The sequence below is a fragment of the Sus scrofa genome, chromosome 6 (assembly GCF_000003025.6).
Source record: "Sus scrofa isolate TJ Tabasco breed Duroc chromosome 6, Sscrofa11.1, whole genome shotgun sequence".
Taxonomy (NCBI): Eukaryota; Metazoa; Chordata; class Mammalia; order Artiodactyla; family Suidae; genus Sus; species Sus scrofa.
This window is the reverse complement of record NC_010448.4, coordinates 47,141,412-47,279,899: the sequence shown is the minus strand read 5'-3', so window position 1 is coordinate 47,279,899 and position 138,488 is coordinate 47,141,412. Positions and strand designations below refer to the sequence as shown.

At 52.0% G+C, this 138,488-nt stretch overlaps 7 protein-coding genes and 1 long non-coding RNA gene across 25 annotated transcripts in view; 4 read left to right on the top strand and 4 right to left on the bottom strand.

The window, feature by feature from the left end:
* Positions 1–27,593, bottom strand: part of CATSPERG (cation channel sperm associated auxiliary subunit gamma) — a 30,527-nt gene extending 2,934 nt beyond the window's left edge. For 3 of the 7 annotated variants that reach the window (XR_002344644.1, XR_002344643.1, XR_002344645.1), the window contains exons 1-22: positions 27,367–27,593; positions 26,338–26,621; positions 26,197–26,250; positions 21,373–21,517; positions 20,932–21,058; positions 20,687–20,759; positions 19,422–19,577; positions 16,093–16,264; positions 14,546–14,683; positions 12,707–12,766; positions 12,376–12,507; positions 10,855–10,905; positions 10,620–10,749; positions 9,237–9,348; positions 7,609–7,767; positions 7,409–7,521; positions 6,287–6,500; positions 5,875–5,937; positions 5,369–5,773; positions 5,147–5,227; positions 5,004–5,060; positions 1–192 (exon numbers count right to left, since the gene is read on the bottom strand). The exon at positions 1–192 is cut by the window's left edge. Coding sequence is in view for 1 of the 7 variants with exons in the window: in XM_021094341.1 (XP_020950000.1) it covers positions 36–192; positions 5,004–5,060; positions 5,147–5,227; positions 5,369–5,773; positions 5,875–5,937; positions 6,287–6,500; positions 7,409–7,521; positions 7,609–7,767; positions 9,237–9,348; positions 10,620–10,749; positions 10,855–10,905; positions 12,376–12,495; positions 12,707–12,766; positions 14,546–14,683; positions 16,093–16,264; positions 19,422–19,577; positions 20,687–20,759; positions 20,932–21,058; positions 21,373–21,517; positions 26,197–26,250; positions 26,338–26,592 (2,842 nt within the window). In the remaining 6 variants the exon portion in view is untranslated. Of the gene's footprint in view, positions 193–5,003; positions 5,061–5,146; positions 5,774–5,874; positions 5,938–6,286; positions 6,501–7,408; positions 7,522–7,608; positions 7,768–9,236; positions 9,349–10,619; positions 10,750–10,854; positions 10,906–12,375; positions 12,508–12,706; positions 12,767–14,545; positions 14,684–16,092; positions 16,265–19,421; positions 19,578–20,686; positions 20,760–20,931; positions 21,059–21,372; positions 21,518–26,196; positions 26,251–26,337; positions 26,622–27,366 lie in introns of all 7 variants that reach the window. The other 4 variants (XR_002344641.1, XR_002344642.1, XR_002344646.1 and 1 more) reach the window with 3 other exon arrangements.
* KCNK6 (potassium two pore domain channel subfamily K member 6) lies at positions 30,722–42,235 on the bottom strand. The gene is made up of 3 exons (XM_003127105.4): positions 40,863–42,235; positions 34,907–35,302; positions 30,722–34,767 (listed from the first exon to the last, which is right to left on the bottom strand). Exons 1-3 carry the CDS (start codon positions 41,728–41,730, stop codon positions 34,544–34,546), a joined length of 1,488 nt encoding a protein of 495 aa, XP_003127153.2. The 5' UTR covers positions 41,731–42,235; the 3' UTR covers positions 30,722–34,543.
* YIF1B (Yip1 interacting factor homolog B, membrane trafficking protein) lies at positions 45,558–55,555 on the top strand. 3 transcript variants are annotated; one of them, NM_001245006.1, is given in 8 exon segments: positions 45,558–45,661; positions 52,048–52,286; positions 52,369–52,473; positions 52,652–52,730; positions 52,862–52,919; positions 53,913–54,068; positions 54,151–54,244; positions 55,184–55,555. In NM_001245006.1, coding segments are annotated over 8 exon segments (930 nt in total). In that variant the 5' UTR covers positions 45,558–45,618; the 3' UTR covers positions 55,340–55,555.
* On the bottom strand, positions 55,670–56,823 carry C6H19orf33 (chromosome 6 C19orf33 homolog). The gene is made up of 4 exons (XM_003127107.4): positions 56,384–56,823; positions 56,201–56,289; positions 55,961–56,047; positions 55,670–55,825 (listed from the first exon to the last, which is right to left on the bottom strand). Exons 1-4 carry the CDS (start codon positions 56,403–56,405, stop codon positions 55,712–55,714), a joined length of 312 nt encoding a protein of 103 aa, XP_003127155.2. The 5' UTR covers positions 56,406–56,823; the 3' UTR covers positions 55,670–55,711.
* On the top strand, positions 56,043–70,253 carry LOC102167359. 2 transcript variants are annotated; one of them, XR_303838.3, is made up of 5 exons: positions 56,043–56,419; positions 60,681–63,003; positions 64,094–64,210; positions 67,066–67,123; positions 69,907–70,253. It is a non-coding gene; the product is annotated as an uncharacterized LOC102167359 (long non-coding RNA). The 2 variants fall into 2 exon arrangements; XR_002344640.1 differs by lacking the exon at positions 56,043–56,419 and adding an exon at positions 56,536–56,651.
* SPINT2 (serine peptidase inhibitor, Kunitz type 2) lies at positions 69,336–98,128 on the bottom strand. Its single transcript, XM_003127108.5, has 7 exons — positions 97,540–98,128; positions 78,814–78,984; positions 73,879–73,938; positions 72,502–72,555; positions 71,938–72,099; positions 71,531–71,569; positions 69,336–70,026 (listed from the first exon to the last, which is right to left on the bottom strand). The coding sequence occupies exons 1-7, from the start codon at positions 97,643–97,645 to the stop codon at positions 69,860–69,862; spliced, it is 759 nt and encodes a 252-aa protein (XP_003127156.1). The 5' UTR covers positions 97,646–98,128; the 3' UTR covers positions 69,336–69,859.
* Positions 105,601–112,795, top strand: PPP1R14A (protein phosphatase 1 regulatory inhibitor subunit 14A). 2 transcript variants are annotated; one of them, NM_214337.1, is given in 4 exon segments: positions 105,843–106,066; positions 108,195–108,275; positions 109,200–109,232; positions 110,336–110,586. In NM_214337.1, coding segments are annotated over 4 exon segments (444 nt in total). In that variant the 5' UTR covers positions 105,843–105,865; the 3' UTR covers positions 110,465–110,586.
* DPF1 (double PHD fingers 1) lies at positions 124,560–137,894 on the top strand. Of its 8 annotated transcripts, none has more exons than XM_021094336.1 (12): positions 124,560–124,697; positions 130,680–130,840; positions 130,926–131,033; positions 132,406–132,533; positions 132,820–132,909; positions 133,285–133,363; positions 133,566–133,697; positions 134,566–134,616; positions 134,710–134,829; positions 135,884–135,996; positions 136,518–136,629; positions 136,778–137,894. In XM_021094336.1, exons 1-12 carry the CDS (start codon positions 124,666–124,668, stop codon positions 136,846–136,848), a joined length of 1,197 nt encoding a protein of 398 aa, XP_020949995.1. In that variant the 5' UTR covers positions 124,560–124,665; the 3' UTR covers positions 136,849–137,894. The 8 variants fall into 8 exon arrangements, with proteins under 8 accessions (XP_020949995.1, XP_020949996.1, XP_020949998.1 ...); XM_021094337.1 differs by having other exon boundaries at positions 124,562–124,697; positions 136,548–136,629; XM_021094339.1 differs by lacking the exon at positions 124,560–124,697 and adding an exon at positions 127,540–127,868.

The window sequence follows — 138,488 nt, the reverse complement described above, 5'->3', positions numbered from 1 at the left end:
AGGAGGGCAAAGCCGTGGGGGCAGAGGTCGCGCACTGTCGCGGAAGAGGAAACATGGCATCTCAGGGTCGACGTGCACGCAGTCGAAGTAATGTTTGTTCTGCAGGCGGTTGTACTCCAGTGTGTAGGTGATGTCAAAGGCCAGGCGCTTGCCTGGGGGGCAGCCGATAAGCAATGGCACCATCAGGTTGCCCTGAGTGGGAGGAGAAAAGCCTGGTTCTGGGGGCTGGGGTGGGGAGGACACCCCTCCCCCCATCACCACCATGTGCCAAGCTTACACTCACCAGAGGGCAAGGCAATTATTATTATTAAAATAATAACAACTGCAAACACTTTGGTAGCTCTTGCTGTACTCAAGGAACTGAGGGATGTTCTAAGCACTTAATATATTCAGATTCATTTAATTCTCAAAACAACCTTGCATGGTATAGACTATTAAATATCTTTTTTTTTTTTTTTTTTTTTTGTCTTTTGTCTTTTTGTTGTTGTTGTTGCTATTTCTTGGGCCACTCCCGCGGCATATGGAGGTTCCCAGGCTAGGGGCTGAATCGGAGCTGTAGCCACCGGCCTACGCCAGAGCCACAGCAACGCGGGATCCGAGCCGCGTCTGCAACCTACACCACAGCTCACGGCAACGCCGGATCGTTAACCCATTGAGCAAGGGCAGGGACCGAACCTGCAACCTCATGGTTCCTAGTCGGATTCGTTAACCACTGCGCCACGACGGGAACTCCTAAATATCTTTTTTTTTTTCTTTCTTTTCTTTTTAGGGCCAAACCTGTGACATATGAAAGTTCCCTGGCTAGGGGTCGAATTGGAGCTGCAGCTGCAGGCATACACTACAGTCAAGGCAACACTGGATCTCAGCCGCACCTGTGACTGTGACTTTTGCTGCAGCCTGTGGCAACACCAGATCCTTAACCTACTGAGCAAGGCCAGGGATGGTACCTGCATCCTCAGAGAGACAACATTGGTTTTTTAACCCACTGAGCCACAACGCTGGTTTTTAACCTGCTGAGCCTCCAAAATCTTCTTTTTTAGAGGTGGCAAGGTCACTTATTCATTATCCAAAGACACACAGCTGGTCAGTAGCAAAGCTAGGATTTGAACTGATATAGCTTGCTTCTGACTGGCTTCAGAACAAGACAGACAAAACCTCTAACACCTATGCCCAGGGAGCAGCCAACTCCTAGCTGGACTTTACAGAGCTGAGGCTGAGCCTGAATTCTCAAATAGGAGACCAGGGGAAGGATACATGAGGGACATAGAGCCCAGGATGGGGGTCAGGGAACCCCCATGACATTGACTTGGGAATGACGGCTCCTAGCCCATTTTGGGGGCAGGGCCCAAGGGTTTCACCCAATTGTCAGAGGGACACGGTGTCTGGAAACTGTGGCCTGGGCTCGATGGCTGCTATGGAGAGGGGTCGTGGCCAGGGATGAAGCACTTCCAGGACTGGCCTGAGACAAAGACTGTACATCTACCAGCCATTCAATCAGGGAGGCCTAATGGGCCTCTCGGATTGATTACCCACAACCGCCCTCAGTTTATGGCTCCTCACCCCTCCATGTTCAGGCTCAAAAGCCTTGGCCTCATCCTGGAAACCTCTCTCTCTCTCTCCCCCACAGTCCATCCAGATATCCTGTTGTCTCTAGACTTCAACACAGAGCCATGCTCGTCCCCAAACTCCAACTCCTGCCTCACTCCAGCTGCCCCTAACTTTTTTCCTCCCTCGTCTTCCTGCTCCTCCCAGGCTGTCCCCCACATTCAGCCAGAGAGACCCTGTGAACATCTGAGTCAATTCTCTGCTCAGATGGCTCCCAAGCTGCCCCTCACTCACCATGGCCCATGAGGCCTCAGTGACCTGCCAGTCTCCTCTTCAACCTCATCTCTCTCCCAGGTCCTCCTTGCTTGCCCTGATCCAGCCGCGCCTGCTCCTCACTCTCCCTTTAGTCTAACATGTGGAACACTCTTTGCCTCCAGGCTTCTCTGCATCTGCCCCTCTCGATGGCCTGCTTTCTGGCACATAACCACATGCTCGCCTCCTTCAAATCTTTGCTCAAATGTTTATTCCACAGCCAGGTCTTCCCCGAACCATCCTATGGAAAATGCTAGCCAGCCCCCTGCCCCGTGCCTGCGTCTTTCTTTCTTTCTCTCTCTCCCAGTCCTCATCGCCTCTTCACAGGATAATTTTTTTTTTTAATGGACACACCTGCAGCATATGGAAGATCCCAGGCTAGGGGTCAAATTGGAGCTGCAGCTGCCTGGCACAGCCACAGCCATGGCAACACAGGATCTGAGCCACATTTGCACCCTACACTGCACCTTGTGGCACTGTTGGATCTTTAATCCACTAAGGCCAGGGATCGAACCCGAATCTTCCTGGACACTATGTCAGGTTCTTAACCTGCTGAGGCACACAGGAACTCCAGCATAGGATACCTTTTATTTGTCTTGCTTATTATTTGATTGTCTGTTCTGAATTGAATGTGTCCCCAAAAGGTATACTGAAGTCCTGATTCCCTGGTACCTGCCCATGTGACCTACTTTAGAAAAAAGACTTTACAGATGTAATCAAGCTAAGATGAAGCCACATTAGATTAGGGTGGGCCCTAATCCAAGGACCAGTGTCCTTATAAGAGGGAAACTGGGACACAGACACATAGGAAGAATGCCTTGTGAAAATGGAGACAGAGTTCCCACTGTTGTGGCTCAGCAGAAACAAATCTAATATCCATGAAGATAAAGGTTGGATCCCTGGCCTCACTCAGTGGGTCAAGGATTCAGCATTGCCAAGGGCCATGGTGTAGGTCACAGACACAGCTCAGATCCCTCATTGCTATACGGTTGTGGCGTAGGCCCACAGTTGCGGTTCTGATTCAACTCCTAGGCTGGGAACCTCCATATGCTGCAGGTGTGGCTCTAAAAAAAAAAAAGATATATATACATATACATATATGTGTGTGTGTGTGTGTGTGTATATGTGTGTGTATATTGGCTGAATGAATGAATAAGCTTAGGGTGCAGTGAGTGAAATCTGTTTGTGGTCTGTCCCCTTGACCCTGCCCCTGCTCCCCGCTGTGGGCCAGTGTCTGGAGCTGGCCTGGTGAGAGATGCCCCAAACCTTGAGCACTTATGTTAAACATATTTCTTCCTTCCTTCATCTACCATGTTTACATATTGAGAACCCACAGTTTATTCAATTAGTTCCAGTTTCCATTTTTTCCAGGATGAGAAGCCAGAGAGTCTCTCCCAGCCTTCCAAATATACAGATCTCTTGATCTGGTGATATGGGGGAGGGGGAGAGAGGGACAAAAAGCTTGAAAGGTCCCAGCCTGAGGACACGGAGAAAGAGTCAGACTATGTCCCACCTACAGCATCACTGTTTCCTTGTACATTAAAAAAAAAAAAAAATTGCTCTTTTATAAACTTAATCTTGGAGTTCCCACTGTTGCACAGCAGATTAAGGATCCAGCACTGCCACAGCTGTGGCATAGGTCACAGATTCGGCTCGGATTCAGTCCGTGGCCCGGAACTTCTATATGCTGTGGGTGCAGCCATAAATAAATAAATAAACTGGAGTTCCCGTCGTGGCACAGTGGAAACGAATCTGACTAGGAACCATGAGGTTGGGGGTTTGATCCCTGGTCTCACTCAGTGGGTTAAGGATCCAGTGTTGCCGTGAGCTGTGGTGTAGGCTGGCAGCTATAGCTCTGATTAGTCCCCTAGCCCCTCTGTATGCCTCAAGTGCCGCCCTAAAAAAGCAATAAATAAATAAATAAATAAACAAACAATAAAAACTTAATCTTTAGGTGGCTATTATAGATAGACATATACAGGGATACACACACGCATATATATAGTGAAAATTTCATTTCCATTTCAATTCTCCAACTGTCCTGCCTCTTCCCTATTCTGTGAGCAGGGAACAACTAGGAGTACTTTCTTGACAGTTTTCCCAGAGTTTCTCCATGCAAATGAAAGCAAACACAAATATATGTTCTCAGTTAACCTCTCTTAGGCTAACATTATATATATGCTGTTTTTTCCTCTTGAAAATAAAATACACTTTGGAGACCACTCCACATCAGTATGTGGAGATCTTGGGTCCTCCCCCCCCGCCTTTTTTTTTTTTTTACAGCTGCATAGTTTTCCATTGCATGAATGTACCACCATTTATTTAGTCCTTTCCCTATTAATGAACATTTAGTTGTCTCCAGCCTTTTGCTATAACAGTGTTTTGCCGATCAGAGTCCCAGCAGGGATCTACTGGGTCAAAACTGGAGATGTTATCAGGGTTATGAGAAAGAAGAAAATCATGCATATTGCTAAGGATAGCAGGAAACGGTTATTGGGCTGAGGTGAGTCACTCCTCCCTGCATTTGACCCTGAATATCACCTGAAACCCTAGGAGTTGGGGGCTGTTAAAAGCCCCTTTTAGAAACTGCTTTGGATCATGCCAATTCAAGAGGGAGAAGCACCAGAGCCTGTCTCCTGCAGAGTGGGAGGGAAGAGGTTGAGAACGCTGCCTCCCTTATTAGCTTTCAGGATTACTCTGGCAGATATCTGCACCTCTCTGAGGCTCAGTGTCTGCCTCTGTGCAAAGGGGATACTGCATGTGTAAGGAAGTGAAAAACCCAACACACGTGAGCAGGCAGATGAAAAGCAAGGTGAGAAGGAAGGGCCAAGCTGGCCCACCTGCTGCCTTTGTGCCAACTGGGAAAAAAAGCTCCGTGTTGCAGATGCCATATCTCCCCCTACAGAAAAGTATCCGAAGGAACATACAAGCTTTTGTGGATTATATACAGAGCAGCCCTTTTTGAAAACATGAATGGATGAAAGGAGTGAGTGGGTGGCTGGGCAGGCCAATGACCGGAAATGAATGAGAAGGAAATTAGGAAAGCATTCATGGGATTCCCAGGAGGTGTCCTAGGCTTCGCCCTGCTGAGACTCAACCCAACCCCTTCCCTCCCAGCACAGGGCCCGGTACACCAAGTCCAATACTTGCATGCGAGGCCCCTGGTGCGTGTTCTGGAAGCAGTGCCCAGAAGAGCCCACCACCTGTGAATAGGAGCCGGTGATGATGCGGATCCACGGGCGCAGTCCTTCCCCTCATCTGCGTCCTCCCCTCCAGGCTCGGACCTCACCTTGATGAGCATGGAGGTCTTCATGAGGTGATGTCCGCTAATGCCCTGGTCAAAGCAAGTCCTTTTATCACTGAGCGTAACCTGAGGGTGGGGGCAGAAATGAAGCGACCTCAGGCGGGCAGGAGGACCCAGGGACCTTTCAAATAGCCGTGGTTTTCCAATAGGCCCACTGTCCCAGTAGTTCTGCCCCCATGTCGGCACCCCTTCTCCACCTGGTCTCACCCAGAAAAGCACCGAGTTACGATTAATAAGGTCCTTTTGCTTCACCACCGCCTCGATGCAGGCGGGGTCGGCCAGCACCACAGCCAGGCCCACCTGGCTCCCCGGCTGAGACGAAGCGCCTGCTTGGCAGAGGTAGGGGTTAAGGGCCTCCGGCCGGACCCTATAGAAGCCCCGCCCCCAGGCTCCACCCGGCCCCGCCCACAGACTGCTCTGGTCCTCCAAGTCGAACGCGTGCCCCCTGGCGGTCAGGAAGACAGAGAAACTGTAGATGGTGCCCTTGTCCAGGAAGATGCGCTCTGGCAGCTCGTTCTCCGCCTTGAGGTCGTAGATCTTTTCGTAGCTGGCCATGTCAATGTGCACATTGCCTGCGCTCTGCCAGTTGCTGGCCAGGTAAAAGTAGTAATCCTGGGGGACGGGTTGCAGGACAAAGTCAAGGCCCGCGCGGGGTACAGCGAGGGAGGATCCGGGCTCGGCCCTCCCTCTCACTGGCAGCACCCTCCACGCACCTGGTCCTGCTTCTTGTTCTTCCACCAGCGCCAGGTGGGGTCGTGCACCGGGTCCGCGTAGGGCTGCAGGAACCGCCAACCCCGTGAGGTGGGCCAGGGGGCGTGCCCAGGCAGACGTCATCCCTGCACCCCTTCCTAGCCTCAGACCCCGATACAAAGCGAAAGATACATACTCTGGCGCGTCCCCAAGCCCGGCTTTCAGCTGGACGGCCACACCCCAAAAGCCGTCTCGGCTGAGCCGTCCTCGACCCCCTCCCCAGCCCCCCTTAGCCTCAGGCGCATGGTGGCGGCTCTGCTCTGCTCCACCCTCCGCGGCCGTTCTCCCAGCCAGCGGGCCTTGCCCGCTCCGCCTCTGCAGTCCCGCCTCAGACAAGACCCGGCCCGGCCTGCCCTGACGGCTTCAGTCGCCCACCTTGTCGTACATGGAGTGCAGCCAGAGCAGGTAGTAGACGAGGCCCTGATAGACAGCGAGCGAGTTATTGTTGTGGAAGCCTGAGGGCTCCAAGATGCGCGGCGGCTGCGCCCGGTAACGCTCCTGGCGCGTGTAGATCTGCGGGTTGGGCAGGTCCAGCAGGCGCATCACGGTGAAGGGGCAGAAGTTGGCGAAGGAGAGCGTCAGGTGGCTCCTGAGTGGTGGGAGTGAAGGTCCGCAGCTGACTCTTCCATGCCCTGGCACCAGGAGCCTCCGCAGACCTATTTCCACCTCTGCCTGCCGACTACCCAGGGCCAAGCCGGCCCTGACCTTCCTCCTCAGCCTCAGCCCCTGAACATATTCTCCTGGACGCCCTAGGTCCCTGGACTTCATCCTAGACTCACCCCACCCCTCCATGGTACTCAACCTGCTAAGTGTCTTTCCACCTCTCCCCTCCCCCAGCCACCTCCCTGGGCTCCTCTGCGGGTGAGCAGAAGGATCATTAATGAACCCAGTAAAACCTGACCTAGTAGCCTCTCCCCTTAGCCCCATCCTGGTTCCCAGGTCTCTCAAGATAAAGTTCAAGTTCCTTTGTTTTTTTAGGGCCGCGCCTGCAGCATGTGGAGGTTCCAGGCTAGGGGTTGAATCAAAGCTATAGCCGCTGGCCTAGACCACAGCCACAGCAGTGCTGGATCTGAGCTGCATCAGTGACCTACACCACAGCTCATGGCAATGCCGGATCCTTAACCCACTGAGCGAGGCCAGGGATTAAACCTGCATCCTCATGGATGCTAGTCAGGTTCTTCTCTGTTGAGCCCCAATGGGAACTAATCCCTCTCAGTTCTTGATCACCCAATATCTCCTTTCCTCCCCCAGGCCTTTGCACATGTGCCCCCCCAACACCCTTCTTCATGCCACCATCTGGCCAATTCCTCCTCCCCCTCAGGTCAAAGCTCATGAACCTCTTCCTCCCTGATGCACCTTTGCCCCCAGGCTCGGTCAGACCCTCCCTTGAGCCCTGAGGTTGTGGTTGGGGACGGCTTGGTCTCCCCCTTAATGGGGATTTCACCTGGGCAGTGCCTAAGGCTCTCTGACTGCTGCTGTGATCCCATATCTTCTCACCCTTGCTGCTCCAAGAGGTAGTGGTTGCCAAGCTGCTGGTACATCAGGAGCTGCTCCACAGGCACAAGCCTCTTGACGAGCCTGCCCTGCTGCTTGTCGATAAGGTACACTAGCTGCAGAGGGAAGGCAGGGGCCACAGGAGCTGGTATCCGCCATCCTGCAGCTCTCCTGAGTCTCCCCCGCAGCCCCCCACCTGGCACCTGGTAGAGTTTGCTGTCATCGTAGAAGAGGGTGATCATGGTCTCATTGGGGGCGTAGAGAGAGGACTGCTGCATCAGCTGAAGGCTAAGGTACAGCTCCCAGCCCTTGGACGGGAACAGCTTGTATACCTGGTAGCTGCCCTCCAGGAGGTACCAGATCTGGGGGTGCGACAGCCCGTGTGAGGACCACGGGCCCTCTGACCCCTCCCTCGCCATCCCTTTCCCTGAGGGGTGAGGTTGAGGCGCTCGCCTCCACCTGGGACCAGGTGAGCCATCGCTCTGCTCCCAGCCTCCCACCGCAGTAAATTTCTTCACTGTTTCAGTTGGCCTGAGTGTCTATTACTTGCAATGCACCCATTCCTAATATACACACCCGCTAAAGGCCGGGGTCCTGAGGGATGACCTCCTTTTCCCCTTTCACTTTTTGCACCCTACAGGGTCTCATCATCCCTTTGGCCTCAGTTTCCCATCTCTGCACTGAGGCCCACCCTCTCACCCTGCCTCCAACACACTTGGCTCTGGACTTGACCTCCTTCGCCCGGAAGATCCCCTCCGGTCTCCAGCATGGCCCCCCTCCACGTGGTGTCCTCTATGAAGCCCTCCCTGACACCCCTCCCAGATGGGGTCTGAACTTCCATTGGTTCCGTTTTGCCCATGGCAGCTCTGGCTACTCTGAGTGACATTTGAACTGACAATGTCAACTGACATTTGAACTGACAATGGAGAAGAGTCTATCTTCCCAACTGGATTCTAACCCCATGAGTGGTAGGGCCCAGGGCTGACTCGGCCACCACAATGTCCCCAGCACTGGGTCAGGCATACAGTAAGTGCTCAATATTTATGAACTGAACTGCAGGATGGAATGAAAGAGGGTCCCCTCTGGAAATCACATCACGACTCTAAGCACAGGACTTTCACTTTGCTGAGTAGCTTTGGAAGACACTTGTTTTTGTTGTTGTTGTTGTTTTTTTTTTTTTTTTTTGTCTTTTTAGGGCCGCACCTGTGACATATGGAAGTTCCCAGGCTGGGGGTTGAAACAGAGCTGTAGCTGCAGGCCTATACCACAGCCACAGCAATGCCGGATCCTAGCCTCATCAGCAACGTACACCACAGCTCACGGCAACAGTGGATCCCTAAGCCATTGAGCGGGGCCAGGGATCAAACCCACGTTCTCATGGATACTAGTCGGGTGGTTATCCCTGAGCCATGATAGGAACTTTGACACAGCCTTTTTGAGATTGAGGCTTCTCAGCTGTAAATGGAGCTTTTCTTTCTTTTTTTTTCTTTTTAGGGCCGCAATAATTGCGGCATATGGAAGTTCCCAGGCTAGGAGTTAGTTTGGAGGTGCAGCAATGCCAGATCCCAGTCGCATCTATGACCCACGTCATAGCTTGTAGCAATGTGTGAGGCCAGGGATTGAACCCACATCCTCACAGAGACTAGTCAGGTTCTTAACCTGCTGAGTCACAGTGGGAGCTCCCTGTAAATGGAGTTTCTATTGCCCTTCCCCAGGGCCCCTGAGGACATTACCTCCCCTAGGTCCCTTTAACCTGACAGGGGAAAAAAAGAGACCCCTGGGACTTAGGGGTGGGCAGAGAGGAAGTGAGGAGAAGGACAGGGCAGCCCACCTCCTCGGTCTCTGTGACGATAGCCATGTCCCCATGGAATGAGTTGACCAGGTACTTGATAGACAGCTCCTTGGGGAAGTCCGCCAGGTAGATGTAGTTTTCTTTGTTATAGCTGCAGGGACAGAGGTGGGAGGTAGCGGACACGGCCCCGGGGGGATATCTTCTTTCCCAACTAGGCCCAACATGACTCGTTCTCTATTAGCCTTGTGAGAAATGTGCAAAGGAAACCTGGACTCTAGCTTCTGCAACCTCCCTGCCTCCCACTCCCAATCCTCTGGCTGCCCATCTGTAAACAGGAGCATTTGACCAAACTGGAAGTTTGCCAACAGCCCACAGAGTTGACTTAGGGGCCCTAGGTTGTTTGTTTAGGTTTTTTTTGTTTGTTTTTTTTTTTGCTTTTTAGGCCCTCAGCAGCAGCATATGAAAGTTCCCAGTCTAGAGGTCCAATCGGAGCTGCAGCTGCAGGCCACAGCCACAGCCACGCAGGATCTGAGCTGCCTCTATAGCCTACACTACAGCTCAGGGCAATGTGGGATACTTAACCCACTGAGTGAGGCCAGGGATTGAACTCACATCCTCATAGATACTAGTCAGGTTCAATACCACTGAGCCACAACGGGAACTCCTGTGCTTAGGTGTTTTTTTTTTTTTTTTTTTTGTCTTTTTGCTATTTCTTTGGGCCGCTCTCGCGGCATATGGAGGTTCCCAGGCTAGGGGTCGAATCAGAGCTGTAGCCACTGGCCTATGCCAGAGCCACAGCAACTCAGGATCCAAGCCGCGTCTGCAACCTACACCACAGCTCACAGCAACGCCGGATCCTTAACCCACTGAGCAAGGGCAGGGACCGAACCCACAACTTCATGGTTCCTAGTCGGACTTGTTAACAACTGCGCCACGACAGAAACTCCAGGTTTTTTGGGTTTTTTTCTTTCTTTTTTTTGGCCGCCCGACAGCCTATGGAGTTCCCAAGCCAGGCATCAGATCTGAGCTGCAGTCAAGACCTAAGCCCACCTAAGCCACACCTGTGGCTATGCCAGGATGGGATCAAACCCGCGTCCCAGGGCTCCCAAGATGCCATTGACCCTGTTGCGCCACAGTGGGAACTCCTCCCCTAGGTTTTTGACAGATGAAAAGCATCTTACCATTTTCCCAGGTGGTGCCCTTCTATTGCTCACATGGGTTGGGTCCTTTACCAGGTTTCATTTAAGAGAGGGCTCCCAGCTTTAAAACACTAGCTTCGCCCATTCTGTCCCACCCCAGCCCATGTTTTCCCCAGCACTGTCCTGACGATTTCCGGACTTGGGCATCCTCTGAAAACTTAGTGACTTCAAAAAGGACACCATCCTAGTGGGGCTGGGGAGGCCAAATCTGCCGGCTCTCTACCTCTGCAGGAGGAAGTTGCCCCAGATGAACAGCAGGTTGTTATACTCGTTGTAGGACATGCCTTTGGGAACCATCGGGACGTTGGTGTAAGATTCTGTCCCTAGGATCATCAGGAACTCGAGGCCTCGAGCTGGCAGGGGCAGAGGCAGAGTGGACACAGCAATGAGGTGGGGTCACCTGGACCCCTCCTGCCCCCCCCCCCACTTTTTCAGGTCCCCCTGCCTTCCCCTCTTACCGTCAGGGATGAATTCTGGGATGGTGTAGAGGATGACCAGGTAATCACTGACTGCAGGTGAGGAGAACACAGCAGAGTCTCCCGTGGCCCTGAGCTTCCAAGACATGAAACCAGGCAAATCCCCAGCTCCCCAACCCCTCCCACCACTTCCCATTGGGCTCATTCGTCCTTAGAATTTCTTTATCTTCTTTTTTTCAGCTTTTTTAGGGCTGCACCCAAGGCATATGGAAGTTCCCAGGCGAGGGGTGTAATCAAAGCTGTAGCCGCTGGCCTATGTCACAGCCACAGCAACTTGGGATCCGAGCCACATCTGTGACCTACACCACAGTTCATGGCAACGCCAGATCCTTAACCCACTGAGCGAGGCCAGGGATGGAACCTGCGTCCTCATGGATGCTAGTCAGATTGATTTCTGCTATGCCACGATGGGAACTCCAGTCCTTAGAATTTCTTCATGTGAATTATAAAAAGGCCCGGCCTCTGAGAGGCTACAGACCTGTTAGGGCAGAAGATGTGCCTCTGACTCCTCAGCTGGGGAGCATCATGCACAGCCTATGCAACTGTACATGTACGAGAGTTCTACTCTCACTTGGAGGAAAATCAAACCAAGTCTTACAGTTGATCCTGTTGTGCCACGGTGAGAACTCCTCCCCTAGGTGTTTTTTGTTTTTTTGTTTTTTAAATTATTTATTTATTTATTTATTTGGTCTTTTTGCCATTTCTTGGGCCGCTCCTGCAGCACATGGAGGTTCCAAGGCTAGGGGTCTAATCGGAGCTGTAGCTGCCAGCCTACGCCAGAGCCACAGCAATGCCAGATCCAAGCTGCATTTGCGACCCACACCACAGCTCGTGCAACGCCGGATACTTAACCCACTGAGCAAGGCCAGGGATTAATCCCGCAACCTCATGGTTCCTAGTCGGATTCGTTAACCACTGCGCCGCGACGGGAACTCCTGTTTGTTTGTTTTTTGTTTTTTGTCTTTTTCTAGGGCCACACCTGAGGCATATGGAGGTTCCCAGGCTAGGGGTCTAATCAGAGCTGCTGCCGCCAGCCTACACCAGAGCCACAGCAACGCCAGATCCGAGCCGCATTTGCGACCTACACCACAGCTCACAGCAATGCTGGATCCTTAACCCACTGAGCAAGGCCAGGGATCAAACCCACAACCTCGTGGTTCCTAGTCGGATTTGTTTCCGCCGCGCCACGGCAGGAACTACTCCCCTAGGTTTTTGACGGGTGAAAAGCATCGTATCATTTTCGAGTCACGAGGCCCTCCTCTGGCGTCTGCTCACCTCTCCAATCTCCATCCCTCCCCTTCCCCTCTGTTCCAGTCTCATTAACTTCCTCATACTTTCTCCAGCCCACCCAGCCCATTAAGACCACTGCCCCTTACCCAGCAGTGGCATGAGCCACATTTCCCTCCCGAGGCCGGCTGGGCACAGACCCCATAGGATGGGCCCACAGCTCACAATCTGAGCTCCTGCCCCTGCCCTCTCAGCCCCCCATGGCTCCCCAATTACCCAGGTTGTAGCTGACCACCAGGAAATACTTCCTGGAGGCGGGCTCTTCAATCTCCACCAGCAGCAGTAGATCGTAGTCACCAGCAATGAACACGGCCCAGGTTATGGAGCAGTTGACCACTGGCAGGGAGGCTGAAGGTCCAGAGTGGCCTCTGGACCCCACCCCGCTCCATGGTCTCTGTGACTGCCACACCTATCCCGGTGACCCTATACCCGTGCCCAAGAAATTTCCCACCCTTCCATGCTTCTACCCCGCCCCCAACCCCTCCAAGTCCAACACACACTCCCTTGCCTCCCCCACCCGCTGCAGACCCATCTGGAAGCTGGGTACCTCGTATCCCATTGCACACGGACTGCTGCCTGGGTAGCAACTCGAAGGACACGCGGCCATCTGTGGGGCAGGGCAGGTCCATGCTCAGGTCCTTCCCACCCCGTCTGGCACCCCCATTGCATCAGCTTTCCAATTGTACCAGGTACACAATCCCTGGGCCTCCCTCTTAGTCCTTGGGATTCCGTGGGGCCTGTCTCCCCTAACTGGCCTTTCAGTCATTCACAACTGGCTTATGAGACTGTGTCAGCCTCTGGTCACAGAGATTGGCTCAGGACTGGCCACGTGACCCAGAATGGGCCAATAGAGCACACCTTGGGATTTGTGCGGGAGCTAATGAGACGCTGACTCACCCTCTCCAGGTGACTCCTACTGGTGGGGGATGTGAGCCTTGAGTTCCTGAAGGCCATCTTTAACCCTCGGGAGAAGAATATCTACCTGAAAACGAAGCTGAGGAGTTCCTGTCGTGGCTCAGTGGTTAATGAATCTGACTAGGAACCATGCAGGTTCGATCCCTGGCCTTGCTCAATGGGTTAAGGATCTGGTGTTGCTGAGAGCTGTGGTGAGGTTGCAGATGTGGCTCGGATCCCGCATTGCTGTGGCTCTGGTGTAGGCCTGTGGCTACAGCTCTGATTAGACCCCTAGCCTGGGAACCTCCATATGCTGCAGCATCAGCCCAAGAAATGGCAAAAAGACAAAAAAAAAAAAAAAAACCAAAAAAAAAAAAATGAAGCTGAATCACAGGCTCATAACGATACACCCTTGAATAGCACTCACCATGAGCTTAGCACTGCCTTACGAACTTTGTATACGCCAACTTGTTTAATCTTTTATCAACACAATGAAGCAGGTACTAGTACTATCACTCCCATATTGCAAATGAGGACATGAGACCAAAAAGAGAGGCTAAGTCACCTGTCTAAAGCCACAGAAGACTTGGGTGGGTGTGCTAGAGCAGTCTCTCTCCAGAACCTGTGCTACAGTCCTTACGCTATGCTACCTTCCCAAGAGATAAAGTCCTGATGATATACCCTGTGAGCCCTGGATCCAGCCATGCCTGATGCTGGATCCTGGTCTTTTCACTTATGTCTACAATTTTTTTTTTTTTTTCTTATCTCTACACCTGTGGCATGTGGAAGGCAATGCCAGACTTTAACTCATTGAGCAAGGCCAGGGATCAAATATGCATTCTCACAGAGACAATGTTGGGTCCTGAATCTGCTGAGCCACAAAAGGAACTCCCATTTACAAATTTTCTATGCTTAGGGAGTTCCCATCATGGCTCAGAGGAAGTGAATCTGACTAGCATCCATGAGGACACAGGTTCGATCCCTGGCCTGGGTTAAGGATCCGGTGTTGCTGTGAGCTGTGGTGTAGGTCAAAGATGCAGCTCGGATCTGGCATTGCTGTGGCTGTGGCATAGGCTGGCTGCTGCAGCTCTGATTCGACCCCTAGCCTGGGAACCTCCATATACTGTGGGTGCGGTCATAAGAAGATAAAAAAAAAATTTATGCTTAGATATGATTTTTTTGACCAAGCCACAGATCAAACCCAAGCCACAGCAGTGACAACACTGACTCCTTAACCACTAGGTCACCAAGGAACTCAAATGATTTTTGAATTGGGCTTCTGTCCTTTGAAACAAAACTGATCATGAAAGATGTATAATACACTCCAAGCCCTGCCCCTACAAATGCATAAACCTCTGAGACTCATGGGAGAACCTCCAGCCTGTGACCCCTCCTGAAGGAAGATGGTGAAGGTTGAATTCTGGGATCAGAATTCTTAGGGGTGAGAGGGTACGGAGAGGTCTCTTGGGCTGCCAGAGGGCCCCAAGCTCACCTGTGATGGTTCCAAAGTGGACGTAACCTTCGTGCTTGCCCGTGGTGAGGGCCATGACGTACTCAGAGCCGTTGCTATGGAAATGCACGGGGCATAATTTCTTGACGCACTCGTTGGCCAAGATACGAACCCATCTACCTGTGAGGGCCAGGACAGACATTTGAGCCTGGCACCTGGGCCCCCATCCACATTTCCCCCATCCACTGGAGTGAGTGTCCAAGATGGTGTCTTAGAGGCCCTTGACATAAGGCCCCAGCTGCCTTTGAGAAAATCCCCCCTGCTCACACTCTGTCCATGGTGTTCAGGTTGGGCTGATCCCACACTTGCATTCCCCTGGCCAGAGGGTTGGGTTCTGAGCTGGGTGTGTGATCTCAGCTTGTAGCCACTAATAAAGAGATGTTCTTTCCTGGGGCTCCTCAAGAGCTTAAAAGTCGGCAGTTGCTGGGTTGTTGCTGGGCTATAGATGGGGCAGCTACAGTGAGCTCCTGGATCCAACTGTGCCTGAAAACAACATGTTCCTGAGTTTTTCATCTACCTAAGCCAATAAACATCCCTTTCTTTGACTTAGATCTATTTTAACTGGGTTCTTCCCACTGTCAATGTGCCCTAAGAAAGAAAGGGAGAAAAACGAAGCTGCTGGGCACATTCATTAACTAATGAAGTACTGGTTACAGTGCAATTTTCTGTGACCCTATAAGTTGACATCACTCAATCATTTGTTTTTGGTTTTTTTTTAGGGCTGCACTGGCGGCATATGGAGGTTCCCAGGCTAGGGGTTGAAATCAGAGCTACAGCTGCCAGCCTCCACCACAGTCACAGCAACATAGGATCTGAGCCGAGTCTGCAACCTGCACCACAGCCCACGGCAACGCCGGACCCTTCACCCACTGAGTGAGGCCAGAGATCAAACCCACAACCTCACGGTTCCTGGGCAGATTCATTTCTGCTGCGCCAGGAGGGGAACTCTGTCATCACTCTTTTATATGGAGCACGAGGGTGGGGGTGAGAAAAATGTGTAAAAGATGATGCTGAATCAAAAGCCTCTCTTTTTCCTCTCTGATCAACCTCCTTCATGGCTTTGCCTCACCAACAGCCCATCTTTATTTCTCTTGCTTTCTGACTCTCCCCAACTGCCCCAGTTTCTCTCTTGGTAAGCATCCTGCCCAGCATGTCTTTCTGACTCTGTGTCTGTGTCTGTGTGCGCATGTGCACCTGCACATGTGCGTGTGGGTGGGTGGGGGTGTGTCTCTCTCTGCCCCCTCCCTTCACTCCCACACCTCTCTCTGTCCTCAGTCGGTTTACACTCCTGGGAAAGTCAGGATGAAAGCTTCCCCCAGCACATGGAGGTTCGGAGGAGGCCGCAGCAGCCATGCTTCAGGAGCCAGAAGTCCCTGCAACAGCCCGCTCCCCACCCATGGCAATTCCAGTCCCAGGTGCCTCCGGTCATGGATTCACTGAGGCGCCCTCCCTGGGGCTCCGACAGGCAGGTCCCTTGCCTAGGATGCTATGGACACCCAGGTAATGTGACCTGGTCACTGCCCCCTCACCGCTGCCATGGTTGGTCTCATGGAGTGTGGTATAGGTGCCGGTAAAATAGTAGATGAGCTGGTTCTGCCGAATGAAGAGGGTGCTCTCGGTGGCGATGGCATCATAGATGGTGGCGGTGAAGTTGGCCTGGGGACAGTAGAAGGAGCCTACCCAGCAGCTGTCAATGCTCAGCTGCAGGGGAGGAGAACCCATGGTGAGCAGGCGACCTTGATCTCAGCCCCTGTGTCCTGCCTTGAGGAGGGGGAGGCAGCCTCTCTGACGACTGCTTGGGATGGATACAAGCAGCTGTCCTCAGGGTGCCCTTCCTGCTCACTCCATCTTGGTGGCCACACTTCCCCGACAAGCTCCCCCTGGAAGCAGGTGACCCACGCCAGAGCCAGGAGGGGCTTTCTGTGCTCCCTAGAGATGGGCAGGGCACAATGCACTCAATGGTGCTCAGGAGTCCTGGTTCCCCAGGCCAAGGTCAGGGTGGTACCGATGTGGATGCAAAGGATTCCATGTTTGACCCAAGGCACACTTTTTTGGCCTTGTGGAAGCTCCTGGGCCAGGGATCAAACCCCACATCACAGCAGTAACCTGCACTGACAACTCAGTGTCCTTAACCACTAGGCCACCAGGGAACTCTTTTTTTTTTTTTTTTTTTTTTTTTTCTTTTCAAGGACACACCTGTGGCATACGAAGTTCCCAGGCTAGGGGTTAAACTGGAGCTGCAGCTACTGGCTTATGCCACAGCCACAGCAATGCGGGATCCTAGCCGCATCTGTGACCTACACCACAGCTCACAGCAACACTGGATCCTTAACCCACTGAACGAGGCCAGAGATTGAACCCTCATCCTTGTGGATACTGGTTGGGTTCTTAACCCACTGAGACACGACGGGAATTCCAGGGAACTCTTATATATTATACTTTTGTATAACCGGAGGAAATTGACCAGGTTAGATGATATTAAGAAAAACTGACTATGACTCAGTTAGATGATAGGAAGGAGCTATTACTAGATTTTCTGGGCATGATAATGGCATTATGGTTTTATTTCTTACAAGTCCTCTTGTGTTAGAGATACTTCCTCCAGAATTTCCCTGTGAAACAACAAAATGGTCAGAATTTTCTTTAAAATACTCTGGGGGCAGGGAATATAGTGGGGACCAAAAAAAGGGGCAACATATAAATTACTGAAGTTCACTATAGGATTCTCTCTCCTTTTTGCGTTTGACTGAAATTTTCCATTGCAAAGTGGAATTTTCCACTAACTTTTCTATTAAAAAGTAGAATTCAAAGCTAAACTTTAGGCTCTGCTGCTGAGCAAAATTTCATCAAATTAAGGAGAACATTCCTCTACCCTATTCAGCATCATAACAGTGTTCTTGAAGGAATTCCCGTCGTGGCGCAGTGGTTAACGAATCCGACTAGGAACCATGAGGTTGCAGGTTTGATCCCTGGCCTGGCTCAGTGGGTTAAGGATCTGGCGTTGCCGTGAGCTGTGGTGTAGGTCGAAGACTCGGCTCGGATCCCGCCTTGCTGTGGCTGTGGCATAGCCCGGCAGCTGTAACTCTGATTAGACCCCTAGCCTGGGAACCTCCATATGCTGCAGGTGCGGCCCTAAAAAACAATAAAATTTAAAAATTTTTAAAAATTAAAAAGCAGGAATAAGGAAGCCTAAAATGGAACTTTTCCTTCCTGTGACATATCCCCCTTCCCTGCCTCTCCAAATAGCTTCAGTAGAACCCACATTGGCCACCCATTTCCTGTGGATGTGTTTGGGTCAGGAGCATGAAAACTGAGCAAGGTCTGGAAAAACTTGGACCAGAACAGAGAGAGCTGACTCAAGACAGGGAGACGGTCTGTAAATGGAACGAGTTCAGTAGAAGCAGGAATTCAGAGCCAGAGGAAGCCGAGAGAACATTAATCCACACAGTTATCAGAATGATGAGTGGGGCTCTCAGACATGATGGGAGGAGGCTAGGCAAACTTCTGGGGCTGTTGAGGTGCACAATTGCTATCTTGGACATAATGAACAACCAGTATCTTCTCCCGATAGCTTGAGGCAAAGCTACCCTGACTTCACTCTGAAGGAACCATCCTTTCTCTGCCTCTTGTCTCAGATGACCTCATTTGGATATAGATGTCACGACCTGGGCTAAGCCAGCCAGCACATTCCATTCTTTTGGGACACACGACCCAAGCTGGGCTGATCAGAACCAAGCCAATAAATTTCAGGATTTTTTTTTTTAAGCTATTTGGGAAACAGATGCTCCCTCTCTATGCTTGGGAATTGGGGTGCTATGAATCACAAACAGAGGTAAAAGCTAGAATCCTCATTTGAGCCCTGAATCAAGCCAGACCTGAAGGCTGATGATCTGTGTCTGGGCTTTGCAGTTAGGTGCACCTTCTAAATCCATTTCTCTGTTTAAATCAAATTGCAATGGACCCAAACATGTTCGTTATCCACACTGAAAGAACCTTGCTTTCAGACTTGTTTCCCCAGTCTGGGAATAATACTGACTCACAATGCCAAATTTTAAACCGTGGGGGCCAGATGTACATCACAGTTCAGAATTTTCCAGTGTTTGGAAGGTAAAAATTGTATGTATGTACCATTCAAACCCTCAGTGGGGTCTAGGGAAGCACCCCATATTCAAACTCCTTAATATTTCTGCAGGGCAGCATCTGAATATTCACACTAAATGGAATAAATAGGGAATAAATAGGGAGTTCCCTTGTGGCATAGGATCCAGAGTCGTCACTGGCTTGGATTGCTGCTGTGGCTCGGGTTTGATCCCTGGCCCAGGAACTTGCAACAGCCAAGGTTGCAGCAAAATACATTAATTAATTAAGTAATTAAATGAAATACATAAAGACTAAAAAAAGTAGCCTTTGCAAGCTCAACAAATGCATTTTAGCCCTAAACTTGTGCAAATGCCATTTCAAAACTTTTTGGATTTCAGACTTTCAAGTGGTGGACCTATACATAACACTAGCTTTGCCTCACACAATCCTCCTTCTGTGTCTGCTTATGTCAGCCTCACATTCATTCTGTGAGGTAAATATAAATATTGTTCCCGTTTTACAGGTGGGGAATCTGAGATCCAGGGAGGTGAAGTGACTTGCCCAACATCACACAGCCAAGAAGTGGCAGAACCAGGATCTGACCCTAGGCTGTTGGGCTGCAGCGTCTTCTGTCTTTCCTTCACGCTATCTGCCTCTCATGGGGGATGGCAGGCCTTTGGGGAGCCCTTCTGAGGCCCCCGGCCCCACCTCATTTTAGGAGCTGAGACCCAGGTCCCTTCAAGAGGCCCCCACCCACCATCCGCCGGGCATCGCTCACCTCCACGAGAAAGAAGTCCTCGAAGTTCGTGTCGGTCAGCAGGATGGCCTTCTCCTCAGGGATGCCGCCCAGGATGAGCACAGGGGCCTGGTCCACCGTGTACCACAGGGGCCTCGACGGGACGTTCACGAAGTACCGGGGTATCAGATCGAAGAGCTGCAGCACAAGGCCGGGAGTGCTGCTCAGCACCTGCCTCGCCTCCCACGGTTCCCTCTCATTTAGGGTAAAAGCCAAAGGATGTGCGCTGATCCACCAGGCCCCACACTATCGGTGCCCCTCGCCTCTCTGATCTCATCCCCACCCCTCTCCCCCGGACCACTCTCTCCCACCTGCTCGCTGCTTCTCAGAGCCTTTGCACTGGCAGTTCTCTGTGCATGAAATGCTTTTCTGGAGTTCCCGTCTTGGAACAGCAGAAACAAATTCAACTAGGAACCATGAGGTTGCAGGTTTGATCCCCAGTCTCATTCAGTGGGTTAAGGAGCTGGCATTGCCTTGAGCTGTGGTGTAGGCAGCAGATGTGGCTCAGATCCCGCGTTGCTGTGGCTGTGGTGTAGCCCGGCAGCTACAGCTCCAATTGGACCCCTAGCCTGGGAACCTCCATGTGCTGAGGGTGCAGCCCTAAAAAGACAAAAAAAAAAAAAAAGAAGAAGAATATGGGTATACTCAACTGTATTTTTTTTCTTTTTATTGCCATACCTGCAGCACATGGAGGTTCCCAGGCTAGGGGTCAAATCAGAGCTGCAGCCGCTGGCCTCTGCCACAGCCACAGCCACAGCCACACTGGATCTGAGCTGCATCTGTGACCTATGCCGTGATCTTTAAGCCACTGAGTGAGGCCAGGGATTGAACCTACATCCTCATGGATATTATGGCAGGTTCTTAACCCTCTGAGCCACAGCTGGAACTCTTCAACTATATTTTAACACATTAAAAAAAACTATAATAAATAAGAAGAAGAATAAATAATATGGGTGTAGAAGTCAGACAAATTTCAAGTCTTGTTCCATATGTAGATGCCAAGAGACTGTGGGCAAATGGCTCCATCCCTTTGGGGCCTCAGTTTTCTCCTCTTTAAAATGGGTATGTGAGAGTACCTTCCCTCACGGGTCACTGTCAAGACCTAATGCGACAGTCCATTCGGCAGACCATGTGGCCCAGGACCAGTGCATAGTAAGTGCTCTGCCACTTGTCTGGGAAGGAATCAGGGCCCGGGCTCACGGTCTTTAGCCACATTGTCAACCCTCCCCACCATCTGGGCCCCTCACCTCATTTCCCACAGTGAACTGGAGGCTGTTGTCTCGCTGTCTCTCCAGGAAGCCGTTGATGTTCACCTGAAACCTGGTGGGAGGTGTGGGCTGCACAGGGGAGGGTTGCTGCTTCTGCCAGCGCTCATGGCCACCTCCCTGCCCTGCTCCCTCCCTTTGGGCTCTTCCTGTCTTTGTTGGGGATCCAGGGATTAGGAAGTCCCCCCTAGAGTCTCCCCTCCTGCCCCGGCCTTGGGAAAAGGCACCTTTTATTGGGGATGAAGGGCCCCAGGCCATTGCTGCTGACGTCCACACGCATGACCACGCTGCCATTCTTGATGGGCATGGGCATGTACCAGCTCATGATGCACAGCTCCTCGGCGTTACACCACTCTGCGGGTAGCCGGGCGGCACTGAGGCTGCTGGGCCCTCCCAGCGCCCCCTCCAGGCCACAGGCCCTCTCTCAGCCAGGGATCCTACCGGGGTCTCTGTGTGGCCCCATTTAGGCCGTGGAATCTGCAGAGGTCTCCCCGCACCCTGTGAGGCCCCTAACAACCCCCACGCCCCACCAGGTCATGGGCCCCTCTGATGACCCCAGCCTCCCCTCGAGGTCACGAACCCCTCTAAGGCCTTCAGCAAGGCCCCCACCCCCTCACCAGGCTGGGACACCTCCAGGAGCACACACCCCCACCCCACCCCAGGCCCACCTCTGCTGCGGAAGGGGGCTGCCTCCATCTGGATCTGCAGCTGCTCTATCTTCCAGTGATGGAAGTTGACTGGGGACTGGAAGGTGACCAGCACCACGGGCTTCAGCCCCGTCAGGTGGCCTTTGCGGACCAGGGCCTCAGATGACTGGGGAGGAGATGACCCCACTGGCATGTCCTTAAGAGAGCCTGGGGGTCCCCCTGCCTTGACCCTGCCTTTACGAGCCTGCCTTCCCGGGCTGGGTCAGGAGAACAGACTCCACCACCGGGAGGGCAGAGAACACCTGGGGATAAGACTGGGGTCGGGGATGGGCCAGGCTAGGAGAGGGACAGACGTGTGGAGGGAGTCAGGAGGTCTTCCTGGAGGAGGAGAGTCTGGCGCAAGGTCCTCAGAAGGAATCTGGAGGTAAGGGAAGGACAGCATGGGACAAGCAAAAACGTGCAAGTGGGCGTGCCTGGCTCCCAGCGCTGCTGGCAGCCCTGTCCTTGACTTCAGGGATTCCAAGTCCCGCTCTAGAGGCTTCTACACATGCTCCGCCCCTCTTCACACCCACCCCCGCCCCCCGCAGAAATTACTCTCTGCCGCCTCCAGCAGGCAGAGAATAGCCAGGTTTGGGGGCTGGGGACTGGGGCCCAGGGTGAGTGTGGGATGGGGCAGTTACACAGAAAGGAACTGGGGAAGAGGGTGACCGGTGACCGGGGACAGCCTCCCAGAGATGCCCGGATCCCAGCTGGGCTAACAAGGAAACAGGGGCGCTTCGAGTGGAGACAGAAGGAGGGAGACAGGGGGACTAGGGTACAGAGCAGCCGAAGCAACGGCTTGGAGGCCTCCTCGGGAGACACCTGTATGCAAGCCGCCGGTTGTGGTAGGGCCGTGGGGGTGGGCTCTGGGACCTGGAAGAGGGATGGAAGGGGTCTGACCCCTTAGCGCTGGAATTCATCCAAAGGAGTGCCACGGCCAAGGCCCTTTCAATCCTGCCCACTACACCCGGCCCAGCCCTGCCTCCAGGTTTCCAATCCCAGGGCAGCAAGCGCTGGTGGGGCGGGGACCAGCCCCCTGTCAGGACAGCAGGGACCACAACCGCCCTGGTCCTGTCCACCCTCCACTCCTGCCGGACCGAGGATCAGCCCCAGCCCTGCGTCCTGCTCCCACCCTGCCCCCACCCCACAGCAGGAGGGCTCTTCTCGGCTCAGAACCTTCTTGGTGGCTCCACTTTACTCGGAGTGAAAGGTCCTTAGTCTTTCCTCTGACTGTCCCTACACACACACACACACACTCACTCACTCAGAGCTGAGGTGCTGGCTGCTCCCTCAGGCTAAATGCTTTCCTCAGTTCTCCTCAAGGGCGTCTCTTTTCATCACTTGAGTCTCTGCTCAAGCTCTTCGGAGACCTTCCCCAACCACCCTGCTAACTCCCTCCTTCCTAATATGTCACCTCATTTTATTTTCTTCTTTACACCGAATACCCTAATACGTTATTTTATGTCTTTACTTGCTGATCATCTGCTTCCCTGGTGGGCTGAATCCAGAAGAAAAACCTGGTCATGCTGTTTATCATTGTACTACCTCCACATTTTTTAAATTTATGTATTCATGTATTTATGCATTTATTGATTGTACACTGCGGTCATAGCAACACCAGATTTGAGCCATGTCTGCGACCTACGCCACAGCTCATGGCAATGCTGGATCCTTAACCCACTGAGCACTGAGCGAGGCCAGGAATTGAGCCCACATCCTCATGGATACTAGTGAGGATCTTTTCTTTTTGCTTTTTTTTTTTTTTTTTTTGCTTTTTAGGGCCTCACCCTCGGCATATGGAGGTTCCCAGGCTAGGGGTCGAATTGAAGCTACAGCTGCCAGCCTATGCCAGAGCCACAGCAACGCAGGATCTGAGCCACGTCTGCGACCAACACCACAGCTCATGGCAACACCAGATCCTTAACCCACTGAGTGAGGCCAATCAAACCACAACCTCATGGTTCCTAGTCAGATTCATTTCCGCTGCGCCACGACAGGAACTCCACTAGTCAGGTTCTTAACCCACTGAGCCACAATAGGAATTCCCCCACTCCATCTCTTAAATTTAAAAAAAAAAAAGATCTGACTCAGAACAGGTGTTACATGAAGAGATAAAGGAGCTATTATCACACTTTCACAGATAAGGAGAGAAGGTTCATGGAATAAACCCTTGGCCATGGGTCACACTTTAGAAACCTGTTGCTAGCATTTGCTGAGCCCTGTCTATGAACCCGACCCTGTGCTAAGTGCTTCACCCATATTTCGTCATTTTATCAAGTGAGTATGATCACCGTTGTATCCTTGCTAAAGGTGAGGAAACTTCGGTCCAGAGAAGTTAAGCAGCTTGCCTGAGATGACAAAGCTCTTCTGTAGCAGAGCTGGGATTTGCAACCAGGCAGCCTGGCTCCAGAGCCCAAAGGATTTGCTAACATGCTATACACTTCCTCCCAGTAAATGTCAGTCCACTGCAGATTCCAACCCGGGTGTGCAGCCTCCAGCACTTCAGCTCTACACCACAACATTCAACTGTCCTCAGAAAGCTTACTTGAGCCAAAACAATCTTGAAAAAGAAGAACAAAGTTGGAGGATTACAAACTTCCCAATTTGAAAACTTAATATAAGGCCACAGTGATCAAGACTGTGTGGTACTGGCATGTGGACAGACATACAGAACAATGGAATCGAATTACACCCAGAAATAAACCCTTATATTTATGGTCAATTGATTTTTGACAAGGATGCCAAGACAATTCAATGAGGAAAGAATAATCTTTCCAACAAATGGTATCGGCATAACCGGATATTCACATGTAAAAGTTGGACCCCTACCTCACACCACATACAAAAACTAACGCAAAATAGATCAAAGACCTAAATACAAGAGCTAAAACCAAAAAAATCTCTAGAAGAAAACATAGGAGTAAATCTTTGGGACTTCTGGTTAGGCAAAGCCTTCTTAGATACTACCAAAGGCACAAGCACTAAGTGAAAAAAAAATAATTTGACTTAATCAAAATTTAAAACTTTGGGAGTTCCCCTCATGGCTCAGTGGTTAACGCACCTGACTAGGATCCATGAGGATGTGGGTTTGACCCCTAGCCTCACTCAGTGGATGAAGGATCTGGCGTTGCTGTGGGGGTAGCAAGGGTACAACGGTGATCATGCCCACTTCATAAAATGAAGTCATAAAATGGCTGTGGTGTAGGCTGGCAGCTGTAGCTCCAATTTGACCCCTAGTCTGGGAACCTCCATATACCGTGGGTGTGGCCCCAAAAAGAAAAAAATTTAAAACTTTGGAGCTGTTGTATGATATGTGAATTATATCTCAATAAACATAACACTTTTGTGCTTTAAAGAACATCATCGAGAACATAAAAAGGGAAGTTCCTGTCGTGGCGCAGCGGAAACGAATCTGACTAGGAACCATGAGGTTGTGGGTTTGATCCCTGGCCTCGCTCAGTGGGTTAAGGATCTGGCGTTGCTGTGGCTGTGGCATAGACCAGCAGTTGTAGCTCTGATTCTACCTCTAGCCTGGGAACCTCCATATGCCGCAGTATGGAACACACAAAAAAATTTACAATTTGTATATCTTATAAGGAACTACTTTATAAACTAGTATCCAGTATATAAAAAGAGATTTTACAATGCAACATTGAAATGGGCAAAGGATTTGAATAGACATTTCTCCAAAGACAGATAAATGGGCAATGAACATATGAAAATATGTTCAGCATCATTAGTTATGAGGCAAATGCTAATCAAAACCACATTGAGATACCCCTTCACACATACTAGATGGCTACTGTCAAAAAGATGGACAATAACAGGTGCTGATGAGGATGGAGAGAAACTGGAAGGCTCTCACTGTCGATGGGAATGTGAAAGCCTGCACAGCAGGTCCTCAGAAGTGAAACAGGGTTAACATATGACCCAGTCATTCCTTTCTTAGGTATATACTGAAGGGAAGTCAAAACATGTTTACACAAAAACATGTTCATAATAGCCCTCCCTAAATGGGTAATAACCCAAATGTCCATCCATTAATGAAGGAATAAGCAAAATGCAGCACATTCATACAACTGAATACTACTCAAGCCTAAGAAGGAAATACTGATCCATGCTGTAGCATAGCTTTGAGAACATGCTAAGAAACCGGAGGCTTCTTCCATATGATTCCATTTATATGAAATGTCCAGAATAAACAAATTTACAGGGGCAGAAAGTAGATTAGTGGTCTCCAGGGCTGGAGGGATGGGGGTACAGTGTTTCCTTTTGAGGTGATGAAAATGTTCTGGAACAAGATAGCGGTGATGGTTGCACACCTTTGTGAATACACTAAATGTTATTGAATTGTATACTTTAAAATGGTAAGTTTTATGCTATCTGAAATCTCTCATGTATACACACACACACATAATGTCTTTTTAGGGCCGCACCAGTGACACCCGGAAGATCCCAGGCCAGGGGTTGAATCAGAGCTGCAGCTGCCAGGCTACACCACAGCCACAGCCACATAAAATCCCGGCTTCGTCTGCAACCTACACTTCAGCTCACAGCAACACCAGATCCTTAACCCACTGAGCAAGGCCAGGGATTGAACCCGCATCCTCATGGATACCAGACGGGTTCGTTACCGCTGAGCCACAAGGGGAACTCCTATACCTCTATTTTTTAATAGAGCACCAACCATGTGCTTGGTGGGATAACAGGAATCTTTGTGAATATTTAAGGTCCCTGCTATTCAAATGTTAGAGATGGAGAAACAGGCCTGAACAGAATGAGCCCACCCCCGCTGCACCCACTCACCTCTCCTCTGCAGGAGTAGTTGATCTTCAGGAAGTAAGGAAAGCCCAGGTATCTCTGCAAGGATAAGCTGGGCAAATGTCTGGAGCCCAGTGAGGTGCCTGTCCAGGACCTCTCCCGTTCTCCAGACCCCAGTCCCCTCACCTCGTCCGGGTCGATGGGTGCATCCACCAGCAGGCTGAACACTTCGTCCACTGTGTCCAGGGGCTCTTGATTGAAAAAACGATCGCTTGCGTGGTTCTTGCCTACTGTTTCAAAGTTGTTCAGGACAACCTGCCAGGTGCACTCCAGGGTATCCTTTATCGCCCACAACCTCCATGGTGCCAATAGCACCACCAGAAGTGCCCACAGCGCCCGCAGGACTCGGAGTCTCGGCCACGCAGGGCCAGCAGGGGACATGTTGGGGCAGTGGGCAACGTGGCTTCAACCTGGAAAATGCGGAGGTCACCAGCCGGCAATACAACTCTTGGTAGGTGCCGTCTGAGATCCCGCCTAGCTCCTGCGCCTGGCCCCCACCGGACCCCCGGCCCCGTCCCTGCTCAGACTTCTGGCCCCACCCCTGTTCTTGCTCCTAACTACACCCCTACTCTTGCTCCCAGCTCCGCTCCAGTTCTTGCTTCTAGCTTCGCTCCTGCTAGTGCTACCGGCTCCACCCCTACTCTTGCTCCTGGCTCCACTTCTGCTCCAGACCACGGCCCTACCCCAGGCGGTGCCCCAGGCCCTGCCAGTATTGCAATTCCGGACACCACCTCTGCTACTACTCCCGGTCCCGCCCCTACTGTTGCTCCTGGCAACGCCTCTGCCCCTGGTTTCTCCCCGATTTCTCCTCTCACCCCTTAACCTTGCCCCACCCTTCTTTGCTCTGCCCCTGCTCTGCCTCCCACCCCTACTCCTCACTCCGTCTCGGATTCTGTTTCTCGATTTAACTGCCCCACAACTATTTTCCCCAGTCCCTCTGTACCTGGCTCCGACCCTGCTTATTGCCCCGCCCCATCCCTTCTCTTCGCACCGCCCCTTTCTCCGCGCACGTGCTCGGGCTCTGCCCACGTACCGGGCCCTGGCTCTAGATCTGTCCCTCTCCGGATCCTGTTCCCGGACCCGCCCCACGCCCCGCACCTTCCCCTGTTTCTCGGCTGTTTCTTGCTCCCCGCTCTGCTTTTGCCCTTTATCGACCTGTCCTTCTCCCTCCTGGGAGAGCTGTTCTTCCCGAGCCTGCTCCTCGCCACGCCCCCTCATGTGGCCCCGCCCCTTCTCCTTAGATACAGTTTCTTTGCCTTGGGAACTCTTCTCGCCACTGGTCTTCCCTTCGCTCCGCACCCTCTCCTCGCCCTGCACTGTCTCCTCATTCCTTGCCGGCGCTACCCTGTGCGTCAGTACTTTCTCTGTCTTCACTTTCCTCCCGAACCGCGACACCTTTTGGCCCCACCCCTTCTTCTCACCACTCCTTTCCATGCCCTGGACAATTCGCGGCTCTACGCTCCGCCTCTCCGAGCCCCGCCCCTATTCATCACCCAGCTTCTTAGCCTTGCCCCGCTCTTCCTCTGCCCCGCCCCTACTGTGCCCAGTCCCTCCGCGCTCCAAATTTTCCCCAGCCTTTTCCTTCCTCGCCTCCCTCCTCCCCTTCCCTCCCCTTCTTAACCCCGCCCCCGCCCCCCGCATCCCTCCCGGGGATGGCACCAGGCACCACCCCCTTCTCCCCGCCCCGTGGTACCAGTCACTAGGTTAAAACCGGTCAACCGTCTCTCCGCCGCTCCAGTCCCGCCCCCTCTTGCCCGGTCTCAAAATGGCCGACAGCACTTCTACAACCCACTTCCGCCTTTCTCGAGGAAACTTCTCCCCCGCTTGCCGGTATCCATGGTAACGCGCATCCCAACTAGCGCCTACAGCTTGGGAACAGAGTCAGCGCGGTGCTCCACACCCATTTGGGGCCTGAACGGCAGAGGGTGCTAGAGACGAAGTTTGTGATAGGAAGGTCTTCAAGGAGTTCCTATTGGTGGTTCTGGCCTACTCATCCTTCTACTCAATCAGATTTTAATATCACAATTCTAGTGAAAAAAAAGTTTGGTCTCCATGTGGGAATTGATCGCCTGCGGCTTAACTTCTTCCTCTACAGAACAGGGCAGCCATCTCATAGAGTTGTTTTGGGAAGTCAATAAGCTAACACATGAAGAATGCCTGGCACAAATAAATATTCAATGAGTTAGTTTTCATTGGTATTCTGATGCCTAACAGACTCAGATCATGCCTTTTTTTTTTTTTTTTTTCCTTTTAATGGCTTCACCCACAGCATGTGGAAGTTCCCAGGCTAGGGGTCGAATTGGAGCTACATCTCCCGGCTACTCCACAGCCACAGCAACGCCAGATCTGAGCCACATATGCAAACTACACAGCAGCTTGTAGCAATGCTGGCTCCTTAACCCACTGAGTGAGACTACGGATCAAACCCACATCCTCATGTGGGGTTCTTAACCTGCTGAACCACAAGGGGAACTCCAGACCATGACTTTTTGATGATCTGCAAAGCTGACTTTACTCTAAAAACCCATGATTTTCCAACTTTAATGTGCCTTAAAGGACTTGCTGAAACAGATTTTTGGGCTCCATCTCCAGGATTTTTGATTCAGTAAGTCTGAGATGGGGCTGGAGAATTGCATCAGGTGATGCTGATACTGATGGTCTGGGGACAACACCTTATGAACCAATGCTCTAAAGCTTTCCATGCCACCCCAGGACCCCAGGGAAACACCCAAACTCGCTTGCTTTCCAGAGCCCTGTACGATCCCATCCCTGTTGTCCTTCCTGTCCTGCTCATCTCTTTTCTCCCTCTGTAGTCCAAAGCCTAGTCACACAGAGCAACTTGAATGTCCTTGAGCAGGGGTGCTCGCTCTCCTCCAGACTGTGTCCAAACTATAACACTCTCTGGGATACTATTTCCTACTTTATCCCCTGCTGACCATTTTCCTTCCTTCAGGTCTTGTCTGTGATACCTGAGTGGCCCCCATCCTTCCCCTGACCACTCTAGGCCATGATGTCAGGGAATGCATCTTTGTTTCCCACTGCATCACAGGCATGGAAGGCTTTGGAGCACTGGTTCATAAGGTGTTATCCCCAGACCATCAGTATCAGCATCATCTGATGTAAAGTTTCCAACTCAGGGCAACACAGCCCAGAACAGACGTTCTTTGAAAATGAAGAGCTGGTGGAAGTCTCCCCAGTCCCAGCACTCCCCACCTCCCCAGACCAGGGAGGGTAACTTCATCTGAGAGAAGAAATCTCAGCTGTGAATATGAGCCCTTCTAGACCCACAGAGGCAGAGACTGGGGTCTCCTCATGACAAACATCCCCCAATTCTGCATGTAGCCCCACCAGGGGGATGTGCCTCTATTACTGTGATGATTCATGCCACCCGCATATCCATGAATAAAACATAGAAATAACTTATGGGATGTGTCCCAGAGAAGGCACTGCAGACATTTAAAAAATATATATAGGAGTTCCCGTCGTGACGCAGTGGTTAACGAATCTGACTAGGAACCATGAGGTTGCGGGTTCGGTCCCTGCCCTTGCTCAGTGGGTTAACGATCCGGTGTTGCCGTGAGCTGTGGTGTAGGTCAACGCGGCTCGGATCCCGCGTTGCTGTGGCTCTGGTGTAGGCCAGCAGCTACAGCTCCGATTCGACCCCTAGCCTGGGAACCTCCATATGCCGTGGGTGAGGCCCAAAGAAATAGAAAAAAGACCAAAAAAAAAAATAATAAAGAAAATAAAATAAAAAAATATATATATGACACCTATTCATATGCCTCTGGAATGATCTCTGAATTACACTGGGTTGGTGAAAAAAAGCAAAGTACAGAAGAGAATGTTAGAAAAGTTATATGCATATTATGAACTATGTAATATGAAAAAGCAAGGTGCAGAAATGAGAATAACCATTAGCCAACATTTTATGGAGAACCAGACACTGTTCTAAGAGCTTTATGGAGATCAAATTGCTTAATTATCTAACAAGTCCATGAGGTAGATGCTGTTATCATCCCATTTCACAGATTGGCAAACTTAGGAAGGAAGAGAGGTGAAATCAACTTGCTCAAAAACCACAGAGCTTGAGGGTGACAGTTGATTTATACCCAGGGGCTTTGCCTCCAGAGTCTCTGATTATAACCACCTCCCCGTCCTAGGTACCACTTATGTAGAGTGAAAGAAAAAAATTAATGACATACATACACACACATGTATATTGCTGGTCCACGCCCAGAAGGAGACCTGAGAAATCCATCCACACAGCTGAGTAGGGGAGAAACGCTTCCCCCTGTACAATCTTTTGTACTTTTTCAATTTTTTTAGCACACATTGTTTTTTTGTTTGTTTGGGGGGATTTTTGGTTGTGCTTACGGCATGTGGAAGTTCCTGGGCCAGGGCTTGAACCCCTGAGAAGCAGTGACCCAAGCTGCTGCAAGTGACAACATTGGATCCTTAACTAGCTGTGCCACAAGAAAACTCTCTTCCTCCCTCCCTCCCTCCCTCCCTCCCTTCTTTCTTTCTTTCTTTCTTTCTTTCTTTCTTTCTTTCTTTCTTTCTTTCTTTTTTTCTTTCTTTCCTTCTTTCCCTCTACTTCTCTTTCTCTCTCTCTCTTATATCTTGAACTAAGCATGGCCTGGTTTCTTTTTCTAGAGGAATTTGGAAGGAGAAGTGGTGAAGAGCAGAAGCCAGATCACACAGGCACTTCCTTCAAGCAACTGCCTCTCCAGCAAACTGCTGATTTTAGCATCAGGGTCAAAAATGGCAATGACCGTGCAGAGGAGCCAGGAAGGCTGAGAGGCTGAGAGAAGAGCTAGACAGTGGGTGTTTCTGAGTCTCCGTGGGACAAGGTGACCAAACAAAACCTTGTCCAGATCCCAATTTTGCCCTCCCTGGGTAAGATACTTAACCTCTCCGGGCCGCCTTTCCTCTGCAATATGGAATAAGTACCCGACTCACAGAGTTGCTGAGAGAGTTAAATAAATTCTCATGCATCAAGGACTCCGAATAGGATCTGGCTCATAGAAAATCCTATGTAAGTGTTTTTAATCACTCTAAGTAAAATAATTTTTTGTGGCTTTTTCGCATCATTTGAAAATATTGACTTCTCCCCCCTTAAAATTCTCTCCCCTCTTACCAATACTCTCCACCCTCCTGGTTTTCCTATGTCTCTCTAAAATTCCTTTTCTGTCTCCTTTGTAAGCTCTTCTCTGTGGTGCAAGAGAAGTAGTTGAAGGGTCACTGCTTACCATGTGGGGCTGTCATGTTAATTAGGAAAAGAAGTCCCTTTGGCCATACATATTCAGCCTTAAACTTCAACCCCTATTTGTTTCCACTCTGCCAGCCAGCTACCCCTTATGTAGGGACCAACCTTTGTAATTGTACCTTGTGGTCCTGGCTGATTATTTCATTGATGTCCGCCCATTCTCCCAAATCTCTGCCTTTTTAATAGAAGCCCAATTTTGTGCACATATTCACCAGCCTGCAAATTAAAACCTTAGCTCCAGCCTCAGGCCGTGGCAGCAGAGGGAGTCCTGAGGAATCCAAGTTCATCGCTGTGACATCATCACTCTGGCCAATTATAGGTTCAGAATGTGCATGTGAGCCAATTTTGGGCCAGGGAGATGGGAAGAGGAGGTCTGCTGGGACACCCTGGGAAGAGGTTTCCTTATATCCGAAGAGACACCGTGGGAAGAGACGCCCCTCTTCTTGCACTAAAAATGAACATGTCTGTGATGCCTGAAGCTATGGCAGTCACTTTGGGACCATGGGGAGAGCCTGCATGGGAACCAAGCCTTCAGCTGAGGGTAACAGAGCAGATGAGAGAAGAAACTTGGGACCTTAAGACCCTCTTGGAGCCCTCCCCAACTCTGGTCAGGTGCAATATACAGCCATCCTATCGTCTCAGCCAGTGCCTGTTAGGATTTTACTACTTGCAGCCCAAATCCTCCCTTACATAAATATATAAATATCCTAAGGCTAATTTCTCAGGGCTGGTCTTCTCTCCTCACTCCCACCTAGGGCTGTCAGGCCCACCCTCATGGCCTCAGCTTCCTCATCTGTTTCCAGTTTCAATCACCCCCGAGCCCTCACCCTGAGGGTCCTGTGACCTCCTGACACCTTCTCCTGCATGTCCCCTTAGCCTTTCCACAGCTGCCATGTTTCAAACAAGCCTCTGCATCTCCCCTCAAATCTCTCCTTTCTCCCAGGTCCCCACCTCAGGGGCAGCCGACCATCCTCAGACCTTTCCCTGGCCTTGGCCCTCTCAAGTCTGTGAGACCCAGGGCCTGCCAACAGGGCCTCCTGAGCATCCCTCCTCCCACCCCTCCTCCCCTCCCCTTGGCCCTGCCCCACTGGCTCCAGCTTTGTTCCTGCCCCAGCTCTCCTGGGCACCCAGCCTGAGTACCCCCCCACACAGATGCTAAAGCCCACTCTGCCTTACAGGCTGTGGGGCTAGAGGCCCCCCAGGATGGGGCTGTGGGTTTCTCCTCAAAAGCCTGCTGTGGCTCTCTAGTACCCTCAAGAATGAGGCCAAGTTCCCCAGCTGGTCATTGAAGGACATTTAAGAAGCACCCATATCTCCTGCTCCAGCCCGCTCCCCCGTTCACCCTATGCTCCAGTCACAGTGAGCTCCTTGCCAGAAGTGACGTCCAGCATGCTTCCCGCCATCCAGGCCGTTGCACACGCAGTCCTGCTGCCTGGAACGCCTCCCCATGCCCTTTCTCTACTCATCGCCTAGGGAGGCCTGGCGCAAATGCCCTGTCCCTTCTGGAACCTCCGCAGGGCTTGGGTAGAGGTAGCAGCTCAGTAGGTAGCTCCACAGGCAGTAAGTGCTCTTACTATCGTACCACCTGGGGAGGGGACAGATGCGTGAGGAGGAGACAGAAATCAGTCCCCTCCTAGCTCTGTGTCCAAGACAAGGGCCCTCCCCTCCTTTTGCCTCAGTTTTCTCATTTCTGCAAAGGGATGATAATATTATCTTCCTCATATGGAAAGCACCCAGCACAGGGCCTGGCAAAAAAAAAAAAAAAAAAAAAAAAAGCAGCACAGAATAACATGGCAGTCTCTGTGAAAGCATCTCTTTTTTTTCTTTGCTTTTTAGGGCTGCACCTGCAGCATATGGAAGTTCTCAGGCCAGGGGTCAAACTGGAGCTGCCGCTGCAGGTCTACCCCACAGCCACAGCAATGCCAGATCCGAGCTGCATCTGCGACCTATACCACAGCTCACAGCAACGCCAGATCTTTAACCCACTGAGCCACAATGGGAACTACCTCTTTCAAAGTAACTATTATTATTGCCGTTTTATAGATGAGGAAACTAAGAATCACAGAGGCAAAGTACTGCCCAAGGACCCAGGCAGGACACAGCTGAGTTGGGATCAGAGCCCAGGCAGGCTGGCTCCAGAGCCCAAAGCACATTAGAGAACGAGTCCTCGGTAAACAGGGACAGCAGTTACTACAATGGTATCTTGCTAAGTAAGAGCCGCGCCTTCCGTGCCATTCGGATCCAGGCTGGGATCCTGTCTCAGCTTCCTGCCTGCCAGGCTGCCGAGGAAGCATCCATCACCCAGGCCTACCTTGAGCAAAGTGAGTCCGGCACACCTCTTTCGCCAGACTACTGCTTGGATTTCAGGCCTGAGGTCACTTGCCCCTTCCTCCAGGAATCCCTCCCTGACCTTCCAGGCTGGACTGGCTACATTCCCTTGTGCCTTCCTCACCAGCCCTGACCACTCTGCCTCCCCCCCCGGAGTCCTGCCTATTGTGGATTGTCACTGAGTGGGGACAGGTCTGTCCACCTTCCAGGGAGAGCAGGGCCCAGGCCATGAGGGGCACTACCGCATCCCTAGCATGGCCCAGCACAGGCTGGCACAGAGGAGGGAGTTTTGGATGAGTGAATATATCCTTTCCCCTTGACAGATGAGGAGATCAAGGCTAGAGAGGGGCAGTCACTTGCCCAATGCGGAGGGACCCATCAAGCATCTGAAATGAAATCCGAGCCCAGAGCCCGGAGGAGTCAGCAGATGATGAGTGGCTGAGGGAGGGCGGCAGACGCAGGAAGTCAAAGAATGAGAAACAAAGAGATGAGACAGAGTGAGGGGGAAAGACAGAGACGGAGAGGAAGCTGGGACACCGGGTGTGTGGGGAGGTGAGAGAAGGGGCGGGGAAAACCAGGCAGCGCTGCCACAGCAGGAGCCCCAGGCGGTGGAGGCAGGGCCTCAGGACATGGGCACGTATGCTCCAGGACAGGCTAGTCTGACCGTCTGTCCATTCAAGTCCCGTGGGTGCCACAGCCGCAGGCCAGGTCCATGCACCCTCTTGGCACCTGCCCCAGCTACCTGGGGATGGAGGCGTAGTCAGTGTGCGAGCCGGCAGTGAGCTGCCGGTGTGGCTCCGACTGGCAGCCCAGAATGTCCACCCGAGCATCCTCATCCTGGTCAAAGCTGGCTGGGCACGGCTTCGGCAGCAGGATGAGCTCCGTGAGGCCATGAAGGTCAGACACGTGGTGGAAAGTCTGCAGCAGGAGCACCATGGCAACCAGGCCCAGGAAGAGGTAGGCTGCAGAGAGAGCAGAGGGGCAATGAGTGGACACAGGCCCCTTGGGCAGGCTGTGGGGCTAGAGGCCCCCCTGGGATGGGGCTGTGACCCTACACGCCCCGAGACAGGCCCTCAGTCCCCAGCCAGTCACCCCACTCACCTGTGACCAGCACCTTGTAAAGGGCCCGGTAAGGCTGGCCAGGGGCCTCTCCAGGCACATAGTCACCCAGGCCGATGGTGGACAGAGAGATGAAGCAGAAGTAAAAGGCATCCAGGAAGCTCCAGGCCTCCTCGAGGTGGGCAAAGACTATGGCTGGCACCAGGAAGCAGATGGTCACCACGACCCCCAGCAGGATGGCCAGGTGCCAGCGGGCCGCCCGCCGGGGGGGGCAGCCCCAGCGCCGGCTCAGCCAGGACAGGGGTGCGTGGGTCAGCAGCTGCGACAGGCGCTGGGCCGAGGCGGTCAGCAGCAGCATGGTGGCCGGCACGCCCAGGAGCGCAAAGGCGATGGAGAAGGCCTTGCCCGAGTCGGTCAGCGGCGTCGTGTAGCCGTAGCCTGCGGGAGGGAGGGGAAATCCTTCTGCCCTCTGGCCATCCACTCCGGGGTCCGGGGCCACCCTGAACCCCGGATGAGTTTCTCCCTCAAACCCGCACCCGCCAGTCTCTCATCTCCGGTGGTGGCCCCACCACCCTTCCCACTGCTCAGGCCAAGAGCCTTCGTATAATCCTTGAGTCCCTTGTCACTCACACCTACTTTCCGTGTGTGGTCTCAGCCTTCAAACAGATCCCAGACCCACCCACCTCACCCCACTCCACTCCACCCTACGCTCCATCCTGTCTACCCAGCAGCCTCCTCCCTCATCTCCCTTCTCCCCCGATGCAGCCAGAGGGACCCTGTGACCACGGGAGTCAGGTCACATCTCTCCCCTGCTCAGAGCCCTCCTTGGCTCCACCTCATTCAGGTAAAACATAAAGTCCTTATCATGGCCCATGAGGCACCACACAATCCAGCAGGGCAGTATGTTCTCACCTCAGGGCCTTTGCACATGCCACCCCCCCTCCCCAGGTCTTTGCTCAAATGTCACCTTCTCAGCAAGGCCTTCCCTCACCACTTTTTTTTTTTTTTTTTTTTTGGCTTTTTAGGGCCAAATCCCCGGCATTTGGAGGTTCCCAGGCTAGGAGTTGAATCGGCGCTACAGCTGCCAGCCTACACCACAGCCACAGCAGTGCAGGATCTGCGACTTAACCACAGCTCACAGGAATGCTGGATCCTTAAGTCACTGAGCGAGGCCAGGGATCGAACCCACAACCTCATGATTACTAGTTGGATTCATTTCCACTGCACCATAATGGGAACTCCTCCCTCACCACTTTAAATTGTTACATCCTCTTACCCAACTCCTTTTTGGTTTGTTTTCATACCACCTAATGCCTTCTAGCACATTCTATTGTTTCCTTTTTTGCTTTCTTTTTGGGGCTGCAATAATCGTGGCATATGGAAGTTCCCAGGCTAGGGGTCAAATTGGAGCAAGCCTACACCACAGCCACAGCAACGCCAGATCCAAGCAGCGTCTGGAACCTCCACCACAGCTCATGACAATGCTGGATCCTTAACCCACTGAGCAGGGCCAGGGATCGATCCCAAATCCTCAAGGATACTAGTTGGGTTCATTACCACTGAGCACAATGGAACTCCCAAGGGGATTGATTTATGTTGACAGTAAAATGTCTTGCCCCAAAGCCCTGTAGTCTGTAAGAAAGTGTGGAAACAGGAGTTCCTGTTGTGGCACAGCAGAAATGAATCCGACTAGGAACCATGAGGTTGCGGGTTCAATCCCTGGCCTTATTCAGAGGGTTGGGGTTCCGGCGTTACAGTGACCTGTGGAGTAGGTCACAGGCGAGGCTTGGATCTGGGATTGGCGTTGCTGTGGCTCTGGTGCAGGCCGGCGGCTACAGCTCCGATTCGACCCCTAGCCTGGGAACCTCCATATGCCATGGGTGCAGCCCTAAAAAGACAAAAGAAAAAAAAAAAAAGAAAGTGTGGAAACAGTGCACATAGGAGCAGGCTCTCCCCTGAGCCTGGCTTCCACCCTAGTTTTCTCCCTCTCTTCCTCCTTCCCTCCCTTTCTTTCTTCCTTTCCTGTCTTTTTTTGGCTACAGGATGCAGTGGCTTGATGGGGGAATCTCAGTTCCCAGGCTGGGATTGAACCCAGGCTGCAGCAGTGAAAGCACCAAATCCTAACTACTAGACCCTCAGGGAGCTCCCTCCCCTGGCTTTTATATACTCCAATGAACGGAAAGGTACCTGTACACCCATGTTCATAGCAGCATTACTCACAATGCCAAATGGTGGAAACAACCCAATTGTCCACGGATGGATGAATGGATCAACAAAATGTAAGCACAAACAATGGAATGTTATTCAGCCTTTCTAGGGAGGAAATTCTCACCCATGCTGCAACACGGATGGACCTTGGGAACATCATGCTAAGTGAAAGAAGCCAGTCACAGGAATTCCCATTGTGGTTCGGCAGTAATGAACCTGACTAGTAACCATGAGGATGCAGGTTTGATCCCTGGCCTCGATCAGTGGGTTAAGGAACCAGCGTTGCCGTGAGCTGTGGTGTAGGTCAGAGATGTGGCTCGGATCCGGCGTGGCTGTGGCTGTGGTGTAGCTGAGAGCTCCAGCTCTGATCTGACCCCTAGCCTGGGAACTTCTGTATGCCACATGTTCAGCCTAAAAAGCAAAAATAAAAATAAAAATAAAAGCCAGTCACAAAACAAATCCTGTGATTCCATTTGTATGCAGTATTTAGAGACAGAAAGTAGAATGATGGTTTGCCAGGGGCTGTGGAGAGGGGCAAATGGGGAATTAATATAGACATAAGGGTACAGACTCAGTTTAGCAAGATAAGAAGAGTTCTGGAGAAGGATGGTGGTAATGGTTGCACAGCAATATGCATGTGCTTTATACTGCTGCACGGTCCACTTACAAATGGTTAAGAAGGTAAATTTTATTTTAGGTGTATTTTGCCACCCCCACCCCCCCCAAAAAAAAACCCTAGGGAAGAACAAAGGATATTCTAGTTCTTGTTGGCCACGTGGCCACCTGGAATAAAGACATTCCCTCCTCCGCTGCAGCTAAGCTAGGTGTGACTGTGGAATAATTATGGCCAATGAGGTGTACATGAAAGAAGCAAGCAACTTCCAAGAAGTGTCTTTTTTTTTTTTTTTTTTTGCTTTTTATGCTGCATCAGCGGCATTTAGAAGTTCCCAGGCTAGGAGTCAGATCAGAGCTATGGCTGCCAGCCACAGCCACAGCCACAGCAATATGGGATCTGAGCCGTGTCTGCGACCTACACCACAGCTCAGGCAAAGCCAGATCCTTAACCCACTGAGTGAGGCCAGGAATCGAACCCGCGTCTCAGGATAATAGTTGGATTCATTTCTGCTGAGCCAGAAATGTGTCCTTAAAAAGTGTCCTTAAAAAGATGCCTATTTCCCTTCTTCCTGTAATCACGTAACGGGCTTTAACTCATTCAGCACAACAGCCTTGTGAGGCAGCTTAAACCCATGAGGTCCTCTCCCGGGTATTACTATTACTACGAACTAGGGAGCGTTATCATCCCATTTTACAGATGAGGGAGGACACGCAGTGCAAGAGATCAGCAGTGGCTAGACAGGGATCTGGACCCAGGCTGCGTCTGCCTTGGGTTTGGCTTCATCTGTCCTGCCTGGGACAACATCTCAGGAGCCAGGGTCTGGGAGGAATGGAGCACGAAGCCTGGGAACTGGTCAGACAGGCCCAGCCAGTGGCTGAGAAGAGTCTGCTGCCCGTGGCCTTGGTTTGCGGGTCCACACAACAATCACGATGGGGCACAAAGCAAAGGGGAGTTAGGAACCTGGGCCAGCTCTGCCCCAGCCACCTCTCCCCACCCATCCAAGTCCTGGCAGAAACAAAGTCTGGGGGCTGGGGAGGGCTGTGGGAAGTCCATCTGAGCCTGAGCCTGACAGCAAAGGGATTTTCCAGGTCTGCGGGGTGCTGAGATGGGGGGTTTCCTGAGTAGCCCTGGGAGGAGGGGGGAGTGGCGGTGGCAGGGGCGTAGGTCCCGCTGAGACTATGGGGTCCAGAGAAGGGGATCTGGGTAGTCAGGGATCTGAAATCAGAGGCCAGTGTCCTGGTTTGAAATGAATACTGGTTTGGAGCTGGGGTCCTGAGTCCAGAGGAAGAAGGGGGCAGTCACCAGTGAGGGCGTTTTCTGGATCACACAGGGGATTGGGAAGAGGGGTCCTCAGGTGGAGGGGGCTTCTGAGCCCAAAGCTGCCTGAGGGGACAGGACAGGGGCAGACAATGCTGAGGGGAGTCTCGGGTCCTGGCTGAGTGTGTCAAGGGTGGAAAATGGTCCTGAGTGGATGCTGGGGAGGGGTCTGGGGGTGAGGAGAGCCTGGATCGTCTTTGACGGAGGAGAGAACAGACCGGGGCAGGGTTGGGATGGAGAGAGAGGTCCCAGCTGTGGGTCTGGAGGAGACTGAAGGGGTCCCAAGTCCCCAGGAGGTTCCATTTCTTGGGAAATTCAGAGCGGGAGGGAGTGCAGGGGTGGCGGAGACAGGGCCAGAGGGCAGAGTCCCCGGATTGGCATCCTGTGTGGGGGGTGGGCAAGGGGAGTCTGCTTTCAAGGACAAGACCTGCGGAGGGCACTGGGGACCCTGAAAGAGGTCCAGGTGGTTCTGGGGCTCTTATTGAGGGGTGACAGGGTCCAGAGAGTAGTGAGAGTCTCAGCTAGGGGTTCTCAGGTACAAAGAAGCCCTCATGGGGAATCCCTGGTTTGGAAAATACTAGGGGGTTTTGCAGGAGCCATTCTGGAGACTGGAGGAGTCGGTTGGAAAGTCAGTGGTCCTTCCTGGGGAGGGGTGCTCTGGTTTTCTCACACATCCACAGCCAGGGGCTGCTGAACTGGAGGCCCCGAGCTCAGAGAGAAAAAGGGGATCCCTATTGGCAGGAAAACCCTGCATTGAGGGCTCCCCAATACAAAGGTGATGTCAAGATCGAGGGGCAGGGAGTTCCCATCATGGCTCAGCGGTTAACGAACCTGACTAGCATCCATGAGGATGCGGGTTCAATCCCTAGCCTTGCTCAGTGGGTTAAGGATCCGGCATTGCCGTTAGCTGTGGTGTAGGTCGCAGATGTGGCTCAGATCCTGCGTTGCTGTGGCTGTGGTGTAGGCGGGCAGCTACAGCTCTGATTCGACCCCTAACCTGGGAACTTCCACATGCTGCAAGTGCAGCTCTAAAAAGCAAAAAAACAAAATAAAAAGATGGAGTGGGAGATGTCAAGTGGGGTCCTGTGTCTGGAGTCAGGGCTACTTGCAGGGGAGGATGGGGCTACCTGCTTGGGGCTATGAGGATGGGGTGGTACTTGGTCAATAGGAGGGCAGGGTCTCTTGCTGGGGAGTGGTCTAGGCCCCAGGGGTAGGGGACCCCAGGTCCTTGCTGAAGGATCTGTACTGGCAGTGATGGCAGAGGGTCCAGAGATTCAGAGCCTCACTGGGGCACCAGGGTGAGGAGGAGCTTGGGGTAAGGCTGCCCAACGGGCATCCTAGGAGAACCTATCTGGGGAGTCAGGAGACAATGTTGCAGGGGACAGTGGTCTGAGCTGTAGAGAAGGGCAGAGGTCCTGGCATTGCTGAGGTCCCAGTCCAGAGGGGTTGAGAGTTTCAGGCAGAGGGTCCCAGGTTCCCACAGGTCTTTGAGGACCGTCCCAGGCCCAGAGGGGACTGGACAGACCTGAGTCTCTAAGGGGGTTATGGCAGAGGAATGGGGTCCCAGATGCTCCCCTGGAAGGTACTCTGAGTGTGCCCTGATGCACCAGGGAACGGGGGCATTTCCTACGGGGAGGAAAGGCTTGGATGGGGACTCCCCAGAGTTAAGGATCCAAAGAGTGTGGGTCCCGGGACCTCGTGGGGGAGAGGGGAGAGGCTCCTGAGCTCAGAGTGGATTGGGAATGATCCCTGAGGATAATGGTATTTTGCGATGGCGCCGGGTCCCCAGGGAGGCGGAGGAGAGCTCCGAGTTCCCGGGTCCTCGTGGGCCGGGGGCTCGGGGCGGCGTACACGTACCCACGGTGGTGACCAGCGTGCTGGCGAAGAAGAGAGCCGAGGCGAAGTCCCAGGCGGGGTCCGAGGCGTTGGCAGATCCGGAGGCGTTGGCGAGCACCGAGCGCCCCAGCCGTCCGGCCGCCAGCACCCGCTCCACGAAGGCGTCCAGGGCGGGGGCGGCCACACAGGGGCTGCGCCGCAGCAGCTGCTGGCGTAGCGTCTGCAGCTCGGCTCGGAGGCGGGCTTCGTGCGGCTGCTCCAGCCGCGCCACCAGCAGCGCGCCCAGCACCAGGTACGCGATGTACGCCGCCAGGGCGCCGGCCAGGAGCGCGCCACGCCGCATGGCGCAGACCCCCGGGCCGCCCCGCTGACGTGGCCCCCGCCTCCCGACGGCCCGGCGCCCAGCTTCAGTTCCGGGAGTGCTAGAGGTGCGGCCACCAGCGCCCCGAAGAGGAAGAACAGCAGAAAGGGGAGGGGCGGGGGTGGAGGAAACTGAGGCACGCCCCGCCGCCAGGTGTGAGCGCCCAGGGGGAGGAGCCCCGTGCTCCCGGACCCCGGAGACCCCACGGATGCGGTGGGGAATTCTTCCCGTCTTCCCTTTCCTCCTTTTGCTTTTTCCTCGGAGCCGCGGCTCCCAGGGCCGGAGAAAATCCGAACCCTTTTCCCGCCCGCGGATTGAGGAGTCGATCCCCAGCTCCTCGGGGTCACTGCGCAAGGCTGCCGAGACTGTGCGCCCCATCGAGGCGCCAGGCTGAGGGGACAGGGCGACAAACCGAAATCCAGCCCACGTTCCATTCGCCAAGTCGCGCGTTCTGGAGTGCGGTTGAGTCCGCCTGGAAGGGCCGTCTGTCTGGCTCACAAAGGGGGACACTACAGGACCAGGTGTCATTTGGGCCCTTACAGAGAGAGTGGGGGTCCTTAGCTACTCACCAAATCTTTGCTCAGCTCCCACTTCGTGCCCAGTCCTTTGGGTGATGCTGGGGACAGGGCAGTGACCAAGACTGTCCAGGGCTCTGCCCTCAGGGGACTCCTTGCACTTCGACAGAGTGACAGCCCGGAAGGTCTGGGCGACAGAGTGACAGGGGCTCCAAGGGGGGAGCCTAGAGCACTGTGGAGCCTGGAGGAGCCTAGCGGATGCACTGACCCAGCTTAGGGAGGTCCAGAGAGCTTCACCAAGAAGGACATACCTGAGCTGAGACGTAAGGGATGAATAGGAGTGAGCCAGAGTCTCTTCCTGGCAGAACCATAGATACATACCTCTGCTTAAGGGGGATTTTTTTCCTTCCATTTCCCCTGTACTTTTCTCCCATCCTCCTCTGGCTGTAACTCAGCACCTTCCCTGACAGCCATCTGGAGGGCAGCCCAGAATCCTGACCACATCTGCCTGGTGGAGGAGTGGTGTTTGGGGCCCAGCTTAGACACACGCCCGGCTGGTTCTATTTATAAAACTGTGGCAGCTCTTAGGATAAAGCCCAACTTGGGGCTGACAACCCACAGGAAGAGATACCTGATAATAAAAGCAGTAACAGTAGCTGGCAGTGATCAAAAGCTTCCAAGATGCCAGGCCCTGGTTTGTACTGCCACGAGTTTGTATTGAATCCTCAACTACATTGTTGTCAACTTGAAAAAACACACCACAACATGATAACTCTGCGTTTCAGTCTTGTTTGGGAACTTACTGAGAAATATGGACTGCAAGACAACCTCTCAGATAGCTCTGAGAGGAGTTCCCATTGTGGCTCGGTGGGTTAAGAACCTGACATAGTATCCATGAGGATTTGGGTTTGACCCCTGGCCTTGGGTCAGTGGGTTAAGAATCCAGCGTTGCCACAAGCTGTGCTGTAAGTCAAAGATGCAAGCTCAGATCCGGTGTTGCTTTGGTTGTGTCATAGGCCAGCCGCTGCAGCTCTGATTTGACCCCTAGCCCGGGAACTTCCATATGCCACAGGTGTGCCTGTAAAAAGAAAAGGGGGTGGGGGGGGAAGGTAGCTCTAAGGAACTGCTCCAAAGAAGTAGAGGGAGAGATGAGTATTATATAAGTGACTATGGCCAAGGGGTACATGCAGTCAAGCACACATCTCTGTAGAAAGTTCCCACTGGACATGAGAAGCAGACATCTCAGTTAATGATTTTTGTAGGGGAAGATGCAATAATCCAGGTTCATAAAAAATTTCTGTCCTGGAGTTCCCATCGTGGCTCAGCAGAAACGGATCCAACTAGGAACCATGAGGTCGAGAGTTCCATCCCTGGCCTCCCGCAGTGAACTAAGGATCCGGTGTTGCCATGAGCTGTGGTGTAGGAGGCAGACGTGGCTCAGATCCTGTGTTGCTGTGGCTGTGGCATAGGCTGTCAGCTACAGCTCGATTCGACCCCTAGCCTGGGAACCTCCATATGCCGTGGGGGAGGCCCTAAAAAGCAACAACAACAAGAAATTTCTGTCCTGAAATATTTCTAACCATCTTAGGGCCGGCCTGTTTTGCCTGTTTCCCAGAGCACAGGGTGCCTCATCCTGATCTTCCCCCTGAATTCCTTTCAGGGTGTATCAGCAGCTGCAGTGGCTAATGACTTGATTCTTGTAGGACTGGATGGTGGGCAACTTTTATTTATTTATTTATTTATTGTCTTTTTGCCTTTTCCAGGGCCACTCCCGCAGCATATGGAGGTTCCCAGGCTAGGGGTCTAATCAGAGCTGTAGCCACTGGCCTACGCCAGAACCACAGCAATGCAGGATCCGAGCTGAATCTGCAACCTACACCACAGCTCATGGCAACGCCAGATCCTTAACCCACTGAGTGAGGCCAGGGTTCAAACCCGCAACCTCATGGTTCCTAATGCGATTCGTTAGCCACTGAGCCACAACAGGAACTCCATGGTGGGCAACTTTTAAACATTACATTGTTCTCAATAAACAAATGAGAAAATTTAGGCTTAAAAATAGGGTGGGAGTTCCCACTTTGGCGCAGTGGGTTAAGAATCCAGTATTGCTGCATCTGTAGAACAGGTCAGGGCTGTGACTCAGATTTGATCTCTGGCAGGGGAACTTCCATATGCTGCATATGTGGCCATAAAATAAAATTAAAATTAAAAAATTTTTTAAATATATTCACAGGAGAATTTAGGAAAGACAGAGGGGTTGAGGATGAGAAAATGGTGGTGGAGACCAAGGGACAGATGTTAAACCACAAGTGCAGAAGAGGAATGGGGGCACTTCAGTCACAAAAAACGACTGAATCTGAGTGAAGACTTGTAACTCGAAGACCAGAACAGTCTTCAAGATCCCCAGAAGAGACAATATCTCAGAGGAGGAAAAGGCAAGCCACAGTGACAGGGTCACTTGCTGACATCCTTCCGGAGTCCTATCACTTCCCAGAAGTCTTTTCTACAATTATCTTTGCCTGAGATAATTGGAGGAGACTAAGGGACAGAACAGAAGAGGCTGAGGGGGACACCGAGGGGAAGACAGCGTTAGATAAAGGGGGAGGCTGAAGACGGAAACGGGAGAGACTAAGGAAGCTTAATTTTTGGGGCTCCTGACTTGCAAGTGTGCCTGCGTGTGCAGCAATTGCTGGCGGGGGGGGGGGGGGTTATAGTGTGCTTTTGGCCGATCAGGGAAAGAAGACTGCAACATAGGAGCATTTTAATGAATTTCTGGGGAAATGTAATAATATTGTTAAAGAGAAAACCCAAAATGGCACCACTTGTGCTAAAGCCCATGATAGCAAACCTAGATTTTAATACCTGACCTAATTGCAATTTCTTCCTTCCCCAGGAAGGTAATCTTAATTAGCCAACCTGGAATTTCTTGGTCAGCACCAGTGAGATAATCTGTCATGTGGGACCTCACCATTTCTGTCCCCACACAAAGAAAGATGTATTCTACAAGACAGATTCTCACCCTCCCCCAAGAGAAAGTGAGCTGGCCTGAAACAATTCTTTCCTTTCTTTTCCTAATAATAACTTCCTTGCCTCCTTCTACAAAACCCTGCATTTTGTAGGACTCCTACAAGGGCCCTTCTATTTATCAGATGAGATGCTGCCCGATTCATAAATTGTTAAACAAAGTCCATTAGGTCTCAAAGTTGCTCCGTTTAATTTTACTTTTACCTTTTTTTTTTTTTTTTTTTTGGCCGCATTCGCGGCATGCGGAAGTTCCCGGGTCAGAGATCGGAACCGAGCCCCAGCCGTGGCAACGCGGCATCCTTAACCCGATGCGCCACCAGGAAACTTCCTTAATTTTACTTTTTTAACACTACATCTTGAAGAGAGACACCTGGTTCTTCCCACCTAACTTGCTGGATGTCCTTTTTCACTCTAAATAATCACTTTAATACCCAAAGTCGGCCCGCACAACTCCGATTAGCCCCGGAGGAACACACATCAGTCTCTCCTCCCTTGCTCCACACCCTTCTCTGGCTCCCCAGCGCTCTTAGCAGCCGAACTGAGCGTAGGTCTGTAGAAAACTCCACTTCCCATCGGCCTCTTCGCTCGACACCCACACTTCCCTTCCGGCACGACACCGCCTCCTCTTTGGATAGTTCCCGGCTCCGCCCTCCCCGCCCAGGGGGCCTGACCCTTGCCTTCCGTCGCCCCCGCCGCCCTCGCCTCTTATTCACCGCCAACTTGTCTAGGCCTCCGTGAGAGGGCGTGGCCTCTGCACGAACGTGACGCCCATTGGCTGTCGTGTCGCCGGTAGGGCGTGGCTACGGGAGCCGGGCGGGCACATTTTGAACTGTGGCTGGGGCGGTGGCGGTGGTGGCGGCGGCGGCGGCGGCGAAGGATGCACCCGGCAGGCTTGGCGGCGGCGGGGACGCCCCGGCAGCGTAAGTGGCGTACGTGGCCGCCGGAGAGATAGGGAGGGCGGGGCGGGGCTGCCTTGGAGGTTGGCAAGGTCGCCACAGGTCGGAGGTCACGAGGTCAGGGATTTGGAGCTACGGGTGTGCACTGCGCAGGGATGCCAGATCCGGGTAGGGGGCGCGTTGGATTCTACTTTTCCTTAGGAAATTCCTTCAGGAGAAAACAGTTTGGGCCGGGTATGGTGTGTACTCTGCAGAAAAAGGCGACTTTCATTCATTTGTAGTTAGACGTCAGTCCGCTCCTTACCGTTTTGTGGCCTCAGACTGTTGCCCACGCTCCTTACCACAGTGTTCAATAACCCTGCGTGAGCGCAGAGGGCCGTGTTTAGCCCTCCTTTAAGACTAGAAGCTGTATTTATTGTGCTGTTAACCGCCTCTTCCCGTGTCTCTGAATTTGTGTCTCTCTTTAAGTTCCTCTTCAACTCAGTGAGCATTTGTGCATCTCATTTATTCAATCAGCATATCTTTTTTCAATTCCCTTGTGCCAGGCCCTGGGCTGGAATTTGGGGACCCAGTAGTAACCAGCATAGCACTGGTCCTTGGCAACTTAACAGCTCAAAGTTTAGCGGGAAGACAGACACTAAACTTGGACACAAACAAGTCAGCAAGATAACTTGGGGGAGTGATTAGGGCTGTAAAGGGAATAATCAGGATGTGACTGAGGGTGGAGGAGGCCTCAAGACAAGATGCATGTATTCTTCCCTTCAACCTTTGTAAGGTGCCTGGCTGGCCCTGTGATGGGGGATGCTGGGGATACAGCCACGCCCATCAGTCCTGGTTCCTGTCTTCTTGGAGCTACCAGTACAGAGTAGAAGATAGTGACAGGCTAGCGTGATGGAGCTACGAGGAGAGAGGTGCAGGCAGGGGGTCAGGGCTGGGAGGGGGGAAGCACAGTCAGTGGTTATGGCTGAGAGAGAGGGTGTTGTGTTAGCCCAGATTAGAAAACAAGAGCCAGGAGTTCCCATCGTGGTGCAGCGGAAACAAATCCGACTAGGAACCATGAGGTTTCAGTGTTTGATCCCTGGCCTTGCTCAGTGGGTTAAGGATCCAGAGTTGCCAGGAGCTGTGGTGTAGATTTCAGACGAGACTTGGATCTGTCGTGGCCATGGTGTAGAACAGCAGCTACAGCTCTGATTTTACGCCTAGCCTGGGAACCTCCATATGCCACGGGTGCGGCCCTAAAACAAACAACAAACAAAAAAACAAGACCCTGCCTGAGTCTGTCAGTTTGTCAGTGAAGCTTCCTAGAAGTGATGAGGAATTAGTGAAGCTTCCTAAAGGTGATGAGGAATTAGTCTAGAGAAGGGGATTTGTGGTGAGAGGGAAAAGCATGGGAGGCCTGTGCTGAGTAAACAAGTAGACAGAGGAATATAGATTTAGAAATTATGACAAAGGGTCAGAAGAGAAAAAAGTGCCACTGGCAATTATGGGAAAGAACAAGGTGAGGCTAATGCTTTCTGTGTGTGTGTGTGTTACGTCTTTTTAGGGCCACACCCACGGCATATGGAGGTTCCCAGGCTAGGGGTCTAATGGAGCTGTAGCTACCGGCCTACACCACAGCCACAGCAATGCCAGATCCAAGCCACATCTGCAACCTACACCACAGCTCACGGCAACACCGGATCCTTAACCCACTGAGCAAGGCCAGGGATCGAACCCACAACCTCATGGTTCCTAGTCGGATTTGTTTCTGCTGCACCATGTCAGGAACTCCAGGGCTAATGCTTTCTACTGAGGAGTAAGGAAAGGCCCCCTGAGAAGGAATCTTTTGAGCTGTGGCCTTTGTGCTCGAATGGCAGGTGTTAATTGTGGGAAGGGGTTCCAAGGTGATATAGTGCTGTGTTTGCAAAAGCCTGAGGGAGTGAGGAATTTGGCAGGGTCAGGGCCTGAGAGGAGGAGGCAGCAAACCTGGGTGGTTGGGTCAAGCAAGGCCCTGTAGGCATTTGGGTTTTATTCTTGGCACAGTGGGCATGGATCTTAGTCAGAGGTTTTGAAATATTCTCTTTTGCATTTAAAAAGATCATTCTGGAGTTCCCGTCATGGTGTAGTGGTTAACGAATCCGACTAGGAACCATAAGGTTGCGGGTTCGATCCCTGCCCTTGTTCAGTGGGTTAACGATCCGGCGTTGCTGTGAGCTGTGAGCTGTGATGTAGGTTGCAGACGCAGCTCAGATCCCGCGTTGCTGTGGCTGTGGCATAGGCCTGTGGTTTCGGCTCTGATTCAACTCCTAGCCTGGGAACCTCCATATGCCGTGGGAGCGGCCCAAGAAATAGCAAAAAGACAAAAAAAAAAAAAAAAAAAAAAAAGAAAGATCATTCTGGCTGCTGACCCGATAGGAGGACTTTTAAGCCAGGTGCAGAATGACAGAGTCTGAGAAGGGAGGGTAACATTGACACATGGTGGGTGAGAACTAGCAACAGTCAGTTGGCTGGTTGGTTGGTGGGTTGTCAGAGGTAAAGGCCCAGAGCAGCCAGAGGGCAGTGGCAGGAAGTGGTGGCTAGAGATGGCCCGGACACACAGTGGCCAGCCGTGGGTGTGGTGAGATTGCCCTGGGTGAGAAGCAGAGGACAAGGGGAAGGGTGGAAAACTGGGTCAGCTGGAGAGCCATCACCGATGGAGAGGGACTGATTGGACCATCAGCTCCGTGAAGGCAGGAGTTTTTCACTTTTTGTTCACTGCTGTATCCACCTCGCCGGCAGCAGAGCCTAACACGCAAAGGTGCTCCATCAGTGTTTGTGGGGCTCAGACAGGAAGGAGAAAGAGGTAGTCCCATGACTCAGAAGCCAAGAGAGCAGAGAGTCAGGGGTTGGCATTTGGGGAAAGGGCAGTGATGTTGCCGTGGGCTTGAGTAAAAGCAGAGAGTGGACTAACGGCCTCAGCGTGGTAGTGCAGAGGCACTCGGAGGGCCAGTGAGAGCAGAACCCCAAATGCCAAGGGATCAGAGGGTGACAGAAGGGAAGGAAGCGCTTGCACCAGAACTTTCAGGAAGCCAGCCCTTTGGCTGGAAATGGGAGAGGGAAGAGAGAATTGGTGCCTGGAGACAAGTGGGCCCTGGACCAGTGCTGCTGGCTTGGGGATTGAGGGCCACCTGGGTCTGTTTTCAGGCCACAAATAATTAAGAGGAAGACTTGAGGGACTAGTAATTGATAGTAGGTGACAGAATTGACCGCATTTATTTATTTGTTTATTTTTAAATTTATTTACTTTTTTGCTTTTTAGGGCCGCACCCATGGCACATGGAGGTTCCCTGGTTAGGGGTCTAATCGGAGGTGTAGCCGCCAGCCTACACCACAGTCACAGCAATGCAGGATCCGAGCCACATCTGAGACCTAAACCACAGCTCACAGCAATGCTGGATCCTTAACCTACTGAACAAGGCCAGGGATCGAACCTGAGTCCTTATGGATACTAGTCAGGTTTGTTAACCACTGCGCCACGACGGGAACTCCCTTTTTTTTTAAGACTTGACCACTGTTGGGAGTTCCCGTCATGGCACAGTGGTTAACGAATCCAACTAGGAACCATGAGGTTGCAAGTTCGATCCCTGGCCTTGCTCAGTGGGTTAAGGATCCGGTGTTGCTGTGAGCTGTGGTGTAGGTTGCAGACGTGGCTCAGATCCCAGGTTGCTGTGGCTGTGGTGTAGCCGGCGGCTACAGCTGCGATTAGACCCCTAGCCTGGGAACCTCCATATGCCGTGGGTGTGGCCCTAGAAAAGACAAAAAAAAAAAAAAAACAACAACACTTTTTTATGGGCTAGACAAGGGATGAGCCGTTTTTGGGTTTTGTTTTTTTTTTTTTGTTTTTTTTTTGCTTTTTTAGGGCCATACTCTCGGCATGTGGAAGTTCCCAGTCAGGGGTCAAATCAGAGCCACAGCCGCCAGCCTGTGCCACAGCAATGGAGGGTCTGAGCCAAGTCTGCGACCTACAGCACAGCTCACAGCAACGGGGCATCCCCAACCCACTGAGCGAGCTAGGGATTGAACCTGAATCCTCATGGATGCTAGCCGGATTCATTATTTCTGAGCCACAACGGGAGCCCCCTGAGCAGTTTTTGAGTGTCACTTTGCCCCGGACTGTTGACACCACTCGACAGAGGAGGAACCTGAGGTGCAAAGAGAGTCATGACCTGGATTGCTTCCTCTCCTCTATTCCATTGTAATCCTACCACCCTGTTCCCACTGTGGCTTGTGGCCCAGAGGAGGAGCTCAGTAAATATTTGCTGTGGTGGTATCGCTTATTGGTTAAGGGCCTGGAGCCAGGGTCCTGGGTTCAAACGCGTCCTCTCCCTATTCCCCATCTCAGCAGACAGCACTCTCATCCACCGGATCACTCAAACCAGAATCTGGGAAGCCACCATTGATTTCTATCTTCAAAATCCATCCAGGGAGTTACCGTAGTGGCTCAGCGGTAATGAAATCGACTAGGATCCATGATTATGCTGGTTTGACGCCTGGCCTTGCTCAGTGGATCAAAGGATCAAGTGGATTAAGGATCCGAAGTTGCCGTGAACTGTAGTGTAGTTCATAGACGTGGCTCGTCTCTGGCATTGCTGTGGCTGTGGCATAGGCTAGCAGCTGCAGCTCCAATTCAACCCCTAGCCTGGGAACTTCCATATGCCACCGATGTGGCCCTAAAAAGCAAAACAAAACAAAACAAAACAGACGAACAAGAAAAACCAAAATCCACCCAGAAGCATCCCCTCCCCACCTCTACCTGCCCCATCCTGCTCTCCCCAACCACCTCCCCCGTTTCCCCACTTGTCACCTCTGCCTGTCCCCACAGGAAGCAGAGGGATCTTTTTTTTTTTTTTTTCCTTTTTACTATCGCCTTGCAGCATATGGAGGTTCCCAGGCTAGGGGTCAAATTGGAGGTATAGCTGCCAGCCTACACCACAGCCACAGCAATGCCAGATCCCAGCCACATTTGCCACCTATGTCACAGTTTGTGGCAACGCCCGATTCTTAGCCCACTGAGCGAGGCCAGGGATTGAACCCACGTTCTCACAGAGACGATGTCAGGTTCTTAACCTGCTGAGCCACAATGGGAATTCCCAGAGGGACCCTTTGAAAACTTGAAAGCAATCTCTGCTTCATGCTATCTGCATGACTTTGGCCAAGAGCCTGAACCTCTTTTTTTTTTTTTTAATGTCTTGACTTTTTAGGGCCGCACTTGCGGCATATGAAGGTTCCCACTCTAGGGGTCTAATCGGAGCTGCAGCTGCTGACCTACATCACAGCTCACAGCAATGCCAGATCCTTAACCTATGGAGCGAAGCCAGCGATTGAACTGAAACCTCATGGTTCCTAGTCGGATTCATTTCCGCTGCGCCACAACGGGAACTCCAGCTTGAACCTCTTTGGGGCTCACTTTTCCTGTCTGTAAACTGGAACACTGGTATCAGCCACACAAAATGGATTGCTGTGAGGATTAAATGAGTATATCCATTGTGTTTGGAACATGGCCTGGTATGTGGTTTTTAAGTGCTCAGTTGGGGTCCAGTTATGATAATATTTAACAGGCTCACTGGGCTGGACTCCTGCCCTGTCATTCGCTCCATTTGGCCCTTTGCACAAGTCACTTATTCTGAGCCTCAGTTTCCACATCTGTAAAGTGGGGATGGCCACTTACTCATTCCTTATAGGCTTTTATGAAGCGCCTACTCTAACCCTGTTTTAGGGGCTATAGGGCTACAGCCACGAACAAGACGAAGATCCCCGCTTTGCGGGCTCACATTTGAGCCGGGGAGGCAGACAGTGAACAAAATGAATGAAAGAGCACGTGTGCCAGCTAGGAAGAAAGAAAGAGCACGTGGTGCCGGCTGGTGCCGAGTTCTCAGCAGGGAAGTGGGTGGGGGTGGGGCTCTGCCAAAGCAAATGCAGTTGGAGTCGGGACGGTTGGGAGCCGAGACTTTGAGGAGAAGAGGGAGCCCCAAGGATGTCTGAGGAAGCATCCGGGCAGAGGAACCGCCGGTGCAGAGGCCCTGAGGTGGGAACGTGCCCGGTGTGTTGAGTGAGCGCTGAGGCCTGCATGGCTGGAGCTGGATGAGAAGGAGGGAACGGGAAGGGAGAAGGTCTGGCTAGAGACCTGGTGAGGGAGAGGCTTAGCACAGGATTGGTGCACAGTCAGCCCCAAAACACAGCAGCCATCATCATCGTTGTCATTGTCATCATCACCATCGTTGTAATTTGATGGATGGATGGACGGACGGACGGACGGACGGATGGATGGCAGAGGCCACCCAGACTTGACTAGATGACTCCTTTGACACCGAGACCAGTGTCCCACTGTGGCAGGAGCAGGAGGGAGAGCCCTTGCAAAGTGAATGAGGCTCCCCATCCTTCTCCCCCTGCAGCCTCGAAGCGGAGGGTACCAGTGTCCCAGCCAGGCATGGCTGACCCCCACCAGCTTTTCGACGACACAAGTTCAGCCCAGAGCCGGGGCTACGGGGCCCAGCGGGCACCTGGCACCCTGGGCTACCCTGCGGCCTCCGGCTCACCCCAGACGGCCTTCCTGGCTGATCCTGTGTCCAACATGGCCATGGCCTATGGGAGCAGCCTGGCTGCCCAGGGCAAGGAGCTGGTGGATAAGAACGTGAGTAGGCAGGGCTGGTGGGAGTGGGGAGCAGACGGGGGCCTTGGGTCCCGGGCTTCAGGTTTGAGCTCTGCTTCCCCAGATTGACCGCTTCATCCCAGTCACCAAGCTAAAATATTACTTCGCCGTGGACACCATGTATGTGGGCAAAAAGCTGGGCCTGCTCTTCTTCCCCTACCTGCACCAGGTGAGCACTGCCCCGCCCTAGGGGGTGTGGTCTGAGCCAGGAGGCAGCCTCTGGGCAGGCGTGAGTGGGAAGCTGAGGCAAGCATGAGAGGCAGGGCAGGGAGTCTGGCCGGAGAGGGCCTGTAGGCCGGGCGGGAGCCCAGCTCCGGGTCCTGCCTGCTCCCCCACTCTCCCCACAGGACTGGGAGGTGCAGTACCAGCAGGACACACCAGTGGCTCCCCGCTTTGATGTCAACGCCCCGGACCTCTACATTCCAGGTCTCGCCCTACCCACTGCCACCTGGTGTCCTCCTCCCTCGGGGTGGGGCTGTCTCGGGCTGAGGTTTAGGTGCCTGGAGGCCCAGGCTGGTCTTTCCTCCAACCGGTGTCTGTGTGTCTGCCTCCCACAGCCATGGCGTTCATCACCTACGTCTTAGTGGCTGGCCTGGCGCTGGGGACCCAGGATAGGTAAGAGGCCTGGAGGACGCAGAGTGGTGTGGGCTTCGGGGGACTCAGGGGCAGTCAGGAAGGTCTCTTGGGCCCCGTTTCAGAACAGCCCTGCTGTGTTCCCAAGTGGTCCAAGACAGAGCCCTCAGTGTCACCCGCAGAGTCCCCTTGCCTGTTCCCTTTCTTTCCCACCCGTGTGCAACCCGTCACCACACATGTGCTGGGCGACACTAGGTCCATCCTCTCCTAACTAGCTGCCCAGCCCCTACACACCCCTGCACCCCGACTCCAGCAGAAAGGGCTTGTCTGAGAGGTGGGCCTGGGCCTGTCCCACCCTGCTTGGAAGCTGCCCCTTGTTCTCCTGTCCCCAGACCAAAACAGCTCCTTAGCCTGGCACTGCCCCCTGTGCGGCCTCTGTCCCTCCCTGCGCTCTGCACCACTCCGCTCCTCTTTCCATTCTTCCCTGCTGCCTCCCCAGGGCCTTTGCACATTCAGTTCCCTTTCACACCCAGTTACTCCCTCCATCCCCAGCCGCTGAGCCCCTGGGCACTCATGATGTCTCCACTCCGTTACTTCCTCAGGGGTGTCCCCCCACTGTCCCCACCCTTCTGGGTCGGGTGCCAACCCCTTACTCATAGGCCGCCCCTGTTCATTTTCTTTGTGGCACAGAAACAATTAACTTAGAATCAGTTCATTGTTGAGGCACTGGGGATGTGCCAGAGACCAAAGCCCTTCTTCCCCAATCAGCTTCTTACTCCTTTAAGCCTCAGCTCAAGTGTCCCCTCCTCTCTGACAACCCCCCTCCCAGCAGGGTCACACGCCTCCCTTGCCCTGTGCTTCCCTCATCCCAGCCCTGACTTCTCCGGGCTGTCATTGGAAATGGGATTTCCAGGACAGGGCCCAGATCCGTTTTGTCTCCACCCGCCCCGCCCCCCAAATGCAGGCTGTCCCCAAGCAGATGCTCAGGGAGGGGCTGAGCCAGCCAACTGACTGACAGAGCTTGGGTGCCGGCAGGTTCTCCCCAGATCTCCTGGGGCTACAGGCGAGCTCGGCGTTGGCCTGGCTGACACTGGAGGTGCTGGCCATCCTGCTCAGCCTCTACCTTGTCACTGTCAACACAGACCTCACCACTATCGACCTGGTGGCCTTCTTGGGCTATAAATATGTTGGGTGAGTACCCCTTCTGCTCCCGCCTGCCAGTCCCCAGCCCTCAGGCCTCTTCCTCAGACCAGCCTCCCCCTCTTCCCCGCAGGATGATTGGTGGGGTCCTCATGGGCCTGCTCTTTGGGAAGATTGGCTACTACTTGGTGCTGGGCTGGTGCTGTGTGTCCATCTTTGTGTTCATGGTGAGCTGGGGCTCAGGCTTCATGGGCAGAGTTGGGGAGGGTCCCTGGAGGCATCCAAGCAGAGGATGTCAGGTGGGGAGCTTAGAGCAGAGCCGCATTGGTGAACTAGGCGCTCTGGAATGGCTGCCTTAGCCTGGGCGTCTGGGGAGCTATCTGGAAGAGGGGGTGTCCAAGCTGGGGCCTGACGAGGGAGGAGGAGCCAGCCAGGCCTCTAGAGTGGGCTCTCACCCTCACTCCACCTTCCTTGCCTGGTGGGCTTCCCTACCGTAATTTCCTTTGCGGAAAGGGGGTTCAGTAGCCTCCTCTGAGCTTCTCTGAGAGGCCTTCCAGCTGGACTGGTTAAGAGCCCTGGAAGCTTAGGGTTTGACCCTAAGCTTCGCTGGATCCTGGGCAGATCACTTCCTCTCTTCAAATCGGTTTCCCCTTTTGTAAAAGGGGGGGTGAGGATCACTGCCCCTCAGGGCACTGAGAGGATTCAGCGTGGGCAAGTGTGAGAAGCAGAGAGCAAAAACTAGTGGCTGGGGGGCCATATGGATCTGCCCCTGAGATAAACTTCAGCGTAGATGGCGTTATTTAAAAGTTTAGCGGGGAGTGGGAAAAAAAAAAAAAAAGACACCTGTGGCTTGTGTTTAAAAAATTGTCAGAGGTCAACACAAGCAGGTGGCAGGGCCAAGCCTGGCCATCCCGCGAGCCAGGTATTCCCGGTGAAGTTCCGACCGCGCTCGCTTGGGGGCGTCGTCTGGCATTTGAGTTGGGATCCCTCACACTTTTCTCCCAAGGCCTGGGGAGGGGCAGGTCTTCACCAGGTGTTAGGCGACTTGGGGGGAAACCAAGGCTTTCCCGGAGCAGAGACTTGAGCCCAGCCGCTCTAGGGAGGGGCAGAGAAACTGGACTCTGGAAGGATGGCCGGGCTCAAGAGCGAACCTCCTCCCCACCCAGATCCGGACGCTGCGGCTGAAGATCCTGGCCGAGGCCGCGGCCGAGGGCATCCCGGTCCGCGGGGCGCGGAACCAGTTGCGCATGTACCTGACCATGGCCGTGGCCGCGGCACAGCCCCTGCTCATGTACTGGCTCACCTTCCACCTGGTGCGGTGAAGGCGGCCCGCGACGCCTCCAGCTGCTGCTTCCGGCGGCCTCCGCGCTGCCGCCACTCATCTCCCGGCCCCCAGCCGGCCACAGGGTCCGCCCGGTAGCCCGAGACCCTCCCTCCCCCCACCCACCCCGCCGAGGTGCTGAGATTTCCAGCTGCACAGGCCGCCCCCAGCAGGGCGGCCACTGTTCCGGAAACAATAAACCGTGATGGGCACGGCGTGGGCAGCCTCTCCTTGGCACGCGGTGGCCGGCAGGGGGCAGGCCCGGCCCGGGAAGGGGAAGGGGACGGGCGGGGCGGGGACAGTTCCAGGCGCCTCGGAACCAGAAGGCCACCCGGAGGCCGAAAAAGGGTTTAATGAACCCCGCCCAGGCCCGTCAGTGGGAAGGCTTTTTCTTCTCGTCCTCCTTCTTCTTCTTCTCCTTTTTCACCTTGGGCTTCTTGACCTTGTCCGAGGCGCTTTTGTGCTGCTGTGAGCCGGCGGCGCCGGGCTGCGGGGTCGAGGGCGGCGCGGGTGGGAGAGGAGAGAAGGTTCCGCGGGTGAGACAGCTGCCCGAGTTCCGGGCTGGGACTCCGCCCTCGCTCGGGGCGCCCGGCACCCGCTTGAGAAGGGGGAAGCCTCTTACCTTCGCCTCGTTTTCCGAGTCGCTGGAGCTGCTGCTGCTGCTGCTGCTGGAATCTGAGGAGCGGCCATGGCCATGGCCATGGTGATGCTAGTTGGAGGCAGGACAGTGAGACTGAAGGTCCCTTTCCCAGCTCTCGCCGCTCGCCGCCCGCCGCCCGACCCCCGCCCAAGTAGCAAGGCCCTGGGGTCAAAAGCAACCTCCCCCGGGGACGAGGGGGTGCCTGGTCGGGAGGTGACTTACCTTCAGGTTATCAGCTGACCCGCCCTGAACTTTGTTGGGGCTGTGCTTGGGGTCTCCCACATGGGGCTTTTTGGAGGGGGACTCCACGGCTGCAGAGAGAAGAGAAACCGGGTGGGTTGGCGCCTGCGCGGGGTGTGAGTCTGGCGCCCTGCCGGTCGAGCGTCCGCCTCCTCCGGAGCGCACCTGCCGACAGGTCGAACTCCATGGTGCCGAGAGCAGGTGTGTCTTCGGGGCCGGAGGGCGCGAGCTGTAACCGGAGAGTAGGGGGCGGGCCTTGGGGAGGGGCCGTGGGGCTGCCCGGGAGTTCTGAGGAGCCCTACCCGACCTTTGTTCGGAGTCCTTATCCCTGACTCACGGCCCCTCCCCAGCGCCGCCCTGCTGGCCCCTCTGGGAAATGGGGAGGGTGGACAGTTAGCGGCGATGTGCCCCCCCAGCCAGTGAGCCTTGGCAAGTGAGTGGGGCTGTGTGGGTGGGGTTGGGGGAGGAATGTGTGGGCAGTTGTGGATTTCTAAGCGGGGTGGAAGGTGCCAGAGCTGTTACAGCCTCTTCCCCTAAAAGGGTCAGATGCTTTCTTTTGAAGAAATGAGAGGGAGGGTGCCTCCCGCGCCCTCTGCACCAGGACAATAATATGTTCCCTCCTTGTGTACTTAGTGCCTGGCCCTGTTTCAAGGGCTTCAGGAATGTTAACTCTAACAATGCCTCTGGCTTGGAGAGAAGCAGTGTCTGAAGGCCTGAAGAGCAGGAAGAATGGTACCAGTCTGCTGATTTGAAGCCCCTGTGAATTACTTCGTAGCAGAGTGATCTGGGGAAAGTTACCTCTCTGTACCTCAGTTTCCTCGTGTGTAAATGACAGCTACTGCCTGGGGTTGATGTAAGAATCAAACAGATTAGTTTTCTAGAACCATGCTTGCTCAGTTACTTATAAGGAGTAAGTGTTTTTTTTTGGCTTTTTGCCATTTCTTGGGTCGCTCCTGTGGCATATGGAGGTTCCCAGGCTAGGGGTCCAATCAGAGCTGTAGCCGCCAGCCTACACCAGAGCCACAGCAACACGAGATCTGAGCCTCATTTGTGACCTACACAACTCACAGCAACACCAGATCCTTAACCCACTGAGCAAGGCCAGAGATCAAACCTGCACCCTCATGGTTCCTAGTCGGATTCGTTAACCACTGAGCCGCGACGGGAACTCCAGGAGTAAGTGTTTATAAAATGTTTGGTTTTTAAATAAAAGGATAGGTATTTTACAGATGAGAAAACTGAGGAACCAAACAGTTAATAGGATGCTCTAGAGGCAAAAGTAGCAATGAACAGGCTAGAACTGAGACTTAAGGCAGGGTAGCTCAAGTCCAAGGCTGTACATGGTCCCTTTGTCTCACCCTGGGGGCCCTCTGCAGAAGTGGCAGCCAGGCAAGCCCAGCCTCGCTTCCTCACAGTGGACTGGTCCCTGGTCAAGGTCAGGGAGGAAATGAGAGGCCTGTGTCATCTGTTCCCATTGTTGTGAGACTAGGGTCCTTGTGGATCCCTCTCCAGCCCCAGCCCCGCCACCGAACTGGCTGCCCATACCTGCAGGAGCAGGTGGCAGAGGTCTGGGGATGTGACAAACATGCCATAATCAGTCTTGTGCATTCAGGTCTCTCCTCCAAAGTCTGCTCATTAGAAAAGACTTCCCTGACTCCTGGCTCCACAGAGCCTCGTCACTGTGTCCCCTTTCCCCTGCTTAATGGTGGCATAGATAGCCTTGTTTACCACCCTCTGAAGTTATCTTTCTTCGCACTTATATCTTCAGCGTATATTTATGGAGCACCTACTATGTGTCCAGCACTGCTTAAGTGCTGGGGGTACAGGGGTGAGCAAAGCCAGCAAAAATTCCAGCCTTGGGGAATTGACATTATTCACAAGGGGGAATAAGGCAAAATGTACTGTATGTTAGAAAAAGCTGGAAACTAAGAGTTCCCTTTGTGGCTCAGTGGTAATGAAACTGCTGGGATCCATGAGGATGCGGGTTGCATCCCTACCTCACTCAGTGTGTTGAGGATCTGGCGTTACCGTGAGCTGTGGTGTTGGTCCCAGACGCAGCTTGGATCTGGCATCACTGTGGCTGTGGCATAGGCTGGCAGTTGCAGCTCCAATTCAACCCCTAGCCTGGGAACTTCCATGTGCCACAGGTGTGGCCCAAAAAGCAAAAAAGAAAAAGCTGGAAACTAAACTGTCCACCAGTTGGTGAATAGATATACAAAATGTGATATATCTATCCATATGATGGAATACTATTCAGCAATAAAAAAAAATGAGCTCCTGCCATATGTTATATCAGGGATGAACCTCAGAAACATTATGCTGCGTGAAAGAAGCCAGACACAAGAGACTGCATATTGTATGATACTATTTATATATATGCAGTATTCAGAAAAGGCAATTATAGTGACAGAAAGTAGATTAGTGGTTGCCAGGAGCTGAGTATGGGACTGGCTATTAGCTGTAAAATGGCCATGAGGGATCTTACAGGTGCAAGGGGATGAAAATGTTCTAAAATGGAGTTCCCGTCATGGCTCAGTGGTTAACGAATCTGACTAGGAACCATGAGGTTGCAGGTTCGATCCCTGGCCTTGCTCAGTGGGTTAAGGATCCGGCGTTGCTGTGAGCTGTGGTGTAGGTCGCAGATGCGGCTCGGATCCCACGTTGCTGTGGCTGTGGTGTAGGCTGGCGGCTACAGCTCCGATTAGATCCCTAGCCTGGGAACCTCCATATGCTGCGGGAGCGGCCCTAGAAAAGGCAAAAAGACAAAAAAAAAAAGTTCTAAAATGGATTTATGGTGGTAGTTGCCCCACTTGGTAAAATTATTTGAAAAATCACTGAATTGTCCATTTGAAATGGGTGAGTTTTATGTAACATAATGATAATTATTGTTTTGGCTACACCCAGGCCAGGGATCCAACCCACACTACACCAGATCTTTAACCTGCTAGGCCACCAGGCAACTCCAAAGCTTTTTTTTTTTTTTTTTTTTTTTTTAACAAGTAATATGTAAGAAGAAAAATACAGCAAGAAAGAGGATCAGGTATAACAATGTATGTTGGGGAGATGTTGGGTTTTAGATAGAGTTGCCAGGGAAGACTCGCTGAAGTCTTTTTTTTAATACAATTTTTTTTTTTTTTTTTTTTTTTTTTTGTCTTTTTAGGGCCACACCCATGGCATATGGAGTTTCCCAGGCTAGGGGTTGAATCGGAGCTGTAGCTGCAGGCCTACACCACAGCCACTGCAACATGGGATCCGAGCCACATCTGTGACCTACACCACAGCTCACAACAGCACCAGATCCTTAACCCACTGAGTGGGGCCAGGGATCGAACCCGCAACCTCATGGTTCCTAGTCGGGTTGGTTACCGCTGAGCTACAACGGGAACTCCTGAAGTCTTTTTTGAGTAAAGATCTGAAAGTGAGAAAACAAGCCAAGCAAACATATAGAGGTACATCTAGACAGCGGAAACAGCAAGTGCAAAGGCCCTGAGGCCGGAATGTAGCTGTGTGTCTGAAGGGCTGCAAGGAGAGTGGCAGAGAGAATGGAGGGAGAGGAGGGAGACAGTTTCTTGTAAATCAAAGATCTTTAGTCTTCAGAGTTCCCTTTTGGCCTAGTGGTTAAAGATTTGGTGTTGTCGCTGCTGTGGTTTGGGTTCTATCCATGGCCCGGGAATTTCCACATGCCATGGGTGCGGTGTGGCAAAAAAAGAAAAAAGAACTTTAGTCTTTGAGTGAGAAGAGGTAAATGATGATTATGGCTTTGCTGACAAACCCTTGCAGGATTCGAGAGAATGTGTCTCTCTCTCCTGGAAGGACATAAATTCCAGGAGGGTGGGGACTTCATTGCTTCGCTCATCGCCCAGAACAGTGTGAGTCAGGGTTGGTGCTCACCCTCTATCATCTGGTGAATCAGATTACCGGTGCAGGAGTTCCCGTTGCAGCGCAGAGGAAATGACTCCGACTAGTATCCATGAGGGTACGGGTCTGATCTCTGGCCTCACTCAGTGGGTTAAAGATCCGGCGTTGCCGTGAGCTGTGGTGTAGGTTGCAGACGCGACTTGGATCCCTCATTGCTGTGGCTGTGGTGGCGGCAGCTGTAGCTCTGATTCAGCCCCTAGCCTGGGCACTTCCACATGCCTCGGGTGCGGCCCTAAAAAGCAAAAGAAAAACAGATGACCTGGTGCCAGGCAGCGTGGTAATGGCAGGTTAGTGCAAGCTTAGAGCGGCCACGAGCTTGGGTTCTGGAGGTCATCAGCTTGCAGGTGAATCCTGGCTCTACCCAGACCACTTAGTGGACCAGTCAGTCACTTTGGGCCTCCTGGTCCCCCTCTGTCAGATGGAAAACTTACCTCACAAGGTAAATGGTTCTGCACAGAGCCTGCCTGCAACAAGGTAACATAAAAGGTTAGTTTTTTTTATGATCCACAAACACAGTCCTCATGTTTCCTCCTGAAACTGGCAGGAGGAGCCCCGTGTGATAGACGAAGCAAAGGAGCCCTAAACGGTGCAGCCGGACGCTGGGCCAGCAGGCCGTGGGTCGGCACCGTGAGACCTTCTGAACCCGCAATGAAGTACCTCTTCACGACGCTGCAATGGAACTGGGCGGGCGGGGAGGGAAGGGGGCCGGGCCGTCTAGGCTCCCAGTTTTCGCCCCTGTATTCTCTCTGGGACGTGGCGGCCTTCGCAGAGACGCCAAGACAGAGGCTTAATGTGGGAGCCACACTTTTCTCTCCCACGAAAGCCTGAGCGTCAGAGAGTTGGGAGCAGGTGCGTGGGTGGCTCTGCGAGATCACCCCGGGCCCGGCCTCCTTCTGTGCGGGGTGCTCTGCCTCCCTCCGACACATTGCCCTTGGGCCCGTGGAGAGGCTGCGCCCCACCGTCGAGATCTCCGGGAGAGACAGAGCGAGTCGAGGACACACCATTTCCTTTGAAGGACCGGACCTGGAGCGGCACACATCCCTGCAGTCAGGATTTAGACACTTGGACACATCCAGCTGCAAGGGAAACGGGGAGGCAGAGTCCTTAGCTGGGCAGCCAGCTGCAGCCTGGGGATTCTATTACTGAAGGGCAGGAGCAGAAATGGACATAAGAGGCCTGTCATTCCCTTCTCCCTATTGGTGGCAGCGAGTGTCCCTTACTCTTCTTCTCCAGAAAGGTTTCAAATGGAGGTGACATAAAGCGGGGAAGGTGGACATAAACACTTGGATGAAAAACCAAAGCGTGAGCTCCTAGCACAGGGACACGTCCATGTGCTCCCGGGAAAGTGAGTTCCCTGCCATTCAGCTCTCATCTTCCATGGCAGGGACAGTAGCTCTTGCCTGTCCTCCCCAGGCCCTGCCTGCCCCTGGCATCTAGTGACACGGCCCTCCCCTGCTTGTTTCCTCATGATTTCTGCCTAAATGACTTGGTCCTAAGGGTATAAGCCATGCCTTCTCCTTTGTAGGAAAAAAGGTTTGCGTCAGCCACTGGCCTTTGATCCCCAGGTCATTCCCTGCCAGAGCCGCTGACCCTTTCTCCAACCCTTCAGAGGGTCACTCCAACACTGAGGTTGTTACGCCATCACTGCAACCTAGAAAGCAGTTTCTGGATGCCAGCTTTAGGGCTATAGGACCGAGGCGCACACGGCTGCGGGCCGGGCGCTCCCACATGTCTGCAGGCTGCCGTGGTGAGATGCAGAGGCCCGATGCTGAAGGCCTGGTTTCACTGTGTCCTGAAACTTACACGACCAGAGCACCCCATCCTGTAAACATCGTAATCCCTGTTCTGGAATGTTTTCTTTGAGTCTAACCACATCCCAGGAGACGGAGGACCTTAAGAACACAGCGTGCAGGGCCTCAGGTTCCTTTCCCACAAGACAGAAACACTGCGCGGGCCCTGGCTGTTCTGGAACACTAACAGAGCGTCTTTTGGGAAGCGCCAAGGGAAGCCCAAGCTTGGCCTACACCCAGCTGACTGCTGTGTCTGGGATTTGATTTTATTCTATTTACAAGCTAATAAATTAGCCTGGTCACGGTTTCCAAAATGTTGGCAGAAACCTTGAGACTCCTGGGTCAGAGACGAAAGGCTTCATTGCAGCAGCTGTGCGCGAGCATCAACATGGGGGCTGGTCTCCCTTGCCCAACTGTGCACGGGTGGGCGCTGGCTGATTGCGTTGCAATAGAGGGACGCCGAGCAGGGCACCTGCCACTTTGTAACAAACAGTAGGCAGCCTGTGGTTTTTTCTAGAGGGACCCATTACCCCACCTCCTCCCTCAGGGTGCTCCCTGCAACCTGCCCCTGAGAGATTAACAGGGCTGGAGCAGGCACAGGTGGTTGTGTAAGTTCCAGGGGGATCAGAGATAAAGAGGGCAACCTGGGGAGGTTGTGAGACCAGTGTAAGGTCAGGAGACCCATCAGAACAAGGCAGTCAGGCTTCCCTCGTGCAGGTGCCAGACTTGCCCCAGGTCCTTGGGTGGGGGATGGGATGGGGGCTGCACGCAGATTCTCAGCAAGGGCAAGAGTTTGAAGACCCCCTTCAGCTGGTTTGAATACACATCTTACTGGATTCTAAGGAGGAGCTACTGGGCCCAGAAAGGAAGAGGCGGGCCTTCCCAACCTAAGGCCCCCTGGATGATACAACGTGGCCCACCTGGTCCTCGGGCAGAGCTTCCTTGGCTGCCTGCTTGCATCTCTCACAGGCGTCCCTTCCTAATCAATCTGCTCCTTACCTCTCACGTTGTCTCTCTCGGAATCCTGCCTGCACAGAGGCATAAGGAACCTGAACCTCAGTGAGTCCAGACATCAGGGTGAGTCACTCGAATTTTATTTTACTTTATTTTTTCATTTTTTGGTCTTTTCTCTTTTTAGGGCCCCACCTGCGGCACATGGAGGTTCCCAGGCTAGGGGTCTAATGGGAGCTGTAGCTGCCACCTACACCAGAGCCCAGCAACGCCAGATCCGAGCGGCGTCTGTGACCTACACCACAGGTCACGGCAATGCCAGATCCTTAACCCACTGAGCAAGGCCAGGGATCGAACCCGCAACCTCTTGGTTCCTAGTTGGATTCGTTAACCACTGAGCCACGACGGGAACTCCAGGGTCACTCGAATTTTAAACCATGGGTTCAAACTAATGCCATTTGCAGCAACATGCATGGAACTAGAGACTCTCCTCCTGAGTGAAGGAAGTCAGAAAGAGCAAGACAGATCCCAAGTGATATCACTTACATCTGGAATCTAATATATGGCACAGATGAACCTTTCCACAGAGAAGGAACTCATAGATTTGTGGTCGCCGAGGGGGAGAAGGAGGGAGCGGGATGGATGGGGAGCTTGTGGTTAATAGATGCAGACTATTGCCTTTGGAATGGATTGGCAATGAGATCCTGCTGTGTAGCAGTGGGAACTATGTCTAGTCACTTCTGATGGAGCAAGATAATGGGAGAAAAAAGAATGAGTCCATGTATGTGTAACTGGGTCAGCTTGCTGAACGGTAGAAAATTGACGGATACTGTAAACCAGCTATAATGGGACAAATAAAAATCATTATGCACCCTAAAAAAATGAAAGAAAACCCATGAGTTCAAGTGCCGATCTGGGTTGTGGCTGGGTTTAAGTCCCGGCACGTGGGTTCAAGTGCCAATCTGGGTTCTGGCTGGGTTCAGGCCCTTGGTGCTGTCAGCTTCAGCTGGGGGTGATGAATGGCCACTGAGAAGGCAAGAAGATGTGGGCATTAGGTCCCGCTCCTAGAGCAGCAGCTCCAGGCCAGAGCCCCTAATCTCCACACGCTCCTCCTTGACCCTCAGGGTCTCCCTGCTCTGTTCCTTTCTCTCTCCTCTGAACCCCAGAAGACCTGTGTGACCACCAAGGGGTCCTGTTTCTTCCCCTGTCCTTGCAGGGACGAGTGCTTTGTGGCCAGCTTGCCAGCCCGACGGACACCCACGCATGGTGGGCACCGCTGGGGACCCCTTGCCTACCACTCCCTTGGGGCCGCTCCTCGGGATCATCTGAAGTGGTGAGTGCAAGTCTCGTCCAAATCGTGCAGTGGCTTTTGACACAAGAGTGGAATTTGGACGATAAGGGAGTTGGAGAGCACTTCCGGGTTGGGTCTGAAGTGGGTCTGGCTGCATCGACCCCCCCGCCCGTCCCCGACAAGAGCCCCTCCCCCAGCCAAGGCTACTGACAGAGCTGGGGGTGCAAGAGGCCCCCTCCGTATGCAGAAAGCTTTTCTTTCTACCCTGAGTTGCCTGGGGGCCTATCCTTAGCCCAGCGAGCTCTCACAGTGGCACAAGTCACCGACCAGCTGCCTCCATGCCTATTCCTGAGAGAAGGTCCTGATGGAAATCAGGGATGCTGGTGATGCTGGCCCCCGTGGCCCCATTGGTAGCATTGGTGCTCCTGGACCCAAAGGTGCTCATAGAAGCGCTGGTGCTACTGGTTTCAGCATACGCTGTAGAATCTCCAGGGTGGCTGGGAAAATACTGTTAACCAGCGCGACAGTGGCTTCTGGGCCCTCCCAACAGAAAAGGGGCAGCTAGCCAGGTGCTTCCCTCCTTCCCTAGGCAGGCCTATGCCCTGACTCAGCAGGAGGGAGGTACAGAGTGGTGGTTGCCCATTATCCCCTTTATGCATAAACGGGTAAAACCCCTGGAGGGGATGATGGGGCTGCAGCAGGCACAGGTGGTTGTGAAACTCCCAGTGGGGGATCTTAGATTCAGAGGGAAACCTGGCGATGTTGGGAGACCACTGTTAGTTCAGGAGAACCATCAGAACAAGGCAGGCTTGTCTAACTAGTGCAGCCTTTCCAACCCCTAGGCCTCTTGGATGATAAAACTGCGGCCCACTTGGTCCTCTGGCCGAGCTTTCTTGCCTGCCTGCTTTCACCTCTGACAAGCGTCCTATCCTAATTTTTTTTTAAGGGGCACACCTGCAGCATATGGAGGCTCCTAGGCTAGGGGTCCAATCAGAGCTGTAGCCACCAGCCAACACCTGCAGCTGTAGCAACTTGGGATCCGAGCTGCATCTGAGGCGTACACCAGACCTCACAGCAATGCCGGATCCTTAACCCACTGAGCAATGGCAGGAATTGAACCTACGTCCTCATGGATGCTAGTCGGGTTTGCTAACCGCTGAGCCTCACCAGGAACTCCCATAAATCTGTTTCTTACCTGTCACTTTGTCTCTCACTGAATTCCTTCTGGGTGGAGACATAAAGAACCTGAATCTTAGTGAGTCCAGACACAGGGTGAGTAACTCGAATTTAAAACTGTGGGTTTGAAGGGTGGGGAAAAAAAAATGTAATTGTAATGTATACATGTAAGGATAACTTGATCCCCTTGCTGTACAGTGGGAAAAAAAAAATCAAAATATATACTCCAGCAAAAAAATAAATAAATAAAAATATTCTGGAGATTATAATGTGAACTTAACACCACTGAACAGTAACCTAAAATATAGTTAAGTTTTATGTTATATGTACTTTACCACAATAAAAAAACCCCACCAAATGAAAAAAACAAAAAAACAAAAAAAACTGTGGGTTTGGAGTTCCCATCATGGTACAGTGGTTAACCAATCCAACTAGGAATCATGAGGTTGTGGGTTCGATCCCTGGCCTTGCTCAGTGGGTTAAGGATCCGGCGTTGCCGTGAGCTGTGGTGTAGGTCGCAGACGTGGCTTGGATCCTGCGTTGCTGTGGCTCTGGTGTAGGCTGGCAGCTGCCGCTCTGATTTGACCCCTAGCCTGGGAACCTCTATATGCTGCGGAAGCGGCCCTAGAAACGGCAAAAAGACAAAAAAATGAAAATAAAAATAATAAATAAAACTGGGTGTTTAAGTCCCAGTCTGGGTTTTGGCTGGGTTTAAGTCCCAATCTGGGTTCCAGGGGGTTCAAGTCCCCATCTGTGTTCTGGCTGGGTTCAGGCTGTTCATGCTGTCAGTTTCAAGCTGGCCCAGGGTTGTGTTCTTGGCATCCCCAGCAAGACCTGCAGTAGAACAAGACCCCATGGAGGGCTTTCTCTCCCAGCAACGCACCTCTCTTGATTTCTCATTTCCACGTGAGTAGCCCATTCCATCAGCTTAGAGATTAGTCTGCCTGACAGATGTTTGGGCCAAATTCAGTTTGTCTCAAAGAACATGTAGTTATTATCAGCAGGACCCTGAGCAGCAAGCAGTGACTCCTGTTCATATGAGGCCAATTTGCCATCTAGGGTCCTGGGCTCCTCCAGCTATGAACGAGCAGGGCTTATTTCAGACAGCTGAGAGGTAATCGAAGGCTGGTCTATTATCCGCTAGGACCCACTGAAGAGTGTTCAGACTACTGACCGGCTGATCTTTGGGGTCAGTGCCAATAATTACGAGGCCCCAAAGCAGCCCTCATGCCTCATGGAGAGCCATTGTGACTCGATCTTTCCCACGTGCAAACACAGAGTCCTGGGCACAGGGCCATCCAGTTCAGGGTGTTAAACTTGAGTTGCACACCACTGCACTGGTTTGGTTAAGCCACATGGGCAGTGCCCTGAGTAGCTGCAGCCTTGACTGCCATACAAGGCATAACCCAGGGCTGTTGGGGCATCAGAAGTGTGTGATTTTGTTATCAGCTGGGTTAGAACAAGGCTGAGCAGGCCCGTGTGTTTGTAAACGTCCAGGAGTGGGGCCCACACTCGGGTGCTGCCGCCGATGGCGCTGCGCACAGCAGAATCGTTTGGGGCTGGCCGGGTCTTCGGGTGGCGCTGCCAGCTGTGGATGCTGCAGGGCTCAGGTGGACCAGGGGACAGGCTGGCAGGCTGTGGTGTAGCAGCTAGAGAACAGAGAGCACCGACTGCACCCCTCCTTCCCCCCAACCTCCTGGGTCCAAAATGTTCCCTTCCAGGTGCCAGGTTGTCACTCTCCCTCCAAGGATGAAGAACCAATGACTCCCATCCCAGCAGGTACGGCATCACCTCTTCTATCATCACCTCCTTACATGTAGATCTTTTGTTTGGAAGGGTCAGCTGTGACTGGAACAAGCATTTTTACAAATTTGCAGAGACCTTGTGGGCCACTGTAGGGAGACTAGGCAGGTGGGACACTCAATAACCAAGTGGTCATTGTCTTTGTGACCTGGGCCTAGTCATCCAAGAAGGAATCTGGGGGGCTGACCCAGTGTTACCTTTAATTCCCGAGGCCCCCTTCTGGCGGGCTGCCACCAGGAGGGCACACCAAGTAGGTGCGCCTGGACTTGCTCTCAGAGGGAATGATGGGGGCAGAAGGGCAAAGTTGTCTCCATAACCCCAAGCTCCTTTGACCTCATCTTTGTTTTTTGGTTTTTGTTTTTTTTTGTTTTTGGCTGCTCCAAGGCATTTGGAGTTCCCCGAGGCCAGGGATTAGCTATGAGCCACGGTTGTGACCTACACTCAGCTGCAGCAAGGCTGGAGTCTTTCTTTAACCTACTACACTGGACCGGGGATCGAACTTGGGTCCTGGCACTATAGAGACGCCACAGACCCCATTGCGCCACAGCAGGGACTTCGTGACCTCATCTTTATCCAGAGAGACACTCTTTCTGGTGACAGTCACATTCAGAGATTCAACTGCCTAAGTAAAGTGTGTGGACCAGGAAGAGGTAGAGTGAGAGAGCTTTGTTGAGTTTATTTTTTTTAATTTATTTTTTATTTATGTCTTTTTAGGGCCGCATCCGAGGCATATGGGGTCGAATCAGAGCTGCAGCTGCCGGCCTACACCACAGCTCACGGCAATGCCAGATCCTTAACCCCCTGAGCGAGGCCAGGGATCGAACGCGCAGCCTCATGGATCCTAGATTTGTTTCTGCTGTGCCATGACAGAAACTCCTGTTGAGCTGATTTTTTAAGTCTATTCCACCTCTCACTGACACCGGGAGCCTGAGGATGACAAAGGCTGTGAAACGTCCACTGAACACTTTGCTTATTGGTCTGTTGTTGTTGGGCAGACTTTGCTACAAAAAGAGGACCAACGTCAGCCTGTAAATGGTCCCGAAAGCAGAAAACACGGCCGTTTAGTTACAAGGGTCACAGTGGCAGGGCAGGAGGTGGCTGGCCAGACTGGACGAGCAGCAGCATCGTGATGTGGAAAAGCGCAGACCTGGAGGACCCACAGCCCTGTGCTGTCAACCTGCCTGGAGCAAGCGGGGCCTCGGGGTGTCCCAAACCCGGAGGCAAACAGGACAAATTTTGTGAGTCACAGAGACAACTTCTGCATCAGAAACATATAGAGGAGTTCCCATCGTGGCTCAGCAGAAATGAATCTGACTAGGTCCACGACGATGCAGGTTCACTCCCTGGCCTTGCTCAGTGGGTTAAGGATGTGGCGTTGCCGTGAGCTGTGGTGTAGGTCGCAGACGTGGCTTGGATCTGAAAGTTATGGATGCCAAAACAGGTCATTAAAAAAAAAAAAGTTAGTGGGGTGTCACCAGAATTTTTAAAGAGTGAAATCAAATTCAGAAAATGGAGTTTACCCCTTTTCACTGCCTGAGTGCTGCCATCTGGGGTCTCACGCATGCCCCCAGTTGAGCTCGGGTTTGTGAGCAGGTTGCAGGGCTGGGAGCCCAGGAATGAGGGGAAAAGAGGGAGTGTGGGCAACTGGCCAAGAGGGTTTAAAAATAAAAGAGAAATTAGGAGTTCCCGTCGTGGCGCAGTGGTTAACGAATCCGACTAGGAACCATGAGGTTGCGGGTTCGGTCCCTGCCCTTGCTCAGTGGGTTAACGATCCGGCGTTGCCGTGAGCTGTGGTGTAGGTTGCAGACGCGGCTCGGATCCCGCGTTGCTGTGGCTCTGGCGTAGGCCGGTGGCTACAGCTCCGATTCGACCCCTAGCCTGGGAACCTCCATATGCCGCGGGAGCGGCCCGAGAAATAGCAACAACAACAACAACAAAAAAAAAGACAAAAAAAAATAAAAATAAAAATAAAAGAGAAATTAAAGAGAAAAGAGAACAGAGCTTAGCCCAGCTGGTGAGGTCAGGTGCTGTTTGGTAGAACTCCATGGGCATGTGCTGTAATGTGGGATCTAGTTCACGCAAAATGACCTGAAAGATGCTGTTGTTTTAAGGAGTCTGTTTCTGGAACGGGACAGCTCATGTAGGCTCCTGTGGTGATTCTGGTAGAGTTTAAATCAGCAGTCCCAGAAAGAAGAAAGCACATGCTGAAATTTATTTTAAAAGGGAAGTCCCCCCCTTTTTTTTTTATTAAACTTGTACATTTTACTTTCTTCCTTTCAGAATCCTAATTTTAAAAAAACCTTATGTTTCCACTTATTTAAAAAAAAACACCCAAAACAAAGGAAACTGCGAAGATATCACTTTGGTGATGGGAGAGGAGGTAATTGGATTCAACATAAGCAAAGAAAATTCTACACTGAGCATAGGAATAAATTGAAGAGGAACCAACTCCAGTCTAGGGTCAGACCATCTGCAATGTGCCCAGCTCTTTTCTAAGAGGATTTCCAGAGCAAGCCCACCCGGGAGACCAGGGAGCAGCCTTCTTACCTTCTGGAGTGACAATCAGACCCGACACCCTAATGATCACACAGATACAAATCAATCACTCTATTTGAAAAGGCGCGCACATGTTTGCCACGCATCTTCCCTCCCTTCCCAGATTCTTTCCAGCAACAGAAGGTGGGGGCGGGCACCCCCTTGGTGATGCGGCGTTCACAGCACGTAAGTGCTCTTCACCAGGTGCTCTTTGTCGTCCGCAGTGCTCCAGACGGTGTGGAGGGCGCGCTCCTGGTTTCTTCTGGCCACCCTGATCAGGCAGACCACGGAGGCGCCCAGCAAGAGGACCAGGACCATCACGAACAGCCCTGCCAGGACCACCACTGTGGGTGAGAGAAAGGCCTCAGAACCAGCAGGACAAGGCAGGCCACAGCAGTGTCCACATGGGCTCAGGAGGACCAGCAGCCCCCGGGCCAGATGCTCCCCCCACCCTAACCTGGGAGGGTCTGGAGAACTGACACCACCGCACAGGAAATTATCACGGACAGTCCCGGTAGGGACTCTTGAGAAAGATGTTTCTGAAAAAAGGAGGGGCTGAGCTATGTGCAGACAGAGTGGCTATTTGTGTTCCTTTTTTTGGGTCGTTTTAGGTCCATACCTGCGGCATATGGAAGTTCCCAGGCTAGGGGTTGAACCGGAGCTGCCGGCCTACAGCACAATGACAGCAATGCCACATCCGAGCCACGTCTGTGACTTACACCACAGCTCATGGAAATGCCGGATCTTTAACCCAATGAGCAAGGCCAGGGATCGAACTCACGTCCTCATGAATACTAGTCGGGTTCGTTACTGCTGAGCCACAATGGGAACTCCCCAAAAACCTTCAACTCTGTATTTCCCTTCCACCTCTCAAGGGCAACTCTTATAGGAGTCCCAAGCCAAGAGGTGGACGCCAGGATATAAAAGCACACCCCTCTGGTCTGTGCGTCAACACCCTTCCCAACCCCAACCAGCCAGAGAAAGATGTGGCCCTGCAGGGGGCTGGGGTGGCTGCCTGTGGAATGAGGGAAGGGCAGAAGCAAGGGTGTGTTTGGAGCAGGGTCGGGAGGGGACCCTTGTTCTCTTAATTGCCCCACTGGTCAGTTAAGATGCTTTTTCTCCAGGTGGGGCTATACCTAAGAATGTGATCTCCTGGGTCAGCTATCCAGCTCCCTCCTTGGCTGCAGAATGGGACAGGGTCGATTCCTTCTCCACCTCCAACCCTCCAGACCCTCATGCCTGGCCAACCAGGTTGGAACTTCATTCCTCTTCTAAAGCAGAGCAGACACATGGGACAGGCCTGGGCTCCTTAACAAGGACCCAAGTGGAAAGAGGCCAAACCCGTGTGGCAAGTCTTTGTGCAAACACTCCCATCCATGACTCAGCATCCGAAACAAAAGAGGAGGCTTGGCCTCCTTGTCAGACCAGACTACATGGGGACAGCAGCACTGACTGAGGCCATGCTCCACCCACACACGGCAAGGGCTTTTCGTCTTGCCACAGCCAACTCTGTATACCCCACGACAGCAAAGTTCCCCCCAATCGGAGTCAGTCTCAGGCCTGCCGATACAGCAGACCCCCATACAACTGAAAACAGTAGGCTGTGTCCTCTGGTTGCCCCCAGACTGCCTGGGCAGAGGTGGCCTCACTCCTAAGCCTGTTTATGTCCACTATTCGGGGGGACAAACATCCAGCACATGTTCCAAGCTGCCTGGCCCTTCTCATGCAGAAATATAACTTCCTAACAAAAAAGATGTTTACAGTGAAGGACGATGTGTCCGAGACAACACGAGCCTACAAAGCAGCTGAGCTTGGTCAGGGCATGTGGAGGGGCCCAAGGCCACTTACCTTTAGTGCCGCGGGGCAGGGCAGGATACAACTGCTTGCCTGGAAGAGAACACACAACCTTGAGGTCCGCTCTCAGCTCTCCTCCCCCCGGAGCTGCAGCCACCTGAGAATCTCCCTCCCCCTCAGCCCTCGGCCTCCATGGGGGGCTCTTTCTGAGCGACTTCTTCCAGCTCTTTTGAGGGCGTTGGGACCTTGCCACCTCAGAAAGGGCCTAGGATATACCCATCCAAGAACTGGGGCCAAGCCTCTCCCTGTCCCTGGGGAGCTAGAGCAAGCGGAGACTCGAGAGGACAGTGTTTCCAAGGCCTTCATTTCAGGGCTGAGGAAATGGACCGGTGTCCTCCTGGAGGACCCATCAACTTGGGAGGCCCACCTTGTTTCTCAGATTGAGGAGTCGGGAGACTCACCGAAGCAGCGCTGCATACACTCCTCCTTGGAGTGGTAGCTGTTTTTATTGCCCCGGCATCCTCCGTAGATGAACTTATCACAAGAGTTCTTCTCGGCATTAAAGTACCAGCGGGGGAAGGCTGCGCGGCAAGGCCCTGTGACAGCCTTGGCAGTGCAGTATTCTGGGAGCGAGACAGTCCAAGGGGTACAAGTTAGCAGGGCCCAGGAGAGGGGACCCGAGCTAGAATGCTCCCAAGCAGTCACACAGCCACCAGCCAATGGGGAGAACATCCCTCTACTAAAGAAACTTGATTACAGGGGAGTTCCTGTCGAGGGTTAACAAACCCGACTAGTATCCATGAGGAAGAAGGTTTGATCCCTGGCCTCACTCACTGGGTTAAGGATCCGGCATTGCCATGAGCTGTGGTGTAGGTCACAGATGCGGTTTGGATCCCACGTTGCCGTGGCTGTGGTGTAGGTCGGCAGTTAGAGCTCCAATTCAACCCCTAGCCTGGAAACCTCCATATGCCGTGGGTGTGGCCCTAAAAAGAGAAATAAATACACACACACACATATATATATACCTTCATAGTTGATAATATCATCGGTGAGGTCATCAGAATCCTGCCTTCTGGGGACTGAAACACAAAACATCCATGTCAGGGAGGCTGGGATGGACCCTGGACACATGGCCCAGCTGGGCTGAGTCTACAAGGGCCCACTGAGGGAGTGTGGACACTCTGGCACCCAGAACGAAGGGAGTGGAGCCCCGTCTGTGGGCAGCTTTGCTCCATCCACTCCCAGTTCGAATGGGCTTCCCAGCACATATAGAATGACCAGGGATGGGGAGGCTGCCTGTCACCGCAGGGGTTCCTATGGAAACTAACCCCAGCTGCCATTTCTGGGGTAATGAGGAAGACCAGAGGTATCCACACTCTGACTGAGGGGTAGGTCCTTTATTCTCTTGGTGAAATTTTCTTCTGAAACAGGACAGAAGTCAGACTTAGGATGCCAGTGCCCCACAGCTCCTTGCAGAGGCCAGATCGGAAATAAACAAGGAACCCAGACAAAGCAATGGCTAGGACAGTTACAGGATTCCCGGCCTAGCAAAACTGGAAAGTGACTCTGACCTAACTCTCGGCATTCTTCAAGTCAACTGACCGCTGAACTAATAAATGCTCACCTTCCTGTGGACACTGATGTCAGAACCAAAGGACCAGAGCCAAAACTGCAACCACTGTGTGGCCACTGGCTGCCTGGGGAACATTTTCAAACAGGGTGGGGATGGAGTCCCTCCCTCCACAGCAGGTCTCTCCCAGCAGAACCCAAGGCCTGGGGACTGGCCTTTGGAAAGTGGGGTTGGACTTGCTAGTGCATCTGGACCACTCACCCCAGGCTCCCGATGCAGAGTCCTTTAAGCATAAAGGAGGAAGGGGGCAGCTGCTGCCAGCACTACAAAGCAAGCTAACACAAAGCTCGAGATCAAGGACTGCAGTGGGCATGGAGGCAGGGGTGTCAGAGAACAGAGGACTCAAGACAGGGAGAGAGACACAAGGATGACAGGCAGCACAGGAGACAGAACAGGCAAGGAGGGGGGACAGGGCAGTGAAGACAGGGCAGCAAAGACAGGGCAGCAGGCAGAGGCCAGGGGACTTGAGGCCAGCCCAAAGAGGAAGAAGGAGCCGTATGTGGCAGCAGCCACAATCCCCAAACCCCCAGGAGGAAGCGGAGGCCAGCCAGGAAGTGCTGTTGAATGCCTCTACCCTCTTGTCCACTGGACATGAACTCCCCAGCATAAGGATGCTGGCAAGGAGCCAGAAGCGGGCAGCCCAGAGCCCCAGTTCACCAATTCTGAGCAAGCAGAACCAGGAGGTGGAGCAACTTGCAACTGACAAATGTCCTTTCAGTTAGTTACCCATCTGGACAGCCCACATTCCATTCCAGATCTTTTAAGAACCTACCACTTGGAACAGAGGAATCTGCTCCATTCCTGCTGGTGGCCAGATCATTGATGGTACTCTCTACAAGGGGACAAAAAACAGTACGGTGAGAAAGTGCACCCCCAGGACTGCCTGGTCAAACAAAATAAGCTGCGTCCCTGAGCAGGCTTGGTTCCGTGTGCCTCTCACGGCAATTCCCATTTCTCCTTTATGTGGGCCCTTCAGTGCACATTCTGGACCACAAGCCTGCCAGAACTTGAAAAATAAGGAACCAAGACTGCCCTTGTGGGTTGAACTTTAAGATCAACCAGCTGGGAATCGGAGCAAAGACGTCTGAAGTGGTTTTATAAAAAGACACGAATGGCTCCCAGCACCAAATAACCTGTGGAACTGTATTAACTCACCTCATGAATAAAGACGTGAAGGGGATGCAGGGCAGTGTGAATAGACAATGCCACTAAAACAGTGCACTTAAAAAATGGTTAAAAAGGGGAGTTCCCACAGTAGCACGGGGGTTAATGATCTGGCTTGTCTCTGTGGAGGTGCCAGTTCGATTACCAGTCTGGTACAGTGGGTTAAGGATCCAGAATTGCTGCAGCTGTGGTACAGGTCACAGCTGTGGCTCGGATTCCATCCCTGGCCCAGGAACTTCCATATGTCATGGGTGTGGCTGAAAAATAAAATAAATAAATATATAAAAGTAAATAAATAAGTAATAAACATGGTCGCTGAGTTCCTGTTGGGGCACAGCGACAACAAACCTGACTAGTATCCATGAAGATGAGAGTCTGATCCCTGGCCTGACTCAGTGGGTTGGGGATCCAGAGTTTCCCTGAGCTGTGGTGTAGGTCGCAGACACATCTTAAATCCCATGTGGCTGTGGCTGTGGCATAGGCTGACAGCTGTAGCTCTGATTCAACCCCTGGCCTGGGAACTTCCATATGCTGCATGTGTGGCCCTAAAAAGACTAAATAGGAATTCCCATTGTGAATCAAAATTTGATTTGTTTTGAATCAATACTGTCAAAATGACTATACCACCCAAGGCAATCTACAGATTCAGTGCAATTCCTATCAAATTACCAAGGACATTTTTCAGAGAACTAGAAGAAAATATTTTAAAGTTTGTTTGGAAGCACAAAAGATCCAGGATAGCCAAAGCCATCCTGAGAAAGAAAAGTGGAGCTGAAGGAATCAGGCTCCCTGACTTCAGACTATGCTACAAAGCAGCAGTCATCAAAACCATATGGTACTGGCACAAAGACCAGTGGTACAGGATAGAAAACCCAGAATTAAACCCACGCACCTACAGTCAACTAATCTATGACAAAGCAGGCAAGAATATACAGTGGAGAAAAGACAGTCCGTTTAATAAGTGGTGCTGGGAAAACTGGACAGCTGCATCTAAAAGAATGAAATTAGAACACTTCCTAACATCATACACAAAAATAAAATGGATTAAAGACCTAAATATAAGACCGAATACTATAAAACACTTAGAGGAAAACATAGGCCAAATACTCTCTGACATAAGCCATGGCAATATCTTCTCACATCCACCTCCTAGAGTAATGACAATAAAAACAAAAATAAACAAATGGGACTGAATTGAACTTAAAAATTCCTGCACAGCAAAGGAAACCCTAAACAAAACAAAAAGACAACACACAGAATGGGAGAAATTTGCAAATGAAGTGACTGACAAGGGATTAATCTCCCAAATTTATAAACACCTTCTGCAGCTCCATACCAAAAAAACAAGCCCATCCAAAAATGGGCAGAAGCTCTAAATAGACAATTCTCCAAAGAAGACATACAGATGGTCAAAAAACACATGAAAAGATGTTCAACATCACTAATTATTAAAGAAAAGCAAGTCAAAACCACGATGAGGTACCACCTTACACCAGCCAGAATGGCCATCATCAAAAAGTCTACAAACACTAAGTGCTGGAGAGGGTGTGGAGAAAAGGGAACCCTAGTACACTGTTGGTGGGAATGTCAATTGGTGCAACCGCTAGGGAAAACAATATGGAGATTCCTCAGAAAACTAAAAATAGAATTACCATTTGCTCCAGCAATCCAACTCTTGGGCATCTATCCAGAGAAAACCATGACCTGAAAAGACACTTGTACTCCAAGGTTCATTGCAGCGGTCTATACAATAGCCAAGACATGGAAACAACTCAAATGTCCATCGACAGAGGAGTGGATAGAGAAGATGTGGTACATACACATAATGGAATATTACTCAGCCATTAAAAGGAAAGAAATAACGGCATTTGCAGCAACATGGATGGACCTAGAAATTATCATGCCTAAGTGAGATCAGTCAGACAATGAGACACCAACATCATATGCTATCACTTACATGTGGAATCTAAAAAAAGGACACAAGGAACTTCTTTGCAGAATAGATTCTGACTCAGACTTTGAAAAACTTACGGTTTCCAAATGAGATAGGCTGGGGGTGGGGGGGATGCGCTGGGGGTTTGTGATGGAAATGCTATAAAATTGGGTTGGGATGATTGTTGTACAACTATAAATGTAATAAAATTCATTGAGTAATTAAAAAAAAAGTCCATGCAAAGAAAAAAATAATGTAGGCCGGCAGCTGTAGTAGCTCCAATTAGACCCCTAGCCTGGGAAAGTCCATATGCCACGGGTGTGGCCCTAAAAAGCAAAAAAAAGAAAAAAAGGAGGACTAAATAAATAAAGAAAATAAAAATGGTTAAAATGGTAAACTTTATGTATATTTTATTTCACGCACACACCACAAAGCTAAGAGGATGGGGTGGAAAGACTAGCTAGTTAAGGGAGTATAAAAATGGGAGCACTGGCAGGATCCAGGACCCGCTGTGGAAAGGCGTGGGGTTGGCCTAACCTGCTGTCATTCAGTATTCCCATCACAGACCAGCTCCCCTAGCTCTGCCTCTCTCCACATCAAATGATCTTCAGGGAATTTGGCTGCAAGGTTTGCTCACACAGACTAAAGGTAGAGACACAGGACGCAAGTGTTTGGTCCCTTCGGCGGTTCTCATACAATTAATTAATTAATAATGAATAAACTGGCATTCTCATTATTGCTTGACTCCCCGCAGTGAATATGCTGGCAAAAACTCCAGGGACTAGCTGCCCGGGCAGCTCCCATTCTCCTCACGGACTCATGAGACAGCCTCAGGAGCTGTGCAGAGCAGCCACGCTCGGGTGCTAGCAAATGAGCTTTCTGGGACCTCAAGGGCACAGCCAGACTCTGGCTGACCTCTAGGGAGACACTGTCTGCCTTTTCCCAGCAAAACACAACACCCGGTGGCCCCCTGCAGAGACATCTTAGCGCCCACTGTCCACTGCTTGTGTTCTTTGTACATTTGCTACTGTCACCTCGTAATTGGAAAAGGACGGAAAAGGTGGCAAAAAAAGATTTCCCCTAATTCCTACCCCGACCCTGGATCATAGCTGATGACAGAAAACTGTAAACAGTAAATAGTATTTTTCTTAGTCACCATCCAGGAAGGTTGCCAGTTGCCACCCATGTGTATGATTCTGAAACAATACCAGCCACCTCAGCTCTCCCAACACTTGCTGATCGTCTTCATGGGCACCGGGCACAACAAAGATCAACAAAACGCTCCTCAAGGCGCTCGGCCACTGCCAAGCTTGTGTGCCCGGGCATTATACGTTAAACCTCAAGTCATAAAGCCAAGGCCACTGTTGTTTTTCTCTCTTTGCACATTTTAATAAGCTTGTCTGACTTCTGAATGCAAAGCTCAAAGACAAGAGAGGTTACAGGCAGTTTGCGAGGAGACATAAAAACCCAACTAGGATGCAGGGCCTGTCTCTGGGCACAGGCTCGCAGGCTGCTGCTGGTGGCGGTGAGCACTGAGGGCACAGCACATCCTGACAGAATCATCACAATCCAGAGTCTTAACATCGACACCAAGACATCGGGAAAGGATGCAAAAAATCCCGTTACAACGTTAAGAAACAGCCAATGCAAATCTTCAACAGGAGGAGATCCCGTTGTGGCGCAGTGGAAACGAATCTGACTAGGAACCATGAGGTTGTGGGTTGTGGGTTCGATCCTTGGCCTCACTCAGTGGGTTAAGGATCTGGCGCTGCCGTGAGCTCTGGTGTAGGTCGCAGACGAGGTTCGGATCTGGTGTTGCTGTGGCTGTGGTGTAGGCCAGCAGCTGCAGCTCCAATTAGACCCCTAGCCTGGGAACCTCCATATGCTGTGGGTGCGGCCCTAAAAAGACAAAAAAAGAAAGAAAAAAAAGAAAATCTTCAACAGACCGTTTGGCTGGCCACATCCTCGGGGCTCTGGACCACTTGGGAGGGATCAGGCCTCAGAGGGCCAGTGTCTCACTGCCAGCAGGTCTCGAGGAGTCCCTTGAGGCTCTGTTCAGAGCCAGCACATGCGGTTGTGGCACTTTGGGTTTTTATTTAAACTGGGGAAGCTCTCAGGTTCAACATTATCTTGATTCTACAGAATTTCTCTCTCACTGGTAAAGGCTGGGAGAAGGACGGACTCCAGGAAGTACGTTCCGGTTTTAGCTTGATTCATAACTTGGCTGTCAGGGAGAGTTCCCCAAGTCATTTGTCCCAGAGAGCAAGGAGGGTGGCCCATCTGAAGGGACCAGGAGGACTCTGCTCATGTCAGGTCTGGCGTGGGACCTGCACTCGGTAGTGGCAGAGAGAAAATCGGGGAGAAGACGCAGTCATGTCCTTGTCCCCTGGCTCCAGTCGGCAGCCTACTCTCTCCTTTCTGGCAAGAGGAGAGAAGGTACCACTGTGAAACCACTGTGTGGACGACCTTCGCACTGTGCCTGTTTCTTCTGCTTTTAAAAACATCTCCCAGTTTCACCCATGAAGAAGTAGTAACGAGCGAAAGGCATTTACATCCCAATTAATAAAGTGTCTCTAGATAATAAAACTTCCCCAACCAGCACTGTCTTACCTGTGACACCAGCACACTTTGCAAGACATTCCTCCTTAGTCATGTAATTATTGTCATTCCCTTCACAGCCTCCATACACAAACTGCTGACAGGATCCACCAGTGACATTGTACCACCACCTAGGGATGGACGCTCGGCATCTTCCCACCACCTTTGGAACTTGGCAAAAATCTAAAGCACAGCAAAACAGAGAGCCATTAGCTTGGAAAGGCAATTCTGGCAACAGAGAACACGCACAGACCTGTAGGAGGAGGCCCACTGTTCTCCAGAGCCCGAAGAGGAGAACGAGAGGCTTAAGTTCCTGAACAGTTCCTCTGTGAGCTGTTTCTTTCTTTCTTTCCTTTTGCTGTTTTTTAGGGCCACACTTGCGGCATATGGAAGTTCCCAGGCTAGGAGTTGAATCGGAGCTGCAATTGCCAGCCTACACCACAGCCACAGCAATGCCAGATCCGAGCCGTGTCTGCGACCTACATCCCAGCTTAACACTGCATCCTTAACCCACTGAACGAGGCCAGAGATCGAACCTCCATCCTCATGGATACTAGCAGGGTTTGCTACTGCTGAGCCACGACAGGAACTCCTGTCACCATCAGGCCTACTTGCCGATTCCTTTCTTGTATAGGAAAGAAATGCATCATCTAACAACAAAGATACTGGCCCACACAACTGAACTGCATTTCAGTTGCATGTCGATTTTGTCCTCTCCCCCCATCATCAAAGACACACGCATAGAGTATAGAAATAGGACTTTCAAAGGCAAAAAAAACAGACTAAGGCAAAAAAAAAAAAAAAAAGACTTCGGGATCCTTCTGGATATGTGTCTGTCTCACTGAGCCAAAGGGAGCCTGGCATAGGTCAGAGCTGGCGATGCAAGGTCAGGAAGGAAGTGCATGGCCTGGCGCTCTTAGCTCTCCCACCCTTCAAAAGCCCTTTCCCAATTCTCTCTGTCCACTTCATACTCAAATCACAAGAGCCTCAGAAAGAAGCTCCCTCACGCTAGTTCCCTCCACTGCCAAGCATCCAAAGGCAACTCCAGCCACTCCTCTGCTCCAGCACACCAGGTCCTTCTGAGCACACCAAGATGGGTCTGGGGTTCAAGGTGCCTCAAAATCTGGCCCCACTATGGTACATGGGAAACAGAATAATTATTAAATGCCAGCCATATATACATTTGCCTGCATAAGGCCTAGAAATCTGCTCTGTCTCTTAAAAAGAGACAAGCAAGTGCTGGAGGTATCACTTGCAGGAGAATGAAACTTTCTCCTGGAGGAAGCAGGAGGACTGAAAGCAACTTGAAAAGGGAGTAACCTGACCATGTGATTCAGAGTCTGCTCTGCACCACATGAGCCCCTCCTGCGATCATGAGCCCACATCGCCTCTCCCTACACCCTGGCTTTCCTCTGTCTCTGGCATAAGGGCATTCCAACCTGCTCTGGGCCCCGCGAAGGATGCTGGATAAACATCTCAAATAAAAACATCCCAGGGCCCAACACTTGGTTACACGCTGTCATTAACTGCTCCCTGGCTGTTTTCATGTTTGCTAGGTTTACCTCACCAACTAGGGAATGCCTTTTGAAGGCACAGTGGGCAGGATGTGTGTTCCTCTTGTGTCTCTCAGAATACGTCACAGTGATGGGCATGAAACCAAATGTTCCACAAAACATCTATCTATGGACAAAAAAGGCTGTCACTATGCAAAACAAACACCCTAAGGAACTCCCACAAATACCAATAAATTACAGGTAACCAGTACAGCAGAATAAGCATATACTCTGAAGTAAAACATCCTCTGTTCATTTGAAAGCAACCATCACTTCAATCACCAGCTAAAAAGCACCTTATCTGGGGAGTTCCCGTCGTGGCACAGTGGAAACGAATCCAATTATGCACCGTGAGGTTGCCGGTTCAATCCCTGGCCTCGCTCAGTGGGTTACGGATCCGGCGTTGCTGGGAGCTATGGTGTAGGTTGCAGGTGCGGCTAGGATCTGCTGTGGCTCTGGTATAGGCCAGCGGCTGCAGCTCTGATTAGACTCCTAGCCTGGGAACCTCCATATGCTGCAGGTGTGGCCCTCAAAAAGACGATAGACCAAAACAAAACAAAAGTTCCTTATCTGGATACTTCATATGAATGGAATGTTATACTACATCCAGAAAAGGCAGTAGAGATAGGAAGGAGCTTAGTGTTTGCCTGGAGCTGGGGGGGGGTTGGGGGTGGAGAGTGACCACAAATGGGCATAGGGATGGATCTTTTGGGGATGATGGAAATGTCTAAAATTGTATCATGGGCATAGACGTACAACTCTCTAAATGTACCAAAAGTCACCGAGCTGTACTCTTTTCATGGGTGGAATCGTATGCTTAAAACACATGATTTTACGGTATGTAAATACTTAAATCAGTTTGGTTTTTTTTGTTTTGTTTTATTTTGTTTTTAATGGGCCTGGGCACCTTTGGTTTATATAACACATCAACCAGAACCAACTGGATGTTCACCTGGAGCAGGTATCAAAGGTCACAAAACAAAAACAATCAACAAGGCCCAGGGAAAACATGGCAGGAGAAGAAGACTCTGGTGTGTGATTCTCCCAGCCCACCTGGCTGTCAAATGCAAGAGGCAGCGCTGCTACCAACAAGACAAGAGGGAGGGGACACCCACAGGATCCACCTATGACCCCAAACTGAAAACAACATCAAGGCAGGGAGCACACAACTGTTGCCAAGGTGGCAATGGCCTATCCAACGCCCTTCCAAGCTGAGAGCCCTAGGGATCACTGACTGCTTTGTGTCCTTGCTTCCTGAGCAGCTTCAGGCAGAGCCTTTTAACCAAAAAATCCAAGGGAGGAACTGCACACTGTATGGAATGTGAATTATGTCTCAGTTGAAATAAACACCCGAGAGGGGTCTAACAAAGCTCAAGGCAGAAAGGCAACCACAGCATAAAATTTGGGTGCCAGATACACATGCACAGAAGCCCAAGGGTATGTAAAGAGGAAGAGGAGAAATGCTTATATAGGGACGGATGACAGTTACCTTCATATCAACACTGCCCAGAATCTAGTCCTCGTCTTTGTTGGTTCAGACAGACGCTCTCAGCGCCCCAGCACTGATGAGGCGCAGGGATGCTGATCCTCGCTAACAAGGTGCACAAGAGAGAAAATAACTGCCAAGCAGGTTTGAGGTGTACCAGTGTACCACCTCAGAAAGCACTCTGAAATAAAGCAGGTCACTTGGAGGCAGAGTGAGGAAGTCTTCTCAAGGATTCCTGTGAACATCCTCTCCGCTAGGATCCACCAGGCAGAATAGAGGCTTGCAGCAGACAGCTCAGGGTGTGCTTGGATCAAGAGAGCACGGTCTAGGTCTGCCTCTGGAACATTTCTGTTTCTCCTCCTGTAAATACGTTGGTCCCTTCATTATACATCTTGTGGGCCTGGAAGGCCATTCTGTCTCAAACAACTGCTCACTTCTGCTCTCAATGATCACACATGGATCTCACAGTATACGTTTCAGAAGCAGCCTTATTTTCGGGTTCCTTGGGTGCGGTGAGAACTTTTGGTAAGTTCCTTGGATGGAGGAAACAATTTATGTACAGGGGACAAAATTTAGAAATGTCTCTTTATCAAGAGAGAACTTGGTGAGTTCCCATCGTGGCTCAGCAGAAACGAATCAGACTAGTATCCATGAGGATGTGGGTTTGATTTCTGGCCTTGATCAGTGGGTTAAGGATCCGGCGTTGCTGTGAGCTGTGGTGTAGGTCGCAGATTCGGCTTGGATCTGGCATTGCTATGGCTGGAGCGAAGGCCGGCGGCTACAGCTCCAATTCAAACCCTAGCCTGGGAATTCCCATATGTTGCGGGTGCGGCCCTAAGATGACAATAAAAAAAGAGAACCAGGACTAAAAACATAGTTTGTCTGGAAAGACTGAATGGTGTCATTCTGGTGAAGCTGAGTGACGGTCTATGGGGGCTCACAAACCTACTTTCTTCACTGCTTTGTGTACATTTGAAAATTCCTATAATAAAAAGAGAAAAAAGCTAATCTCTTTTTTACACAAATTCGATTAGAGTAGAAGAGCTCTAAGTAGCATATTGGTTGGCCAAAGCTAGTTTCAACTAAGATGAAATTTACCCACACTCTTACTGTGTCAAGACAGAGTCCCTTCTGCATGGAGGCTCCTTGTCAAATGGAGAAAAAGTCCCACTTTGTCATATGCTTTACCAACTAAATTACTTTTAAGCCTCTGTGATATACATTTTACTTCCTAGGCTTATGGAGGTGAACTCATGAAAAAGGATTTTGGTTTTGTTTGCTTGCTTGCTTGCTTGTTTCAAAAGACAGAACATTCCTTTAGGAAACACAAGCCACACGTATTCTTCACCACACTTCAAATGATATTAATGCATTTTCTTTTGTTGTTCTCTAAAAAGCTTGTACAAAAAGCCAGAAATACTTCACTATGTAAGATGGCTTTCATGACTTATTACTTTCCTTAGGACAATTTCAAAAAAGTTAAAGTACTATCCTTTGGCAGACCCAGCTTAAAATCAGAATGAACCAAAATACAGAGCATGACTTATTTCTTGACACCCCAATTCACTGCCTTCCCCAAGCCTGATGCCAGACACGTTATGTGCACTATTTCTAACAATCACAATAAAACTGTGAATCACACAATAACATCCCCCTTTACAAAAGAGAACAATGGGGCTTTGGGCAGGTTAAGCTAGGAAAGCAGCAGAGCTGGATCTGAATTCACGCTGGTCTGATCTGAGCCCAGGCCCAAACATAATGACCCCTTGGATGGAAAGAAAGAAAAAGCCACTATAGTGACAGGCAGTGGGAAAAACATGAAACTGAAGTTGCCTAAAAGCCAAAACATTCCTCAAAGCTTCATCACAGTGGAGGGCTCACCAAGGCCAGGCCCTCTACGAGGCCTGTTTATGGTCACACTCGATGACAGGGTCACTGACAGCACCAGACCAAAAAACAGGCCAAGGCTGAGGGGGACTTGGTTGGACAATTTTCGGGAAGTTATTCCTTGATAAATAACTGTTATTATTAAGAGATGACAAAATTCTAAACTGGTCTTTTCATGATTGGGAAACAATCATGAAAAATACATTTCAAGTCATTTGTGTGCTTATAAATGCTGGCGCAATTAAATACATTCAAAATTCAGAGTAAGAAAAAACGGGACGAAGTTCCTGTCATGGCACAGCGGAAACAAATCCAGCTAGGAACCATGATGTTGCGGGTTCGATCCCTGGCCTCACTCCGTGGGTTAAGGATCCAGCGTTGCCGTGGCGCCGGCATAGGCCAGCAGCTGTAGCTGATTGGACCCCCAGCCTGGGAACCTCCATATGCAAAAAACAAAAAAAAAAAAAAGAAAGGAGGGAAAAATGGGGAAAAGCTGAAGGGCACCAAATTTGGATACCCTCGCTTCAGAATATGTAAAAACGGAATTCCTGCCTTTAGGCAACAGTAACATTCTCTTGGAACAGCATCAGAAATGGTTAAAATCACACATTAACTGAGATACGACTAAATTACAAAACCCTCACAGGCATTTTGAACATTAGCTATTACAAAACTGCCAAACAAACTGGTCTTTGTCATAGAAAACAGGTTTCTCTGGTTCTGAAGTCACTAGAGCTTTAACAAAAACAAGAAGCAGTTAGCTGGGATGACCTGCTGCCACCTCCTAACAAGGACATTACAGAAATATTAAAATGGCATGACACAAATGTATCTACTTCTCAGCTTTATCAAATTTTAACTTTTTAATTTTTGGCTGCCCTGTGGCATATGGTCAGCCATATGGGGATCAAACCTACACCCTGGTGCTGCAGAGATGGCGCTGATCTATCGTGCTATAGCAGGAACTCCCAAATTCAAAAATTTTAAAGGACCAAAATATGACTGAGCTGAAACCCTTTGTATATCCCCTCACTTCAGTTCCATCTATTCTCTCTCCCCTGAATTAACCACCACCTCGAACTTCCTGTTTTCTCTTACTCACTCATGCTTTTATACTCATTCAGAGTAAGTTTACTTTTAAAATAAGCAAAATAATTATCCTAGATTCTAGTCTCTGATGCACTCTTTACTCCCATGGGTGCTATAAACTGAAAAACACCAACTTCTTACCTCACCGTATCCTAGTGAGAAAGCCCTGGATCCAAGTTCCTGCTGTGGCACATTGGGTTAAGAATCCAACTGCAGGAGTTCCCGATGTGGCGCAGCAGAAACAAATCCGACTAGTATCCATGAGGATATGGGTTCGACCCCTGGCATTGCTCAGTGGCTTAAGAATCTGGCATTGTCATGAGCTGTGGTGTAGGTCACAGATGTGGCTCGGATCTCGCGTTGCTGTGGCTGTGGTGTAGGCTGGCAGTTGCAGCTCCAATTCGACCCCTAGCCTGGGAACTTCTGTATGCTGTGAGTGTGGCCCTAAAAAGGAAAAAAAGAAAGAAATCACTCTGAGAGTTGCTTGGCCTCTATGGAGGTTTTTGCCAGCATTGTTTCCACTGGAACATCATCATTTTTTGTCACAACTACTTTCCCCATTTCTGTAGATAAGCTCCTCTGGCTGCATATCCGGTCTCAACATTCCCACAGTTAGCTCATTCTTCTATCACTCCATTTATGTTTGATTGGAATTTCACTTTTGGGGTTATCACTTTTTCCTCTCTGTTGCAGTTTCGCCCTCCCCCCCTTTTTTTTGCCAATTCTATCAGTTAACTATTTCTTTCTGTAAACTGTCACATACACTGGCAAACAAACAAGGAGGAAACACAACTACAAGCTTTGCTGTGTGTGACCAATCACCATGCGTATGTGTTATTTACACAGTGATTTGTGACCAAAGAGCTAACAGCGGAAACTTGTTCTGTACTCACGTACTCAGTTAATATACTGTAGTAACAAATCTGTGCTAGTTAAAAACCATACAAGGCAAGGACTGCCTCTATTTTAGGCTTCATGGGTCACAGAGTCTAACTACTCAACTCTATCACTGTAGCGTGAAAGTAGCCTGAGACACTTCTATAAATGAAGGACCAAGGCTGTCATTCCAATAAAACTTTTATTGCATATGATTTTTTTGGCCATGCCCACAGCACGGGGAAGTTCCGGGGCCAGGGATCAAACCTGCACCATAGTAATGACCTGAGCCACAGCAATGACAATGCCAGATCCTTAACCTACTGAGCCACCAGGGTACTCCAGGACTCACGTTCCTTAGGACAATGCTGACCACACATTCCTCAAGTTTATCCTTTGCCAAAAACACCACAGCACACCCTTCCATCACTAAAAACTGAAAACTACTGTTTTTCATTAAAGCCATTTAGAGTTCTAAGGATAACGACCAAAGGGAAATGATTTGCTACAATAATCCTCTTGAACTAATCCTCAGACATCTGAAAATACTACTTTACACACACACACACAAACAGGAGAGCAGAATTCACTCCTCAGTATGAAAAAGCAAACAATGAGAATTCCATGGTACTAAACCGAATGCACAAAACTCCCTAATATCTTAAGCAGTACTAAGCAGCAAGTGTTTGGTGAAGAGCTAATATATGTAAGTGGAGTAATCATGTAATTTATTTTCCGGATCAAGACACTTTACAGAGTGAAAAGGGGTGTTCTTAATAGTTACCCTGGGAAATACGGTGGCATAAACCAGAACCCTCCAAGGTAAACTGAGCTGTGTAGACATTCTACATAGAAGGCCCTTGCCTTCCAGGGGTTCACAATTAAGGTAGAGCCTTAAGACTGGCTTGGATAGAAGGAAAAAAAAAATATCATACCTGTGGTAAAGTATTACAATCACACCGTAAATCAAAGGGCTTATAACACACAAGGTACAAAGGAAATGAGCAAAGGCTCTGGTATAAGGGAGAGACACAGTAAGAAGAGTCATTTGGCAAAAGGGTGTGGAACGGGTTAGAGAATCGGGCCTGCAGGAAGCTCTTGCAGTAAAGGAGCAGCGTGTGCAGGACTCCCTGGCTGCCTCTTCCTAGCCCGCAGTGTTGGGGTAGGGGTGGGGGGCAGCTTTCCCAAACTCCCTGCACACATATTTCCTCCTTCATAACAAGGGAACAATAATGCATGCAAGAAAAATGTATAAACCTCTTAGTAAAGCTGGAAATTGAAGAATTCTTCCATTCAGCAAGCCCCATATTCTCTGTTTTAGGCCTGAATAATTAAAACAAACAAAACAAACCAAAACACAGATTTTAGAGGCTTGCAGTATCTAAATCAGACCCTTGGGAGGCTTAGGAAGATAAGGCAAAGCTCTGATTATAGACTTATCATAGCTATGACATAACTAGGAATATGTGTTTGGTCTGTGCTCTCCCCCAGCCACTCCCATATAAAGTTCTTAAAATCCTTACATTTCCTGGAGTTCCTGTCATGGCGCAGTGGCTAATGAATCTGACTAGGAACCATGAGGTTGCGGCTGGAATTTTCAAACCTACCCTCTATCCTCCAAGGAGGGGAGAAAGATAGGATACCGAATTAATAATCCATCATGCCTACATGATAAAGCTTCCAGAAAATACCCCAACCAAAAAGGCTGGAAAAACTTCTGGGCTGGTGAACACATCCACATGACAGAAGGGTGGCTTACCCCTAAATCCACAAAGATGGAAGCTCCTACGCTGGGGACCCTTCGAGACCTCTCCTGCCTTCATTTGGCTGATCATTTGTATCTTCATAATAAACTGGTACCCTTGTTTCCCTGAGTTCTGTGAGCCATTCTAGCAAATTATTGAACCTGAGGAGGTTATGAGAACCCTTGATTTATAAAGCAGGTTGGTCAGGCTGACAGGCAACAACCCTGGACTTTGATTGGCATCTGAAGTGGGGAGGGGCAGTCTTGTGGGACTGAGCCCTTAACCTGAGTGAGCAGGGTCTGTGCCCACTCCCAGCAGTTAGTGTCAGAACTGAGTTAAATTCTGCCAGACCAATCCATGTCTGCTGAGAATTACTTGATGTGGAAAAACCCAGACATCTGGTACTGCAAATATTCTGGAGTAAATGAGAGGGTTTTCTCCTTAAAAATCCTTTTAGGTTAAGGTGAGAGCTGAGAATAACTTGAGGACATTATAAATACAACTCAGCCCAAGCTGAAGTGAAGGCCTCTCTGTGTGACTTATACACATTCTGGATCTGGTTAGTATAAAAATGTTTACTGACAAGTGTCTTAGCAAAAAGTCCTGTTTTGTGACATCTTTACTTTTGTTTCCTGCTGTGGAATGCACCTTTTATTAATCTTGAGGCTATCTTTTTTTTTTTTTTTTTTTTGCTTTTTAGGGTCGTACCTTCAGCATATGGAAGTCCCCAGGCTAGGGATAGATTGGGAGGTGCAGCTGCTGGCCTACACCACAGCCACAGCAACGCTGCATCCTAAGAGTGTCTGCAACCCACACCACAGCTCACGGCAACGCTGGATCCTTAACCCACCGAGCAAGGCCAGGGATCGAACATGCATCCTCAAGGATACCAGTCGGATTCGTTTTCCACTAAGTCATGATGGGAACTTCAGTCTTGAGGCTTTCTTGACAATGGCCTGTATGGGAAAGGGCCTTTGCTCAACGTAACTTGAACTCACTGGTTAGGAACAAAGTGGGAGATTCAATTGGCTTTCCCTACATAGGTCCCACCGAGATAAATTCTGTGGACTTACACAAGGGACTTCTTTTACACATGGACCAATGCCATTAAGAAGGTTGTGAGGGAGTTCCCTTCGTGGCTCAGTGGTTAACGAACCTGACTAATATCCATGAGGATGAAGGTTCGATCCCTGGCCTTGCTCAGTGGGTTAAGGGTCTGGTGTTGCCGTGAGCTGTGGTGTAGGTAGGTCATGGACGAAGCTGGGATGCCGAGTTGCTGCGGCTGTGGTGTAGGCTGGCGGCTATAGCTCCAATCTGACCTCTAGCCTGGGAATCTCCATATGCTGCAGGTGTGGCCCTAAAAAAAAAAAGTGTTGTGAAAATTAAAGGAGTTTCAAATTCCACTGTAAGTGCTTAAAACACTTGGCATAAAACTGAATAAACAGTAGGTATTATATTTTTCTGATGATCAGACTGATATAGGGGCAGTGGGAATGAAGATAAAGAGGATGACACCTTTCACTAGAAAGTCCCACTGGTGACTAACAGGATATAGGGATATGGAAAACCAAAGTACACACTCAAGTCAATGACTTCATCAAACCAACTGAACCGCTGCTCCTTCCCTTTGTTTTTCCACTGTGCGACCATCTGCCATGCCTGAAGATACAAAAATCCTCATCCTCACCTACAGTAAGACGACGGCAAACTATCACACAGATCCAAGTCCTGCCACACTACAAATCAGGAGATTGGGGGTTAGATTTGGGAAAATAAGAAATATTGTGTCTTGGTGGAGTTCCCATCCTGGCACAGCAGAAACTAATCCGACTAGGAACCATGAGGTTGCGGGTTCGATCCCTGGCCTTGCTCAGTGGGTTAAGGATCCGGCATTGCCGTGAGCTGTGGTGTAGTTCTCAGACAAGGCTCAGATCCCACACCGCTGTGGCTCTGGCTGGCAGCTATAGCTCCAATTAGACCCCTAGCCTGAGAGCTCCATATGCCGCTGGTGTGGCCCTAAAAAGCAAAAAAAAAAAAAAAAAAAAAAAAAGAAAAGAAATATATGTCTTGGTTATCCATCAAGCTATCTCTTCATCAAGGAATGAGAGAAAGTTTTCTGTGAGCGAAGAGGTACTGAATATGAGGGAGGTATTCCAGGCTGTTTTTATTTTACTGTACCAAATTCCGAAGTTGACATTTATGCTATAATCTATCTTATTTCAAGGTGATCTATAAATTCAGCTATTTTGGTTAGTTGGATAGGTTCTACATACTTGAGGGCTTCTGTTTCTAATACAGAAAGCTGCTAACTACCCATGTCCTCTATGTTCGGGTGCCTGGAAGCTGTCATTATTAGGATAAATAATTCAGAAACTTTAAAATAACCCTGGGTATTTATGAGGAAAGAACATTTACAATGACATATCCAACTTAAATTATAAGGCTCATAAAATCTTGGTATTTTAGATATTTAGGTTTACGTTCCATCAACTATCAGCACAATGCAAACCTCCACTCCTACCCACTGTCACCTCATATTCACCACTCAAGCAGGACTAAAAATTCTACCCTTACCTAAATCTGCAACTTAGGAATTACAGTGGTCCATCTGAATAATTTGGAAGGAAACAAGTAATTTCAAAGTCTTTCATGGAACTGTGTTAATTCATTAATTCATACACAGGGGCTTTTACCCTTTTTTTTTTTTTTTTTTTTTGCTTTTTAGGGCCACACCCGTGGCATATGGAGTTCTTGGGCCTCACCATTCTTTCATAAGACGTTTTCAGAAAGATCTTGTCAGAACAACATGTGAAATGACATTTGTGATCAATTTCACACATGGACGTCCATAATTCATACACCAATGCTTCAAAGGTCATTTGTGAAATTTTTTGTCTTTTCTTCTTTTTTAGGGCCGCACCTGTGGCATATGGAAGCTCCCAGGCTAGGGGTTGAATTGGAGCCGTAGCTGCCACCACCACAGCCACAGCAATGCGGGATCCAAGTAGCATCTGCAGCCAACACCACAGCTCACAGCAATGCCACATCCTCATCCCAGTGAGCAAGGCTAAGGATTGAACCTACGTCGTCATGGATACGAGTTGGGTTACTGATAAGCCACTATAGGAACTCCCTGTGAATTCATGAGTCATGTGATAAGTGGGCCACCCAGGCCTCCTGGGGTTAATTAAGTCATTTCAGTGTGACCCCTTCAGGGTTCTCTCCTGCCTAGCATTAATCAGGCTACCTTATCCCTTATTTCCTCCCCGTTAGCCTCAGGACACCTCACACAGAGGTTTGGCTTCCTGGCCAACCACCTGAGATAAGTCTGAGTGTGGCAAACGATTCTGGGGAAAGATAAAATGAGCAGCAGGTGGGGGAGGAGCTGGGGGAATGGGGAGCAGTTTGGCTTTCTCTACTACAAGCCAACTTCTCAAATACCAGTGGAGGAACTAGTGGCAAGTATCCCCTTTCCCGCAGTGGACCTAAAGGCAGGTCCCTCAATGTTTTTTAGGGACTGTTAGCATTTGAGCCTCAAAGGCAATGCTTTTAGTACTAAGCACATCAAACCTTACCTTTTTTTTCTTTTTTTTTGGCCACGCCCTAGGCATGTGGAAGTTCCTAGGCTAGGTATCAAATCCCAGCCACAGCAGTGACAACACTAGATCCTTAACCCACTGTGTCACCAGGGAACCCCCCCTTTTTTTAATTGAAATATAGTTGATATATAGGGGTACAGCAAAGTGATTTAGTTAATATAGATATATCATATACATATATTTTTTCAGTTTTTTTCCATTATAGGTTATTACAAGACATTGAATATAGTTCCCTGTGCTCTACAGAAGATACTTGTTTATCTATTTTACACAGTGTTATCTGTTAGTCTTAAATTCCTATTTATTCTCCCCCTTACTTTTCCTCATAGTACTCATCACCAAGTATCTATTCATTGCTCATTATTTATTGTATTATCTTCTCATTACAATGTAATTGTCATGGATTAGAGGCAGAATGGTTATTCGTTTCATTCAGGGCTTTGTTTCCAGGGCCTAAAACTATGCCTAGCACTCGGTGGGTGTTTAATATACATGTGTTGAATAAATGAGTGAATAAATATTTCAAACTGTCCTGGAACCAAACTGTCTTGTCTGCAAGTAGAACAAGTGCCTTTTCTGCGAAGGACAATGCTACAAGACGCTACTCTGGAGAACTCCCAGCTGATCACCAACAGCAGCTGCACAGTCACTCTTATTTGTTACCATCTCTTTGACCGCCCAGTTTACAATCATCCATGGGGATGAGAAGAGAAAGGAGTAGTGACTATAACATGCTTTTTGGAGACCTGCTCTCTCAAAGTTGTGGGCAGACTAATTAATCCAAGAGGTTGATGCAAACACATCACTTAAAGTGCGATGGAGGCTCTCACAAGAATGCTGCCGTGCTTGTCTACAGTGGAAATTCCCAAGAACAATCAAAAAAGGGCTATGAGCCAAGGAACCATGAATACCAGCTCAGATGCCCAAAGCTGGGCATAAGTTATTGGCAGCAGGAACTACACTTAACTGACCACACTCAAGAGGAATTTTTGAGGTTCTATTCTGAAAAGAGATGTATTATCTGTCTTTGTATTGATCCAAATTATATATTCAGAGGCACCCCAAATACCAGGACTTTTCACTATAAGAAGGGATTAAAAAAAAAAAATCATGCATGGAGTTCCCATTGTGGCTCAATGGAAATTAATTTGACTAGCACCCACAAGGATGCAGGTTCAATCCCTGGCCTTGCTCAGTGGGTTAAGGATCTGGGGCTGCTGTGAGCTGTGGCGTGGGCCAGCAACTGCAGCTGCCGATTCAACCCCTGGCCTTGGAACCTCCATACACTGCAGGTGGGACCCTAAAAAGGAAAAACAAACAAACAAAAACAACAAAAAAAGAGAGGTGACAGTAATAAAAAAATGACCCAGAACTGAAAAAAAGAAAAAAGAAAAACCATGCACATTTGTGGCCACCTGATAAGGAGAGTTTCCTAACAATAACACACATACACACACTCACTGCACTGTACAATATACAAGGAGCTATTATCTTTTATCTGTTTACTAAATGAGGCATATTCTTAATGTGGGAGTCACAACTTAAATGCTGAGAAGATGCAGAGGGCAGGCCAAGTGAATAAACACACACTGAGAGAGTAAGTAGTCTATGTCCCGCGCAAAAGAAGCACTTGGCACCAGCCCTGGGTGCTACCCGGGAATACTGCCATCAGATCTTCATGTTTTTCAGGCAAGGTCAAAATCAAAATTTTCCATAAAAAAATTCTCAATTCTAGGAACTACAAGTCACATCAAGCCTGTTTGAGGCCTTGTGGGAACAGTCAGTTTATAATCTCTACGTGCTTCCATAGCAGTCTGGCTCTCTCCCTGAATGCTAGAGACACCGGGCGCAGTACCAGCTTCCCCCACCTCTGTCTGCAGAGGTCTGGAGTCAGGACATGCTGCCAAGCCTCCAAGTGTCCCCTACATCCCACACCCCTCCCTATCTGCCCTCCACCACCCAGCGTCTCAACAACACTGTCAGTCTCCAGACCAGGTCACTCTCCTGTCACTTCCTTATCACATCAGCCCCAACTTCCTGAGGTACTTTTCATCCCCAGATTTCCACTTTGTCACATCTCCGTTCCCCAGACTTCTGGAGTCTCTGATACTCATGACTTAAGCAAAGTCTCTCATTTCTTCAATTTCTTCTCTGAACATTCTTGTCACTCTCTTATTCTAACTGAACCCAGCTCTCCCCTGAGGATACAGCTTTCTTGTGCCCTTCCAAGTGGGTACTGCTTCTAACCATTCTCTCTCCATATCCCAGTCATGAGTCTCATCAGAGCAAATCGTACTCCACACCTCATGCATCACTTGCTGACCCAGAGCACTACTCCTCATGTCTCAGGATTTTAGCTCCTGGCTCACTGTCACTCCCTCTGCTGCTTCCATCATCATTCACGGTGATTTCCAGATCCTGGCAGGTGATCCTCCCACCACCCAGCCCTCTTTGTTCCTAGACCTCCTCTCCTCCAGGGATCTGGTCTTCCCCACAGCCGCTCCCTCCCAGGTCACAGCTAGACCTTCTCTCAGTAGCTGAGCCTCTCCAGAACATCCGTTTCATACAGCTCGCTCACTGTCCACTGCAGCCTTTCCCTCTAGTCCATTCCCTTCAAACCTCAACTCCAACAATCCACTGGCTCTACCACCTTTCCACTAGCCCTCAGCCGCCTCATGTCTTCACAGAGATTATTCCTTGACGAACCATTATGATCACCCCCTCACGCACACTCACTGCACACTCCGCCTCTCTGCCACACTCATCTGGAGGCACCTGTGCAGCTGTGTGTGGCTGGAGAAACACCTCACTCTTAGTGAATGACTCTGCTTCCTGAGAAAATCAAAGCAATCAGAAGGGGGGGGGGATCAAAACTACCTCCTGCCCCAAATAAGCTGCTGAAAGCCTTCAGACAAACAGAACTTTAGATAAGGAAGGGCATTAGGTCACCCAGCCAGACAGGGGTACTTCAGAAAGGTCAGCAGGTCCAGCCAGCTGCAGCAGCTGCAGAAGAAACTGGGAACAGAAAAGGCCTCTGCAGCCAGACCTGGCTTTGTCAATTACTATTGTACCTTAGGCAAGATCTGCAGCTTCACCACCACACCAGGTTGTTTCAAGGACTAAATAATGCACATGAGCTCAGAGTAAGCAATAGACATTAGCTGCAAACTCACTTTTAATAAAACCCCAGGCCAGGTAACTGAAACTCCTAACACAAGTAATTCCTCTAAAAAAGTCCAGAAAGGGAGTTCCTGTGGTGGTGCAGTGGAAACGAATCCAACTAGGAACCATGAGGTTGCGGGTTCGGTCCTTGGCCTCGCTCAGTGGGTTAAGGATCCAGTGTTGCCATGAGCTGTGGTGTAGGTTGCAGACACAGCTCGGATCTGGCGTGGCTGTGGCCGTGGCATAGGCCACTGGCTACAGCTCTGATTAGACCCTTAGCCTGGGAACCTCTATATGCCATGGGTATGGCTCTAAAAAAGATAAAAAAAAAAAAATCCAGAAAGGGGTAGTTCCAGTTTGTGGCTCAGTGGGTTATAAACCCAACTAGTATCCATGAGGATGAGGGTTCGATCCCTGGCCTCCCTTAGTGGGTTAAGGATCCCATGCTGTTGTAAGCTGCAGGGTAGGTCACAGCCACGGCTCAGATCCCATGTTGCTGTGGCTGTGGCTGGCAGCTATAACTCCGATTCATCCCCTAGCCTGGGAACTTCTGTATGCCTCAGGTTTGGCCCCAAAAAGCAAAAAATATATATAAATAAATAAAAATAAAAAAAGAGTGCCCATCCTGCGCAGGGGAAATGAATCTGACTAGCATCCATGAGGACGCAGGTTCGATCCCTGGCCTTACTCTGTGGGTTAAGGATCCGTCAAAGCCATGAGCTGTGGTGTAGATCGAAGACTTGGCTTGGATCCCGCATTGCTATGGCTGTAGCTGTGGCGCAGGCTGGCGGCTACAGCTCCATTTGGACCCCTAGCCTGGGAACCTCTATATGTTGTGGGTGCAGCCCTAAAAAGACAAAAAAAAAAGTCCAGAAGAGGAATTCCCTTAAGGCGCAGCAGATTAATGATCTGGCATTGTCACTGCAGCAGCCTGGCTCACTGCTGTGGCTCAGGTTCCATCCCTGGCCTGGAAAACGCCACATGCCTCAGGTTTGGCAAAAAAAAAAAAAAAAAAACCACCACAAAGTCGCCAAAGGGCTGACCAATTCTAGTTCAGACCACAAGAATGATCAACACCTGCATTCCTAATTCCCTGGAGTTGAGTTTCTCCCCACTGGCCCTTAACACCTCCACAGCCCAAACTCATTTTTCCTCTCTGCCTCAGGCATAGGGAAATAAACAACCATCAGAAGTCACCATAGGCAATGACTTGGAGCATAAATACCTGCTTTCTCTTTTTCCATCCAAAATGCTGGCCACCTGACTCCAGCCTACAGCCACTTTGCATCCTCTCCAGTCCTCACCCAGTCTTCCCCCTCCCCTGCCCGACATACTCCCGTTCCAGGCCTGCACCCGCAGCATGTGGAGGTTCCCAGGCTAGGGGTCAAATCAGAGTTGTAGCTGCCAGCCTACACCACAACCACAGCAAAGCCAGATCTGAGCCGTGTCTCTGACCTACAACGAAGTTCACGGCAACACTGGATCCTTAACCTACTGAACAAGGCCAGGGATCGAACCCACGTCCTCATGGATCCTAGCTGGGTTTGTTATCGCTGAGCCATGACAGTAACTCCCATGTATTCCACTACTTCCAACTGGACATTTGCCCCTAAGGTCTCTCTCTACACCACCTGCTCATTCTTCACGGTAGAGCTCAGGTGTCACTGTCCTCAAAGAGACCTCCTCTGACCACCTGAGCTAAAGGGGCCCCTCATCTTACATCATCCCCGTGTGTCTACTCTGCCCTGCTCAGTTACGTCTTGGTAATTTAATACTGTGGCGAGTGCTCTTTATTTAAATGTTTACTCATCGTCTCTGTCTAGCCCCCTAGAATATAAGGTCTGTAAATGCGGGGACCTGGCCTGTCTGAGTCACAAGGGTTATGCCCTTCCAGCACTGTCTCAGATACAAGGCAGGGGCCCAATAAGTTTTGCTGAATCGATGAATTCTTCTTTCAAGAGTGGTTTTCAGGAGTTACCGTTGTGGCTCAGCGGTTAATGAATCTGACTAGGAACCATGAGGTTGTGGGTTGGATCCCTGGCCTTGCCCAGTGGGTTAACGATCCGGCGTTGCCGTGAGCTGTGGTGTAGGTCGCAGACGTGGCTTGGATCCTGTGTTGCTGTGGGTCTGGCGTAGGCTGGCAGCTACAGCTCTGATTAGACCCCTAGCCTGGGAACCTCCATATGCCGCAGGAGCGGCTCAAGAAATGGCAAAAAGACCAAAAAAGAGTGGTTTTCAAAGCCTGCTTGTGTTTGTCCGAAGCAGTAAGGTTAGACCAACACTTGTTCAAAAAGACCTTTCAGGCCAAATTTCCATAGAGTATAGAGGTTTAAACTGGGCCTTATCCTCCACCAGGCTCTAAGGACCAGTGCAACCAATCCGAGCCCACTTCTTCTTTTTTCTTTCTTTTTTTTTGTCTTTTGAGGGCCGCACCCACGCAGCATATGGAAGTTCCCAGGCTAGGGGTCCAATCGGAGCTGTTGCCACCAGCCTACACCACAGCCACAACAACGTCAGATCCGAGCCGTGTCTGAGACCTACACCACACACAGCCCACCGCAACACCCCAACCCAGTGGGCAAGGCCAGGGATTGAAGCCGAAACCTCATGGTTCCTAGTCAGATGCATTAGCCACTGAGCCACGACGGGAACTCCCATCCAAGCCCCCTTCTTAATGCCCATATTCTTCGTACACCAAGGGGCTCCCACCCTTGCACCCTGACGAAGTTCTCTCCCCCACACTGGTGCTTTTCTTCTCCTTCCTTTGGCTCTCACTGAGAAACACCGTTCTTCTGGGAGGCGCTCTGCTGCAGCTGAACCAGAAAGGTGTCTCAGGAGGCCGCTGTCCATGATCTAAAGAGGAGAGGGTGAGGTCTTCTTTCCTGAGGCTAAAAACAGCCACCTGGTCACCTGTCCGAGCCAGCCCTCGGAGACGGGCCTCCCCGGGCTTTCTGGGGCCCTGCCACTTTCCGCCTCCAGGAAGAGGCCGGTCTTCGGTTCGGCCCCTCACCCGCTTCCTGCCACAGGAAGGGCCGATGCCACTCCTTGGTCAACAGCCCTCGTCGCCTCCCTCACCCACAGGAAACTTTTCCCAGCCCGGGTTCCTCCGCGCTCCTCACTCGCAAGGGTTCCCAAACTTTCTTCTCCAGGCTCGGCCTCCCAGGGCTGGCTCCAGGGCGCCCCCTGAGCTTCACCAAATCGCCCCCAACTTTCTTCTCCACCAGTTCTCCCCGCTCAGGGCCTCCTCGGACCCGACTTACCCCCTCGACCTTGCCCCTAACGCCCCGCCTGCAGCCCCTCAGCCCTCCATCCCTCCAGGGAGACCCCGCCCGGGACCTCACCGTGGACGCCACGATCTCCGTTGGCCTCCTTGGCCCCGCCGAGGAGCAGCAGTGCCAGCAGAGCGAGGAGCGCCCCGCACCAGCTCGGCCCGCACAGCTGCGCCATGACGGGCTCCACCCGGCTGCCCAGGGGAGGCCTCGAACCGCCGGCCGTTGGGGTCTCGCGGTCAGGTGCGGGAAGACCCTTGCCGCGCACGCGCACGGGAGCGCCTCGCGTCCAGCTGCGGCAGCTCGCAGAAGGTCCGCGGGGTGCTGCGCTGGCCCTCGCCACCCAGGAAGTTTCTAGGAAGCCCCTTTCTCGGGCCTTCGGTGTGCGGACACTGCCTCCGGTGCCCACGATGCTTCAGTCCGCTCCTCGCTCGCCCCCGACCTTACCCCCCACTTCAAGACCCCACCACACCCCCAAACGCTCGGTGGGCGCTGGAGGCAATGGCGGCCGCCTCGAAGCAGCTACGGAAGGTGGAGGGTCAGGGAGGGGGCGGGGCGCACCTGGCGAGGCGGGGCGCGTAGAGCGCAGGCGCAGGGAGGATGCACCTGAGCAGCCGTCCTCCTCCTTGGGCGCACCTGGACCCACCCCTGTCTCTGGAAAGGGGCGTGGTTTTTGCGTTGGCTCCGCCCAGGGTGGGGCCTAACCGGGGCAGGCGCACTCCTGCCTAGGTCTTCCGCCGCCCTAGCGTGTGGGCTTGTTGACCACGTCCGAGCACCTTCGCTCTTGGGCTAGGCCTCCGGGTGAGAGGAAAGGGCGCGGACGTGCCTTATTGGACACGTGTGATTTTTGCCCACCTCGCTTCAGCCTTCTGTTGCAAGGGATTTATTCCTAATTCCTATGTTCCCTGAGCACCTACTCAGTGTGTTGCTAGAAACCCAGCTGTGACCAAACCAGATTCCTGCATCACCAGGACAGGAACATCCCAGCGTAGTGATGATAGAAGCATAGGGCAGAGTGGATATGGATGAGACAGGGGACACAAGCTGAGTGCTAAGGGACTGGGTGGTGGAAGACCTGGGAGCCCAGACAAGTTCCCTATTTATTCTGAGAGCTGGGCAGGGAGGACCTCCCAGAGAAGATGAAAGAGCCGTGAATGAACACAAGCCTCACACTCTTGCCTCCCGGGTTCCCAGTCCTGAGACCAACTCTACACTAGATAGGGATTGGTGTCAGGGCTGAATTGGGAAAGCACAGGCAGAGGCAGCTGACCACCTTGGGGGCCAGGAAGGACTTCCTGTAGAGGGATGTGCGAGCTGAATCTTAAAAGGAGGATGGATAGGACAGGCATAGGAGTAGAGCTCAGTCAACAGGATAATTAAAATAAATGTATTTTGGAAAACACTTTATGGGAATTTGCATTGTAGTGCAGGGGAAATGAATCCAACTAGAGTCCATGAGGATGCAGGTTTGATCCCTGGCCTTGCTGGGGTGGGGGGGCGTTCCAGCACTGCCATGAGCTGTGGTGTAGGTCTCAGACAAGGATCATCGGATCCGGAGTTGCTGTGGCTGTGGCGTGGGTTGGCAGCTGTAGCTCCGATTCAACCCTTAGCCAGGGAACTTCCATATGCTGCAGGTGCAGCCCTAAAAACCAAAAAAAAAAAAAAAAAAAAAAGAAGAAAACACTTTACAGTGCTATGAAGAAAATGAATTGAAGGCTGGGATGGAAAATAACGGAGGACTGGGTGGTGGAGGAGGTGGTTTTGATAATGAACCTTGGAGGATAAGAAGAGCTAATGGATAAACATTTCAAGCAAACAGCAAATGCAAAAGTCCTGAAGCAAGGAAGACATCAGGGTGGTGCTGCAGGACCCAGGGCCACACCCACTCCTCGGCCTCCCTCTAGATGTAATAATATGTGAAGAACTTTAACTGGGTTATCAAAATGGTGTGTTTACCTTAAGCAATTAAAATGTTTCTTTTTAGGGAGGTTCCTGAGACTTATGCAAGTTCCCAGGCTAGGGGGCGAATCAGAGCTGTAGCTGCTTGCCTGGGACACAGCACAACCACACACCAAATCCTTTAACCTACTGAGTGAGGCCAGGGATCAAACCCTCATTCTCATAGATACTAGTCAGATTCTTTTTTTTTTTTTTTATCTTTTCTAGGGCCGTTCCTGCGGCATATGGAGGTTCCCAGGCTGGGGGTCTCTGCTGCCAGTCTACGCCAGAGCCACAGCAACTCGGGATCCAAGCCGCGTCTGTGACCTATACCACAGCTCACGACAATGCCAGATCACGGCAACCCACTGAGCAAGGCCAGGGATCGAACCCGCAACCTTATGGTTCCTAGTCTGATTTGTTAACCACTGCACCACAACGGGAACTGCACTAGTCAGATTCTTAACCTGCTGAGCCACAATGAGAACTCCCTGACAATGATCTTCTAATGATCACAAATCCTCCAGCAGTGTCTGCGACCTATACCACAGCTCCTGGCAATGCTGAATCCTTAACCCCCTGAGCCTAGTTGGATTCTTAACCTGCTGAGCCACAATGAGAATTACAGCAATTAAAGTTTATAAAACGTGGGAGTTCCCATTGTGGCTCAGCAGTAAAGAACACAACTAGTATCCATGAGGATTTGGGTTCGATCCCTGGTCCTGCTCAGTGGGTTAAGAATCCAGCGTTGCCCTGAGCTGTGGTGTAGGTTGCAGACACGGCTCAGCTCTGGCATTGCTGAGCCACAATGGGAACTACCAGTGTCTACGCTTTGCTGTATGCTGTGATGGGACAGAGCTGGAGTTTGAACCAGGTCTGTTAGATGCCAAGTGTTTTTTCCACTCTCCCACAGCTGATGCCTGGCTGGCTTTATTTACTGAGTATCTTTTATATGCCAAATACTGCAGAGAGAAAGATGTAAAAGAAACAGACCCAGGAGTTCCTGGCCCAGCTCAGTGGGCATTGCCGTAAGCTGTGGTGTAGGTCACAGGAGCGGCTTGGATCTGGTGTTCCTGTGGCTGTAGCCTAGGCCGGCAGCTGCAGCTCCTATTCAACCCCTAGCCTGGGAACTTCCATATGCCACAGGTGCGGCCCTAAAAAAGCAAAACATAAATAAATAAATACAGTTTATAAAACTTTACGCCTGCCGTCTTCTTTGATCTTGCAGTGAATGCGAGGCCAAAAGTCTCTTTAGCACCTGAACCCTGGACCCCCACCCTGTCCCACAAAACCCAGGCTTGAGCTGGAAGACAGAGGACTGGTGGTGAGAGGTGAGGCAGGAGAGGAGGCATAGGCCTGTTCAATCACACATCTGTTCACACATCTGTTCACTCATCAGTACATTCTTTGAGCACCTACTATAAGCCAGGTACTATCGTAAATGCTGGAGAAGATAGAACAGTGAACAAAGCAAAATTCCTGGCCTGTTGGAACTCACTTTGTAGTGTTGATAGCAGTGATGGAAGTAGCATATCAGCTGCAGAGGCTGAGCCCCCTAAACTGAGTTCTCCCGCTGAGTTTGTGATTAACATCTCTATCCAAAATCTGATTCCCTTTCTTATTCAGCCCCTCAGGATTGAGGGGTATTGAAACCAAGCAGGAAATCTATTTTTCTTTTTTTTTTTTTGTCTTTTGTCTTTTTGTTATTGTTGTTGTTGTTTTGTTGCTTATTTCTTGGCGCTCCGCGGCATATGGAGGTTCCCGCTAGGGTCAATCGGAGCTGTAGCCACTGCCTACGCCAGAGCCACAGCAACGCGGGATCCGAGCCGCGTCTGCAACCTACACCACAGCTCACGCAACACCGGATCGTTAACCACTGAGCAAGGGCAGGATCGAACCCGCAACCTCATGGTTCTAGTCGATTCGTTAACCATGCACCACGATGGAACTCCAATATTTTCTTTTTTTTTTAGGGCTGCATCAAGAGCATATGAAGTTCCCAGGCTAGGGGGTCAAATCAGAGCTATAGCTGCCAGCCTAGCCCACATCCATAGCCATGCAGGATCTGAGCTGAGTCTGTGACCTACATCACAGCTCACAGCAATGCCTGATCCCCAACCCGCTGAAGGAGGCCAGGGATCGAACCCACATCCTCATGGATACTAGTCAGATTCATTTCTGCTTTACCTCAACAGGAACTCTAAAAGTCTTCTATTTCTTATTTGTAGAAAAAGGCAGAGTTCCCATGGTGGCACAATAGGACTGGTGGCTTCGCTGAAGCACCAGGATGCAGGTTCAATCCCCGGCCCGGCACTGTGGGTCAAAGGATCCGGCGCTGCCACATCTGCAGTGTGGGTCCCAACTGTGGCTTGGATCTGATCTCTGACCCAGGAACTCCATATTCTGTGGGGAGGTCGAAAAAGAAAAAGGCTTTAGTCTCCTAAGCCTTCCCTGAGTTTCAAAGAGTGGGCTCATGCAGTTACTCATTAGGGAAGTGAAGGAATGCAGAAACAAAGGAAGCAGGCAAAGGACAATAGTTCAGTGATAAAACAGAGCTCTAGTTCCTCCTTAAGGACTCTGCACAACAATCTGACCCATATCTTTGGGTTTAGTTTGCAGAAACTAAGACCCACCCACCCAGATAGAGAATAGCAACCATCTGCTGACCCCGAGCATGTAGACCCCAGACTGGTTGGAACCAGAAGGTTGATGACTATGATTCCTGAAACATCACCCTGTGACCTCACCACCAATCAATCAGAAGAAAGTCCACAAGCTGCAACTCTCACCCCAAACGTGGCCTTTAAAACCTCTTCCCCGAAAGCCACTGGGGAGAACAGGTCTTCTGAACATGAGCTGCAACTTCTCCTTACTTGGCATCCTGCAAATAAATGATGTACTTTCCTTCACCACAATCCTGTGTCAGCAAATTGCTTTTGCTGCAGGGCAGGCAGGCAAGCGAGCCCACGTTCAGTTCTTTAAAAACACCTGGGGTGGATAAATTTTTTACACTTCCTCCTCTCTCCAGAAAATTATTTTCAATAATAATCATGTAAGAATCTTTATATTGTTCATTCTTTCATTCAACAATTGAAAATAAATACATTTCCATTTTATTCTATGTTTCGTCTTTTTAGGGCCACACCCATGGCATATGGAAGTTCTGAGTTGAGTATGCAACCTACACCACAGCCACAACAACACCAGATTGAGCCACATCTGCAACCTACACCACAGCTCATGGCAACACCAAATCCTTAACCCACTGAGAGAGGCCAGAGATCGAACCAGCAGTTTCATGGATGCTAGTTGGGTTCATTACCACTGAGCCACAACGGGGAACGCCGGTAAGTTTTATTGTTATTTTAAAATTCTCTACAGACGGTGCACTCCTTTTTTGCCTGTACCCAAGGTGGACCATCCCTATGGCCCTTCCTTTGGTACCTCACTAGTTAGAAAACAGACAGCAAACAAAATGAGTACATTATATCCAATGATGGGAGTTCCCATGGTGGCGCAGCAGAAACAATCTGACTAGGAACCATGAGGTTGTGGATTTGATCCCTGGCCTTGCTCAGTGGGTTAAGGATCTGGCGTTGCCATGAGCTGTGGTGGTGTGGGTCGCAGATGTGGCTCAGATCTGGCATTGCTGTGACTATAGTGTAGACTGGCAGCTACAGCTCCGATTCGACCCCTAGCCTGGGAACCTCCATATGCTGCAGGTGCGGCCCTAAAAAGACAATAAATAAACAAACAGACAAACAAATAAATAAATACAAAGGCCCAGATTAAAAAAAAAAATTATATCCAATGTTAAAAGGCAGTGAATAGGGAGATCCCGTGTGGCTCAGCAGGTTAAGAACCTGAAATTGTCTCTGTGAGGATGTGGGTTTGATTTCTGGCCTCACCCAGTGGGTTAAGGATCTGACATTCCCGCAAGTTGTGGCATAGGTTGTATATGCAGCTTGGATCTGGCATTGCTGTGGCTGTGGTGCAGGCCAGCAGCTGCGGCTCCAATTTGACCCTTAGCCTGGGAACTTGAATGTGCCTCGATTCTTGCGGCCCTAAAAAGAAAAGAAAATCTCCATTTACAGCTGAGAAGCCTCAAACTCAAAAAGGGTAAGTGTCAGAGTTCCCGTCATGGCTCAGCAGCATCAAACACGATTAGTATCCACGAGAACATGGGTTGGACCCCTGGCAGCAGGTCTGATTCAACCCCTAGCCTGGGAATTTCCATAGGCCACAGAGGTAACCTTAAGAATTTTTTTTTTTTAAAGGCAGTGAGTATTATGAATAAAACACAGAGCCAGGTAAGGGGCATGGGAATTGCAATATGACATAGTGTGATCAGAGAAGACCTCACTGCACAGGTGACATTTGAGGGGGTGCAGCAGTGAGCCCTGGTGACATCATTGTGGGAAGAGCTTTCCTGACAGAGGAACAGCTAGTGCAAAAGTGTGTGGATGGGACTGTGTCTGGCAGACTTTGATTGCCCCCCCACTGAACAATGGGGATCCATGGAGAAGTTTTTTTCTGTTAATATGACAGGTTTATTGAGACATAACTCACAGGCCATACATTTCACGCCTTTAAAACCTACAATTCAAGGAGTTCCCGTTGTGGCACAGTGGTTAACGAATCTGATTAGAAACCATGAGGTTGAGGCTCGATCCCTGGCCTTGCTCAGTGGGTTAAGGATCCGGCGTTGCCGTGAGCTGTGGTATAGGTAGCAGACACGGCTTGGATCCTGAGTTGCTATGGCTCTGGCATAGGCTGGCAGCTACAGCTCTGATTAGACCCCTAGCCTGGGAACCTCCATATGCCGCAGGAGCGGCCCTAGAAAAGACAAAAAAAAAAAAAAAAGTACACTTCAGTAGTTTTTGGTATATTCATAGAGTTATGCAACTACCATCACAATTGATTTTAGAAAATTTCATTGACCTCAAAAGAAATCTCTTACTCTTTTTTTTTTTTTTTTTTGGCCATGTCTGTGGCATGTGGAAGTGCCCAGGCCAGAGAAGCAGCTGTGACCTACAGCAATACTGGATCCTTTAACCCACTGCACCGGCAGGCGATCAAACCCACACTTCTGCAGCATCCAAACCACTGCAGTTGTGTTTTTTTTTTAGGGCTTCAGCCGCGGCATAGGGCTATTCGGAGCCTAGGGATCACATTAGAACTGCAGCTGCAGCCTATGCCACAGCAACGACAGGTCAGAGCTGCATCTGTGGCCTGCACCACAGCGCACAGCCACGCCAGATCCTTAACCCACTGAGCAGGGCAGGGGTCAAACCCAGGTCCTCATGGATACTAGTCAGGTTCGTTACCACTGAGCCACAAGGGGAACTCCTGCAGTCAGATTCTTAACCAACTGTGTCATGGTGGGAACTCCTTTTCAATTTCTTGATATCCTTTGAAACACAAATTTTTAAATTTTGATGGTATCCAACTTATCTTTTTTTTCTTTTATCGTTTGTGCTTTATGTGTCATGTAAGAAGCCACTGCCTCATTATAAATCGTCTTCAGCAGCGAAAGGACATGGCCAAATTTAAGTTTTATTTAAGTTTTGCAGTGTTATTCTTGCTGCTTTCCATCAGAAGTGGGAAGACTTGTGAGGTAAGGGACTTCTCTGGTCACCCTCTCCCCTCCCTAAAACCCCACCCTCACCCTCACTCCATTTCTCATTTTATTCTCCATGGTTCTCCATACAACTTATATTCTAATAAATGTACAATGCACTGTACTTACTTATTACGTTGCCGCCCGCCTCCACCACAAGAGCGTCACCCCTGTGAGGACTGGGCTTGTGTGTTTTGTTCCCTGCTCTGTCCCCAGTGCCTAGGAGAGTGGGGGCCGGGGAGCCTGGTGGTGGCCAGAGGGAGAGAGGACCATTGGATGCTATCTGGTGTGAGGCGTCTAATATGAAGGAGAAAAAGAGAGAGGGACTAACACCCCAATGTCATGATGTCAACTGAGTATTTCTTGAATACAGTGAGTGCATGTGAACGAATGGACGCTTGGATTGTGGGTAAATGAAAGAAAGGATGTGCTTCGAAGACTGTGGTTTGACCTTCCCTGTGGAAGGGTTTGTTCACAGGGGGCTCCTGTCATGTCCCTTGCAACCGCCAGAGGGAGCAAACAGGCCAGGTCCCGGAGAACCGTCCCGGGACCCGCCCCCCGGGATCCAGGCCCCGGGAGCCCCAGCCGCCCGGCCCCGGCCTGGGGCTCTCGGCCCCGGCCCCTACCTGAGCCAGGCCCAGCCGCGGGCTTCACGCCCACGCGGCGGCCGGTCCTCGCGCAGCAGGCGGGGAAACTGAGGCCCGGGCGGCCGGGGCGTGGCCGGCCCCCCGGCGAGCCCGAGCCCCCGCCCCCGGCCAGCCCCGCCCCGGCCCGTAAGAGGCCCCCTGGGTGAGAGGCGAAAGCGCACAGCGCGGCGCCGGGGCCGGGGCCAGGACCGCGATGGCAGCTCAGCGGCTGGGCAAGCGGGTGCTGAGCAAGCTGCAGTCTCCGTCGCGGGCCCGGGGGCCGGGGGGCAGCCCCGGGGGGCTGCAGAAGCGACACGCGCGTGTCACCGTCAAGTACGATCGGCGGGAGCTGCAGCGGCGGCTGGACGTGGAGAAGTGGATCGACTGGCGCTTGGAGGAGCTGTACCGTGGCAGGGTGAGGCGGGGAGGGGTGGGGGGCGCAGGGGGCGTCCTAGACCGACGGAGCCCGGGCCCTGCCCCCCTGCGCCTTGGGGGTCTCTCATTGCTTGAGCTCGCTGGTGCATGCGCAGCCTCCTTGCCAGGGGAGAACGCTGGCCCCGCGACACATGGGCCCCCGCCGTCCACCCTCCCTGGCACTCTGCTTGTGCTCACACTTGGGTAAAAACACAGGGGAGGACCAGGGCTTTAGCATATGGGAGGTTAGGAGGCCAACTTGGGGAGCCAGAGTGGCCATATCTGGAAGAAAAGGTGGGGGGAGGAGGATGTCTTAAAGCCAAACATAGACATGGTGACCGGAGATACAACCGCAGGGAACCGCACAGCCAAGGAAACATCAGCATTCACAGACCTGCACAGTGACAAGCTATGGCCACTCACAGACCCAGTGACAGAAGCAACAGCCATGCACAGACTGTCAGGGACACCGGCTGTGGGACAGATCAACCCATGCTACAGCCACAGGCTCTCCTGGTCACAACAGCACAGGCCACAGTGCCCTATACAGATACAACACAACTACGCCCACACAAAAGGACTCCACTTACAGCTGTTCATAGACACACACAGCGCAATCTGTAGAGCCTTGCAAGCAGTGCAAGCTACAACAGCTACCCCGACACTCAGTGATTCAAGTAACGACCATCCATTATCTCCTAAAAGCAAAAAACATGCAAAGGCAATGACAGATGCTGCAGCCACACGCAGACATCAAATAACAGGAATTATAGCTACACCCAGACAGAAAACCGCGTAGGCTATGGGCACCTGTGGACGCACAATGGCAGAAGCTGCAATTGCCTGTGGACACATAGGGCATAAGCTGCAGCCTCCTGTGCTGTCTCAGGGGGTCCAGACAGACACATTTCACTTGTCTCCGCTTGAAGTCACACTTTGTACCACCCATGAGAGTCAGAGGAAGCGGACACAGACATGTGAGATGACAGAGCCTCCTCAGCCCAGCACAAAGGTGGGAGAAGCCGTGGCCCCTCGCAGTGACCCGAGGGCCCCTGTTCTCAGACACATGAGCTCACGCAGGCGGACAGTTGCTAGTGGTCGGTGGGATCCTATGAGCTCACCCTCAGACGGCGCTAGAGCCAGCCGGACACTCAAGGACACAAGTTGTGGTCACTTACTGATCAACATATCCCACAGCGACACATGATGATGAGACAAACATGCTAAGCTAGAGTCACACGCCGCCTACCATAGGAGGACCGTGGGCCCCTGTACAAGCTGCACGGTATGTCATACATTGCTACACCCTCCCACTGGCCCTGTGGCCTGGGCATCAGGCTGTGACTCACACGGACGGGTAACACACCGACACTCCAGTCTTTTGCTGAGCCCTCATCTCCACATGCAGCTCCCAGACCACCCAAGGCCTGGAGCCTGCAGTGGAATCTGCAGGACTTTGGTGGGGAAGGAAAAAATCTGTAGCCTCGGGACCTCGTGCTCAGACAGCTGGGTTCTGTCCCCGACAGGGGTACTGAGCCAGCCTGCATTTGGCCCTTTGCCCCAAGAGGCTGTACAAGCCCCCCAGTTGTCTGCTCAAAGGTGGGCTGGTGGCTTATTCTACCCACCCACCTTGGGGGGCCTCTTTGGCCCCAAGGGGAGGAGGAGGCTGGCCCAAGGCCTCTCTGTCCCCTGGGGCCAGGGCCCACCCCCAGCAGGCTCCATCCTGCCAGCCTCCCTCCCCTGCACCTAGTGCTTAAACTTTTCCTTGAAAGGGCAGAGCCAGCCCCTCTCCTGAATCCCAGAATCTGACATTCCAAGACTCAACCTAGGCCTGCTTCCCACTATGGGAACTGCGGCCAAGGGGAGAGACCCATGCCAGCCCCGAGACTCCCGGGCCCCGGGGCCAGCATCTGAGCTGGTACAGGCTCCTGGGGCCTCTGTCAACCCATCTGTCACCCCTCCCCCAACACCCAGATGTCCCGCCTTGGCGGTGCTGTCCCTGACTGTCACATTATTGCTCCGGAACCCGCCAGCTGGGCCCTGGGGCCGCCGGGGCTCCTCCGGAGCCCTGGACAAAGGCGGGGAAGGAGGGGCAAGGCCGCCTGACAGCCCGTCCCTCCCCGCCTCAGGAGGCAGACATGCCCGATGAAGTCAACATCGATGAACTGCTGGAATTAGAGAGTGAAGAGGAGAGAAGCCGGAAAATTCAGGTACGTGAAAGGGAAAACCACCCCAGCCCCTACCCTGCCCTCCCTGAAAATCATATCAATATGATTTTATTTTAATGTGTTTATCAAGCATTTCCTAAGTGCCAGGCGCTGTTTCCATTGCTTTACACTTAGTAACTCATTTAATCCTCACAAAACCCTCCGAAGGCTTTATTATCTTGGTTTCATTATCATCCATCTTACTGATTTTCCACATGGGGAAAATAAGGCCCAGAGAGCTCCAATCACTTGCCCAGGGTCACACAGGTCAGGAGGAGCACAGCTGGGAGTTCCCCTTGTAGCTCAGTAGATTAAGAACCTGACTAATATCCACGAGGACATGAATTCCATCCCTGGCCTTGTTCAGTGGGTTAAGGATCTGGCGTTGCCCTGAACTGTGGTGTAGGTCGCAGACGCGGCTCAGATCCTGCGTTGCTGTGGCTGTGGTGTAGGCCGGCAGCTGCAGCTCTGATTCAACCCCTAGCCTGGGAATTTCCATATGCTGTGGGTGCAGCCCTAAAAAGCAGAAAAAACAAACAAACAAGACAAAAGAAGGAGCACAGCTGAGAGTCAGAGCCAGGCCGTGGTCTGCACGCAGTGTCCTTGCTCTTCTGGCCTCTGTTCTCCTAGAGGCGGGAAATCCTGTGTGATCTTCTGGGCCTCTCTGGATCTAGCACTGGCCCTGGTGCTGAGTTTCTCGAATCAACCTTGTTCCCAGTTGCTCTATACGATGCTCAGGCCTTGTTCCTCCCTTGAAGCCACAGGAAAGTCCACCTGGAGTCTGACTTTTGTTTGTCTTGTTGCCTTGGGGCTTTGTTGGGGAAAGGGAGGGGCTGGAGGGACTGGGAGAGCCATAAATTGTTATTTACTATTTTTCTTTCCCTTTTTTTTTTTTTTTTTTTTTTTTTTTTTGCGGGGCATGTTTAGGGACTCCTAAAGTCATGCACGAACCCCACAGAGGTGAGCCCCATTCTGCCCCCTGATGGGGGGAGGGGGAGAGGTCTCTGGGGAGGAGGGAAGAAGTCTGGGAGCCCTGCCTGTCACAGCCCTGTCCTCCCCTCCAGCGGTGTCTTTTGTCTTCCTCATTCCTGTCCCCTCTCCCCCATCTGCCACTGGGCTCCATTATCTCCTCTCCGCTGAGACCCCCCCATCTGTCTCCCATTTCTGCCTCTGCAGGGCTCTGTCTGCCGTCCCCTCTCCCCTGTTGCTACCTCTACCGCCCTGGGGCTCCCTTCCCCACCTCTGGGGGGGCCCCCATCCTTCCAGGCCCTGAAGCTGAGTGGCCCAACCCCTCCCACTTCCTTCCCTGCTTTAAAAGGGAAAAATATTCATGTTTCTCTCACCAGCTCTGGGCCGCGTGGGGGACAAACGTCACCGGCTCAGGCCTCCGTCCCTGGGGACCCTCCTGGTGATCTCTTGGCCTGAGAAATATCTCAGTGGCTCTCTGGCTCTGGTTCTTTGTCCCTTCGTCTTTCCCTCTGTCTCTATCTCTGCATCTGTTTCTTTCAGTCTCAGCTCCAAGTCTCCGTCTGTGTCTTTCTCTCCCCCCTCACGTTTCTCTGTCTTTGCATCCATGTCTCTCTCTCTCTTTTTTTTTTTTTTGCTTTTCAGGGCTGCACCCGTGGCATATGGGGGTTCCCAGGCCAGGGGTCTAATCAGAGTTACAGCTGCCAGCCTACACCAAAGCCACAGCCACGCCAGATCAGAGCCGAATCTGTGACCTACACCACAGCTCACAGCAACGCCGGATCCTTAACCCACTGAGCGAGGCCAGGGATCGAACCTGCAATCTCATGGTTCCTAGTCGGATTCGTTTGCTCTGCGCCACGGCGACGGGAGCTCCTGGATGGATGTCTCCCGGTCTCTGCTGCTGTCTCCCATCTCCTCTCCTTCTCTCCCCCGTCGTGCTCCTCTCCATCAGTAGCCTCTCCTCCCCCTTAACTCCCCCTCCCCCTCTCACTGACCAGGAAGCAGGAAAAAGATGGGCTTAGGTCGGAAGGGCTGGGCTGGGGGGCATCCCCGCACCGCTCCCCGTGTTCTCAGCACCCCCGCTCTGTCCTCAGAACTTTGTCCAGGAGCTACTGGTGAAGCTGCGAGGCCTCCACAAGCAGCCGGGCCTCCGCCAGCCCAGCCCCTCCGGCGACGGCAGCCTGAGTCCCCGCCAGGACCGCGCCCGGACCGCGCCGCCCTGACGCATGCCCCGGCCTCTGTGACCCCCCTCCGCCGCCCCTGCTTCCCCCCGGCCCTCAACACGGCCCGGCTTGTTTATACGTTGTATTTAATGGTTCTGTAACAATAACACTGCGTGCCTGTTTTTCCTCTCCCTGGTCACTGTGGGCTTCCCTGTGCCCCCCCCACCTCCCCCTGCTCCCGCTGCGCCTCCTCCTGTCCCAGCACCCACAGCTGGCCCGCAGCTGGCCCCGACAGATGGAGGATCGCTCCTCAGCCTGGGAGCATGAGAACAGGCCCTGCTGACCTCGCACCCCTGGGACTCACATCCTGTCCTCGCCTCCCCCAGCCGTGGCCCAGTCCCAGCCAGCAGGGCCTCAGTGTGGGGGTGGCACCGGGGGCTTCTTGGGGGCGACTACCTGTGGTCCCTGGGCCAGAGGAGACGCCTGATGTCATCATGGTGCCCTGGGAACAAACCATTCATCCTCCCTGTAGATGTCATTGGGTGCGTATTGAATGCTTAGTATGGCCATCGGCAGGTAATGAGGCCACGAAGATCAGCCACAAATGGTCCTTGGCATCAAGATGCTCACGCGCTGGTGGGGAAGAAGGACCTGCGGGCAGGGATTAGAGCAAAGTGTGCCGAATGGTCCAAGATACTCGGGAGCCCAGGGAATGGGAGGAGCCGCTCACTCTGGGGGTGGTGAAGAAATCTAGGAGTGCTTCCTAAAGAAAGTGACATTGCTGGAGTTCCCGTTGTGGCGCAGTGGTTAAGGAATCCGACTAGGAACCATGAGGTTGCGGGTTCGATCCCTGGCCTCTCTCAGTGGGTTAAGGATCCGGTGTTGCCATGAGCTGTGGTGTAGGTCGCAGACACGGCTCAGATTCCACGTTGCTGTGTCTCTGGTGTAGGTGGCGGTTGTAGCTCTGATTCGACCCCTAACCTGGGAACCTCCATATGCCATGGGAAGCAGCCCTAGAAAAGGCAAAAAGACAAAAAAAAAAAAAAAAAAAAAAAAAGAAGAAGAAGAAGAAAGTGACATTGAGAGAGTTCTCTTGTGGTGCAGCAGGTTAAGGATCTGGCATTGTCACTGCAGCAGCTTGGATCACTGCTGTGGTGAGGATTTGATCCCTGGCCTGGGAACTTCCACATGCTGTGGGTGCTAGGGGAAAACAAGTGATGACATTTAGGCAGGGCTTTGAAGGATGCATAGGAGTTTGTGTGAAATGGGTATTTCCCATATCTGAGGACTCCACACTGGTGGGTAGAGGGATTGACAGTGGGGCTGAGCCAGGGAAGATTCCTATTAGCCTAACTACCAATGAGGACAGACAGGTTCCCCAGACCTGGATCAGGGAAGGTCCCTGGGCTGTGGCATCCTTGTGCTGGGGGTGCTGAAAGGTCTTAGGGGAAGGGCTAGGGTATCAGAAGTGGGTAGTGGCTATTTACCAAAAACTGGAAGCATGTCATTACTTTAAAACACTAAGTCTGGTTGTATCATTGGTGCTGGCTGCGTACAAGAGGAGACGGGGTGGGGCCGTGGCCGGAGCTGGGGAACCTTCCTCACAGAGCAAAGCACATCTCCCACCTCTACTGACTAAAATGGGTCCCACCCTCCATGCCCATCCAGTGCCACCCAGCAGCCCTGCTAGGATCAGTCATCCATCTCAGGGGCCTGAGCGCTGGCCTGGCAGGAAGAGACGTCAACCTTGAAAAAGAGGAGCATCCAGAAGCACCCGGTCTGTCCAGCCCTTCTGGTGACCTTGCAGACAGACCTCAGGCTTCCAGTGTCCCCTCCCCTCCACACAACAGTATAGAGAGCGTAATGGAGGAATCCCTCCTCCTGGCATCCAAGCAAAGCCTTGGGTATGCCATGTGTTGGGTCTCTCAGTTTCCTCATCTGGAAAATGGGGACTTCACAGATGAGGAAACCGAGGATCAGATCAGTGATGTCATTTGCCTAAAGTCACCCAGCTGGGAAGTGGCACTGGGCTTCAACTCCAGGCATTATGACTCCAGAATCCAACTTCTACTCTACAGCGCCCCTATAAACCATAGCAATGACAGCTCTTCTTTCGTGGCAGGAAGAGGTGGACTAATTCATACTAAGGTGTTAGTGACTGCATGGCTCTCTGAATTATCCTGTCTAAAGAGCAAGGCAACGAGAGAACAAGGCTACTACTCAAGGATTGGGAAGCAGTGGTAAGAGCATGGACTCTGGGGTTAGTGTCTGGATTCAAATGCCATCGGTCCTCCTTCCTAGCTGTGTGGTTTTGAGCAAGTCACTTTAACCTCTCTGTGCCCCAGTTTCCACATCTGTGAAATGAAGATGATTAAACTAGTACCTGCCTCCCAGAGTGGTTGTGATGTTTAGATGCACGCATGAGAGACTAGTGCCAAGCACAGAGTACGCATGGTCATCCACCTTATCCCTTATCCTAGTATAGAGGGGCTGGACCACAGGCTCCCCACAGCCACCATCCCTGGCCAGCAAGATGTTCCTTGGGAATACTGAAGCACAGGCCCTTTGTTAAGGAAAAGCCTTACAAGAGAGGAGTTCCCGCTGTGGTGCAACAGGGTAGGCAGAATCTCTGTAGCGCCAAGACACAGGTTCAATTACCGGCTTGGCCCAGTGGGCTAGAGCATCTGGCCTTGCTGCAAAGTCACAACTGCAGTTCGGATCTGATCCCTAGGGGGAGAAAAAAAAAAAGCCGCAAAGGACACAGTGTCCTGATCCACCACTCTGGCATTGCTGCCATACTCACCTCCCCACCCTGCCTCTCACAGTCTATGGACTTGTTTCCCACTTAACAGCCAAATAACGCTTTTTCGTACTCGCCTGAGTCTCCAGCCACCTTGGGCTTCCTTTGACTTCTGAAGAGAAACCAAAGTCTGGTACACACTCTGCCCCTGTCACCTGTCATTGCTGTGCCTTCATCCCTCTCCTCTCCTTCACCTGCACTCCCCCTTCCCCATCCCCGCTCCCCCGAGGCTCTTCCCCTCCAGGACCCTCAGACATTTCTCTGCCTGGAGCACTCGCCCTGAGTCCATCATTGTTTAAACGTAATTCCAGGCAGATGTCCTTGAGCTGGTTACTAAATAATTTTCTCAGAGTTACCGCTGTGACACAAGGGGATCTGTGGCCTCTTTGGAGCGCTGGGACATGGGTTCAATCCCCAGCTGGCACAGTGGGTTAAGCATCCGATATTGCCACAGCTGCTCTTAGGTTGTGACCGGGGCTCGATGCGATCCCTGGTCGGGGAACTCCACATGCTGAGTGACAACCAAGAAAGAAGAAAATAAATAATAATTTGATCCATGGAATTGATTACACCCTGAAATTATGTATTGGTGTATTTTATTGTCTGTCTACCCTCCCTCACCTTCAGAATGTTAGCTCCTAAGGCATGGCTTGTTCCTAATGCCTGGAGCAAAGCCTGGCACACAGTAGGTGTTTCCCCAATAACAGTGCCTCCTGGTGGCCACATTCTCCCGGCACATTAACTCTCCTCGACTAGAACTGAGGCCAGAGCGCCCTCTTGTGGCTTTATGAGTTGGTTGTAAATTACACCCCAAAGGTCATTTTCTCCAGATGTGGTCAACTGGCACTTCATTAAGAGCGGACCCCAGAGGTAGCTACTACAAAGCACTTGCCCATCAGCAATCAACACCAGAGGCTCTGCTGATTAGAATGGCAGATGTTAGAAATGGGCTTGCATGGATGATACAATTGGCTAAACCCTTTAGAAATACTTCTCACCTTCATAATAAAGAGGGCAGGAAGGCTCTTCACGAACAGTGCATCATGGTTGATATAAGATCAGCCTAAAAGAATCAATATCATTTCACGAACACTGCAATAACCAATTAAAACATAATTTAAAACACGTGTGGTTCTCAACAGCTACAAAAGCTATAGTTTATCTAACTTAACCAAAGGTACATAAGACCTTGATGGAAAAACATTTATATGCCAATAAAGGACATGAAGATAATGTGAAAAAAAAGAGACCATCCATGCCTTTGGATAAGATATCTTAATATTGGAGTTCCTGTTGTGGCTCAGCAGAAAAAAACCCCAAATAGTATCCATTAGGATGTGGGTTCAAAATCCCTGGCCTTGTTCAGTGAGTTAAGGATCCGGCATTGCCATGAGCTGTGGTGTAGGTGGCAGATGCGGCTCGGATCTGGTGTGGCTGTGGCTGTGGTGTCGGCCAGTAGCTACAGCTCTGATTCGACCCCTAACCTGGGAACTTCCATATGCCACACCTGCAGCCCTAAAAAAAAAAATCTTGGAGTTCCCGTCATGGTGCAGCGGTTAACGAATCCGACTAGGAACCATGAGGTTGCGGGTTCAATCCCTGCCCTTGCTCAGTGGGTTAAGGATCTGGCGTTGCCGTGAGCTGGGGTGTAGGTCGCAGACGCGGCTCGGATCCTGAGTTGCTGTGGCTGTGATGTAGGCTGGTGGCTACAGCTCCAATTAGACCCCTAGCCTGGGAACATCCATATGCCGCAGGAGCGGCCCTAAAAAAGGCAAAAAGACAAAAAAAAAATTTTTTAATATTCTCTACATGTCAGTTCTCTCCAAATTAGCCATTATATTCAAAGCAATCTCAGTCAGAATTCTGGATGGGGTTTTTTTTTTTTTTTTGAGATACTTGATAAAATCTATTCCAGAATTTGTAGTGAGGAATAAAGATGTACAAATAATTGAGTCAACATTAAACAGGAGAGAGAGAAGGGCTTGCTCTACCAAATATTAAGTGAGCCTGCAAAGCCATAGAAATAAAAACTGTGGTATTGGTGCAAGAACAGATGAATACAGCAAAAGAAAACAGACTCACAAGCAGACCCAGGTATGTACAGGGACTTAACAAAACAATAGAGGTGGCACTGCCATTCCATGGGGAAAGGATGGATTATTGATTGTGGCATTGGGAAAATTGGCTCCCTATATGGAGATACCTCGCACCACATACAAATGTAGACCCCCAAATGAAATAGAGACCTAAATGTAAAAAAACTATGGAGGAGTTCCCTTGTGGCATAGCAGGTTAAGGATCTGCCATTGTCACTGCAACGTCGTGGGTTGCTGCTGTGATTGTGATGTGGGTTCGATTCCTAGCCTGGGAACTTCCACATGCTATGGGTGTGGCCAAAAGAAAAAAAAAGGGGTGTCTAATTCCCCTTGTCTTTATTTTTTTTTTCATCATTTTAGGGCCGCACCCGAGACATATGGAGGTTCCCAGGCTAGGGGTCGAATCGGAGCTGTAGCTGCTGGCCTACATCACAACCACAGCAATGCCAGATCCGAGCCGAGTCTGCGACTATACCACAGATCAACGCAGTGCTGGATCCTTAACCCACTGAAACCTCAAAAGTATAAACCATAACGCAAAAAACTGATGACTTTACCTATATCAACATTGAGTCTTTTTAATGAAAGACATCATAGTCAACGTTAATTTTTTGTTTTTGTTTCTTTCTTTTTGGACACACCATGACATGTGGAAGTTCCCTGGTTAGGGATCTAACCCACGCCACAGCAATGACGCCAAGCTGCAGTGACAATGCCAGATCAATCCCTAACCCACTGAGCCACAAAAGAACTCCACCTTAATTTTTTTTTTTGCCTTTTTAGGGCCGCACCTGGGGCATATGGGAGTTCCCAGGCTAGGGGTCGAATGGGAGCTGTAGCCGGCAGCCACAGCCACAGCCACACCAGATCCAAGCTGCATCTTCAACCTGCACCACAGCTCATGGCAATGCTGGATCCTTAACCCACTGAGCAAGGCCAGGGATTGAAACTTTGTCTGCATGGATACTAGTCAGATTCGTTTCTGCTGAGCCACACAGGAACTCCTTCCAATGTTAATTTGTAATGAATAGAATAAGAGAAGATATTTGCAACATTTAAAACTGAAGAGTGGGAGTTCCCTTGTGGCTCAGTGGGTTAAGGATCTGACATTGTCACTTCAGTCGCTCTGGTTACTACAGTGGCTCAGGTTTGATCACTGTCCCAGGAACTTCCACATGCTGAGGATGTGGCCGAAAACAAAGTAAAAAAATAAAACTGATGAGTGGGAGTTCCCTAGGGGTCTAGTGGTTAGGACTTGGTGCTTTCACTACTGCTCCATGGGTTCAATCCCTGGTCTGGGAACGAAGATCTCACATCAAGCTGCTGTACTATGTGGTAAAGAAAAAAAACCCCAAAACACAAAACTTATGAATGATTAAAATTCAGAAGCCACAAGGAACACCTGCAAATCAATGTAGAAAGAAAGCAATCCTGGAGTTCCCCTTGTGGCTCAGCAGGTTAAGAACCAGACATAGTATCTGGGAGGATGTGGGTTCAATCCCTGGCCTCACTCAGTGGGTTAAGGCTCCTGAGTTGCTGAAAGCTCTGATGTAGGTGGCAGTTGTGGCTCAGATCTAGTGTTGCTGTGGCTATGGCATAGGACTCAGCTGCAGCTCCTATTCACCCCTAGCCAAGGAACTTCCATAGGCTGCAAGTGCGATCATAAAAAAAGAGAAAGAAAGAAAGAAAGAAAGAAAGAAAGAAAGAAAGAAAGAAAGAAAGAAAGAAAGAAAGAAAGAAAGGAAGGAAGGAAGGAAGAAAGAAAGAAAAGAAAAGAACAGAAAAGAAAAGAAGTCCTTACAGAAGAAATACACAAAAGGAGTTCCCGTTGTGATGCAGCAGTAACTAACCCCACTACTCTCCATGAGGATGCAGGTTCAATCCCTGGCCTCCTTTAGTAGGTTGGGAATCTGGCTTTTCTTGTATCACTGAAACTGACAGCATTAACAGCCTGAACCCAGCCAGAACACAGACTGGGACCTGAACCCATGTGCTGAGACTCAAACCCGGCCCCAAACCCAGCCTGGGACTCAAACCTACATGCCAAGACTTGAACTCGGCCAAAACCCAGATTGGGACTTGAACCCATGTTTTAAATTAGCGCTCACCTGATGTCTGAGGTTAAGGTTCCTTATACCTCCGTGCAGAAGGAATTCGAGAGACAAAGTGATAGCTAAGAAACAGATTTATTAGGATGGGACGCTTGTGAGAGATGCTCACAAGCATCACAGGCAGGCAATGAAGCTCTGCCCAAGGACCCAGGTGGGCCACAGTTTTATCATCCAAGGGGCCTGGGGGTTGGAAAAGCCTGCCTCTTCCTTTCTGGGGGTAGTAGCTCCGCCTTAGTATCCGGTAAGGCGTGTATTCAAATCAGCAGAAGGGTGGTTCTCAAACTCTTGTCCTTGGTCAGAATCTGAGTGCAGCCCTCATCCCTTCCCCTACCCAAGGACCTGGGGCAAATTTCATGCCTCCACTAGTAAAGCAAGCTAGCCTTGTGCTCGTAGCTTTCTTGAGCAGTTACTTACGGTGATCTCCCAGTGTCCCCTAGGTCTCCCGCTAACTATGGTCCTTTATCGGGACTCCTACAACTACCTGTGCCTCCTCCATCTCTATCATTTCCTTCCTCAAAACTGCCTTCAGCTCAGAATGATCCTGTGCAGAGTGGCATGTTTTGGGTGGCGTATTCTGGCTCCACCTGGGTTCCCCTCCCTGCACCATAGCCTGGAAATGCTTTCCACACAGCACCTGGGCAACCACAAGGCTCCCCTCGTTTGCCCTCCATCTCTCAGGGATCACTGCCCTTTGTGCCTGACGTACCACATCCCCCAAACTGCTGTTTTATGTACTTGTCTGTTTTTATTATTTTGCTTGTATCAGGCAGTAAGGCAAATTCAGCTCTTTTTTTTTTTTTTTTTTTTTTTTTTTGTCTTTTTGCTATTTCTTTGGGCCGCTCCCACGGCATATGGAGGTTCCCAGGTCAGGGGTCTAATCGTAGCTGTAGCTTCCGGCCTACGCCAGAGACACAGCAAGGCAGGATCCGAGCCACGTCTGCAACCTACACCACAGCTCATGGCAACGCCAGATCCTTAACCCACTGAGCAAGGCCAGGGATCGAACCCGCAACCTCATGGTTCCTAGTCGGATTCGTTAACCGCTGCACCATGACGGGAACTCCAAATTCAGCTCTTATTAATCCATTTTGGTCAGAAGCAGAAATTTCCCTACGGAGTTCCCATTGTGGCTCAGTGGGTTAAGAGCCCTTCTAGTATCCATGAGGACATGGGTTCGATCCCTGGCCTCGCTCAGTGGGTTAAGGATCCATCGTTGTCACGAGCTGTGGGGTAGGTCACAGACACAACTCAGATCCCGCGTTGCTGTGGCTGTGGTGGAGGCCTGGCAGCTGCGTCTCCGATTCAACCCCTATCCCGGGAACTTGTTATGCTACAGGGGTGGCCCTAACACAGAAGGAGCCAGAGAAGAAGAACAACCAGAAGTCTCCCTAGAACTTAGTTTAAACATAGGTTTCTTGTCTGTCTCCTCCTATAAGCAGATAGGGTAGGGGCTCCCAAAAAAGAAAACCAAGAGTGGCTTTCTCTCTTTTTTTTTTCTTTTTAGGGCCATACCCTCGGCATATGGAAGTTCCCAGGCTAGGGACTGAATGGGAGCTACAGCTGCTGGCTTTCACCAAAGCCACACCAACTTGGGATCCAAGCTGGATCCCTGACCCACTGAGGAAGACCAGGGATCGAACCTGAATTCTCATGGATACCGGTCGGGTTTGTTACCACTGAGCCATGGGAGGAACTTCCCTTGAAAGAAGAGAAGCCATTTTGGCCTAAGCCATTTTGTGATTTAAGCCTGGCCATAAACACCTGCCCTTGAGCAGGTCTCAGTAATTAAGGATCTGGAGGGAACAAAAGAAGGCAGAAACAAAGGACTCTTATCAGACAAGAGAAGTAACCAGAGCAAAGATAATGTGTCAGCTGTGCAGACTCCCACTTCTGCTCCAGTGGAAGATTAGCCTGAAGTGCCCACCCACCAGATCAGCTGGAACCTAAGGGCTGTGGTGTTGACCTTTGCTGAACCTCTTGAATTCGATCAGCTAAATCTTGGACTCAAGCCCCTTCATGAATATGCATGTACCATTAGCTTAAAACTTGCCCAATTTTGTCGTTCGGGGAGACACTGCTTTGGGAAAGTTCCGGATGTTCTTTTTTGCTGCAAGTAATAAGTCTTTGGCTTAGTTGTGTCTTTCAGCTCAACATCCACCAAGAGGGAAACTCAGTTTTTCAGGCAAAATTCTCCTCAGTATACCAGCCCCAGGAGCACAGGGATTTTTGTTTGTTTTTTCTTTCTTTCTTTCTTTTTGGACATACCAGAGGCATGCAGAAACTCCCCGACCAGGGATAGAACCCGAGCCCCAGCATCGAGAATGCCGGATCCTTAACCCACTGCCCCACACAGGAACTTCCCACCTCAGCCTTTTATGATGGTTTTGTTGCCATGGTGGTTGAAGCAAGCTTCCAGCAGGCCCATGTGACTATCACAATCACCCAATTCAATCTGCTTTCTCATTCCAGCTGCTTTCTTCAAAATGTGGCACATTCTTGGAGTTCCCGTTGTGGCTCAGCAGGTAAGGAGCCTGATTAGCATCCATAAGGAGACGGTTCGATCCCTGGCCTCACTCAATGGGTTTAGGCTCCGGCGTTGCTGTGAGCTGTGATGTGTGTAGGTCGCAGATGCAGCTTGGATCCTGTACAGCTCTGATTGGACCCCTAGTCTGGGAACCTCCATATGCCATGGGTGTGGCCCTAAAAAGACAAGCGAAAAAGAATGTGGCCCATTCTTCAGCGTGTACACACTGGGCATGTAAATGTGAACCTACTGCTAACTGCTGTATTTATTTTCAAGGGGGAGTTCCCTGTGAGGGTGTATTCTTTGTTTTGTTTTGTTTTGCTTTTTAGGGCCACACCTGCCGCACATGGAGGTTCCCAGGCTAGAGGTCAAATCGAAGCTGCAGCTGCCAGCCCATGCCACAGCCACAGGATCCAAGCCGCATCTGCAACCTACACCACAGCTCACAGCAATGCCAGATCTTTAATCCACTAAGCAAGGCCAGCGATTGAGCCCGCATCCTTATGGATCCTAGTCAGGATCATTTACTGCTGAGCCACTAAGGAACTCCAAGGGTGTATTCTTAACATTTAGTCCTCAGGGGTCCCTGGCCTGACCAGATTGCTGGCCCGACCAGATCGCTGGCCCATGATAAATACTCTGGGTTTTTTGTTTGTTTGCTTGCCTTTTTTTTTTTTAGGGCCTCACCCACAGCATATGGAAGTTCCCAGGTTAGGGGTTGAATAGGACCTGTAGCTGCTGGCCTATGCCACAGCCACAGCAACGCTGGATCTGAGCTGTGTCTGCAACCTACACCTCAGCTCACGGCAATGCCTAATCCCCAACCCACTGATCAAGACCAAGGATCAAACCCAAGTCCTCATTGATACTAGTTAAATATGTTTCTGCTGCACCACAAGGGGAACTCCAGAAATAGACCCTTTTTTTTTTTGGCTTGTTTTGTTTTCTTTTGCTTTTTAGGGCCACACCCTCGGCATATGAGGTTCCCAGGATAGGGGTCAAATTGGAGCTGTAGCAGCCGGCCTACACCACAGCCTCAGCAACACGGGATCCGAGCTGAGTCTTCAACCTACACCCCAGGTCACATCCGACCCTTAACCCACTGACCAAGGCCAGGGATGGAAACCACACCTCATCGTTCCTAGTCGGATTCACTTCCGCTGAGCCACGACGGGAACTCCAAAGAAATACCTGGGTCACAGACGTGGCTTGGATCCTGTGCTGCTGTGGCTGTGGTGTAGGCCAGTGGCTACAGCTCCAATTAGATCCTTAGCCTGGGAACCTCCATATGCCATGGGTGCAGCCCTAGAAAAGACAAAAAAAAAAAAAAAAAAAAAAAAAAAAGGAAAGAAAAGAAAGAAAGAAAGAAATACCCTCTTTTTAATCATGGAAATTTACTTGTCTCGCCCCATAACTATTAATGCGTAGTCATTTTTATTTCAATTATCCTCTTTTACCTCTTTTTTTTTTTTTTTTTTAAGCTAGAACACTTTCTTTTCCAAAACTCCAAACACAGAGAAAAGTTGAAGTAGGGAGGTCCCATTGTGGGTTAAGAACCTGATATTCTGTCCTTTTCCATGAGGATTAGGGTTCAATCCTTGGCCTCGCTCAATGAGTTAAGGATCCAGTGTTGCCAAAAGCTTCGGTGTAGATCGCAGATGTGGCTCAGATTTGGTGTTGTTGTGGCTGAGGTGTAGTAGGCTGGCAGCTGCAGCTCCAATTCGACCCCTAGCCTGGGAACCTCCATATGCCGAGGGTGGGGCCCTAAAAAGACACACACAAAAAAGTTCCTGTTGCTCTGGGATTGTGAGGCTCCCAGCCTCACCTCCTCTGTACCTCAGCATGCCCGTCTGTGCAGGAGACTTCTGAGGTCATGTCTGAACATCCCAAGGGCAGCTTAGGGGAGGGCTGTATCCTCCGAAGACTGTGGGGAAAAAGGGGTATAAGGTGGGGTTAGCCAATGTCTCCCTCAGAGGTTCAAGCTCTGAGGACCAAGCTCCCAGGGGTCTGAGACAGAGGGTCTCCTATTGATACCATGGCTTTGGGGGGGGGGGCTCAGATCCCGGGTGGGGGAGGAGGGCGGACCAGTGTCTCCAGTGGCTGATCCACTGTCCCCAGATGTCCCTGTTGGATCTGAGGATTCCGCAACAAACTGTGTGGACAAAGACTGGGGCCACAGTGCCCTCTGGTGGCCAAATCTTTGGTTTCCAGGTTCTGAGAAGTGATCAAAGGTTGAGACATCCAGGATCACTGTCTGCTCCCAGTATTTGGGTAACAGGAAGATCAGGCATCAAGGCCCCAAGAGGTCAGAACAGGGACTTGCCCTGTGTCTGGAGAGGTCAGAGGGTCAGATTCCCTTGGAACCTCCTCCAAGAAGCCCTCCCTTCCCTTCTCTTTGACCTGAAGCTTTAGTGCCAGACCCTCTACTGGGGAGGTTTCCCTACTACAACCCTCCCACCCCCACCCACCCCATTGTCCCTGGCTCCCTTCAGACCGACCAAGTGTCCCTCCGTGGGAGAGCACCATCAGAGCCCACAACTCTCTCTCCCTGCTGGTCGTGTTCCACAGAGCCAGACAGTGGGAAGAGACACGAAGCATAATGACTAATTGATTCATTTATTTACTCAACAATTAATTGCCGAGCACCTGCTAATTTTTTCAGGCTCTGTTCTAGGCACTGGGGAGACAGCAGTGGATGGAACAACAATCCCTGCCTCATAGATCTGCTGTTTGAATGGATGGAGACAGACAATAAATTAAATAACTAAATAGGTCTACAGCATGGTAACAAATTATGGCAAGTGTTGGGAGAAAAAGAAAGCTTTTAAGAGGACAGAGAGTGTATGGGGGATGCTATTTTAGCTGAGGTTTTCTCTGAGGAGGTGACATTTATTCAGAAACCCGACTAAAGTGAGGGTTGGAGCCATACAGGTGTCTGGTGGAGAAGCATTCTAGGCAGTGAGAACAGCAAATGCAAAGGTCCCATGGCTGAAGTGGAACTGAAATGTTTCAGGACCTGGGAGGAGGCCAGTGTGGCTGGAGCAAACTTAGTCAAGGGAAGGAAGAAGGGAGATGAGATCAGAAATGTGATGATGTTTGGGGATGGGTTTGAGTAGGGCCTTTGAGAGCACAGTGAGGACTTGGAATGAATTTTATTCTAAATGTGAAAGAAGCCACTGGAGGTTTTGAGCCAGAGAACATTGTGGTGCCAGAGGTTTTAGACAGTCTCACTCTGGCTGCGCTGGAGAGAAGAGACAGGAACTGCCCAGTGGGAGCTAATGGTGACAGTGCCAGGACGGAGGCTGCGAAGGGAGAAGGGTGGGTGAACTCTGGGTCTATTTTGTGAATGTAGAGACAACAGGGTTTGCTGATGGGCTTGGGGTGTGCGTGGAAAAGGAGAGTCAAGGATGACTGATTGCACTTAGAACGAAATCCATCTTCTTTATAGTGGCCTACAAGGCCCTATATGATTTGGAGCCTTGCTCTCTCCCTAACTTATCTCCCCCTCACTCACTCTGCTACAGTTTACACTAGCTTTCCCACTGATTTTTATTTTTATTTTTTAGGGCCCACCCATGGCATGTGGAGGTTTCCAGGCTAGGCGTCAAATCATCGGAGCTGTAGCCGCTGGCCTACGGCATGGCCACAGCCACACGAGATATGAGACACTTCTGTGACCTACACCACAGCTCAAGGCAATGCCGGATCCTTAATCCACTGATCGAGGCCAGGGATCTAACCTGGGTCCCCATGAATGCTTGTCAGATTCATTTCAGCTGAGCCACGATGGGAACTCCCCCGCTGATCTTTGAACTTGCCAAGTGGCAAGTTCTCAGGTATTAGCTCAGTTACCTCGGAGGATTTTTTTTTTGGTTGCTCCCATGGCATGTGGAAGCTCCCAGGCCAGAGATCAAGCCCGTGTCACAGCAGTGACCCATGCCACTGCAGGGACAATGCCTGATCCTTAACCCGTTGTGCCACAAGAGAACTTCCAAGAAGCCAATTTCTTTATAGCACTTATCGCTTTCTAAAACGATCAGAAAGCGATAAGTGCTATAAAGCTCTTATAGCATCTGTTTTTCTCTGCTAATGTCAGCTCCTTGAGGGTGGCAACTTTGTTGGTCACTCTGTATTCCCGTGCCTAGAAGAGTGCCTGGCACATAGCAGACACTTTATAAATGAACAAAGGCACTGATCAGCCCCAGTGCCCGTCTACAGACTGGCTTACACAGAAGAGATACCCGGACAAGTAGGCAAAGATAAGAATACACGGCAGACCCTGGGGTTATCCCCATACACTGCGGAGACCCAGAAGCCAGGAACTACCTGCTTCTGCACCCACGGTGCCTGGAGGATGGAGAGCAGGAGCTGGGGATGGAGAACCCCCAGGGAGGGGGAAAGGATGCTCTGGGGAGAGCCCCGCCCCGCCCTGTATCCCCAGTAGCCAATGGGCGCTCGGTCCTCCCGACGCCCCCTGGGACGTGTAGTCCGGAATGGGGCGCCCTGGGGCGTCGCCGCGCGCCCCTAGACTCCACGTCCCGTCGTGCGCCGGGAGGTGCGAGGATTGGTCGAGCCCCGCCCCCGGCCCGCCCCGCTCCGCTCGCGCCGCAGCCCCAAGAATGAATGAAATCGTAGCGCGCTGGGCGGCAGAGCGGGCGGCGCAGGCCGGGCTGGGCCCGCGCGCGGCGGCAGCGGCGCCCCGGGCCGGAGGCGGCCCAGCCGAGCGGGCCATGGCCACCGCCATTCAGAACCCGCTCAAGTCGTGAGTGTCCCCGCCGTCCACGTCCCTCCATCCCGCCCCCTACCCGAACCCTTCCCCCGCCCTCGCTGGGGAGGGGGACGCAGCGCGCGGAGGGTAGTTGAATGGGGCCCCCCAGCTCGTCCCCTTCCCTCCCCTGGGGGAGCCGCCACCCCTTGCCGCTTCCTGGAGCTCGGGCGGGAGCCCCTCCAGGGTCGCGGGGGCGCATCTTCTTTGTCGCTGTCAGTGGAGGAATGTGGTGCGGGCTGGGGGTGGCGGAGGCCGTTTCCCCACCCAGAGTGGGGGTAGGGGCTTCCCTCTCCTCCTCCCCCTCTCCTCCTCCGAGTCTCCGGGGACGCCAGGCCGGCCCCTGCAAGGGGCTTGAGAGTACGAATATCTAAGTCCAGACCTCAGTCTCCACCGCCACCCTTTCCCCTCATCAAAGCATCTTTCTCTTTCCCCCCTCTTTCTCCGGGGACCTCGATCCGCGCGCGGACGCAGGGTGGGAGACGTCAGGGGTCCCCAGTTAAATACCTGTTGTTCCCCTTTTTTCCTTCCTGGGTCTTCAGGACCTAAAGCCCCGTCGCCCTGGTCAGCGTAGACCGTGGGATCCCTCCCTCTCTCCGCCGCCCGTACACATCTAACGAGAGCATCTCCCATCCCCTTGGGGACCAGATGCCTCCGGAGAAGGTGCCGGGAGCGCCCTCGATCTCCGGGGATTCCCTCCCTTTCTCTCTGTCCGCGTCCCTCCTCCGAGCGTTAGCGTCCTCCTGGGCCCAGTGGCTGGGATCCTGGACGCCTGGGTTCAAACCTAGCTCTCTTCCAGCGCCCCCCCACTCCCAGCCATCCCTTGCTCTCTCCCCCGCTCTTCTTCCCTCTCTTTCGATCTCTCTCGCTCCCTCGTCGGGATTCCGAACTCCTGGGTCCCAGTGCTCCCCACCCCCCTTCCCCAGGCGGTGACAGCGGGCTGGGAGTGACAGGCGCGCGGCCGCTCCCGCGCTCTCTCGCAGGCTGGTGTGCGCGGCACTCCCCTCCCCCTCCTCCCCGGCCTGATGGGGAGGAGGCGGAGGGCGAACGCCGGCGGCTCCGCACAAAGGGGCCGGGGCGACCTCCCCCACCCCTTCCCTCAACCCCTTGCACCCGCCACCTTGACCTTGAGCAAAGAGTGCTGGGGGAATGGGATGGGGGCAGGGGCCCGGGGGCGCTCCCACCCCCACCTCGCCCGCCCCTCCCCCCTCCCTCCTCCAGAAAGGCTGTGCCCGGTGGCTGGACCAAAGGCCCTCAGTTGCTTCTGGCTTCTGGGGGGGGAAGTTGGGAGAGGAGGGGGCGGGGGCTCATAGGCACGTGCCTACCCGTGCGGCTTTGCAGTGAGCAGAGGACCCGGAGGGCGTGTGTGGGGCTGGGGTCAGTATGAAATGGTGTGTAATGGTGACCACCCTTCTGCTTCCCTTTGACTCTAAGGATTTTACACAGACATGTCTCCCCCATGAGGGACACCCTCCAAGTGGCTGGGACGGGGTTCCTGTGCAGGTTGGTGGCTCTATAGACATCCAAACCTCCTCGCTCTGACCCTGGCCAGCTTTCCGGGATGAGGTGTGGGGCAGCCATTGCAGGGACCTGAGGGCCAGAGTAGGCGTGGGGGTGGGAGCGCCAGCACCCTTCTCACCTTCCCAGGGGTCTGCAGGGTGTGAGGGCAGGAAGTGGCTCCTGAGAGAAAGTGAGAGTCAAATCCCCCCCGGAGTGGGAGGTGGAAGGTGCCTGGCTCAGTTCTCACTGCCTGCATCCAGACCCCATCTTGAGGGAGTTCCCGTTGTGGCTAGGGAACTGACTAGTATCCATCAGGATGAGGTTTCAATCCCTGGCCCCTACTTAGTGGGTTAAGGATCCCCTGTTGCCGTGAGCTGTGGTGTAGGTTGCAGATGCAGCTCGGATCCAGTGTTGCTGTGGCTGTAGTGGGAACTTCCATATGCTGAGGGTGAGGCCCTTAAAAAAAAAGACACCCCACCCTCCATCTGGAGCCACTAATTTCCTCCCCTCCCTGAGCCTCAGCGACTACCCTCTGTGAACTGGGGAATCACAACAGTTCTTCCGACCTCACCGGGCTATTGTGATGTTGGTAAAGCACTTTAGTACTGAGCCTGACCCTGACTAAATGTAGTGATTATCCCTAGTAGTGTCGATATTGATTTCACTTGTGGTCCAGTTGCCACAGAGGGCGCTGGGGGGTGGGGATAGGAGGACCATTTGGTAGGGGAGCGCGAGTGTGGGAAGGGGCTCTGTGAAGGGGGCTGGGGTAAGGAAGGGCAGGGAGGCCCCTCTCCAAGTATCGGCTTGGGTCTGTGGGTCAAATTGTGCTGGTGGACAAGGACCTCCAGGGAGGTGATGGCTGGGTCTACACTCAGGCTCCAGGCTGGCCAGATCAGACGCAAAGATTCTGCGGCGGGGCAGGGGTGAGCCGGGGTGTCAGGCTGGAGGTGTGGGGAGCAAGTGTAAGAGTGTATTGGAAGATCTGTGAGGGTGGTGGGAGGTGAGAGAGGAGGGTGGCAAGGGCACTCTCTGAGCTGAGCTGGCGGTTTGGGGCGGGTGGAGGGAGCAGGGCTTCTGTGGATGAGATGTGGGGTGGCCACTGTAGGGACCTGGGGACCAGAGTAGGTATGAGGACACCAGTGTCCCTGATTGGCTCCCCCTGCCATTTGCTCTAGGTCAGATGTGGAGAAGAGACCCACCCCTCCCTGTGGGGTTGGGGGAGGAGAAGGTTAAGGCCTTACCTGGGGGAGCTGGGGGAGAGCCTGTAGAAAGGGTCGAGGGGTCTAGGACTAGAGGGGTGTGTGTGTATGTGTGTGTGTGTGTGTGTGTGTGTGTGTGTGTGTGTGTGTTTTAGAAGTGACCATGGGTGTGGAAGACCTGAGGGAGTGTCTCTCACCAGGGGGTTGAAGGCTCTTCCACCGCAGCCCCTTCTGTCTGCTGGAGAGCCCCCTGGTGGAATGGACATTTGTGGGCATTTTCACCCATGTAGGGGCTAAAACTTGAGCTCCAACTCTGGAGGGTGGCGGTGTTCCAGGTGTGTGTGTGCATGGGACTTGGGGTGAGTGTGTTGTGACTCAGGAGGTCAGCTCACTCTTACCCTTAGGGTCGAGTCCGTGCGGATGACAGTGGGAGAAAGAAGAAAGTGATCACTTGGGATAGGACATCTGAGTGAGTGAATCCTTCTCTTAGTCCCCCCTTCAGACATCGGCCAGGGGCTGCGGGCACGTAGCTTCACCTCCTCATCTGGAAACTGGCAGGAATGATAATATCGCCCTGGTCATTATAAGGATCATGTGGGTTAATCTCTGTTAAAAAACTGTGCCTGGCACATGGTGGCTACTCAGTATGTTTATAGTCAACAGATCTTTTTTTTTTTTTAAGACTGCACCTAAGGCATATGGAAGTTCCCAGGGTAGGGGGTCGAATCAGAGCTGCAGCTGCTGGCCTACTGCACAGCCACAGCAACGCGGGATCCAAGCCATGTCTGCGATCTACACCTTGGCTCTTGGCAACGCTGGGTCCTGCTGATGGAGGGCAGGGATAGAACCGGAGGCTTTATGGATTCTAGTCAGGTTCTTTAACACTGAGCCACAATGGGAACTCCTCAACAAATCTCAGTGAGCATCTGTTACATGCCCAGCATTATTCTTTCTGATAATGGCTAGCTATCACCATTTCACATCTTAGTGCCTATCAGGTCCTCTTTGTGGAAGGAATGAATTTATTGAACATTGACTACCTGACAGCTAACTTTTAAAACACTTTGCCTATACTTGCTCATTTAATCCTCACAATAACCCCCATGGGGCATCACCCTCACTTCACAGAGTAGGAAACTGAGGCCCAGAAAGGTTATCATTTGTCCAAGGTCACATGGCCACGAAGTGGCAGAGCCACGATTTGAACCCAGGAAGTGTGGTTACAACTCTTAACTAGCTAGCTGTTGTTGGAGGCAAGGAAGGGGTTGTGTGGGGCGGGATCCCTGCCAGAAAGAAAGCTGGGGACCTGAGAGGGTTCTGTGGAGTTAGGAGGGACTTGGGGGGGGGCGGTGTCAGTGAACCACGTGTCCGTGGAATGTGTATGTGGGGGCGGTGTCGGTGAGCCACGTGTCGCGTGTGTACCTGTGTAAGGTGTCTTTAAGTCTCTTGACATTGGAGTGTTTGTGTGAGTGTAAATGTATGTGAGTCTGTGTGAAGGTGTGGGAGAGGGAGTGTGCGTGAGCCTGCGTGGGAGGCAGGGAGTATAGGTGTGAATGTGTGTGTAAGCTGCCGCGTGTGGGTGTGCGCGAGACCAGGTGTGCAGGTGTGAGTGTACGCGCATGTGTGAGACTCGGAGGTGTGCATGAGTGAGCGTGCGGGGATGGCTGTGCGTGCCCTGGCCCCACCTCTGACCCCGCTTCTCTGCGGGGTCCCGCCAGCCCCAGGCCGGGAACTACCACTCCCGGCATGGCCCGGGCGGGCCCGCCCCGCCGCCCTCATTGGCTGTGGCCCCGGTGCTCCCGCCCCCCGGGAATGAATGGATGGGCGGCCTCAGCGCCCGCCCGAGCGCTGGGAGGACCGGCCCGGCGGGGACCTGCTGGGGGCAGGACCCGGGGAGCAAGATGGCCACGGTCATCCCCGGCCCCCTGAGGTGCTGCGGGCCGGCGGGAGGCGGGGGGGAGGGCGCGCGGGCGGGTTTGGGCGGGCGTGTGTGTGTGTGTGCGTGTGTGTGGCAGCTGGGGGTGGGGCCGATGGGGTGTCTTGGGGGCTGTCACCGTGGGCCGGGCTGCGCCGGGTTGCGAGTATGTGACTACGGGTCTCTGGCAAGAACCTGGTCCGACGCGCTCCTCCTGGAAAAGCGGAGTGTGTGGGGAACTCAGAGTCTTCTTGGGGTTCTTTTCGGGGAAAGGGGGTCATGTCCCGCCCTGCGACCCCCGGGATTGGGGAGAGGGAGAAACTGTCTGGAGGCGCTAGGGCCTTGGTAAACTTGAGTGAAGCCCACACTACCTTTGTCTTGGAATGTAGAGTATGTGTCACTTGTTTGGGTTCTGGGTTTTTTGGATATGTGTGTGGATATGTGTTTAGTTTCTTTTATTCCACACTAGGTATCTTTAGATATTTGGGTCTTTGAGTGTGTGTGCCTGTTCTTTGAAACTGTGCATCATTTGTGCTCTGTGTCTTTGGATATGTAGGTGTGCATGTATTTATGAGCAAGTTTTTGTGTGAAGATGGGTTGATTTGTCTGTTTCTATGCTGTGTATGTATGTATCTTTGTGTGCTCCAATAGGTGATATTTGAGATGTTGGTTTCTGTACTGTGTGCCTTTGTGAATATGTGTGTGTATCCTGTGTGAATATGTGTGATTTCTTTGTATAGCGTATCTGGATAGTGTGTGTGTTTTGTGTCTTTGGCTATGTGTGTACATGCATATGTGGGTAGTTTGTTTTCCTGTTTTTTTCTCTTTTAACATTTGTGTATCTAAGTGTGTCTTTGAATGCATGAGTGAGTGTGTGTGTGGTGTGTGATCTGTTTGCATGCTGTGTGTCTTTAGATATGTGATGTATATTTGAGCACGGGTATGTGTGTGATCTGTCTCTACTTGAGATATTTGTGTTTTTCAGTAGATGTTTGTGTGTGCACATATGTGAGATGTGTCTGTTTCTCCTTTGTGAGTCTTGGGATGTGTGTTTCTTTGTGTGTGAATCCCGTGTGACTCTATGTGATTCGTTTGTGTTGTGTATTTGGACATGTGCCTGTATGGATGGGTCCCAGTGTATTTTTGTCTGTTTCTATATTGTGTGTGTTTGTATCCACTCCTTGGCTGGGGACCTGCTTGAATCCCAGCTGGGGGGCTCCTGGGTCCAGGAGCCACAGGAGGGGAGAGGGGAGGTTGGAGGAGTCCGCCCACCCATTCCCTACGAGCGGGTGGGGGAGGGGTGCTGGGCGACCTGGTGGGCTGCCCTTGCTGACAGCTGCCCGCCCGCTCACCCGCCCCTCGCAGCCTAGGCGAGGACTTCTACCGGGAGGCCATCGAGCACTGCCGCAGCTACAACGCGCGTCTGTGCGCCGAGCGCAGCCTGCGCCTGCCCTTCCTCGACTCGCAGACCGGCGTGGCCCAGAACAACTGCTACATCTGGATGGAGAAGACCCACCGCGGGCCGGGTACCCACCGGGAGGGCGGGGGCGGGGCGGGGCGGGGCGGGGCGGTGGCTGCGCGGCCTTGTTCTTACCGCCTTTCTCACGCCAGGTTTGGCCCCGGGGCAGATCTATACGTACCCCGCCCGCTGTTGGAGAAAGAAACGGAGACTCAACATCCTGGAGGACCCCAGACTCCGGCCCTGCGAGTACAAGATCGGTGGGTGGAGCTTCGTCCTGTGCTCGGGGTGGCTCCCATCAGTGCCCACAGCACGCTTGCTAAGTGTGTGCTGATGCTGATGTTGTCTGAGCGTTCACCTCTATTCCCCTCCCAAAGTGTCTGAGTGGCTGGCTGTGTGTCTGCCAGTGTGTGTCTGGCTGTAGTCCAGAGCTTCCCCGGTTCTCCCTGAGTGACTGAACTTTGGACTGTACTTTCTCCTGACTGGGCCCCAGCCTATTCTAGGACAGAGTGGTATCTGTCATGTGTGTGCAGGTGTATCCAGTCTTTGTATCTCTTCCTTGTGGGCTGTATTTCTTTCTGTGGATGTCTGAATGTGTCTGGATGTGTGAGAGTGTTTGGTCGTAACTGTCCATTTGTAGTAGAGTGTATCTCAGTATTTGTGTCTCTTTTCAGGTGTTTCTAAGTGTATTAGAAGGTTTATTTCCTCTTGCGTGTGTCTGGTTTGAGGGTCCAACTGTTCCTGAGAGTCAGTGTATCAGGGTGTCCAACTGTCTCTTCCTTTCAGTGCCAGATGCTTTGGAAGGTCTGGGAGAAGCTCTTCCCCAAGTATCTGATCCACTAGGTGTACATGGGCTGCCTGCCTCCTGAGTCTCTGGCCTTAGCACTTCTTGACTGTGTCCCCTACTATTAGATCACTGGCTGTTTCTCTTTCCTTGTCCAAGTAGATCCAGGGTTCTGTGTGGGGCCAGGTGTATTGGAGTGTCTATCTGGCGGTGTCTGACTGCCCCAGAGGGACTGTCTCTATGTCCTATGTGTGTGTATCCACCCTGGTGACTCTCTCTAGGTGTGTCTCTGTTTCCCCTAAGAATGTTCAGGTGTTTGCTAGGGTCTGGCTGTGTCTTCCTCTTGTGGGTCTGGGCATATCTGATGGTCTAATGGTCCCTTTCTGAGTGTCTCTGGGTGGACCCAAGGGTCTGGATATTTTCCTCCATGGGTCCAGGTGTATCTGAGCATCAGGGTGTGTCTCTTCCCTTGTGGGGCTGGCTGTCGCAGATGATCCATGTGGAGCTCCCTTGCGTGTGTCCCCGTGGGTCCTGTTTGGGTGTCTGTTCTCTCCAGGTGTAGGGGTCTGGGTGGAGTCTCCTATACGTATGTAGGTATATCAGAGGGTCTGGCCACATCTCCTGCTGAGTGTGCCCAAGCGGCTCTGAGGGTCTGGCTGTGTCTTCCCCAGGGTCCAGTCCCCTTTCCAGTGCATGTGGTTGAGTCTCTGAGTCTATTGCCAGTGGAGTGTGGGAAGCCTCTTCCCACCAGCAAAGAGCATGACTCCCCAGCCTGGGCAGTGTGAGGAGTCCTCTGGGGACAACCTCTCCACTTGACCCCACCCCCACCCCCATGGCCTCATCCCCAGACTGTGAGGCGCCCTTGAAGAAGGAGGGTGGTCTCCCGGAAGGACCAGTCCTTGAGGCTCTACTGTGTGCTGAGACGGGGGAGAAGAAGATAGAGCTGAAGGAGGAGGAGACCATTATGGACTGTCAGGTAGCCCCCCCAACTCCCACCCCGGCGGCGCCCCCACCCCGGTGGCCGCAGCTGCCTTCTCACCCCTGCCTCCTGCCCCGGCCCATCCCATTCCTGCTCTGAGATCTCCACTGGCTCCCTAGGTCCTTCAGGCATCCTAAGTCTCCATCCTTCCACACCTCATCTCTTTTTGGGAGACCTTCTGACTTGCCCTGCCACCCCCAATCTCCTCTATGCAGAACCATCCCCCCAAAGCAGAACAGTGTCCCGTTTTCTTAACCCCAATCTCCCTTCTCCTGATGCCCAGAAACAGCAGCTGCTGGAGTTTCCACACGATCTCGAAGTGGAAGACTTGGAGGATGACATTCCCAGGAGGAAGAACAGGGCCAAAGGAAAGGTATCACCCCAAAGTTTCTGCTCCTCACCCCTCCCCTCAACGCGGATCCCATTTATTGAGGCTGCACAATGTTCAGACCCTGCCCCAGTCTGATCTCATTTAATCCCCAGAGCAGCCTCAAGGGGTAGGGGATTTTTATACCCATTTTGCAGATGAGGAAATTGAGGCGTGGATCTATGAAACCATTTGCAAAATATAGACTGCCCAGTGGGTTAGAACTATCCTCATACCTGTACGACTGATCGAGGTCAAGGGAGTTACTCAAGGCCCACAGTTAGGTAGCGGCAGAGCTGTGATTTGCATTTCCGGCCCAAATGAGGAAAATTCTTTTAGTTTGCTCCTTTTCTTGGCCCCTCACTCCAGACTCTTCCCCAGGCATATGGCATCGGAGGTCTCCGGAAACGCCAGGACACCGCTTCCCTGGAGGACCGAGACAAGCCGTATGTCTGTGATAGTGAGTCCTTCTGAAGAGGGGGGAAGAGAGAGAGTGGGGCCCAGAGACCTGGCCCCTCCCAGCCCCCTCCCTCCTGTTCTGGACCCTGGTGGGGGGGGATGCACAGGCCTCTGGCAGAGGGAGGAGATGTGATCCCGGAGGCCAGGGTGGAGGCGGCATGGGCTGGGAGGGGGCTGACCGGCCCTCCCTGCTCACTCTTCAGTCTGTGGGAAACGGTATAAGAACCGGCCAGGGCTCAGCTACCACTACACCCACACCCACCTGGCTGAGGAGGAGGGGGAGGAGAACGCCGAACGCCACGCCCTGCCCTTCCACCGGAAAAACAACCATAAACGTGAGCAGGCGGGCAGGGCGTGGGGTGGTGAGGGGCCCTGCGAGTGGGGGCTAGCAGCCCGGGAGGGAGGGGGCACGTTAGACATTTCTGGAAAAGCCCCAGCTCAGCGGTCCCCTCCCCCCACCGACCATGGGGATGCTGGCTCTGGGGTTGCCATGACAACCAACCATCTCTCCCTCGCTCCCGGCCGGGCGTAATATTTCTGGGTCTGATTTATTGTTTCAATTAGAGCTTGGGGAGGGGGGTGATAGATGACTCCCCTCCGTCCCTGCCTCCCTTTCTCCGTTCTCTGCTAAGCCTGGGCCAAGGGGCAGGGTCTGTGGCCCGGGAACTCTTGGTGGCTGCCCATGCCAGTCCGGTGCCAACCCTGACAGCTGAGGGATGGGGGAAGGCTTGGAGCAGGGAGGCTGTGCCAGTGGAGAAACCATCTTCCCACCCATCCCTTGGCGGGAGAGGGCACTCTCTTCATCTCATCCCCACTACACACCCAGCCACCTCTGTGTGCAGAATTTTCCTCCTGAAATGCCTGTTTCCATATGAGATCTTGGCCAGTGGGATCTGCCTAATTTTTATTTTGGGGCTTTGTTGGGGGTGGCTGTCTGGTAGAAGTGTGTGTGCGTGGGGAAGTGGGGGGCTCTTCCTAAAGCTGTATCTGCCAGGCTTTTACCTAATAAAGAGGATGCAGCAGTTGTGCTCAAAGAGTTGGGGGGTCCTGATGAGAATTATTTGTTCACAGCTTGGGGTAGCCACTCCCTCTCCCCTCCCCCTCCATGCCTGGACAAGGGCTCCGCCCCTGGGGCTGAGGCTGGGGGCAGGGTGGAGCCTTGCCTATGGTGAGAGCCCCTCTCTCTGTCCCCCCCACCCCCAGAGTTTTACAAAGAATTGGCCTGGGTCCCCGAGGCACAGAGGAAACACACAGGTAGGGACGCTTCCCCCCGCCCCGACTTTTGCAGCAGCCTTTGACCGAATGCCCCTGCCTTGCCCACGCCAAGCCCTGCCCGCTGTCTTTCAGCCAAGAAGGCACCTGACGGCACTGTCATCCCCAACGGCTACTGTGACTTCTGCCTGGGTGGCTCCAAGAAGACGGGGTGTCCCGAGGACCTCATCTCCTGTGCCGACTGTGGGCGATCAGGTGATGCCCCCACCTGAGGCTTCTGGGGGCCAGGGTCCAGATCTGGAGGCTAGGAGGTGGAGGAGTGAGGACTGGGGGGGATGCAGAGCATCTGGGGGACCCCGAGGATCACTGCTGAGCATGACGGGAAACAGTGGGTTCGGGGAGGCTCTGGGAATAAGGGGCTGTGGTGGTTCTGGCGTTGCGAGTACTGCTACCTGCTTACCATGGCGTGGGGAGCAGTAAAAGAGGGTGGCCAGAACCTCGTGGGGAGCGGGCTGCGATAGCAAGTCATGGATTACCACTGCCTGGGTGTTGTGGATGACTGAGAGCGCTTGCCACCGAGGTGTGGTTAATAGAAAGCGGTTTCCCGAGGTGGACCTGTGGGCAGTAGCCTGCGGTTGCCTCAGCACGGTGGCCAATGAATCGTGGTTGTTATGGTATTACGGGCAGTGAAATACAGTTGTGACAATTGGGTGTAGTGGAAGGTAGTTGTCGTGGCCCCGGGTAGCGGCTGGGTGTCTGCACGGGGGTGGGGGGATGGCCAGGGGGTTGGCCCACTGCATAGTCACGTGGGTAACGGTGTGGTGGTTGGGGCATCATGTGTAATGGGCTTGGGTCGCAGGGAACCAGAGCGTGGAGACCCCTCTGTGGAAGGCGGTTGCCATGGCATCGTGGCTGGGAGGCTGGGGTTGCCACGTGCCCGCGGTTCACAGGGCGGGCTGGCCATCCTGCTGTGGGTAATGGAATGCAGCTGCTCAGCGCAGTGGTTAACAGAATGTGGCTGCCCCGGTGTTGTGGGTGGTGGAAAGGGGTTGCCACAGCACTGTGGGTAATGGAATGCGGTTGCCATGGTGTTCTGGGGAGCAGAGTGTGGTTGCCATGGTGGCTGGGTAGGAGACTGGTGGCCACGGCAGCACTGCCTGAGGGACGGGCACTGGGCACCGGGGCTGGGTGGGGTCAGCCTGTGGGCCTTGTGAGCCAGGGGTAGGGGCTGAGCCATTTCACTTCCAGGGGTCAGTAGCCACCAGGGGCACAACGACCCCTAACCGCATCTCTGCCCCTCGGCCCCCAGGACACCCCTCGTGTTTACAGTTCACGGTGAACATGACGGCGGCCGTGCGAACCTACCGTTGGCAGTGCATCGAGTGCAAGTCCTGCAGCCTGTGTGGCACCTCCGAGAACGACGTGAGTGCCCACCCCCCTCCCCGGGACACGCCCCCGGAGCCGCCTCCCTCCAGCACCTCCGGCTTTGCCAGTTGGGTCTAAAGCCTTTCCTGAAGCCCCCTCCCTGGTGAACCCAGTAACCTGTACCATGATTATTAGTTAGTGTCCATTAGTTGAGCCTGGCACTTACTACTCTTCACTCTCCGACTCCTCCCAACCACCCTGAGGTAGAGGGAGGGAGCTCAGAGAGGGGAGCAGACTTGCCCAAGGTCACCCGGCTAAGAAGATGGCACAGCTGGGACCTGACACCGCATCCATTGCTTCTGACCGCCCCAGTGTCATTTTCAGTGTGCCATAGAACCTTAGAAAACCCAAACGACAAACCGCAAACTGACAGTCCTCAGGGGCGTTTCACTCACAGGGTTTTGCCAAGATGACCTCCTCAGAGCCCTCTGTCCTGGAAGGGACCACCTCCCCCAGCCCCTTTGACCTGTCCCCTGCCCCAGCCCCCCCACCCCGGTTTCTGGTACCCGTGCCCCCAGGGTGCCAGCTGGGCGGGTCTCACCCCCCAGGACCAGCTGCTGTTTTGTGACGACTGTGATCGGGGTTACCACATGTACTGCCTGAGTCCCCCCATGGCGGAGCCCCCAGAAGGTGAGCGAAGAGGAGGCCTGGGGGGGTGGGGGAGGGTTGGCAGGTGGACTTCCTGCTGGGGAAGATGGTGCCCGCCGGTGGTGGGCGGGGGTGGGGGCAGCCGTGCCCAGACCCAGGTCTTACTCCCTGTCCTCGGGCCACCCTACAGGGAGCTGGAGTTGTCACCTCTGTCTTCGGCACCTGAAAGAGAAGGCCTCTGCCTACATCACCCTCACCTAGGCCTGCTCTGGCTCACCTGGACCTCTGGGGTGGTGCTTGCCTACCTGAGTCTCCTCCCGGAGCTCCTCCACTCTCTCCCCATCCTTAATGCCCCACAGCGGGAGGGGCGGGCGAGCCTGAGGGGGGCGGGGCCACCCCCTCCCCTCCGTGCAAGTGGAATGCTTGCCCTGTGGGTTGGTGGGCCCAGCTGGGCCCTCTCCTTCCTCCCTCCTTCCCCACCCCTTGGCAAATGGGCACCAGGGGCTTCTGCTCCCCTCAAAGCCATACCCCGCCTCTGGGCGGGCACGAGGGGTGGTGGATGCCAGCTGGGGGCACGGACATAGCCTTTTTCTAAAGAAAAAGTCAAAAAGTTAAAAAAAAAAAAGAAATTAATATATACAAAGAGTCCTATAAGGCCTGGCTGGGTGGAGGGGGGTTGCCGAGCGCATCTCCTGGGCACCAGTCTATGCCAGCTTCCTGCCTGGCGGCCCCTCCCTCCCAGTCTGCGGCACTGCAGCTGTCCCACCTCCCCACCCAAGGTGGGCACCATTCCCTCCTTGTACGCAGGGCAGGTGGTGTGGTGTTGGCCCCCCACCCCCTTGGTGCCCACCGTGGATACTGCATGATGTGAACCATGGTTTTGAGCTCTGTTCCCGCTCCCTCCCCAGAGCCCGGCCCGTGCCCACTCCGTGCTGCCATGGCTGGCCGCCGGTGGGGCAAGGCGGGCCCCTGCCCAGCGCCTGCTGGAACGAGAAGCACAGACTCTGCAAAGGACTAGATTTTTCCCCGCCCCAATTCCCTACCGGCCAGGCCGGGCCGCCCCCTGCCACCCTCGCTGGCCATTTTCGGGGTCTCGAGGGGGCGTGGTTGTTTCTTGTGGTTGTGTTTGTTGTTTGGGTTTTAAAAAAAAGGGAAAATGAGACTGCAAGTGGGGGAGGTGATGGGTTTGGGGGGGTCTCCTCCAATCCAGGCGTGCCCCCTCCTTGTAAACGAGTCTCCTTTATTGCCTGCCTCTGCTGTGAATTAACTTGTTCTGTGTATTAAACTGGGCCTGACCCCTCTGCCCACGTCTGCCTCGTCCTCCAGGCCGGTTTGGGGCGTCACCAAAACTGGAGGTGGGGCCTCACTGGGGGAGAAGCAACTGAGGTTAACAGCTGGAGCTGGCCCCTACCTCTGGCTCCCCTCTGCACCCCGCCTTTCTCTGGCTTTGTCCCGCTCCTCCCTGCCTGGTCGGAAAGGAAAAGAGGGGGGGATGGGGTGGAGGGGGCTCCCACCCAGCCAGCTGTGGTTGCCCTGGCAACGGACTGCTGCAGCTGCAGTGGGAAGCAGCGAGGAGGGAGGCGGGAAGCCGGGGACTGGGGGAAGGGAAGGGATGGAAAGATGAAGACTGAGCCCGGCCCCGCTCCTCCCCTCCTGGGGCTTGGCACAGGGCAGGGGTGCCAGGAGCGCCACGGCCTCGGCCCACTCATGGCCTGGCGCCCCTGAGCCTGACGTGTGGCAAAGAGGAGAGGGGAAGGGGCAAAGGAGAGAAAGACAGATCCAGGGACATTAGGAGAAAAAAAGATTTGGGTGAGGTGGGGTGAGGAGTGAGAACCAGGACACAGAGCGGTCAGGAGAGACAGATGTGAGAGTCACACGTTTACAGAGAATCAGGAAAAGAG

Excerpts from the sequence above, each read along its gene's own strand:
- KCNK6 (XM_003127105.4), bottom strand. The coding sequence starts at position 41,730 with ATGACACCTGGTCCTGTAGTGTCCCCCTTTGTGAGCCAGACAGACGGC. Across the intron at positions 35,303-40,862 it reads CACGCTGGTCACCACCGTGG|GCTACGGCTACACGACGCCG; the intron begins GTACGTGTACGC and ends TCCCTCCCGCAG. Across the intron at positions 34,768-34,906 it reads TTACAAGGTGCTGGTCACAG|CCTACCTCTTCCTGGGCCTG; the intron begins GTGAGTGGGGTG and ends CTCTCTCTGCAG.
- YIF1B (XM_005664536.3), top strand. The coding sequence starts at position 45,619 with ATGCACCCGGCAGGCTTGGCGGCGGCGGGGACGCCCCGGCAGCGTAAG. Across the intron at positions 52,474-52,651 it reads TCTTCCCCTACCTGCACCAG|GACTGGGAGGTGCAGTACCA; the intron begins GTGAGCACTGCC and ends CTCTCCCCACAG. Across the intron at positions 54,069-54,150 it reads TTGGGCTATAAATATGTTGG|GATGATTGGTGGGGTCCTCA; the intron begins GTGAGTACCCCT and ends TCTTCCCCGCAG.
- C6H19orf33 (XM_003127107.4), bottom strand. The coding sequence starts at position 56,405 with ATGGAGTTCGACCTGTCGGCAG. Across the intron at positions 56,290-56,383 it reads GGAGTTCGACCTGTCGGCAG|CCGTGGAGTCCCCCTCCAAA; the intron begins GTGCGCTCCGGA and ends TTCTCTCTGCAG. Across the intron at positions 56,048-56,200 it reads GGTCAGCTGATAACCTGAAG|CATCACCATGGCCATGGCCA; the intron begins GTAAGTCACCTC and ends GCCTCCAACTAG.
- SPINT2 (XM_003127108.5), bottom strand. The coding sequence starts at position 97,645 with ATGGCGCAGCTGTGCGGGCCGAGCTGGTGCGGGGCGCTCCTCGCTCTG. Across the intron at positions 78,985-97,539 it reads CGGAGATCGTGGCGTCCACG|ATTTTTGCCAAGTTCCAAAG; the intron begins GTGAGGTCCCGG and ends GCTGTGCTTTAG. Across the intron at positions 72,556-73,878 it reads AGATTCCTCTGTTCCAAGTG|TCCCCAGAAGGCAGGATTCT; the intron begins GTAGGTTCTTAA and ends TTTGTGTTTCAG.
- PPP1R14A (XM_021093577.1), top strand. The coding sequence starts at position 105,866 with ATGGCAGCTCAGCGGCTGGGCAAGCGGGTGCTGAGCAAGCTGCAGTCT. Across the intron at positions 106,067-108,194 it reads AGGAGCTGTACCGTGGCAGG|GAGGCAGACATGCCCGATGA; the intron begins GTGAGGCGGGGA and ends TCCCCGCCTCAG. Across the intron at positions 108,276-110,335 it reads AGAGAAGCCGGAAAATTCAG|AACTTTGTCCAGGAGCTACT; the intron begins GTACGTGAAAGG and ends CTCTGTCCTCAG.
- DPF1 (XM_021094333.1), top strand. The coding sequence starts at position 129,220 with ATGGGCGGCCTCAGCGCCCGCCCGAGCGCTGGGAGGACCGGCCCGGCG. Across the intron at positions 132,910-133,284 it reads AGAACAGGGCCAAAGGAAAG|GCATATGGCATCGGAGGTCT; the intron begins GTATCACCCCAA and ends ACTCTTCCCCAG. Across the intron at positions 133,364-133,565 it reads CAAGCCGTATGTCTGTGATA|TCTGTGGGAAACGGTATAAG; the intron begins GTGAGTCCTTCT and ends CTCACTCTTCAG.